This window comes from Eschscholzia californica, unplaced genomic scaffold (genome assembly GCF_041429995.1).
Source record: "Eschscholzia californica isolate CP2 unplaced genomic scaffold, dmEscCali1.0.p SCAF_3, whole genome shotgun sequence".
NCBI classification, from domain to species: domain Eukaryota; kingdom Viridiplantae; phylum Streptophyta; class Magnoliopsida; order Ranunculales; family Papaveraceae; genus Eschscholzia; species Eschscholzia californica.
Genome location: NW_028238420.1, coordinates 36,992,497 through 37,136,675, shown reverse-complemented (window position 1 = coordinate 37,136,675; position 144,179 = coordinate 36,992,497). Strand labels below are relative to the sequence as shown.

General features: G+C 36.2%; 10 protein-coding genes, 2 long non-coding RNA genes, 2 other non-coding genes and 1 pseudogene across 14 annotated transcripts in view; 6 read left to right on the top strand and 9 right to left on the bottom strand.

Annotated features, from left to right (window-relative positions):
- The first annotated feature begins 10,736 nt into the window (after positions 1–10,736).
- Positions 10,737–15,619, top strand: LOC147549971 (ERBB-3 BINDING PROTEIN 1-like). The gene is made up of 10 exons (XM_086666319.1): positions 10,737–10,892; positions 11,026–11,144; positions 11,226–11,310; positions 11,399–11,548; positions 11,656–11,809; positions 13,150–13,365; positions 14,631–14,767; positions 14,869–14,960; positions 15,106–15,285; positions 15,382–15,619. Exons 2-10 carry the CDS (start codon positions 11,051–11,053, stop codon positions 15,444–15,446), a joined length of 1,173 nt encoding a protein of 390 aa, XP_086522445.1. The 5' UTR covers positions 10,737–10,892; positions 11,026–11,050; the 3' UTR covers positions 15,447–15,619.
- Positions 15,620–17,604: 1,985 nt separating this feature from the next.
- LOC147549970 (uncharacterized) lies at positions 17,605–18,602 on the top strand. The gene has a single exon (XM_086671222.1). It carries the CDS (start codon positions 17,652–17,654, stop codon positions 18,495–18,497), a length of 846 nt encoding a protein of 281 aa, XP_086527348.1. The 5' UTR covers positions 17,605–17,651; the 3' UTR covers positions 18,498–18,602.
- Positions 18,603–19,570: 968 nt separating this feature from the next.
- LOC147549969 (uncharacterized) lies at positions 19,571–20,140 on the bottom strand. The gene is made up of 2 exons (XR_015238347.1): positions 20,004–20,140; positions 19,571–19,845 (listed from the first exon to the last, which is right to left on the bottom strand). It is a non-coding gene; the product is annotated as an uncharacterized LOC147549969 (long non-coding RNA).
- Positions 20,141–32,659: 12,519 nt separating this feature from the next.
- Positions 32,660–33,710, top strand: LOC147549968 (RING-H2 finger protein ATL2-like). Its single transcript, XM_086668406.1, has one exon. The coding sequence runs from the start codon at positions 32,660–32,662 to the stop codon at positions 33,539–33,541; it is 882 nt and encodes a 293-aa protein (XP_086524532.1). The 3' UTR covers positions 33,542–33,710.
- An 8,552-nt stretch (positions 33,711–42,262) lies between these two features.
- On the top strand, positions 42,263–42,336 carry TRNAI-AAU (transfer RNA isoleucine (anticodon AAU)). Its single transcript has one exon. It is a non-coding gene; the product is annotated as a tRNA-Ile (tRNA).
- Positions 42,337–42,709: 373 nt separating this feature from the next.
- TRNAF-GAA (transfer RNA phenylalanine (anticodon GAA)) lies at positions 42,710–42,782 on the bottom strand. Its single transcript has one exon. It is a non-coding gene; the product is annotated as a tRNA-Phe (tRNA).
- Positions 42,783–46,437: 3,655 nt separating this feature from the next.
- LOC147549965 (GDSL esterase/lipase At2g40250-like) lies at positions 46,438–52,855 on the top strand. Its single transcript, XM_086668405.1, has 7 exons — positions 46,438–46,535; positions 46,884–46,971; positions 47,089–47,194; positions 48,028–48,355; positions 50,691–51,336; positions 51,899–52,172; positions 52,662–52,855. The coding sequence occupies exons 1-7, from the start codon at positions 46,438–46,440 to the stop codon at positions 52,853–52,855; spliced, it is 1,734 nt and encodes a 577-aa protein (XP_086524531.1).
- Positions 52,856–54,901: 2,046 nt separating this feature from the next.
- LOC147549964 (uncharacterized) lies at positions 54,902–57,110 on the bottom strand. Its single transcript, XM_086669825.1, has 5 exons — positions 56,635–57,110; positions 56,362–56,438; positions 56,066–56,105; positions 55,831–55,945; positions 54,902–55,721 (listed from the first exon to the last, which is right to left on the bottom strand). The coding sequence occupies exons 1-5, from the start codon at positions 56,951–56,953 to the stop codon at positions 55,094–55,096; spliced, it is 1,179 nt and encodes a 392-aa protein (XP_086525951.1). The 5' UTR covers positions 56,954–57,110; the 3' UTR covers positions 54,902–55,093.
- A 916-nt stretch (positions 57,111–58,026) lies between these two features.
- Positions 58,027–58,877, bottom strand: LOC147549963 (uncharacterized). Its single transcript, XR_015238567.1, has 2 exons — positions 58,773–58,877; positions 58,027–58,699 (listed from the first exon to the last, which is right to left on the bottom strand). It is a non-coding gene; the product is annotated as an uncharacterized LOC147549963 (long non-coding RNA).
- Positions 58,878–82,524: 23,647 nt separating this feature from the next.
- LOC147549962 (uncharacterized) lies at positions 82,525–83,468 on the top strand. The gene has a single exon (XM_086670370.1). It carries the CDS (start codon positions 82,584–82,586, stop codon positions 83,316–83,318), a length of 735 nt encoding a protein of 244 aa, XP_086526496.1. The 5' UTR covers positions 82,525–82,583; the 3' UTR covers positions 83,319–83,468.
- A 380-nt stretch (positions 83,469–83,848) lies between these two features.
- On the bottom strand, positions 83,849–84,646 carry LOC147549961 (non-classical arabinogalactan protein 30-like). Its single transcript, XM_086670012.1, has one exon. It carries the CDS (start codon positions 84,600–84,602, stop codon positions 84,051–84,053), a length of 552 nt encoding a protein of 183 aa, XP_086526138.1. The 5' UTR covers positions 84,603–84,646; the 3' UTR covers positions 83,849–84,050.
- A 5,271-nt stretch (positions 84,647–89,917) lies between these two features.
- On the bottom strand, positions 89,918–91,649 carry LOC147549960 (uncharacterized; annotated as a pseudogene).
- Positions 91,650–91,662: 13 nt separating this feature from the next.
- LOC147549959 (uncharacterized) lies at positions 91,663–92,834 on the bottom strand. Its single transcript, XM_086668404.1, has 2 exons — positions 91,783–92,834; positions 91,663–91,675 (listed from the first exon to the last, which is right to left on the bottom strand). Exons 1-2 carry the CDS (start codon positions 92,832–92,834, stop codon positions 91,663–91,665), a joined length of 1,065 nt encoding a protein of 354 aa, XP_086524530.1.
- Positions 92,835–135,708: 42,874 nt separating this feature from the next.
- On the bottom strand, positions 135,709–136,667 carry LOC147549958 (uncharacterized protein At5g39865-like). Its single transcript, XM_086669556.1, has one exon. The coding sequence runs from the start codon at positions 136,535–136,537 to the stop codon at positions 135,827–135,829; it is 711 nt and encodes a 236-aa protein (XP_086525682.1). The 5' UTR covers positions 136,538–136,667; the 3' UTR covers positions 135,709–135,826.
- A 6,705-nt stretch (positions 136,668–143,372) lies between these two features.
- LOC147549957 (uncharacterized) overlaps positions 143,373–144,179 on the bottom strand; it is an 816-nt gene continuing 9 nt past the window's right edge. Inside the window, exon 1 of the mRNA XM_086668403.1 lies at positions 143,373–144,179. This exon is cut by the window's right edge and continues 9 nt beyond it. Coding sequence (XP_086524529.1) covers positions 143,373–144,179 — 807 coding nt within the window.

Here is a 144,179-nt window from a genome sequence, read left to right as displayed (position 1 = left end):
AGCATCCCCCTCAAAATATAAGAGCTCAATCCCAACTTGTCCGCCAAATCCAACCCTAGAGTAAACCCTAATATCTCACTGTAAATGGTTGATCGAGGTTGAATCCGTTAAATTTTTGTACCTATGGTGTGGCCCTTTGAGTCCCTTGCGATAACTGCACATGAGGCCTCCTTCTCTTTAAAGGATCCATCAAAGTTTATTTAGATGGAACCACTAGGTGGAGGGGACCATTGTTCTCCCTAAAAAACATGATTTGAATTAGAAGATTCATTTAGGGTTTGGATATACATGATCGATTGCTTCGTTCTCCACCAGCGTCGCCTAAGATCTGGACTTTTATGCTGAAAATGAAGATCGTTTCTTTGCTTCAACCACTCCCACATGAGAGAAGTGAAGTTGTACCAAAGATAATCGTTTTTCTCTTGTTGTAACAGTGTTTGTTTAAGGTAACTAACTGGATCCGTGTTTATCATTTGTAGGTCAATAAGCCCTGTAAGTCGCACCAGCTCTTGGAGTCTAGGGCAAGAAGAGAACAAATGGGTTGTCTCTGTTTCTTGTGTTCCACACACCTTGCAAGTTTGATCTATGCTTTGTACCCTGATTCGGATACTGCTAAGTGTTGGTAAACCTCTGTGGATCAATTTTCATATGAAATTTTTGAATTTGAGGATCATGTCTATTTTTTCCCAAAATAATTTCTAAGGAAACTCGTGAGCCTCTACTGATATGGATGGTCTAATTTTAATAATAGAATAATATGATTTCGTAGAAAACTTACCTGTAGGAGTAGGTTTCCAAATTACCTTATCATGCTGAAAATGTTGTGGTAGATTAATCTCAGTGATTGCTTGTGTTGTTACTTCATCAAAATATGTGTACATCATAGTACTGTTCCAGCTATTTGATTCTTGTATTGTTAAATCAGACACCCGACGTATATGCCATGGTAGCTCATTAAGAATAGTAGAAAGATGGTTTTGTGTATGTGGGATCCAAGGATCAGTTAATTTTTATGGAAGTGCCATCTCCTACTATCCAAAAGATTTTTGCCTCATAATATTTTTAGTATTGTTCAAGGCATGCCAAAATATAGAAGAGTTGTTGTGCATCTCTGTTGTCCAGTAGTCATCATGTTTGATATATTTTCCCTTAAGTAGTCTGACCCAAATAGCTTGAGATTGTGTTATGAATCTCCTAGACATTTTGGCTATTAGGGACTCATTAACTTCTTTGATGGATCAAATACCTAGACCTCCATACTCTTTGGGACTGGTGATTATCTCCCATCTGATAAAATGTAATTTATGATCTTCCTGGGAATGGCCCCACCAAAAATTTCATTTTATTCTCTCTAGTTGGTTCATGATATGAATAGGTAAAGTCTGGTAGCTAAAAGGATACGTACAAAAAGATGTCAAAACTGATTTAATGAGAACAGTACGTCCTGCCTGAGATATTAATTTGTTTTTCCAACCCGAAAGAGTGTAATTAAATTTAGGGTTAATTCCGTTTTGGCCCCCGATTTGTGACCAACTGGCCGTTTTAGCCCCCATAAGTGTCCGGCAGTTCGTTTTGGCCCCAAGGACCAAATTTTTGACGAAATTATCCTCGGGGGCCAAAATAGAATTATTTCTGAAAAAGGGTAAAAGTAAAAAAAAAGCCACATCACCCCTTTCTTTATCATCCACTTCACCTTATCTCTCCTCCATCACACCACCTCATCTCCACCTCACCCTTCTTCTCCGACGAAAAGTTGCCGGCCGGAATAAAAAATTCCGGCCGGCCACCTTTACTAAAAAAAAAAATTCTTCCTTTCTCTCTCCTCTTCTTCTTCTTCCTTTCTCTCTCTTCTTCTTCCTTTCTCTCACAAATCGGGGGCCAAAACGGAATTAACCCTTTAATTTATCAACTAACCAAGTGTGATTTTGGATCCTGTTACCTTGCTTGAGTATAAGTGCTCCCAGGTATTTTTGTCGGATCATTCATCAAAGGAGCATGTAAACGATTGCTAAAGGTGGCTTTGGTGGTTTCTGGTACACCCTTGCTGAAGTATAGAGATGATTTGGAGTAATTGACCACCTGTCCAAGGAAGCATGAGTGTTCTTCCATGATCTGTACTATAGACTATAGTATCTAGATTTTCTTCTGTTGCCTTTCCAAATAAGATCAGGTTGTCAGCAAACAATAAATGTGAGATGCTGGGGCAGGCCTGATTTATTTTGTATCCTGTAAACCTTTGTTGATTTTCATAATGAGAAATCAAGAGTGAGAGTGATTGCGAGATTAGGGTAAAAAGATATGGCGATGGGGGACAACCCTGTCGAAGCCCTCTAGAGGCCGTGAAATCGCCCACCAGTTTACCATTTAATTGGATGCTGAATCTAGATGACGCAATACAGGACATGATGAGGCTGAGAAGTAGGCCACTAAAACCTGACGCCTTAAGAACCGTTTCCAGGAAGGCCCAACTCACTCTGTCTTAAGCTTTGGCCATGCCCATTTTAAGCGATAAACCGCCATTCTTAGCTTTAGATTTACGCATCGAGTAAGGAGTTTTTGGATTATGATAATATTATCCAAGATTTATCTATTAGGTACGAATGCGTTCTGTGTCCACATGATACTATCTTCCAAGTAAGGCCTGCTTTTGTTAGATATCAATTTTGTAATGAAAGACCGAATTGCACAGGGATATTGGTCTAAACTCCGAGGCCAAACTCGGGTTCCTCGTTTTAGGAATCAGAGCGATAGTCGTTAAGTTGAGAGATGCGTCAATCAGACCTGAGATGAAGGCTGCCTAAATATACTTTACCAGTTCCGGTCTAATGATATCCCAGTTATGTTGAAAAAAAACAAGGTACCCCATCTGGGCCTGGGCTTTTGGTAGCGCCCATCTCCATTACGACGACTATTATTTCCTCTTGCGTTGGCACCCTGGAGACCATGTACGCATTGATGACTTCAGTTGGGGGCAGGCTCACTTGTTCTTCCCTGAAAAGATTCTTAAAATGATCAATTAGTTCTTTCGAAATTTCATCTTCATTTCCTGTGCTTTGACCTGATCTCAGAGTCAGCTGGTGCATTGTGTTTTTCTGCCTTCTGATGGGCATTGCTACGTGGTATGCCTTTGTATTTTTGTCTCCATTTCGTACCCATTTTTATTTGGCTCTTTGTTCCGCCTTAGTGCGTTGAACATTTTCTAAGAAAAGTATCTCCTCCTGAATTGTGCTTTCTATCATTAATACCTCATCAGTCGGTTTTATGTTTTGTATGTCCAGCAGTCGTTTTCTTAAAATAGTTAGTCTAATATTCCGAATGCTTTTTTGTTCCATGCTTTTGTTGACTCCTTCGCCTGCTTTAATTTTTCTGCAAAAGTAGCCACACTGTTATCCCAATTTTGCTGAAATTTATTGGTGTAGTCTGTGTGTTGAGTCCAGTACGCCTCAAACTTGGTAATGGTGTTTAGGACCTGACCTTGAACTGTTAATTTCAATAAAATAGGTGTGTGGTCACTATTGTATCGAGGCATGTAGAAAACCCCTTCCTCTGAAAATTTTAAAAGCCAAGTAGGGTGGCTAAGGGCTCTCTCTAGACGCACTTTGGTAAGATGATGTGTTGATTTGTTATTGGTTCAAGTGTAGGCCGGACCGTTGAAATTCAAGTCCAACAAGTTAGCATCTAAAATAAATTTCTGAAAGTGATTGAGAAATGGTATGTTAGACGATCCTCTCCACTTATCACTCGTGGATGATAAAGCATTCATGTCCCCTATAAAACAGTACGGGTTGGTAATACCATTTAAAACAGTCAGAACATGATTGCAGAATGGATGACGGTCACGAAGGTTCGGGGGCCCATATATGCAAAAGAGGTCCCACGGTTCATTTGTAAAGGTGATTTAATAGTGACATGGATTAAATTTATCGATGACGAATTAACCGTAAGGTCGAGATCTGAGTCCCAGTGTAGGATAAAACCCCCACTCTTACTATTAGAAGGAACATAAAAGTACTTAGATAGATTAAATTTATTAAAACATGAAAAATGATTATAATTAGAAATTCTAGTTTTAGAGAGAAAAAACAGAGATGGCGTAGTCGCTCCTAGGAACTGGTTAAAAGTTTCTTTTGTCTGGGTGTTCTCTAATCCTGACAATTCAACGCAAAAAGACTCATAATGAATTCGGCATTTGGGTTATCGGTACCCTTTCGTTCTCCAAGTCTGGAATGATCTGCCTCGCAGTCCTTTTGTAATGTTTTTTTACTCTGTCTTCATGTGAATTGTCCATTATTTGCATCATTAGAGTGTCAGACGTTCCCACTCCTTGGTAATTGGTCACATTGGTCCTTATCTGAGTCTCAGTCGTCTGAGTTATAATTGCTCCTATCGACATCTGTATTTTGCTTTTTTTGATCTGGCAAAGACTAGATAACATATCACCGAAGTTAGTTTTCACTGAAAATTGGGGTAAGGGCGACTGATCCACTAACAAAAAAAAATTAGCCCAATGACTTTTAGCATTTCTCCCTAAACTAAAATAAATTCAGCATCTGAGTCGATACACAACAACCAAAACTAAAGGAAAAAAGCAAAGATAAGTGAATGTCAAGGTACGAACCACCAATAGGGAAAACAGCATCATACATTGGATCAACTAGATTAAGTATTGATGAATTGCTAGATGTTATGTCTAGAACTTCTTCAAGACTTGAACCTTCTCCTCTAGAACTTCGAGCCTCGTCTTGGGGTCTCCCCTTTTTTGTTCGGATCCTGTCACCTTTACCTGTTTGGGTTGAGAGACACATCTGTCCTTCCCTCCACATCTAAACTAGTACAAAATAAATGATATTAATGTCAACTCCATAACCTATGTCATGTATGGCTTATCACGTCGTATATGTTATGGTTAATTCAGGAGTTTAACTCTATGATTTTGATTTTACAATATTTCTTGGCAAAATCCCAAATTTGGAAGCCATTATAAGTCTATCGAGAAATGTACAACTAAGTCTTCTTAGGCTATTATACCTGCTGCATAGATCCTAAGTCTGACATAATTCTCTAATCTATGTAAAAAACATTATCAACTTCTCTTAGCTCGGTTTAACCTGACCAGAGATTATAAGTCGGCTCAACCGATTCACAAGCATTAGTCTCTTGGGTACGATTGATCTCGCCATAAAGACTTTTTCAACTCAAGTAGTTTAGGCATGAGACATAATGGTTCATCTATTACCTTGATGGAGATGGAGAAAATACTCCAAAAAGAAAAACCTTGTAGAATGCTTTGGTATTTGTGATAAACATCCAAATTATACACCACAATATAGTATTTAATTACTTAACTTGACTTGATGAAATTAACTACAAAGACTGGTCTATTTTATAGACCAAAACTTCAACCACTAACTAAGACCACTACTAACATCATCCCCACTAACTTATACATTAACTCCACTAACTTGTCCATAACCCTACTAACTTGTACGCTAACCCCACTAAAATTAACTCTCTAATTACTTAAATAAAATAAATCAATTCTGAATTTACATAAAATTAACACTCTCCCTTAAACGCAAATGGTATCATGCGCATCATGATCTTCAACTTGAAAAATGAATCAACCTTCAATGACATAGTGAAAATGTCAGTCATTTGTTCCTCTGATTTAGAAGACTTCACATCAATTTCATTGCCCTTCACAAGCTCATGAATGTAATGATATTTTATATCGATGTGTGTACTTCTTCCATGAAATACTGAAGTTTTTGTTAAGGTAATAGTTGATATGTTGTCACAAACTATAAATGTAGGAGATTCTTGCTTCTGATTCAATTTATCGAGTAGACGTCGTAACCAAACGCTGGCAACACGTGTCTCATAGTTACTACTGGAAGATATACGTTACCAGCCAGTAGCTTATCGAACACACGCGGTAACATCCTAGCCGTCCCCAAAGATTCCTCAACGCGTATCTGCTAATCAATCTGTCAGATCGTTTGTGTTGTCAACACGTCACACAAGCGAATCAAATCCCTTATCCTTGTTCTTTTATCACCTCCCATTAGCAACGTTACAGAATACATACCTCCGTTACCAGCTGGTCGTCATTAAGTCGACATCCTCTCTAACACTATAAATAGAGAAGGCAACAAATAAACCAGATCATCCGACAGTAGTACTCTGGAAGCTCATCTTCTTCTCCCTAACCTACTCTCTGATAATCATCTCGCAAGAGCTTCCCTTTCTCCCAAACTCTCTGACCTATCGTCTTAGAAGTTGTGAGATAAGAGTCTAACAATCTGATATCTAGCAGTAAAGAGCTAGACGTACCAACTATTTCCTCTACCACCAGAACCTTATTGCATCATATATCTTTAAGATCTAATCCATCACTTGTCTAGCAGTAAAGGGAGACGCATCGACATCACCTATTTACAACCAACACCTTACTGCAAGACTCACTTACGACAAACACCTTACTACAAGATTCACTTACGACCAGCACCTTACTGCAAGACTTACGACCAGCACCTTACTACAAGACTCACTTACGACCATGAGGTTATCGCTATGATACTATTATCATCCTCCTCACTCTTCTTTTTCTCGAATATACAGTAAGTACATCATTTCCTTAGGGACCTGTTCCGACAACTCTACGAGCCGAAGCACTTAAGTACTCCGACGACAGTTACCTCTTTATTGTTTGTCTTGACTTTCTTTATATTAGTTGACAGAGTATCTGACTTGACTATTAGAGCCCCCTTATGCCGGCACCATCCCGGTGTCCCAGAGGCTTCACGATCTTTTTGTCTTTTTTTGTTTGCAGGTCTTTTCGACACGTGGCCGGTGCCCGCAGCATTCGACCTAACCCGACAAGACTTCTGACTGTCAACCCGTTGACTGTTGAACTTTCCGACCCAAAGACTTTTTACCGTCTATAGTTTGGCGCTAGAAGGAGGGCGACCGAGTACTAACAACCGCAAAGACACGTACAATGAAAGGAGACATGTCCAATACCTCTGCGGGTTTCTCAGCACAACTTGCTGCGCTTACTACCCAAATGCAAGAAAATGTTGAAAGGTTGAAAGCTTTGGAGGAGGAGAACACTTCTGTTCGAGTAGAGAACTTGTTATTGCAAGATGATTACCGAACTGGTGGTTCCAAGAAGGCCTGGAAGACAGGCTTCGGGAGGCACACAACCACCTCCTAAAAACTCATAAGTAGGAGGGCCATCCAGGCAAAAACTTTAGAATAATCAATACTGGTTTTTGGTTATACCCTTTCGCCACCAATCTGGCTTTCAATCTATCTACTTGACCATCTGGTTTATAATTGGTTTTGAAACCCATTTCACCCCAATTGATTTTTTATTGCATGAAGATAAATTTACTCCCACGTATCATTTTTCTCAATTCAATGAATTTCATCATCCGTAGCTGAAATCCACGTCACGTTTTTTACTGCTTCCTGAAAAGTGATAGGATAACAATTTGCAAAACTTGTAAAATCTTTGTCAAAATCATCACTATAATTGGTTACAACATAGTGATTAAACCTTGATGGAATAACTCGAGTACGAGATGGACTGGGACACAGTTCTAAATTTGAAGTATCATGAGTATCAGGAAGAATTGGTGTATTCTCAATTAACTGAGAATCTGAAGCTACACCCTGAGTATCAATATTGATACCCATTTGTTGTTTTTCTTCAAATAACCAATCACACACTTCATCTTCAATAAATTCCACATCCCTGCTCACAATAACTTTATTTGTTTTGGGATTAAATAAGGGTTAATTCCGTTTTGGCCCCCGATTTGTGACCAACTGGCCGTTTTGGCCCCGAATTGTGTCCGGCAGTTCGTTTTGGCCCCAAAAAATTCCTAAATGGCCCCAAATTTTTTCAACCTCCCAATTCTACCCCCATGGCATTTCTGTAATTATTTTTTTTTCTTTTTCTTTGTCCACCTCATCTAACCATTACCACATAACTCTGTCCACCTCACCCTTCTTCTCCGGCGAAAAGTTGCTGGCCGGAATAAAAAATTCCGGCCGGCCACCTTTACCAAAAAAAAAAATCTTCATCTTCTTCATCTCTTTTTTTTCTCTCTCTTCTTCTTCTTTCTTTACCTCTCTCTCTCTAACCCCCTCTCTTTCTAACCCCTCTCTCTCTAACCCTTCTCTCGCTCTCTCTCTCTCTCTATAATCCGGCGAAGGGGCACCGCCCCTTCGCCGGATTATAGAGAGAGAGAGGGGTGAGAGAGAGAAGGGTTAGAGAGAGAAGGGTTAAAGAGAGAAGGGTTAGAGGGAGAGGGGGTTAGAGAGAGAGAGGTAAAGAAAGAAGAAGAAGAGAGAGAAAAAAAAAGAGATGAAGAAGAGAGAGAAATGAAGAAGATGAAGATTTTTTTTTTTGGTAAAGGTGGCCGGTCGGAATTTTTTATTCCGGCCGGCAACTTTTTGCCGGAGAAGAAGGGTGAGGTGGACAGAGTGATGTGGTAATGGTTAGATGAGGTGGACAAAGAAAAAGAAAAAAAAATAATTACAGAAATGCCATGGGGGTAGAATTGGGAGGTTGAAAAAATTTGGGGCCATTTAGAAATTTTTGGGGCCAAAACGAACTGCCGGACACAATTCGGGGCCAAATCGGCCAGTTGGTCACAAATCGGGGGCCAAAACGGAATTAACCCATTAAATAATTTATATTCCTTATTCACATTACTGATCAACTGGTTTCTACATACCAAATTCGACCACTTTCCAAATTTTGTAGAAGCCAAATAATTCTTTTATTTGGATACACCATTGATCAATTTTTTTTCACAAAATCGCGGAAGCTGAGGTTGGATTGACCCGTTCATTTTGCAATTCGATTAGTAATCACAAAATATTCCTAACAAATGTTGGAAATTATAAGACTTTAATTTCCAGATGATAAAGGAAAATTACTTTTGCACAGACAAAGAAAAACTAAGAAGATATTTAACTGAATTGAATTTGATTACTTAACTTGACTTGAAAAAATTAACTAGAAAGACTGGTATATTTATAGACCAAAACTTCAACCACTAACTTAAACTCTATATTTACCACAAACCACCCACAATCTTGGATTTCAACACTTTCATTTTAATGGAAAAAGAAAGCCCTTTTTCTACGGTTGTGAAAGGGTAAGGATGACCGGGAAATAGTGTCAGTTATTTCTGAGATCCGGCACACGCACATTCAAATAAAATAAAAGGAATCTATTCCTATGACCTATAGAGGGTATACTTGATGAGATGAGCTATAAGATGGGGATATATTCCTACCCTTATTCAAGCGAAGTGAGACTCTTTGCTTGCTCGTCAAGTGGGATCTTTGCCGACAGCTTCCCTTGATGGAACTTATTCCCGACCGACGACATCAGTTGATCCTGGCCGGTTGGTTATGGATTAAAGGATGGTAAGAATCAAGAGCGGATAAGATTCTCGCCAATTTCAAGGCTTGAGGTGGAAGTCAATCAAATGCAGGCAACGAAGAACCCAACCCATCTAAGCTTTCTATTCTGGTTCCTCGTTTCAATTGATTAGATCTCTTATTGAGATATGCACGATCATACAAATAAATCCGTTACTGGCCTCATAATCATATCACGTGGGTTCGACCCCAAGACTTAAACAACAACATGTGTCATCCATCTAAGATGTGTCCAACCACCGCCAACTCTTTGTCGGGTGATCCAGTCCATGTAGAAATTATGAATACAACATGATAAATCCTATTTCGAGTAGGTTGATTTCTTAATCCCTCGTCTTCATACATTTTAAATTTATTTTGTTATTCTTAAATATTTATATTTGGTTGAAATATGAAGATATAATACATTTAAGCAATTGGGGCATATATATGGCGGTTGCGTTTGGAGGTGCACCCCCTCTTGACTAGAGCATAAAGGATTCTTCTTGGATACTAAAAATGTGATGGACGACCGATATGTGCCTGACAAACTCTAAAAATTTAATTGATGAACCGAGTTTGAACACTAAGATTTTAAAAGTTACCTACCCAAAAAAATCCGTCTGCTAATCCTAATAGACGTATAATTTCAGAATCCGACCCTACTAGACTCAATGTAGGAGAATAGCGACAATCACCCAATCTGACCCGATTTTCACCACGACATAGACACGTACATTTCAAAAGAATATAGAATTAAAGTTTTGTAATTTCTCCCTAAGATGAAGAAGTTTAGACTTGCAATTAGTTTTTTTTGGCTTTGGACTCTTTTTTTTTTTAGTTGAAAGATATATTAACATTTATGTCGTAAGAGTAGCATTACAATACATATTAAACAACAAGTAAGGAACATTTTTCCAAAGCTTCGACCTATTTTTTCTTCTTTCCCATTTCGCCAGCTTGTCGGCTTGAGTGTTTTGATTGCGATTGAAGTGGTTGAATTTGAGGTTGTGTAGTATATTTTTTATTTCCTTTATTTTTCTGATATGTACGATCGATTGCCACTGAATCTTATGTGAGTGATTCAAATGTTGAATAAGGTTTATATTATCGCTTTCCACTATGACTTCTTTATGAGTCTTGAAGGATTGCTATTACTTTGCTTTCTTCACTGTTTCTGGCTGTGTCGTACTTACTTTGGCTTTGGACTCACACACCAAATGATAACAATTTTTTGGACTCACACCCAAGTCCTAAGGTATATTACCAACGCGCCTGCCCGTTCAGGTATGTTTTAACGTGCTCGTAACGTGTCTATACATTGTAACAGCACCCATTGTCTTTGTTTTGGCACTTGGCAACCTCAAATCAATACCATTCCTTATCATCTCACCTTCACCTTCTAAAACCCTAGTTTCAGACAACCCTAGTTTCGATTACCGGCGCACAAAGTTAGCTACCTTCCTCCTTTTCATGATCTCTCCTTCTTAATCTTTTCTTTTCTAGGGTTTTGCTTTGTTTAATCACACAGTATATTCTTTGCTACTGATTTTAGAACTTTTTGTTTTATCATATTTATTGTAGAAAGAGTAAAATCATTTCAGCTAAGATGTCAGACGACGAAGTCAAGGAAGAGAAGGAGTTGGATCTCACTTCTCCTGAGGTCGTCACCAAATACAAATCCGCTGCTGAGATAGTTAACAGTCAGTATCTCTCTCTCTCTCTCTAAAATTCTCTCTTGGTAGAATTTTCTGTTTTGATTAATTTGGGGGGAAAACTTACAGAGGCTTTACAGTTGATCATTTCTGAATGCAAACCCAAAGCTAAGATTGTAGATTTATGTGAGAAAGGAGATGCCTTTATCAGAGAGTAAGCTAATTTATGCTGATTTGAATTCATCAACTTCTTTTTTTCTTATACAAGTTTTAGGGTATAATTTTAAGTGTTAATGATTTAGGCAAACTGGTAACATGTACAAGAATATGAAGAAGAAGATTGAGAGGGGAATCGCTTTTCCGACATGTATTTCGGTTAACAACACAGTTTGTCATTTCTCACCTCTTGCTAGTGATGAAACTGTAGTGGAAGAAGGTGATTTGTTGAAGATGTAAGTACCCATTATTCCTTTGTTCATGTAATCTTTAATCTTATTCTGTTATTCTGTTAATGATCATTTTAGTGGTGTTTAATGAGATTGGGTTTTGGTAATTGTAGTGATCTGGGGTGTCATATAGATGGATTCATAGTTGTAGTAGGGCATACCCATGTTATCCATGATGGGCCGATAACCGGCAGACAAGCTGATGTTATTGCTGCAGCAAATACTGCTGCTGAAGTGGCTTTGAGGCTGGTCAGACCAGGAAAAAAGGTAATTTGTCACTTTTAGAGTATTAATTTTTCCATTTTTAGGGTACTTGTTGGATATTATTATGATTGTGCTATATATGTCAATTCTTATTTGTAGAAGGTTGCTCACTAGAATAATAGGTATTATATGTTACCTATAATCATCTGTTCTTTAATTGTAACTATATGCTGCATTTGAAGATTTCTTGTTTGAACAAATGGAAATTCAAGAAACGTAGGATTGCAGACAATTTTGTCATTATGTGAAAGTAACTAGATTAATCTTATTTAAGGTTATTGGACGATCAATACATACTGGATTTTGACGTCGCCCAATAATTGCGTTGGACTACATGACAGTTGAGCACGTATGATGCGCGTATTTTACAGTTTTTCACTATACGAAAATTGATGTTCTTTTTCTTCCATATTTGGTGGATTATACCTATGAGCATGTATATTTTATTTTATTTTATTTTATAAAAAAATGTTGTTTTAAATTGTTATGCTCTGGTTTTGGATTTTATTTATAGCACATGAAGAACGGGGACAGGGATTAATATGAATGACAAAGATTGATAAGCCAATTAGATGGTTCGGATTCTTTATATAATATAATAGATCGAACCACCCTTAGCTAAACTAACAAGTGCCTCTGATTTGGGAACTTCATCTATTTTGGGTTCTGAACTTCTGATTAAGTCTGGTGAAACGTGTCTGAAGGTGATGTTTTCCAATTGTTGGTTGATGTTAATGACATCTTCAAGTTACAATTTGTTTTAGTATGACAATGTTCTCTAAATGATACTAACTTATTGCAAGCTACGGAGGAAGCTCCGATGAAGTTTATTTTTGTCATAGCTACTCTGATAGAGCAAATTGTGCCTTCAATTTCTCTCGTTTTCATTATCTGTAATTAGCTTCATTGTGGCACTGCAAAGTGTTTATACAAAAATAAGTTGCCTAAATGCTGAATATTTTTATTAGCTAAGACAAGGCTTTGATCCCTTCATTTTCAAGTTGCCTCCAATGCAATGTTTTTCATCTTTTCCGTGTATTCGCTGAGAATATGATGTTGAATTGTTTCCAAAAGTTTCGTAGGGGTCGTGAAGATCAGATAAACTATAAAAGTTTGCTCCTTGAATAAACTTAATTTAGAGAGAAGTTTGGGTCTCGTAGAGCACTCCTGATTCTTCAATTAATGCATGTTATTAAATGGCTTTCAGATTCATTTTTTTCATCTTCCTTACAATACTTAAATTTATCTGGATTTCTTTATGTTTCTATTCTCGTGTTTGATATTTAAAGCTTCGTTGGTCTGGATTTCTTTATTTAGTTCACCAAATATTCTGGATGTGGCAGAATAAGGATGTAACAGAAGCTATTCAGAAGGTAGCCGCCGCATATGACTGCAAGATTGTCGAAGGTGTTCTGAGTCATCAGCTAAAGCAGTTTGTGATTGATGGGAACAAGGTCATACTCAGTGTGTCCAATCCCGAAACCAAAGTTGATGATGTAGAGTTCGAGGAGAATGAAGTCTATGCAGTCGATATAGTCACCAGCACAGGGGATGGCAAGGTAATAACACTCTATTCCCGACTAGGGCCTAGTATTGATCCAAGTGCTCTAGTGTCTACTTACAGCATACAACCTCCCTTCAGATATGTAAAAAAGGAGATGAAAAAAATCAACTTTATTAATTATAGCCAATGTTGTCAAATCGTCAATCGTATCGTAAATCGTTTTTCAATTTATTAAATCGTATCGTATCTGTGAATCGAAAATCGTAGGATTTATATACATATATATATATATATATATATATATATATATTTATATACATATATATATATATATATTAATTTATTGCTATATTAATAAGTTATTAATTTATACGAGTATAATCTAATATAACTGTAAGTTACTGATTTTTATACTTATCTAATATAATAAGCAATAACACATTATTATATTTATTATTATTATTATTATACCATAAAAAAAGTATTGAGTAAAGAAAGAATTTCAGAAAAAAAAAAAAAGAGTAAAGAAAGAAAAGAAAAAACTGGAAATCAGATATGGGTATAAAAGGAAGATAAACAGTAACTTTTATTAATAATATAATAACTGGTAAAAGTAAGAAGACAAAAACAGTAAAATTGTTGACGTGTCCTACTATTATCTAATATAACAATTAATCTAATATAATAATAAAAAAAAAAGCAAAGTAAATAAAAGAACATACAGTAGATGAAAGATAGACTAGAGAGAGATACTCGTCATTCTAGAGAGAGAGAGCTATGTATATTTTTCTAGAGAGAGAGAGAGGAGACACCATGAAAAGGAGTTAAAGAACCAGGAACCAGAAATCAAGATCAGAGCTCAAAGTTCTTAGGGTTTTCTATTCTTACTTCTTCTGATTTCCCCCTTTATTTCTTTAATTGGGACTTGGATTACTAATTCAGAAGCCAAAACCCTTGAAATTCTGGCCGAATTTTGAATCGTGGGATTCACAATAAATCCCACGATTCTCGACTCATTAAACGATTTAATGAGAAAATCCCACGATTTTAGGTCAGATCCGATTTGAAGAGCGATTCGAATCGAAATACAACCGACTCGATTTAAATCGTGCGATTTGAATCCCAAATCGCACGATTTTAACAACACTGATTATAGCTGCTAGCCACAATAGTGTGCGGGTACAAAGTGGGGCATATGAGGTTGAAGCACAATAATTTTGCCATTTTTGTTTTCTTTGTTCTCTGGTAATTACTGTTATATTTCTGTTGAATGCTATTCCATTTTATACATAATTTCCAAATGTTAAATTTAATTTGCAGCCTAAGTTACTAGATGAGAAGCAAACAACTATTTACAAGAGAGCCGTAGACAAGAACTATCACTTGAAGATGAAAGCATCTAGATTCATCTTTAGCGAAATAAGCCAGAAATTCCCAATTATGCCATTTTCAGCCAGGTTTGTCTGCTTTAACTTGTCATTTCTCACATTGTATCTGGCTTCAGCACTCTCATTGTAGTGTTGGAATCCTCAACCCTCGCCTTTTCTTTTCATTATAGGGCTTTGGAAGAGAAGAGGGCTCGTCTGGGTTTGGTAGAATGTGTTAACCATGATCTTTTGCAGCCATACCCTGTACTTCATGAGAAGCCTGGTAAGCATTGATTCTGGTTTATTGCTAACACTCCATTATACTCCATCATTTTGGGGGGAGAAATGAACTTGAAGATTGAGTCTAGGGTTCTCGGCTCATGAAATTTGAGCAATTTTCATAATGCTTATTGTTGCAATTGGTGCAGGTGATTTCGTTGCCCAAATCAAATTTACTGTCTTGTTAATGCCAAATGGGTCGGACAGAGTCACAAGCCATGCTGTTCAGGAGCTGCAGCCAACAAAAACAATCGAGGATGATGCTGAAATCAAGGCCTGGCTATCCCTTGGAACAAAGAAGAAGAAAGGTGGTGGCAAGAAGAAGAAAGGTACATGAAGAATAAACTGTTTGATTTGATGATATTCATTTTCTGGTGGATTTGAGATGGTTTCTTCCAATTTAACGATTCCGATTTATTTTTCAGGTAAGAAGGAAGATACTAAAATTGACGAATCTGCAGAAGCCGAACCTATGGATTCAACATCTTAATAGAGTAATAAAATGGTTCCATTTTTGGTACTTTGCCTTGAAACTGTTCTTGCTCCGCATTTGTTTCCGAATTAGAGAGAATCGAGAAGTTTTAACATTCTAAATCTATATAACTGTGTTTTTTCGTGGATGGATAGATTAAAAACAGATTAAAGTCTGTTTTAATTCTTGCATTTTCTGGGTTTTAATTGGTAATAGGATAAGATTGAAGAAGTTAAATTTGGTATAAAATTTGACATCTTAGGAAAATTAGCTTTTCCTACAAAATCAACCTCATGATCTAAGGATGGGCTTTTTCCTGTTATTGTTGTGTTTGTTGTCTGAACGTTATTGTGACTCTTCTTCATACACTTTTCTATGAATAAATCCTAATTTTGGATCATCCTATAAAATAAATTTTGAAGAATCTAGATATTCTTGATTTACCTAGATGGGGAAAACTATTTTTTGGCACATTTTTGGTGTTTACTTTTGGGTTCATCTCGCAAACAATAAATTGAAACCCTAGATATACCAAAAGAAAGAGTTAGGCTCACTTAAAACTACTTAAATGGGTAAGCATTAACCATTACAATTGAGGCAGTAGGGTGAAGAAGATATAGAGTAAGTGGATCAAAAAAGAGAGGGGGTGTGATTCGTCGAAGATGTAGAGGGTAACTGGGTCGAGAGAGAGAGAGGGTTTTTGGTTCTCTCCGAATTTGTTTTTTTTTTCGAACATTGGCCTTCCAGTTTTGACATGAAGTTTGAAACAAATGGATTTTTTTTTTAGCACAATGAGCAATCCCATCCATAATTCATTTAGCTGATATTTTAAGTTTTGTTAAAAATGGAAACAAACAATTGAAATCTGAATCGAGATTCAATTCAGATTTCAAATTAGGAAAACAAATACGCAATTTACATTTGATTAATCTGGATTAAAGTCTTTCTGTTTGAGATTTTTTTTTTTTGTGATCCAAACGAAAGCATATTTCATTCATAAGTGATTCAATCACTGGTTACATGGATGATAATTCTTATTTCTTTGAGAACTCAATGAGAGTTACATACCTTTAAATGTAAAATGTCTCATGAAGGGAAAGAAATCGACTGACACAGACTCAAACAAAAGACCATAAAGGTCGACAAAAAAGATCTTGAAGATCGAGAATGAAAAACCCTACAGGTTGACAACAAAAATTACAAAAACGAAAATTAAACTACAACTTAATTGCCCCCAATCGAGAGAGAACCATCGCCGCCATTGAAGGAAAATCACCGCCTCTACGAGGAATACCACCTTCTCTTCTCTTCAAACCCTTCGCCATCACCGTAAACCATAGCCTAACCACCACAATATACCACAGCCACCTTCACATCAATAAAAACAACGACAACCACTCCGAACTAAAATCCTAAAAACTATTAATGGAGGAAAACAAACAACAAAGGAAAATAAATTAAAAGGTTCCGGTGAAGGCAAAACCCTTCACCGGTGTTCTCTCACTAAATTGGATAAGAAGTAATCAACGTAAGGTACTGAATACCATCAAAGTTTTGGTCCTAAAGACCATTCAAAATCAGATAAAGATGAATAAAAAGGATAATACCGTCTATAACTGGTGGAAAACCGTGACTTCTATTTGAGTTAGACAACGCAAATCAAACAAGAACAAAAAATATAGAAGTTTTAATGATTTGAATCAGTTAAATCCAAAATTACCCACCCACTTGCATAGTCAAATATCACATAACAAACAAAAACAAAGTGTTAATTTACAATTTCCGGCTAAAACTGACTATGTGACTTCGTTGTAACAGAAGTAGTTTTAACTGCTAAATTAGGTAAAACTATAGTACCAGACTACCAGAATACAGTTAAGCTATTATGACTTTAGGTGGTTTCTCTCATCAGTTTCTATAACCGTTTTAATCCCCTATTTTCAATAAAAGCTAAAAAATTTCAGTTACAAAAAACTCCATCGACGTTTCAATAAGAGTAACGGTTCATCTAATACTTGCCACGTGTGTAACGGCCCATCAAAGTGGTTGAAACTTCGAAACTGTAATTTATCACTAATCGTAACTGCCCCCACCATAGCATATTCTCCCTCCTCTCTCTCTCTATCTACCCTTTCTTATATAAACCCCTTCACCACCCTCACACAAAAACACCCAATTCTAGAGAGAGAGAGAGAGAGACCCAATTGTAGAGAGAGAGAGATAATGATGGTGAATAATAAGGATGATGGAAATGAGAGAATCAAAGGGTCATGGAATAAGGAAGAAGACGAAAAGCTAATAAAGCTAGTAGAAGAACACGGGGCAAGAAATTGGACATTAATAAGTTCAGGAATTCCAGGAAGATCAGGAAAATCATGTAGATTAAGATGGTGTAATCAATTAAGTCCTTCTGTTAAACACAGACCTTTTACATTAGAAGAAGACTCCATTATCATCCAAGCTCACACTATTCATGGCAACAAATGGGCTAGTATCGCTCGTCTTCTACCTGGTCGAACTGATAACGCCATTAAAAATCATTGGAATTCAACTCTCCGGCGTCGATTCGCTTCTGAGTCAGTATCTGGATCGTCCGATTATGAGTCTAACTCGGAATCAACTAGGAAACGTCAATGTATCAGACCACTTAATCCTAGTTTGAATGATGATAATAATGAAGCCGGGTCAGGTCTGGTTATGGGTGGGACCGTTTTGACGTCACTCAGTTTGTCTCCACCAGGGAAGATAAGTAATAACCCAATCCAACTGCCACCACCGCCTCCACCACGAGCACCGCCAGTTTTGGCCGATTTTGTGCCAAAGGAGGGGAAGGAGAATTTGACAAGGCGGGAAGAAAAAGAGGTTATGATGTTAGGGGAAGAGAAGGTGGAAGTTAGAGAGAGAAGTGTGGATCAAGAGATAAAAGAAATGTGTTTGATGAGTATAATGCATAGAATGATAGCAGAGGAAGTTAGGAATTACATGAACAGATTACGGGTTGTGGGTGGGTCAAGTAAATACGGGTTCGGGTCGTCTGATTCCGATAATACAAAATCTGTTATAAATTAGTTGTTTGTTTTCCTAGTTTTGTTTTGGTTCTTAGTCAGAGAGAACACGAATAATTTGAGACTTTGAGTTTAGCTAGCATCAATCAACAAGAAATTGCTTCAAAAAGTTTTTATGTCACGAAATTGTGACAATAGTTTTTTTTGGAATATTGACTACAAAGATCATTACAAAGGCATGGATAGACAATGTGATAAGCATGAAACTATCGAAATACTACTAGCTAAAAGTCCAATGAATTAAAACGGCCTAAAGTCTGACGAATTAAAATGACCTAAAGCGTAAGAGACCTCTGCATTGCAGCGTATATGCACTGACCAACCGAACAACCAGTGCAAATTGCAATGTTAGATTGTGCAAGAAGATGATAATGTACAATCTCAATACACTGGCCAACTGGGCTATGGGCAACCAGTGGTTGGCAAATTGCAATGTTAGATTGTGCAAGAAGATGAAAATGTATAATCTCAAATTAACCATTCAGACAAATCGATAATCACACCAAAGGCAAAAAAAATAGTCTAAATTCCAACTAGATCTCTAGCTAAGTCAAATTTCAGATTTGAATTAGACTAGCAAAACAAGCACTACAATAACAAGTCTTCAGATTTTACTGTATAATAAGTTAGATAATTATATGATTATATTTATAACTGTTCTCCAAATTCAAACTTATTTTACAACTAACCCTAATAAAATCAAATTCATCCAAGTCTATCACACAAGCAAGTCAAACCGAAAGGAAACTTCTAAAATAAATTCTTACTCGGACCATTCATACCAATTTAGATCTAAATTTTATTTGTAAAAACATTTCACTTCAGTATTAAAATAGGTGGATAAACATAAGATAAGTTATCAGATGAATAAATTTATCAACCACCAATCAAGCATTCCTATCAAATTCATAATTTTCAACAAATCAATACATTCTTTTCACTGTGATTATTTCTACTCCAAAGTTAACCTAATTCTATCCTCAATACTTCAATACACAATCTTCAGCTAAAACAAATATCAGAATTTGCATCAAATAAAACAGAATTGAAACCACCAAGATGATTAAACAATCAAGATAAAATCAGAAACTAGTACTTAATTATGCTTAAAGGAAGTTAAACAAAAACCCTAACTAAATAGGATTCTTCAAAATGTAATCCAAATTAAACTGTTAAACAAAAACCATAGATCAACTATCTCATTTATAGAATCCCAAAATAAAAAACAAGAAACAGATCTGAAATGAAAAACCCTAGACGAGCAAAACCATCATCATCATCAAGTTCTACTTAGATCTCTGTCTCATCTTTCGGCGTTTCCTCTTCAATCTCCTCATACGCTTCTTCTTCCACTACAAAGAAAAACCCCCAAAACAGAAGAAAATAATTAAAACATAACGTACTAAAGATCGATCGTTCATTATTCATATCAAGCGTGTTATATCGATTGATTAGACTAGATAATGTGAAATGGGAAGAGAGAAAATAAAGCTAGGTTTTCAGGGATTACCTTGGCCCTCATGGTGGATTGTTAGAGTGTGAAATGATCCTTTTTTTGCTCCTGAAGAAAACCCTAATCGATCTAGGGGATGAGATGCCAGGTTGAGGGTTTGCAAGTATTTATAGTGTTGAGCTTTGTGTTGATGTGGTTGAGATTGATGGTAGGACTTGGGTTTAGCTCGAGGGATGTGTAAATGGAAGCCCATGGGCTAAAGGGAGACCCGATTTTAACTGAGGCCCATATAGTCCAAGTTCAGTGATTAGACTTTGAGAAATTTTAGATGCACACATTGTTAATTGCAGAAGCAGCTCCCTAGATTTGTACCAAGAAAAACCTAGATGTGTGCTTTTGATAAAATAGTTTCTGCTTATCAAAGTCTCTTGGGCTTTATAATTCTTTGTGCTTTTGATTTGAACTCCATTTTCCCTCCCAGACCAAGTGCTAGTATTGCTGGGAAGGTGACCAATGGTTACCACCATTCTGTCTTAATGACCGAACTTATGATGAAATGTATGGTAGATTCTCAACCATTGGAAGTCAAATCTAGCATATGAACCCCTTAACTGCCTTACCAAAATTATCATGGTGATTCAAGAGGAGCAACAACAGTGGTTCACCTTTCGTTTATTTTGCGCTTAGTGCCAATGTAACTGCAACTGCTACACACCATTTCTATAATACTTTGAGAGGTGAACGACCCCAACCTTATTGCATTGCATGCAAAACGCATGGCCCCTCGAATGAAAGTTGCAACTGTGGCATGATTTTCTATCTGTGCCAGACATAACATAGAGCGATGCTTCCAGTTACACCTTAGTTGTTTCTGGTCCATCTGAAGCCTGCATTATTGTGAGTTTGTGACTATGTTCTTAAGTCGACCGTATTACGATCAGATTATCACCCTTCTTGAAACCAGTGGTGCCCCTAGTTTTAAGCAACTTTAGTGACAAGTGTAATAGGAAAATTTGGTCAAAACTCCTTAAAAAATTTGGCCTTTGGTTAAAAAAAATTAGTCAATGTTTTTTTTGTCTTCAACTTCTTAAGTACTTTTTTTTTTATTTGCCACACTTTGCGACAGCTTTGCAATGCTTTGCAACAACTTTGTAACGCCTTACAACAGCTTTGGAGCGCCTTGCAACAACTTTGCAACCGCTTTACAACAACTTTGGAGCGCCTTGCAATACCTTACAACAGCTTTGCAACACCTTACAACAACTTGCAACACTTTTACAAAAAAAATTGAGTCTTTAATCAAACAAAATACAAATATTTGGGGTTTTAACAAAAAAAAAAAAAAAACAAAATTGTTTTAACAAAAATAATATAATTTGTCTTTTAACTAAAATTTTAAAATTGAGTCTTCGGCCAAATTTTCTGTAATTTTACTGTCTTATCCTTCTGCATGGATCATAGACAGTGGTGCTTCTAACCACAATAATTTTTAACCTTACTTTTAGCTCTTTCAGCTTAGCCGCCAAATCATGTTATTTTTCACCATCTTACTTGTGCTTTTAGCTCTGAAGAATTGAATATCGAACATCTCATGTATAATAATAATATCATGTATAATAATAATAATATATTGAAATAATATCAAACTGTTGTAAAACAATCCCACATTGGTGGGAGACAGGAGTGTGGTGCTCCTCTTAAGAGGTTAAGTGTAACGCCCCAAATCTAGATTTCCACGTCGGCCGCCATGAAAACCTAAACTCAAAGCATTTCTCCGCAGAACAGTAAACATAGTCGATATATCCATCAAAAGAGACAAATAATATCAAATGTGAAGCTCATAAGAATCAATAAATCATCTAAAAGAAATCCATTAAAACTTTCTTAACTCAAACAATGTTACTGAATCATCGACACGTAGGTCGGACAATATCGAATGAAATAAATAACTGTCTAGGAGGCGAAAATCCAAATAACTACCTAATCTCGAAAGCGAACACTAAGAAAGAAACTCCGAGCTGACGAACTGAGATCAAACTAGTGGCGCTCCCCGATCTCTATCACCTGAAAAATAGTAGGCTGGGTCAGAACCCAGCTAGTAGATTTCTAATTACCTAAAGTCTAAATAGACCAATTCAACACAAAACCAAGTATCGAACAGCAGATCAAAAATAACAGTCCATTGTGTTACACCTTTCGTACCAACACAATTGAAGTCAACCTATTACACGGTTGAAGAGATTCATACAATACAACTTCCCTTTTGGAGGGGTATAACCAATTTTGAGGTCCACGAGATAGCGTCACTTACCATTCGTGTTTGCATCGTCTTAAACCTCTCAATAGACAAAGGATACCACCCAAAAAGGGGATCCGTGCAACACGAGCACAGTGCAACACGAGCACTTTACATATGTGCAGGAGGCGAGCCAACCTCTAGTTGGTAATTACTTCTCAAACTAGAAGTATGTGGTCCACAAGAATGATCTTGTGTTTGCATCGACTTAGACGTCTTCATAAATATGGATACCTCCCAAAAAGGGGATCCGTGCAACACGAGCACATATGAGCAGGAAGCGAGCCAACCACCGATTACTTATGAATTACAATCGTCAATCCATATTTGAACTCAAACCCCTGGTCCACTGGGTTGTCCAATATCACATTGACAAACCCGTGTTTGCAATCGATCCACATGTCGAGCCAACCAGTCTTAGTTCATTTCATTAACGAAACTCAAGATCATGGTCCACCAAGTTATCTAATATCACATAAATAACTAATGTTTGCAATCGACTCACATGTCGAGCCAACCAGTCTTGGTTCCGACTAGCCTATGCTTTCTAGATTAACAACCTAAAGCAATATATCACACACAACTATTGGTAGCACTCATGCTCCAATATAACACAAATAATCTCATACAATCAATTATCAATAACAATAACATAAACACGAATAATCATTAGCGTCTAGGCTGCTGCCCGGATGTATTTTCTACTATGTTTATATAATCCTAATAGTCTAGGTTGCTGTCCGGGTATATACATACCCCATTAATATAACTATAATCGTCTAGGGTTACTATATTGTTGTTGTAAATAGTCTCTAATCATAATGGATATCTATTGTATTACTAATTGGTTCTAAGTTGATGATAACCTAGTAAACAAGAATGGTTCAAAGCTATTATAGTCCTACTATCCAAAACTAGGTTAAAAATTAAAGAGGGCTATGTAAACCCTAGGGAAGAAGAAACCTACCTGATAATGAAGCACAAAGATGAAGAAACCAAACCCTAGCAAAGCTTTTTGATCTTCTTTATCCTTCTTCTTCACTTTCTCTTTCTAAACCCTACTCTCTCTCTAAACCTTTTCCCACTCAATCACCTCCCCACTTCAAACTCTCGGGTGAAGGAACAGGGAAAAAGAAAATAAAAGGGTGGGAAGGGTTAAAGTGGTTTAAGGGTTTATAAGGGTGCTGCTATTTGTACCCTCGTTTTTGCTAGCAGCACCCTTATAAAGTAAGGGTGCTACAATCTCCCCTCCTAAAAGAAAATTTCGTCCTCGAAATTAAATGTACCTGTCGAGAGAAAAAGGTGAGGATAACGAAGTTGCATATCATCTTCACGCTCCCATGTGACTTCCTTGTCATTGTGGTGATTCCACTGAACCTTGACCATGGGAATCGTCTTTCGTCGAAGGACATGCTCTCTACGATCAATAATCTGAACTGGTTCCTCTTCATATGATACATTTGGCTGGAGCTCCAAATCATGGTAATCTATCACTGAATGTTGATCTCCATCTCTCACATGTTTTCGAAGCATTGAAACGTGAAAGACATCGTGGACCCCTGTGAAGCTTGCAGGCAAGTCAAGATGATAGGCTACTTTTCCCAATCAGGAGCCAACTTTCCTTTCTTACCGAATCGTAAAACACCTTTCATAGGTGACACCTTCAACAAAACCTCATCTCCAACAATAAACTCTAAATCCCTTCGTCGGTTGTCGGCATAACTCTTTTGACGACTTTGAGCTGCTTGGAGCCTACTTCGAATCAAAGCAATTTTCTCAGAAGTGTCACGAATCACCTCTGGTCCTTCTAGTTTACCGTCACCTGCCTCTGTCCAACACAATGGTGACCGACAAGGTCTCCCGTATAATGCCTCGAAAAGTGTCATGCCAATACTAGATTGGTAACTATTATTATATGCGAATTCTACCAAAGGCAAATGATCTTGCCAACTTCCTCCAAGATCTAGTATTGAGCATCTCAACATATCTTCAAGTACTCTGTTAACTCGCTCTGTCTGCCCATCAGTCTGAGGGTGAAAAGCTGTACTGAAATGTAAAGATGTCCCCATAGAAGTTTGGAAACTCTTCCAAAACCGTGAAGTAAAGGGCGAATCTCTGTCTGAAACAATAGACACCGGAACTCCGTGTAACCTGACAATCTCCTTAATGTAAAACTGTGTCAGTCGGTCCCCACTATCTGTCGTCTTCACTGGTAGGAAGTGAGCCGACTTTGTCAACCTGTCAACTATCACCCAAATAGCGTCAAAGCCTCTACTAGATCGCGGTAAACCCGTGATGAAGTCCATCGATATATTCTCCCATTTTCACTCCGGAATGGGCAACGGTTCCAAGAGTCCGGAGGGATGTCGATTTTCCGCTTTCACCATCTGACACACATTACACTTCCTCACATACTCCGCAACATCTTTCTTCATCCCTGACCACCAATACTGCCTCTTCAAGTCTTTGTACATCTTGTTACCCCCGGGGTGAACTGTGTACTTACTTCGGTGTGCTTCATCTAATATATCCCGTCTCAAGATCGGATCTGCCGGTACATATAATCTCCCTCGAAATCTCAATCCGCCGTCCTGCCCGGTACTGAACTCAGTCTCAGTCTCTTGCATTAACGAAACCTGTTTCTGGCACCACTCATCATCAATTTGGGCATCCACAATACGATTCAATAAAGATGGTCTAACAACCATACTACCCAGAAATAACGAGTCAATTCCTGACCCAACCACGTCCATGTTGTATGTTGCTACATCCTCCAACATCTTCCACTGGTTCATCATCAATGTTGCCACGATACCCCTCGGTTGTCGGCTTAGTGCATCGGCTACCACATTTGCCTTACCCGGGTGGTATTGCAACGTGAAGTTATAATCCTTCATCAACTCCAACCACCTGCGCTGACGCATGTTCAACTCCTTTTGTGAAAAGAGATACTTGAGGCTCTTATGATCGGTAAAGAGATTGAACTTCTCACCATACAGATAGTGCCTCCAAATCTTCGAAGCAAACACTATAGCTGCCAACTCTAAGTCATGAGTTGGATAGTTTTGCTCATGTGGCCTCAACTGCCTAGAAGCATAAGCAACCACTTTATCTTTTTGCATCAATACACAACCTAAACCCTGAATAGAAGCATCAGTATAAATCACAAATCTGGTGCCACTCTCTGGAATGATCAACACCGGTGCCGTAGTCAACTTCGTCTTAAGTTCTTTGAAAGCCTTATCACACTTTGTATCCCATGAGAATGTTACTCCCTTCTTTGTAAGATTCGTCTAAGGTCCTGCAATACTTGAGAACCCCTTGATGAACCGACGATAATACCCAGCCAATCCCAGAAAACTGCGAATCTCAGTAACCAAGGTAGGCTGCTTCCAATTAAGCACAGCTTCAACCTTAGAAGGGTCAACCAATACTCCGTCCTTCGAAATAACATGGCCTAGGAATTTTACTTCCTCTTGCCAAAAATCACATTTCTCGAACTTTGCATATAACTGATGTTCCATCAGTCTCTCTAACACCAATCTCAAGTGATCTTCATGATCCTCCTTAGTCTTAGAGTAGATAAGAATGTCATCAATAAAGACAATGACAAATTTATCCAAGAAGTCCCGGAACACCCGATTCGTGAGGTCCATAAACACTGCAGGTGCGTTAGTCAAACCGAAGGACATAACAAGAAACTCATATGAACCATAACGTGTCACAAATGCCGTCTTAGGAATGTCCTCCTCTCGGACTCGTAACTGATGGTACCCTGATCTCAAGTCAATCTTAGAGAACCACTTGGTCCCTCTCAGTTGATCAAACAGATCATCAATCCTTGGTAAAGGATATTTATTCTTCACAGTAACCTTGTTGAGCTCTCTATAATCGATACACAACCTCATTGACCCATCTTTCTTTTTAACAAAAAGAACAGGTGCACCCCAAGGAGAACTACTCTGACGTATGAACCCCTGATCTAGTAATTTCTGAATCTGCTCCTTAAGCTCTCGCAGTTCTATCGGAGCCATTCGATAAGGAGTTCGGGCTATAGGTTTAGTACCCGGTTCCAACTGAATGCAGAAGTCAACCTCTCTGCGTGGTGGCAACCCTGGTACATCTCTGAACACATCGTGGTACTCACTAACCACATCAATACTATCAAGCCCCTCACTCATTACCGGATGCTTTTCTAGCTCTACGTGACTCAGGTGAACCTCTCTCATCTGACAAGTCAACGCTGACACTGTAAACACTTCTTCCCCTGGAAGAGAAAATGTGACTGTCTTGGCATAACAGTCCACAAGTGCATGGTATGAGGCAAGCCAATCCATGCCTAAAATCACATCATACCGCACCAACTCAAGCACAAAAAGGTCTGCAGAGAAGTCTCGCTCACCCAATCTAATGATACACCCCTTACAGATGTGGTCTATCACAATCAAACCACCCCAAGCAGAAGACACCGAAAAAGATCTCCCACATCGATCTAGCTCTATGGGTAACTTACGAACAAAAGAAATAGAGATAAATGTGCCCATGGCACCAGGATCAAATAAAATTTTACCCATTCTAGTATGAATAAGGAATGTACCTTCCACCACATCAGTAGGTGCGCGGTCATCTCTAGGAAGGATGACATTCAACTGTGGTTGTTGCCCACGTCCCTGTGGTCTGCCCTGCGGGTTACGCTCATGATGACGCCCCTGATTTCCTGTCTGAGCTCTAGTCCTCTTCGGACAATCAAAAGACCTGTGTCCTACTTCCTGACAATTAAAACAAACCCCTCTAAATGGTCTCTGTCCCACACCATCAACATTAGCCACTGGCGGTTGCCTATCTGTAGTCACCACTGTCATATCCCTGTTGCCTCCCTCGACCCGAGGCCTCTTACCGTCCCGCTGACCATTATAGTCGTTGCGCTGATTCCAACCAACCTTCCCATAATTTCTACTGTTCCCCTTTTGTTCACCCTTGCTTTGCACTTTGATTCCTCTCTGCTTCTTTGCCTCCTGTATCCGAGCATCGTGAACCTTAGCACAAGAAACCACCTTCTGATAGGTGTCGAAACTAGGTTGCCCAGCAATGTACCTAGCAATGTTGTCACGCAACCCATTGACAAACCTCTCAATCTTTTCCTCCTCTGTGGGAATCAGTTGAGTAGCGAAGAGGGAGAGTCTGTGAAACTCATTCTCATACTCCAAAACTGATTGATTCTCCCCTTGCTTCAATTCCTGAAATTCCCTCTTAAGTGTTTGTTGTGCCGAGAAAGGAATAAAGTTTTCCATGAAGACCTTCTTAAATTCTTCCCAGGTGAACCTCAACGGATCCACTAGCCTAGACTGAGTGTCCCACCAAGTAGTTGCATTCTTCTTCAACTGGAACACTGCCATCCGTTGCTTATATTCCTCGGAGAAATCAAATGCCACGAACATCCTCTCTATCTCCTTACACCATTCATATGCCTCTACCGGTCCTCCAGTCCCATCAAATGTTGGCGGTTTCATTTTCATAAACTCATGGTAGTACTTCAACCAGGTCATCTCAGTCGGTGGCCTCAGATTCATAGCAGGACCTCCTGTCTCTAGTGTCAGATTCTGCGTCTGAGCTTGTTCCCTTGTTTGAGCCTCTGCTGCAATGTTAATCAAATTTTGCAATACCGCTGCATCAATTGTCACTGTCTCTCCTCCGTTCAGATTAGGATTTGTGGTCTCATGACCCCCTGACTGTTCATGTGTACCCTCTGGTGCTGTAGAACCCCTTTCCTCAGGTAGGACACCTCGACCTCGACCTCTACCACCCCCTCGGGTGCGAGCACTGCGACGACCTCTGCCACGACCAGTAGCCCCTTCGCTAACCATAACTCTATTCAAATCCAAAAGAGAAACCAAGTCAGAACTTAGACAGTCAAGAGCTCCGTACAAAAATTTACTACGTACTATGCGCTTAGAGGGGTTGAACCCTACACACTGATCCTAGGATTTATAAACCTAGAGCTCTGATACCACTTTGTAACGCCCCAAATCTAGATTTCCACGTCGGCCGCCATGAAAACCTAAACTCAAAGCATTTCTCCGCAGAACAGTAAACATAGTCGATATATCCATCAAAAGAGACAAATAATATCAAATGTGAAGCTCATAAGAATCAATAAATCATCTAAAAAAATCCATTAAAACTTTCTTAACTCAAACAATGTTACTGAATCATCGACACGTAGGTCGGACAATATCGAATGAAATAAATAACTGTCTAGGAGGCGAAAATCCAAATAACTACCTAATCTCGAAAGCGAACACTAGGAAAGAAACTCCGAGCTGACGAACTGAGATCAAACTGGTGGCGCTCCCCGATCTCTATCACCTGAAAAATAGTAGGCTGGGTCAGAACCCAGCTAGTAGATTTCTAATTACCTAAGGTCTAAATAGACCAATTCAACACAAAACCAAGTATCGAACAGCAGATCAATAATAACAGTCCATTGTGTTACACCTTTCGTACCAACACAATTGAAGTCAACCTATTACACGGTTGAAGAGATTCATACAATACAACTTCCCTTTTGGAGGGGTATAACCAATTTTGAGGTCCACGAGATAGCGTCACTTACCATTCGTGTTTGCATCGTCTTAAACCTCTCAATAGACAAAGGATACCACCCAAAAAGGGGATCCGTGCAACACGAGCACAGTGCAACACGAACACTTTACATATGAGCAGGAGGCGAGCCAACCTCTAGTTGGTAATTACTTCTCAAACTAGAAGTATGTGGTCCACAAGAATGATCTTGTGTTTGCATCGACTTAGACCTCTTCATAAACTACGGATACCTCCCAAAAAGGGGATCCGTGCAACACGAGCACATATGAGCAGGAAGCGAGCCAACCACCGATTACTTATGGATTACAATCGTCAATCCATATTTGAACTCAAACCCCTGGTCCACTGGGTTGTCCAATATCACATTGACAAACCCGTGTTTGCAATCGATCCACATGTCGAGCCAACCAGTCTTAGTTCATTCCATTAACGGAACTCAAGATCATGGTCCACCAAGTTATCTAATATCACATAAATAACTAATGTTTGCAATCGACTCACATGTCGAGCCAACCAGTCTTGGTTCCGACTAGCCTATGCTTTCTAGGTTAACAACCTAAAGCAATATATCACACACAACTATTGGTAGCACTCATGCTCCAATATAACACAAATAATCTCATACAATCAATTATCAATAACAATAACATAAACACGAATAATCATTAGCGTCTAGGCTGCTGCCCGGATGTATTTTCTACTATGTTTATATAATCCTAATAGTCTAGGTTGCTGTCCGGGTATATACATACCCCATTAATATAACTATAATCGTCTAGGGTTACTATATTGTTTTTGTAAATAGTCTCTAATCATAATGGATATCTATTGTATTACTAATTGGTTCTAAGTTGATGATAACCTAGTAAACAAGAATGGTTCAAAGCTATTATAGTCCTACTATCCAAAACTAGGTTAAAAATTAAAGAGGGCTATGTAAACCCTAGGGAAGAAGAAACCTACCTGATAATGAAGCACAAAGATGAAGAAACCAAACCCTAGCAAAGCTTTTTGATCTTCTTTATCCTTCTTCTTCACTTTCTCTCTCTAAACCCTACTCTCTCTCTCTAAACCTTTTCCCACTCAATCACCTCCCCACTTAAACTCTCGGGTAAAGGAACAGGGAAAAAGAAAATAAAAGGGTGGGAAGGGTTAAAGTGGTTTAAGGGTTTATAAAGGTGCTGCTGTTTGCACCCTCGTTTTTGCTAGCAGCACCCTTATAAAGTAAGGGTGCTACATTAAGCACCCTTCCCTAGTGAGGCCTTTTAAAACCGTGAGGCCCAGGTGTGCCAAAGCGGACAGTATCACTAGCAGGCCGGAAGGCTGGTCTGCACCATCCTATAACACGTTATTAGCACGATTCGCTCTACTATGATGTGGTCTTGGGAGGGTGTGTTGTAAAGAAATCCCACATTGGTGGGAGACAAGAGTGTGGTGCTCCTCTGAAGAGGTTAAGCATCCTTCCCTAATGAGACCTTTTAAAACCGTGAGGCCCAGATGTGCCAAAGCGGACAGTATCACTAGCAGCCCGGAAGGCTGGTCCGCACCATCCTATAACACAGACCAATATATACTGTTTTAGATTGGAAGAATATCTTGCAAGTAATGGATCAAAGAGACATTGGGAATGACAATTTGTCCCATGGAATGAAAACACATCCAACAATGCACATTACTCAATCCTACAAGTACTGTATATGTATATATTAGAGTTCCAAAAATCTATGGCCTATTCTACTATATTTGTTTTCTATACATTAGGTAAGTATGACGCATGTAAAGCATAAAAATACATTGTACTATATATTAATCAACATAATTCACATTTGCGTGTGTTATTTTCTCTTGTATTTCTTTGTGTCTCAAATTTTATAAAATCCCTCGGTATCTCCATTTCTTAGTTTCTTTCTCTCAATCTATCTCTTCCTCTTCATTTTCTTTCTGAGTTGTACAAGGGGTTCCTCCCATAAAATGCAGACATCGCTAAGAGTTTGTTCGTTACGTGAGAAAGTCATGTGGAAAAATCGATTTTCATAGTTTGATAAAGCCAAAAAGGTGAGAGGTCGTTTTCAAAAATAAAGGTTGGAAATTGAGTTTAATAATTTTCCCAAAAAAAAGGGAAAACAGATTTCCCACCCTCAAAATAAACGTGCGCTCTCTCCTCCCGTACTCTCACACGTCTCTGTCTCTCTCTCCTCCCGTTCTCTGACATGTTTATGTCTCTCTCTCAAACACTTTCATGTAACCATAATTGTTTCCCATGAAACAACAAGACATCACGAGAGATAATTAGGAGCGAGATGTTGTTGTCGATGCGTTGGAACCCTAATTGCTTTATGTAACCCTAATCCTTATAACCCTAAGTCGAGATGGAGAAATCTTGCTGTCGATTTTGGAATGAGAGATAAAGTTAGGGACGAGGGGTGGAGTTGGGAATGACCGAATGAGAGGTGGTATTGTGAATGACTATTGGTGCCTGACCTTTTTGCAACAGGTGCCCGGCCTTTTTGCAACAGGTGCCCCTTCAGGTGTAAAAGAAAGGCGCCAACACTAATGCCTTCGGATGACCCTTGGAAGTTTTTCTCAAAAAATTTCCTTCCACACTAAAAAAAAAATTGAATTTGTGTGAGAAAATTTTAATTTTCTTTCCTACAAAAAGAATGGTTTTCACATCAAATATTTTCACACGTCTCAAATGAACCCTAAAGTATCTGTAGCCGCTGCTAGGGCAATAGGGTGTACAAAATGGCTCAGCTTAATATTGTATTAGACTAAACTTGGATACATATATTTATGGCCAAGCCAACAGTTACATATATTCTGGGCCATCCAACAAAATAAATGTATTTGGCAAAGAAGTTAAGAACAAAGAAAACAAGACAGCAGGAGACACATGTTACTGATTTTGGTTGTTCTTGAAAATTCTTGATTTGATTCTTTCACTACTGTTTTTTACTCAATCTTGAGTTACTAAATAGACCAGTCGTTTCTGAAATGATCCATTCATTCTCTGTCCTTGTCTATCAAACAGTAAAAAGTTACACAAACTCCCATTATTGTCCTCTTTTTGTAAGGCAAAATACAGAGGAAACTGTTTCTACATTTGAAAATCAAATCACAAGAACAGTTTGCCTATATTTATAGTACTCCTCCAAGCTATATTCTTTGATTTGGGTAATGAAGATGAAGTACCAAAAGTGATGCGCCAACTACACAATGGGATAGCTTAAGGAAATGGTGTTAAGCCAGTTTTGATGAACTAAAACCACACATGACAGGTTAGATGATTTTACATGTTCTAGACAGTTTAGAAAAGCATGTATCACAAGAAAGAAGTGACATGAAACTAGTCCCACCTAGATAAAAAAAAAAGTCTCATACTTGAGTAAATAATATCTAAATATTACCGATTATTTATAATTAGTTCTGAATTAGGTATAACACAAATGCAATTCATGATTAATAAAAGAAAAATATATCAGATTATATTGTTTGCCGTCCCCTTCACGATCGAGTATGGCTAATATCATCAAATCAAAAAGCAAATCCCTTCACCCAAGGAAATAATTAACAGTATTAGACCCAATTTTCATTTGGAGATCAAATCTCTTAGAAATATTAACACATAAAAACAAGTGTAGTTGTTAACTATAACTTACGCAATCTAATAAACTTAAGCACAAAATCCCATAATTCCTTCCCTTATAAAATACTTTATTCTAACATCAACATCTTTTCATGGCTACCTTTTATATTTCCAATCACTTCTTTCTTTTCTGATAAATCCTACATTCTTATCAGACTACTTCACTAAATGGGTCGAAGCAATTCTTTCAATCAGGCTGATCCATCACATCTATCTGTCGACGACTCCGACGGGTTTTTCCCAAATATCAATTCTTACGACGGAAAAGTGATGCTTGCTGCAGTAATTTCATTATTATTTGTAATTTCTTTTGTTTTGTTACTTCATATTTATGCTAGATGGTTACTAGCAAAAGCACAAGAAAGGAGAAGACAGTCTTATGTATTTGATGATCCTACTACATTACATCATCATATTAGAAATACAATTTACGATGATAATTACGTAGACACATCGGTGAGGAACGGTCTTGATTCGTCGATTATTTCTTCTCTACCTATCTTTATTTATAAATCTGATCTATATAAGAATGGATTGGATTGTGTAATTTGCTTGAGTACTTTTGAAGATGATGAAGTGGGTAAAAATTTGCCTAAATGTAAGCATGTATTCCATATGGAATGTATAGATAAGTGGTTACAATCACATCCTGGTTGTCCCATTTGTCGAGCTCCCGTTGGATCCGATAAGTCAACGATGGTTGATTCGACGGTCGATGTGTCACCGGAGGAAGGTAGCTTACAGTTGGATTTGAGTGAGTTTTCGGTCATTGATGAAAATTCTCATTCTAATGATATAGTTGTGCCCAATTTAAATATAGAGTCTTTGGTATTGAAAGATTCTCCATCGCCACCGTCCGGGCTGACTTCAGACATAGCAGCATTACCATCAACATCATCATCACCATCACTATCATCTTCTTCATCACTGTCGTCCTCGTCATCATCGTCGTTGGGTTTATCATTGAAGAGAATGTTAAGCAGGAGTAGATCAGAGCATAAGGTTTTCCCATCATCTAATACTACAAATAATGATCAGTTCAGTATTTGAGTGAATTGTGTTAGGGAAATTTTCTAATTTGTTTCTGCCACAAATTACGGGAAACAATTCATTTCTTATTAGTTGGATCTGCTTTGAGTTGGGTGTATATATACTACCTTTTAAGGTAGATAATAAGATTTTATTAGTGCATCTACTTTTGCACTTACCATGGGAAAAACTCTCAACAACTGTTTGTGTAGGCAGTTACTGTTTGGAAAATTTAGAAATCACGATTTTGATTAGGGGTGAGCAAAAACCGAACTAATCGGCCGAACCGAATCAAGTCGAACCGGACTGATTGATTTTTAGACCGAACCGATCACTATTCCATTCAATTCGGCCGGCAAACCGAACAACTTAAATCGCTTTGGTTTGAGTTCGGCTTGAGTTTCTAGAAACTGCTCAAGCGAATCGCTCGAACTCTAAGGTATTTATCATACTAAAATATTACTGTACATATAGAAAGACTAAAGAGTATCTAGGGATGACTCATTTCTCGATCTTCATGTTTGAATCCCTCGAATCCATCAAATTTTTAGGTCCAAACCTCCAAAGGAAGGAATCCTATGTTAATAACTGAATTACCTATGTGCGCAAGTTCATGGGATGATCTTTCCTTAATTTCATGCAGGAGACACAAGGTTTCCCTCCTCCTTGGATCATGCCCCATCAACATGTACTTTTGTGCCATCAGGTTTTCATAATCAAATGAATACTTACCTCCAAAAAATGGTACTTTTACCCACATGTAAAGTTTCTTGTTTATCTCTTGTTTATATTTTATCATTATTATATTATCTCAATAATACTAAGTTTATAAAAAAATCTCTGACTTATTTTGTGACATAATGGCCTATTTACGTAAAAGAACGATCATGAGCATAGTCAAATTTCAAATTCCTTTCTCTTTTAGTAAATGGGAATCATCAAGTCACAAATTAAGTCAAACTCTTTTGTGCACATACCACTTATGTTTGAGTAATATATGTATCTCAACTACAATCTCGATTTTGAGTAAGTTGAGCTTCCTAGTCTCTTCATCAGAGTTACAGGAGTCTGAATTCGTGGGATGCTATCAAAACTTATGGAATGCAAAAGAGCACGAGAATTTACAGTTTATTCGTAATGACTGAGATATATTAGCGCCTTAGCGGAATATATTATATTTCAATTTTATATTTGTCAGTGATACTGTCTTATAAAGTATCAATAACATTTAACCACAATTAGTATATAGAGTACAGTAATGATATCATCATATCGTTGAACTCATTGGTATCATTCATTGTCCATTTGTCCTTGAGTGATAATTCATAGGGATGGCTAAGGTAACTAAGGAGATCATCAGATCAAATACTATTTCATCACAATTAGTATTAGATCTTATTTTTACTTGGTCATGAAACTCTCATTTGTCCACGTGGGTAGTGTTATGTGAGCCTCACACGTGTCTTTTTATTTGGTGACGTAGAACATGGTCATTGAACCTCTGTCCGTTGTAGCTCATATACTATATTAAATGTGTGAGTGTCAAACTCAAAACCAATTAGTGATGAGTGGAGACTCCCACCCCTATATAATATGTTCTCAAGTCATATGACTTCCGTTTTTGGACTATTATCACTAGTAAATCTTTTAAAGTAAAATTTGAACAATCTTCCTCTGATATTTCTTCCCATTTTCATGCTAGTACTGAATTCTATTAAAACCCTAAATCTTTGTTTATGTATGTGCTTTGGGAATATTCTAACCGCATCTCTTTCAATGAGAATACTTGTAATTGTGAATCAGAATCAACTTGCTTCATGTTTGCTGGTAAAAATTACAAATTTTCAGAAGCAATTCTAACCATGGGTGCACATATTTTACAAAAAAGAACTTATAGCGGAAAAGCACTCAAACATCGATCGACCAATCTTAAGAGGAAGAAAATGGTCGTTACCTCACCAAAAACTCTTTTAGCGATCTCAAGATTGGAAGATGATGCAAACTTGTCATTGAGGTATCCGACCCCGTTCAAGGGTTAAAAGAACTAATGTCATATGCGTGTTTATATATTTGACGGTGATGTTCAGATATACAATGTGTAAAAGAAAGAAGTTGTTGATTATTATATTACTAGGCATAACCCGTGCCCTGAGGGCACGGACAGTTGTATTTGATAAATTATAAAAGTTTAGTGGTTTTGGTCGATAAATATGAATAGTAAGTACATCACATTTACAAACAATAAGAAACAAAAAGACATTAGGAAAAAAATTAAAACAAGTTAATAGTTTAAAAATAAGTAAATTTGAAATCAATTATAGGTGTTGAAAGCTACATAAGAGGTTCCTATATGTTTTCAAGTCGTTTAGAGGAGGAAGAAAAAATTATTTTACTTTTATAAGAGGTAATTTATATCAAAGAATCGATCAAAGATAAGTTGTTGGTGAAATTTAAAGAAGAAAATCAAGAAAAAGTTTATAACAAAGAAAACCCTATAAAAGAATTAACGACAAAGAGAGATGTGTCCCTACCGGTTTACATAGTTCAAAAAGTCTAGTTAAAAGATCATAAACCTACCAGCTAATTGACGTTTACTCATCTCAAAAAGAAATTGAAAGTAAAAAAAAAATAGATTCAAATCGTAATACCATTAAAAAAATAAAAAAATAATAATTCACTCTCCAAAAGAGATGGTCTTCTAAATCTAGTAGAATCGATACAAACAGATTGAAAATCAAAACTCCAAAAAAATGATTTTTCACTTCAGAAAGAGGAAGAGAGAAAACAAAAATAACATAGTTTAATAAAGAAAGTGATAGATTTATCTTGTATTTACAATTGTTGTTTTTACAATTAAGTATTAAGTACCTTGGTGTTTTATGTTTAACATATTATGATTTGTTTTAGATTAAATATTTGTGTTATTGGTTGATTTTCTCCTCTTTGTGTAGTTTTTGCTCTGTTGGTTTTTATTTGCTTGTCTCTGTGAGGACCTGGTTGTGCCTTTTGTCTTCTGGATTCGTCTAGGTTGGGTACCAGAGGGTTCGAGGGTGAAGTGATCTTGTAGGTTTGGTTTTGGTTAGTTGGGAGTGGCCTTCAGCTGATTAGGGTCTTTGTGGAGTGTTCGATAGATAGGAGGATGCCCTGATAGATTTTAGTGTTCTTCTCCTTTTAGCAGTGGTTGGCCCTGTCTGGGCCTTTTGGTATTTGTGGTGGCCGCTAGCTTCTGTGGTCTGCCTTTAGACTTCTTTAGACTTAGGTTGTCGGTTTGAGACTGCCTTCTCTGCGCCTTACCCTCTTTCTGCTGATTGGTTTTTTGGGCTCTTGGACCTTGGGAGGGTAGCGAGTTTGTCGCAGTGGTGGTGCTTATAAGTGGTCGGATCTTAGGGCGCCCTTTGGTGCTTTGGTTTCCTCTTCGGTGGGTTGGGCCTCTGGTTAGATTATTTTGGTGGTTTTTCCACTTAGGAGCCATTAGACTAATAGGGTTAGGCTGTCCCTGGAGTGGTGGGATCTTTTGGGGCTGCCTTGGTGTTTTTTTTTTGTCGTCCTCTACTAGTGCTGAGGATGGAGCCCTCTATATTAGCTTGGAATGTCCGTGGGTGTGGGAACTTTGCTAATCGCAAACATCTTAGCAGGCTTGTTAAGGAGCATAATCCTGATTTTCTTTTTCTTTCTGAAACCAAATGTATTAATACCAATCTTGACAAACTTCTGAATCTTACCAGCATCTACGACAAGCATGTTATAGACCCGGTCAATAAAGCCGGAGGTCTAGCTCTTTATTGGTCTCCCCAATTTGATATTAATGTTATTTACTCTGACAACAATATGATTCACGTTCAGGGAACTCTTTCAGACAAGGATAACATCTTTAATATAACGGGGTTCTATGGAAGCCCGTACAGTAGGGATAAAACTAGACCTTGGGAGATTTTGGCCCAGCTAGCCCCTGACCCCCACATCCCCTGGTTGGTCATAGGAGACTTAAACTGCATTTTTGACCAGTCTGAAAAACTAGGAGGCAAAGAAGTGTCGCAGAGTTCTATTGACCTTAGTAAACATACAATTAATGATATGGGCCTCCAAGATATTGGATATGTGGGCTACCCGTTCACCTGGTCTAACAAACAATTTAGTGGTAACCTCATCCAAGAGAGACTAGATCGGGCCTTAGTGAATTACAACTGGCTTACCAATTATCCCCACTCCAAGCTCACTCATCTGCCTACTTTAGGCTCTGATCACAACCCCATCTTTCTCTCCACTAAACCTAACTCCACTCTTGGGCGTAAACCTTTTAAATTTATTCGTACCTGGATGTCCCACCCAAATTGTGCTCAATTCATAAAAACTAACTGGAGTTCTATTCCCACCCAGATTCAAACCAAACTTAACTCCCTGGCTATCAAACTCTCTAAGTGGAATAAGGAGGTCTTTGGACACATTTACAATAACATTAAGAGCCTCACCCAGCAACTCCAATTCATTAATAATGCTGACCACTTCAAAGAAACTTTCACTCAGATTGAGACTCTTCTATTACAACAAGAAAGCCTGTGGGAAGAAAAATCGAGAGTATCCAACATCAACTTAGGTGATCGTAACACTCAATACTTCCATGCGAAAGCTACCACGAGAAATCGTAAAAATCAAATCCATTCCATTAAGTTGGCAGACAACTCATGGACTAATGATGAAGCTCAAATAGCCAATGTTTTTGTTTCTCACCTCCAGAATATTTCGGCTTCAGTTGGCTCCACCCTTTCTAGCAATCTCATTGAGTGTTTCAACCCGCAGATATCTCAATTCCATAATGACGCTCTTACTGCCATCCCGGAACTAGATGAAATCCGTAAAGCCACTTTCTCTTTGAAACCTGGAGCTGCTCCTGGGCCGGATGGATATCCTCCTCTTTTCTATCAAGCCAACTGGGATACAGTCAAGGAGGATCTTCACCAGATGGTTTCTATCTTCTTTCGAGAGGCCACTCTCCCTACGATGTCTAACCACACTCACATATGCCTAATCCCTAAAACTAAAACTCCCCAAACACCGGCTGACTATAGGCCGATTAGTCTTCTTAACACTACCTACAAAATCATCACCAAAATCCTGGCCAACAGGCTTAAACCAACTCTGGCTGATATCATATCCCCCTTCCAAGCTGCTTATGTTCCAGGAAGGCAAATCACAGACAACATCATGATAAGCCAGGAGCTAATTCATTCCTTCAAGAAAATCAAAGGAACGAAAAGCTATTTCGGTCTTAAACTTTATATGTCCAAAGCTTTTGATCGGATTGAATGGCATTATCTGGAGCAAATTATGCTCCTGATGGGTTTCTCTCCTAGCTGGATTAGGCTTGTCAGTACTTGTCTCAACTCTAGCTCCATGGCTGTCCTGATCAATGGGCGTCCCGGGCGCACTTTTGATGTTAGCAGAGGGATTCGTCAGGGCGACCCGCTTTCTCCTTTCCTTTTCGCTATTGCCATGGAAGGCCTTAGCCGTCTCCTTGATAGACATAACAGTCATACCCCCTTCATCGGCTTCCCGGTCTCTAATTCGGATCTCACTATCAATCATCTACTCTTTGCAGACGACTGTATTATTTTTGGTCAAAATTCTCTTGACAACATCCACAATCTCAAGATGATTCTTAAAGAATTTAGTAATGCGTCGGGTCAGATGATAAACTATTCTAAATCCAACATCTTCTTCTCTAAAAACTCGCATCCGAAATTCAAACGTATGATTATTCGTGAACTTAAGGTTCATCAATCCTCGGTTGGCGACAAATACCTCGGCACTACTCTGTTCATTGGTAAAAACAAAAAATCTATCTTTCAACCCCTTCTCACCCAAATCAAAAACAAACTCGCCAAATGGCAATCGAATCTTCTCTCTCAAGCTGGTCGCTCGGTAGTCATTTCAACTATCGCAGCGACCGTTCCCCGATACCAAATGCAGTGCTTTGCCATCCCTAAAGGCATATGTAACAGCATTGAGTCCCTCCAAAGGACTTTCTGGTGGGGAAAATCCAAAACTTTCCATACTATCAACTGGTCTACTATTTGCAAGCCGAAGAAACTGGGTGGTCTGGGGTTACGCCTCCCTCTTCTTGATAATCAGGCCTTTCTCAGCAAGATAATCTGGCGTATTATCAATAACCCTAATGCTATATGGGTTCGCGTGCTCAAAAGCAAGTACTTCCCCGAAACCCATAAGCCCACTCCCCCCAAAGCCACTCATTCTTGGCCCTGGAAATCCATTATTAAGCATTATTCTAATATGGAAGGTCTTATTTTCTGGGACATTAATACAGGGACTAACATTAACATTTGGCAAGATTTTTGGATCCCTAACCACCCCCTTCCCATAACTAACCATACGGGGTCTAACTTTAAGTGGGTCTCACAACTTATTACTAATAACACTTGGAATTTTCAGATGTTACAGCAATGTTTTAATGATGAGATATGCAGATCTATCCTGAGCATCAACCTCCAAAGTAATCAAGAAGATAAACCGATATGGACATTAACTAAATCAGGTAATTTCTCTATAAAATCAATGTATTACTATTTAAGAACAGAAAGCACGAATGTTATGTAGGACCACTCCGACTGGGTATTTATCTGGAATTTGAATACTATACCACGTGTGAAACTATTCCTATGGAAATGTTGTACCGATAGCTTACCTGTCAAAGATAAAATTGGCAAATTCATTGGAGACCAATTCTCGTGTATCAACTGTGATGAAAACGAAACTTTAGACCATGTGATGCTTCACTGCACCTTTGCTAATGCAATATGGTTCAATTATCAAGTGAGAACAGATCAGATTAGCTCGACTAATCAATGGATCAAACAATGGAAAACACTAAATGAGGATATTACCAATCAATACGCCAAGATACTCTGGTTCATTTGGAAAGCTAGATGTGAAAACTGTTTTAACACGAACAAACAAAATCCTCGACAAATAATAGACAGAATTAATAATGTGTCTATCACGCCTCTCAAGATTGAGTCGGCTATCACTAACAAATGCAGGAAATCCACTAAGAAACAAATATGGAGACCTCCATCGACACCATATTTAAAATTGAACGTTGACGCCTCTTTTACCAAAGCTACAGAGCCGGCCGGAATAGGATGTATTATCAGAGATGAAGAGTCGAAATTCATTATAGCAGCAGCAAACTCGATGCGATGCCAAAACGCGGAAGAGTGTGAAGGAATGGCTATCCTCTCAAGTATACAATGGGCATTAGAATTAAACATTACTCACGCTCATATAGAAAGTGATAATCAAGCTCTTGTCAATTTCATCAATGGTCAAAATATAGGACTACACTGGCAATCCTTAAAGATTATTCAACAAATTAGATCCCTTATAGACAATTTCGAAAGAATCATGTTCACCTGTGTACCTAGGGATTGCAATGCTCCAGCTGATGCGATTGCGAAATGGGGAAGAAGAAATGAAGACAGAAAAGTGTGGAATTCTGTACCTTCTTTTGTTTCGGCTTTACTTTAGTTGTTTGATTTGTATTTTGTACTCTCGTTTTTCTTTAATGCAATGCTCTCTCATCAAAAAAAAAAAAAAGTTAATCATACATTACTAATTACATGCTAATAACAAAAGTAAGAAAATATAATACTAATTGAACTAAGAAAAACTATCCATTAAAAAAATAATATTGAACAATTTTGTTGTCGACATAAATTTCTTCTACTAAAATATGATCAGTCTTTCAACAAATAAGAAACATGATCTTCTTCTCATGAAACTCCACAGAAACAGGATCAGTCTTTCAACAAAAAAAAAAACAAATGAGAAATTAGAAAGATAGGGGGAGAAAGAGGTGTAAGAAAGAAGGTTGTAGGAGGAAAATATATATAGAAGAGAAGGGATAAAATCCATTAATCTTCTTCTTTTATAACTGAAAAACTATTAATTTTTGAGAAGTTATGGAAATAGAGAGGTTACGAGACTGAGATCAAGGATTATGATTTAAGGAGATTCTAGGGGTTGAGATCTAACTGTTACATTTTCATAACTTAAACACAATCAATTTTTAAAAGTTAATGGAGATAATTAATTGTGAATATTATATAGATGATAAAATTAAATTATCATTAATTTTATGATGGAGGTAATAATTTGAGGATAAGTGTCAATTAGTTGAGATTTAACGATGGAGGGTTAAGATTTATCATGGGATAACGAATGGCTAGATTTATCTTTAGTTTGTCTTTGATTTGTCTTTGAGTTTGTCCCAGTCAGCACTCAACATCCTGTTTTATATAATAGATTCTTTGTCGAACTTTTCCTCTAACACAAGTATCTTGGACCATGGCGGTTCTACTAAAATCAGAACCATTTTTGCTAAGAAAACCATAAATTAGATTTTACTTTTGGTTTGAGCATCCATAGGTGTGCATGTAAGGTGTTTAAGTGTTCTTTTTCCTAATAGTTCTTTTGTGTCTGAATCATATATTCATGTGTACGATATATATGTAAACACTATGTTATAAGTACTTTGACAGTTCATTTTTTTGTCATTTTCGTATGTTTTTCAAGGAGGTTTTTTTCAACAAAAAAAAGAAGAGGTAGTACTCAGAATCTTTAAATCAATACCTGGGTCTAAAATACGCATGAAATTTTTGGCAACTATGTACGGTTTTTCTTTTTTCTAAAATTAAGAGCTTAACGCAAAATCCTAAAATCAGAACAGGCCTATTAGCTCAGTTGGTTAGAGCGTCGTGCTAATAACGCGAAGGTCGCAGGTTCGAGACCTGCATAGGCCAAATTTTTTCTCTCTCTTTATTTTCGGTATTTTTTCAAAAAAGGTTTTTATCATGCCAGCTTTCTGAAATCTTTATCAATCTACCGCATCAGATTAAAGCATCCAAACCTTTCCATTATTGATGGTTTGAGGGATCATATCCGATGAAGTTTGGGAGTTACCATCAAAATGATTTCCAAATAGTTTCTCCAAAATGTTGCACAAGTGTTGTTAGTAGGAATTTTGATATGGATTCTCTTATATAGGAAATTGGTTTTCATCAATGCAATTTAGTATGAATCCAACTTCAGGTAGTCATGGGTGGATCACCATTTCTTCTAGGATCTTCAGTACAAAGAAGAACAAAAGGAAAAAAGGAAAAAAAGTAACAATGATGCGGTGAACGTGGATCGAACACGTGACCTTCAGATCTTCAGTCTGACGCTCTCCCAACTGAGCTATCCCCGCAATTGTGATTAATATTTCATTATGTTATACAAGTAACGTAACTTGCAAACACCAGTACACATCAATTGGGTGTTTTTGTCCACAAGAAGTAACAAGGCGAGGTCAGTATTATAAAAAAGAGTATAAAGTAAAAGACTTGTTCAATGATATATGAGAAAAAATGTTTGAATGTTACTGTGATTGTGTTAAACCACGTAGAGGCGACGTTTGGATCCTAGACTATACAGATCTATGTAAGTTCCAGTTTACTAAAAGTCGGTATTTCGGTGTAAGCTTGTAAATCTTCCATTGAAAACAAAATCATGTTTCTATGGGTATCAAGAATATGGGAATATTGGTGGCTGGTATTGGTACTAGGGTAGTGAAATGATATGAAAAAAAAGTGGTTGGACTCCAAGGGTGATGAAAGTGATAGTTTCATATTTCTTGGAAATATTAAGCTTCATGTGTTGGCCAAAATATTGTTTTGACGAGAGATTGAGGTTCTCTCTACCTAGATCTCTCTGTTGCATTTGACCCAACTCCTCCTCCCTTAAGAGGCATCATAGATGAAACCTCTCATCTGGACTATTTCTTTCTTTCTTCAAAACGAGCGAATTCTGATGTTAAATTTCCATGTTAGAGCATGGTGATTCTAGATTCGAGATATCAAATGTAATTAGATTGTTGGATTCGCAACAATGAATGTCAAAATAGTTGAATTGTAATAACGGATGCTGGGGGTTGCTGAATTGACAATCTCTTCCTCTAGCACCAAACTGATGATGTCGGAAAGAAAATTAAACTTTCACTTATAGTTATTCCTCCACTGTGATGATGATCTGAGATGTGGGTCCAGAGGGGATATCTACAAAGACACTCCGAAGCTAAAGTCAATTAAATGTTGTAGATTAAGGAAGTAATTCAGTGAGAGGAAAGAGTTGTCCCCCTTTTGGAAAAACTGGATATGCTCATACAGGTTTAGTTACCAGTGGTGGAGCACCGACTGAAACGATTGGTGTTAAGACACCAACTTGATGATATAGCCACGCGGTAGGTCTTTAGAAGATTAATCATTGACAATGTGCATAGCTACTGACACGGTCAGGTCTTTTGACAATAATGGTTCATGTATGAAAAACGGTGTGACACTATCTTGTCCTCTGCGTGACTGTCGTTCTCTTGGGCAGAGTCAGAACTCATGATGTCGAGTTGGCTTTTGCAGACCTCCTTACTTTGCTTCTTTGGTTAGAGTAGGGTACAAGGACAGAACTACTTGGAATCCACCTTTGTTGACTTCTTTACTGGTCACTGTCGACCAACATTTCGCTCAATAGTCCTTTATCGCAATGATGAGGATCGAAAGTGAGTAAGATTGATTTAGCCAAGAGTGTGAGATAGATTTAGGTAAAAAAGAGAGGATCGAGAGACAGATAAATGGTGGTGGAGGTGGTATGGGTGGTGGATGAAGCAGGAGAGAGATAAAGGTCGTCAGAAATGACAGCTTGATGATAACCCTTGACGGCATCATAAAAGTAGTGGTGGGAGAAATGGCACTCCAAATTTTGTACCCTAACAAATTTTCTTCTTTTCCAAAAACAGTGGGTTTCTCTTTAATTTCAGTCTATTGGAGAATTCGAATTGAACAAGAATAAAGCTTCTACTGTCCATGGGTTCTTACCAGTTCGAGCTAAACCCGCTAATTGCCGTCAAGTAATTTTCTCCCGTTACCCAAAGTGTAAATTTAAAGGCACACTTTCAAGAGGCGCCTTTAAAATTACCCTTACCCAAAACCACCCCTCGAAAGTATATGCCACATTGCAATAACAAGTTTGTGAAAAGGGACACACAATATCGAGTGACCTTGACAAACAATCATAAAACCCTAAATAATCTTACCTAACCTATTGGAGTCAAAGGGTCCCACAGAATTAGTCCCTAGTTGACTCTTGTTTAACTTTCCAATTCACTTGGAGACTTTTTCCTATATAAACCTAGCTATCATTCCTCTAAGAATCACATCCAGAGCTTATACATTTTGGTGCTTGGGCAAATAATATCTAGGTTTGTTTTCTTTTAATAGTTTCTCTATCAAGTTTCTATCTAATTTTCTCTCTACTTTTTCTTGTTTTATTGAATTCTAATCATCTTTTTTTTTGTTGTTGAAATAATTTATAATCATTTCTTTTTTGTTGAAATAATATCTAATCATCTTGGTCATAGAATTTTTTCCTACGATCTAGATTAGAATATTTAGTCAAGGTATAACCTTTTTATTTTATTTCATTTTTCTCCTTCTTGTGTTTGATTAGTCTATGATTAAATTGTAAGAAGGTGATTAATGATTAAACCTTACTTAATTAAGTGTTTTAGACAGGATCTATGGAGAGGATTATTAGAGGAAATTTGACATTGGGCAGATCTCAGCAAACTCAGCCCAACCAAGCTTTTGGAGCACAAATTGGCCGGACCAGTGTGGATGCCAACAAACAATGGTGGTGTTTTGCTGTTAACTTAAGGATAAATTTGAAATACTTCTTTAAATCATATCTACATATTAAAAAAAATAGTAACTCTATTTTAATTCACCTTATTGTTATTATACCGGTTGAAACGTCTTATGATTAAAAGTAATAACTATTAATGATTTAACTAACTTGTCCTATGCACAAGCTTTGAAGATCTTATAATTTAATGATCAATAATAATGAGTTGTCCTGTTATATAATATTTTTCATCGACAGTACTGAAAAATGATATTTTTTTTGTAGACCAAATTATCGTAAAAAGGAAAAACTATAAGTAAATTAACAGGATGATATCATATAGTTTCAACAAAACATCGACAATACTGAAAAATTATATGTTTTTTGTAGACCAAATTAGCATACAAAGGAAAAAACTATAAGTGAATTAACAAGATGATATCATATAGTTTCAACAAAAAAAAAAGGATGATATCATATAGCATCTCAAAAAAAAAAACATTGTAATAAAAGATGGTTCCACAAGAGCAATTGAAAGTCCATCATATGACCAAGCCATAGAGCAATATGAGCAAACAATTGTCTTCTCCTAATTTTAAGTAATATAAGCTATGGGATTAATACAATGCTAATTATTCATCCATTATGTGTTTTCATAGGGCTGATCACAGGATTGAAGAGAATTTCATGAGAAATGTGAGATTTGGGGGACAATTCCAAGCTTTTAATTTTTCAGTTGGGGCCCAGACTATGAACATCAACCAAATGGAGGACCCAATTATGAGAAGGTGTTAAATATTTTAACACTTTTAGTTCATTCACATCTAGACCTCACAAGATATAGTATAATAGCTTATACACGAAAAATATTTATTGATTAGCAAAGAAATGGGAACTAAGTTTGGAAAAGTTGTGATTAATTTCATTAATATCTAATGATAATGGTCTTTCTGTTTTTGATAGTATATGGAAATTTTTTTTGTATTTTTAGATAAAAAGGGAAATGTCTTAAATGCAGAGCTAATACAGCTTTCACGCCTCTAAGATAAGAAAAAACATGAATTAAAAGGAATATATTACAGATAACATTTCAATAAAAAAGACAATCGTATTAAAATGTAACAAGGAAAAATTAAATATTGAAACATCCAATTTTTTCTTCTAGGGTTGGGAGGATTGAAGGGACTACTATGGAAGGGATTATTGGGGAACAACCCAAACTTTTGAGCGCTTCTACTAGAGCTGCTCAGACCATGAAGAATGTCAACCAAGCGGAAGATATGAGAAGGTGAACAATTGATTAAAACTCATTAGTGTTTCCCTTGTTTTGGTAACATATACTTATTTTCTTTATAATACTAGACAATGTGTTCTAGTATTCATTGCTTGCAATTCGAAGTTCTAAAACCACATTGTTTTCGGGGAGGACAAATTTCTTTGTGACCATTTTTTTCATGAAAGATTAGTTTCTAGTTCATTTACATTGGACCTCGCGAGACAGTATAATAGCTTGTAAGGGACGAATAAAATTTTTGTTTTTTTATTTATAGAAAAAGTAGGTATCATTGAGCTCTTAAGCATCTATTATTTCACTACATTATTTTTTATAATGGTTTTTGAATATCGTTTGTCTTAGACTCAAGAGCAAAAAAGCCTCTCAAACGAAATATAGGAAATCAACAACGCGTATCTTTGAACTCGAAGAGAGCACAAAACAGCTTGAGGTATATAATCTAACTGACTTATCAAAAACTTTTCTTATTTTTATTTTGCTAAGATAGGAAGAGAAACCTGATCGGATTAATTCTTGATTTTTGGTTTTTGTTTGATGAAACAATTAGAAAAAAGTGGATGCTTATGAGAGGCAATCTTTAAAGGAGAAAGAAAAGTATTCCAAGTTGCAGAAGAAATATAATAATTTACTCCAGTACGTAAAAACGCAAGAAGGTAATATATATTTATACACTTTGCTTCTTATATAGTTATGTTTCTCTTTTCTCGCATGACCATTGACTCGCTTCTTTAATATTACTCGAATAATTTACATATAATCATATAGAGTTCTCTTTCTTTCTGCTAGTACTTCCTTTTTATTTTTGGCAAATAAATATTTAAAGGTGTCTGTATTTGACCGATTCTGGAATTTCATATCGAAAAGTAAATAAAGAAAGTTACGTCTTTACATGTCTAAGACACTAATTAGGAACCCCATTATATATAGTCATATATCCTAATAAGTAATATTATCATCACTTCTTCTTGAAGACTAGTTTAACGCGCAATAAGTAGAGCCCATGCATATTATTTGTCCGCAGCGTTGGGGTAGAAATGAAACAAATACATAAATTATTTTTCTAGGAAGAAAACAAAATTGTCTCCTAAAAGAAAAGATTGGCTAAATGCAATGCAATTGCTATAAAAATACTTACTCATTTAGACTTCATATTCAACAAGGCTACAGAACCCGCCTCCTGGGACTCCCACTTGAACCGCATGTGAGAGAAATAAGAGTTTTTCTCTCCTCTCAGAACCCGCCTCCTGGCTATAAAAATTGTTCTTTATTTATGTTCATGTATCACTGATTATAATATAAGTGTGACTTTTATCAAGGTGTCACCTTTGATATTATACTTGGTGTCTCCTCTTGTTTTAACAGAGCCTACACATATTTTGATGTTTTACGAAAATATAAACTATGTAAGAGAAAATCGAATAGATCATTGATTGGGAACACTCTATACAAATCTTTTTCACACTTTAGTACTATTATTGATGAACAGCTGAAGGGAAGCGTCAAAAAGAACAATTGGATAACTTAATGGCCGAAAAAGAAGAATACCAACAGGCGAAAAGAAGAAAGCCATTGGAAATGACTATTGATGAAATATCAAAAATGGAACAAGAAGTGAGTTATCAACAAGGAGAAAATGAAGTAGAAGATTCATGGAACATACTCAATGAACTTCTTCTACCAAAGGAGCAGCAGCAAAAAGAACCCGAAGATGGAGCTGCAACTGAAGTTCCTAATGATGTTTCTTCTGTAGAAAAACAAGTTGTACCAAATGAAAATGAAATGATAGAACAAGAAATGGAAGAGTCATCGAGCATGTACATGTTCGATGACCTTTTTGGACCAGACTTTGAGTTTATTCCCATCGGGACACTAGAATCAGAGGAAGAACAAGAACAAGAACAAGAACAACAACAAGAACATGACCAAGAAGAAGAAGGAGAAGAAAAAGAAGAAGAACATGAACAAGAAGAAGAAGGACAAGTAATACAAAAATATGAAAATGAAAGAAAGGAAAATGAGAATCTGGAGAGAGAATTGGAAAAGCTAGAGTATGAACAGGAAGAAAATTTTAGAAGGGTGAATGAAGAGATAACAAATGAGAATGAGGAGGGGGAAGGGGTCTTGATAGATGCATTACCAATGTTCCTGAAACCAAAGTTCACCCCCTATGGAATTGAAATAGATTATACGTGGTAGCTAGGGTGAAGTTTTTTTTTTACCAAATTAGATACAAGGGTTTTTCTTTCTAGTCTTGTGTCTTATTACCAATGTTACCTAAAAGATAGTAGAAGTTAGTATCTCAACTATTGCTAATGTAGTCTATTGGTTTTATGTTGAGATAATGAAAGTTTATGATTTGGATTCACTTCTATTTTTCTGTCAAACAACAAAATACGACCGGTTCTTTATTTTTAGTGGAGACACACGTGTTACCACCTAATAAAAGTGGGCTTCACTATCTAATAAATTTTAGAAGAAAATGAAAAATGCTATTTGATCCGAAACCATTAGTCGACGGAGATGTGGTTAGGCCGCATTTGGTGTGTCATTAGAGTGAGAAAAAGACCGTCCAGTGGGGTCCAACCACTTAAGCGTCGACCTGTGGCCGACCCTCTTTTCTTGAGCCAATTAACATTGTTCAAAGAAAATAGCTCTAATGAGTTTTCGGTAATACTATTAGTATTAGGGTATCTAGTCTTGGTAATATATCTACTCTATACTCTTCTATGTTGTACTTACAAAGTGGACACATTGGCCCAAGAATAGAGGCTCGGCCACAGGTCATCCAATGGCCCCGATCACATCAGCCTGTGATTGACTCTCGTTTCTTGGGCCAATTAACTCTGCTCGAAGAAAAAACTCTACCAAGATTTGTATCTATTAGTATTACTAGGGTTTCTATTCTTGGTAATATATTTATTCTATAGTGATCTACGTTGTACTTACGAAATGAAAACGTTCGTCCATAGCTTAGTTAATTTTTACAACTTCCAACATCTTTAACATAAATGGAGAAGAGAAATTTGGTCGAAACTCTCTAGAAAAAATTAGACTTTGGTTAAAAAGGATCAATCAATGTTTTTTAGTCTTCGGCTTCCTGAGTACTTTTTTATTTTGCAACACCATCCGACAATTTTGCAACGCTTTGCGACAGTTTTGCAACGGTTTGCGCCAACTTTACAACTGCTTTTCTAATAATTTTGGAGTCTCTTGCAACACTTTACAACAACTTTGCAAAACCTTGCGACATTTTTTTCAAAAAATATTAGGTTTTTAACCAAACAAAATATAAATATTTGGGTTTTTAACAAAAAGAAATACAAAAATTGGATTTTTAACAAAAAAGAATATAACTTGTCTTTTTATCAAAAAAAATATATATATAGTTTGCCTTTTTAACTAATAAAAGTTTAAAATTAGGCCTTTCCCATAATTTCCTGAATGGAGAATTATGGGAACAAAAAAATTGCATCATATAATAAACAAGAACGACCAAGAATTAAACTCTACCACGACTCATTCAATCTATTTCGAGTATAAAACTGCATGCGCTAACTTGAAAATCCGAGATATACCCAATTCAAGAATCAATCACAACAAGATATACCGAATTCAAGAATCAATCACGACAAGATATATACACCCAATTCAAGAATCAATCACTTTGAGGAGTCCTACTCGATTGAAAGTTTCCATAATAACCAAAAGATGCTCGATTTATAATGGTGCTTATAGTCAACAGTTGATAGCCCAAGTGGTTCCAAGGTGTTGACATAAACTCCAGAAATCTCTGGAGTTCTCAGGTTCGAATCCCAGAGAAGATAGAATTTTTGGTTATTTAAATTGGAGAATATTAGGGTATCTCCACGCAACCACTAGATTAATCAAGAAACTACAATCAAGTATTTCAGAATGAATAAACTTCAGAATTTATAATTTGATGAAGTCGGACCTAAAAAGGAGTTTGTACCACAGATAAATTCTAATTCCTAGTTTCTTTCCAATCCAACACTTTTTTTAGATGAAATCAAACCTAAAAAAGCAGACTTCTTGATTAATATAATATAAACCAAGTTGATTGTAGAATCAAACCCAAGTCAATAACTCTTTCTTGTTATTATTCTAATCAAAATTAACCAACATAATGAGCAAGAAAACCACCCTCTTCTTCCTTGTTCTAGCAGCCCTTTTCTCTTTTGTTCTTGCTCTCAATACCACTACTCCATTACCATCATTCAATACTTCTCTGATCGACCCACACCGTCGTATCTCAGCGATATTCGCCTTCGGTGACTCGACTCTTGACACTGGCAATAATGACTACATACCCACCATATTCCAAGGAAATCACATGCCTTATGGAAGAGATTTCCATGGTTATGAAGGATCAGGAAGGTTTTCTAATGGAAGACTAGCTGTTGATTTCTTGGTTTCATATTTAGGACTTAAGAATGCACTTCCACCTTACTTGGACCCCACAATTAATGATCAAGATTTGCTAACTGGTGTTAGTTTTGCCTCGGCGGGTTCGGGTTTAGATGATTTGACAGCGACAATGGCGAATGTGATGACTATGAACTCACAGTTGGAGAACTTTGGAAGTTATTTAAACCGTATTCAGAATGTTGTTGGAGTTGATAGGGCAAATCAGATTATTAGAGATGCTATATTTGTTATTAGTGCTGGGACTAATGACATTGTGTTTAACTTCTATGATTTGCCTACTAGAACATTACAGTTTTCTCTTTCTTCTTACCAAGATTTCCTTCTCCAGAGACTTGAGTCTGTTATTCAGGTACATATACCCTTTCTCTATGTTCTATATATCAGAATAAGTCAGGGCCATCCTGCCCAAATTCTGTCGTTTCAGCATGAAATTATTAAAGTGGGTTCAAGCACCTATTGGTGCTTGGCTCGACCCAAGTTTCACGTAACCGGTACTAACCGGCACTGCCCCACACGAGGGCCCAAGGACCCCGTGTTCGAGGGCTCGATTTCCCGGCCCCCGAGGGCTCAATTCCCCGGCCCCGGAGGACTCAATTGCCCCGCGCCCGAGGGCTCAAATACCCAGTGGGCCCCGAGGGCTCAAATACCCGGTGGGCCCCGAGGGCTCAAATACCCGATGGGCCCGAGGGATCAAGTACCCCGCAACCTCAAGACCCACCTTCGCACCCCTATTAGACCATACTTGTGTAAGGATTTGATCTAGTCAGTCAGTCAGTGTTCTATTCAAAATTGGGGTTTTCTTGATAATTAAGATTTTTCGGTAGTATTCATCTCATTAAATGAACTACTTTCCAACTTGACCGCGTTTAATGTGCATCTAAAACTTAATATTTGATACATGTATTATGCAGAGGCTTTACGCAATGGAAGCACGTAAATTTGCGATATCAGGTCTTCCACCGATAGGTTGTTTGCCGATTCAGATGACAATAGGCAGCTTCATCCCTGGTGAACACATGTTTCAGCATATTTGTGTCCAACAACAAAACCAGGACTCACAAGACTATAATTACAAGCTTGAAGGTCTCATTGGACAGTTGCAAGCTTCCCTTCCCGGCTCTATTGCTGCTTACTATGATGTATACAGTCCCTTAATGGACATGACATCTAACCCCTCCAGATACGGTTAGTATTTTATCGTTCTGTTAGCCCACCTTTGAAGCCCTTCACATTTTGTTCCAAATTAAGGCCTAGTTGTTCTTCAACATGGGCTTTTTTCTAATATCATATATGGACCTATTTTGAACTCATTAGATTGGTCTGACCCACCCAATATCGGCTTAACCTGTAACCTTAGCCTGAGGTGGCGCTTGGCTCATTAGGCTAGATTTTGCCTCGGGCTATACATCCTCGACCAATAGAAGCCAATTTTGTTCGGACTGAGCTCATTATTGAGACACCTACTAATTTTATGGACCTACATTAGTAAGTCCACCCATAGCACTATATAATCTTCCAACTTAATTACTAGTCTATAATATAAGAAACACAATCACAAATAATTTATGAACTTCTTAGTGAGATCAAAACTTGTTTGAAATATAAAAATATGTATTGTTCGATAAGGATTGTTTAGTAAACGATAACATGGAGTGTATGCATATGTGGATGCAGGTTTTGAAGTGACCACGATCGGATGTTGTGGGAGTGGAATGGTAGAGATGGGGTTCATGTGTGCCCAATTTAGTCCTACCTGCCCTGATGCCTCTAGATATATGTTTTGGGATGCAATTCATCCAACAGAAGCAGCTTATCGAGCTCTTTCAAGTATATTTGATCAGACTGTTCTCCCACGCTTCCTCGTCTAGTATATTTATTGCCTATAGAGACAACATATATATATATATATATATATATATATATATATATATATATATATGTTGATATAGATATATAGAGAAATATTTTATGTGTCCATTCATTGTTCTTATACTTTTCAAATATATAGTTTAGTACTTTCTGTTTCTCCCTTAATTAATATCTCTTGGGTAGTTTTGTGGCCACATTATATACACATAACAGATATAGAAATTGCACAACACCATTAACACCCATTCCTTTACACATCAGTATCCCCAACTCTCACGAGCTTCTTGAGATGAGACTTGTAAACCTAAAAAATGGAAAAGGGTTTGAAAAAAAATACTCCTTTAAGGACTCGTATAAAATTGGTGTCACGTGTGCACGGAAGAAACTAAAACCAATCAACAATCTTATCTGTAGAGATAATGTTAGTACATGTCCATGTTCTTTATGGAGACAAGACAAATATAAGATCAATCTCAAATTCCCCGCATTTTTGTCAATTTCTTTCGTAGGACACGTGCTATCTAGAATACTAAGGCGTAAAGGATTTGTAGTTGATTTCAATAAAAAAAAGAGTCCCTTTGAAGTAGAATTGTATTTTTTTTTTTTTTTTGTTGAAACAGTAGAATTGTATATTGGTAGCATAAATATTTATAGTTTTAGAATAATATCTAGTAAGCAAATTTTGGCTCATTAGCATTAAAAATTATAAAAATATATTAAAACACACAAATGGGAAATCTGAAAATAAAATAAACAGATTCCGACCAGACATTAGCTGTATAGTCAACTCCCAATAGTAATTTTGTGCATATTCAAATAATTTATTTTCATATGGATACAACTGCATGAAAATACGTGAAGCTATAAATGTGGATCTTACTGACAACAAGCATGTCTGTCCATCTATACTTTATTTTTGATGAACTGTCCATCTATACTTGTTTTTTTTTTTTTTTTTTTTTTTTTTTGTTGAAGGAAAAACAAGGAAAACCAAACCAAAAACAATTACAACTTCAGCTCACATCTCATTCTCTCCATCGACTGCCACGTCTGACTTGCCCCTTGTTTTCTGCCCCATTTAACTAAAGCGTCTGCTAAAATTCTATACTTGTTAACCTTTCAACAAAAAAACCCTATACTTTTTTTTTGATGAAAGAAAAAAACCCTATACTTGTTAACCATTTCATGCATGCACATCAAATATTAGTCATATGCCATTATATTATTACTTTACTTATTTATGATCTTTCTTATTGATATTCCACAGTAACTTTTCAGGTTGAGATTGCAACCTTTTGCTACAACTCAAATTGCAGTAATTTTTATTTTCTTTTTTGGAAGAGGACTACGATCTACGTGCGTTGTGATATTTGGCGTTTGATACATTATAGATGTGATAAGCTCGATAACCACCCACTCAAACACTAACAAGATCGGGCCTATAGCTCAAAAAGATAATAGCCTGAAGTCCAACAACATTATTTATACCCTCATAATCTCAATCTCAATTCAAATAACCAACGAGTCCACCTTCTCTGGGCTTTCTGGAGTTTATGTCAACACCTTGGAACCACTTGGGCTACCAACGGTTGACACAGTAAAAAAGTCTTGATCTTTAGACTTCTCCTTCAACTCAAATACATTATTATCCATAAATTAAGTTATTTATACCAACAAGCTACTAACACACTTATAAGACCCAACCTCATACTTGGTTCTTCAACAAAAAAAATCTCATACTTGGTCAATTGGTCTTGGTTGAAAAGGCACAGCCAATACGTTTTTAGGCTTTGGATGTCTGTGTAAACCGCGCAAAACTAGGTCTTATTTTATACATTTAACTACAAACTTGTGCAAATTTCAATACTGTAAACTTGTTGATATCTTACACAAGGACCCAAAGTCTACTATATATGATGAATTTTTTTACGGTAAAAAATTGGCCTAGAGTGTTTTGGCCAATTTTCCCATTCTAAAATGTGGCGGTAACGTCCTAGATCGATCGTTCTAGTTCTCCTTCATCACAACCAAGGAAGCAAATGTTACTACAAATGTCCACTTCGAATATTATGTTTCTATAGAATATATATCTAACTTGCTTAAGTACAAAAGGACATGTTGCAACAACAAAAAAAAGTACAAAAGGACATACCTTGTATGTTGGTGGACAACCATCATAGTACTTAATTTATGTCTTGTGGAAAATCACCCTCAAGATCTCACTTGAATGCTTATATTCATATAGACAAATCTAGACTACTTGCCATTGTTGATGATGAGTTCCTCTTACATGAGTCATATTTATGAACAACTAATTTCTCCTTCCTTGAGCCTTGCTTTAGATCTTTAGAATGCTTGCCCTTCTTTGGTGAAGGAAACAATGAAAGAGATAGATTATTACTCATTTCTTCTTCCTCATCCAAGTAAATTTCTAACTTCTCATGTCTTCCCAATTTTAGATTAAGCGAAAGATCTAAATCTGGCTCGCATACCATCGGTTTGACAGTTTCTACTATCCACCTCTCTTCCTCAAATTTTCTTTGTTTTTCTCCTGTGATGTGCAACCAATTACATAGTCTTGCTTCTTTGGTTGTTTGAAATGTAGTTGTACTAGTACTAGGTTTTTTATCATTTAAACATGGTTTCTCCTTTGGGGTTTCACATGAGTGATCATGAAGGTCATCAATAAGTGGAAATTCCTTTATGGGTTCATGATTAGTTCTATCTTGGTCATCACGTAAACTAGATACGTCGACATTAAAATCTTCGCTACATGCCCTAATTTCCCTGTGTCCGGTGCAACCAAAAAACTTCTCGGTCACTGAATAAGCATATATTCCAGGTCTATCTGTCAAGTTCATGTCACTAGAAAAATGCACAGAGAGAGAGAGAGAGAGATAGATGTTAATTGGGCTAAACTATATACTATATCCAGGTCATTTTCAAATTACAAGTACTCCACTAAACTCAGTACCTGGTGAAACTGCTTGTAAAACTTGGATGGTTAAAACCTTGTAGAAATTTGAGAAGTTGGTTTGGGTAATGATGATCCCCATTGATCATCAAATTTCCTTTGTTGCTAATGGTCACTGTATAAGAAAAACATACACTTCAATTACAAGTTAAATAGACTAACATCTTGTCACATCAAATACCAAGTATACAAACCCTAATTTCATAACAACCATAATTAGTAGCTAGATATGTACCTTGATCTTGGCCATCTAGTTTCTTGTTGCTTCTATACATCTGTGACAGGAAACCAAAAGCAAAAGAATTCCAAAAATGGGTTTTCATTAAATTAAGGCATAGAGATTGATGTGTTAGGAGATTACTTTTTGGGGGTTTTATGTATTGAGGGGTGGAAAAAACCCAAGAAAATAAGGAAATGTTGGAATCTGATTTTAATCCGAAAGTAGTTTTGGTTTATCATTGTTCTGAGTTTCAGAATAATAGTTAGAACTCTGATCTTATGTGGTCAGTATACCGAGACTAACGATAATACCTGTAGATGGCTCTTGACATGAGATATGGTAAGGCCTTTGATGTTCATAAGTTGAAGAACAAGCTTAGGGGTTGCTTCTGCAGTTCGAAGATACATAATAAGTGATCAACAAAAGGCGAGGTTTTAAGTGGAATTCAATAATCTCTAAATCGGATATAGTCATGAAAATTCCTTTACTTGGATCGATCCGTAAATTTTTATGTGAAGTCTTGAAAGACTAGTACTAGTCAATGGTGGAGGCTCAAATAATATAGGAAAATTAAGAATACTTACTTTGAGAACCACCAAGTGTATGGATGGCATGAACAAAACGAAGATGAAGATCGGATGTCCAACGGATCCTTGGCAATTTTGACCTAACATACTGTCTTACTACACCTCCAGTACTTGACGACGACGACAATGTGGATGGTGATGAATTTTTCATTTTCTTCTTATTTCTGATCTCATACTGGCTACTACCAATTTCAAGTTCAGCACTACTTTCTCTTGATGAAGGTGAGCTTCCACCAAGTTTGTCTTGTTTATCATCTTCATTTTCAGATGGTTTGATACTCAGCTCATCTTCAAGACAACTCTGAACTTCAGTCATCTCACTGATTAATACTCTTTCTAAATTTCTTTAGGTATCCTATTGAATTTGGGGTTACATTTAATATTGGTAAGAATTCTTCTGAAAGTGGCACCAGATAGAATATGGATGGGATAATGGGAGTCTTGCCTTGTCTCAAAAGAAGATGAAATTAAACATTAAAATCTCTTTCTCTCTTATATATATACACTAGGGTATAGCCCGTGTCCGTTGGGCACGAAAATTTCTATATTTATGTTATACAAAATTATCAAATACTCTGGTCTCATACAGATATTGAAGTAATAAAAATATAATAAAAATAATAACCGAGATTACATTGAGTTGTTTGAAAGGAGAAAAGAGGATAGAGGGAAAAATAGTTAGAGCGTTTATAAGGAGTGGATAGTTATTCTAACTTTTACACTTTTATCTTTAAAAAGCCCGTTAAAAGAATGGTCGTGATTTACAAAGGAAAATTGGACGATCGAGATTTATAAACCAAAGTTATGACATGACACCAAAACCTAGCTAATTTGTTATATGGATATATATACAACATTTATACATGGTTGTATATGGAATATTGCATGAGCAATCAGGGTTAATGGTGGACCAATGAATGTAGCAAAACAGGTACCCCCTTCCACTTTTCAAGCCAACCAACCATGACAAAATGGTTGTTTGTTGATGGGCCTAAAAGGTTACCCTAAAAGGTCTCCACCCGCAAGTATACGGGCGTCAAGTAATAACCCGGTAAGACCGGGATCGATCCACGAAGATAGGAAGGTAATACGAATACCGAAAGAGTCTAACCCACCGGTTTAAGTGTCAGTCACTAACTCAGACTAAAAACGAAAAGATGATAAGTTGGGTTTTTGGATTGATTTCAATTAAATAAACAAATAAGGCTAACTAAACTAAAGATGAGAGATTCGGGAAGAGTCGAGCAAGAATTGAATGAGAGGGATATTTCGATCCACAAAATCGATAGTGACTAGTACTAATGATCTATAAGCATAAAAAGTTAGTTAACTTCACCCATTTACTTGGATGGGTCAACGAACTCTTGGTTTAACTCAGATTCCAGTCCATGAACGGTCTAAAAATCCGGAAGATTTTATCATTAAAAGCAATAAAACTCTTGTCACATCAAAACATGTATCACGAGTATCCGACTACAAAAGCTAGCTAGACATGGCGATACAAATAATAAAAGTAAGAAGATAAAGTAAGATAAAATTAAGATTGAAATCCCCCTTTTTCGATGATGGCGCGAGGCTAGGATAGATGGAAAATATGAATATATATGTGCTGCCAATCTCCCCCTAGCAATATCCTGATTTCCCCTTAACAGAGCAGATTAGGTGTCCCCTCAGTGAAAACTAGGGTTCCCCTTAGTAACAGTACCTTCTTCTTCCTCCAAACTAAAAATCCACCATGAAAGCTTCACTTAAGCTTTCTCTCTCTATAAAATAAACACCAAGACACAAATCAAACACCAGGGAATCAAGTTAATAACATCTCAAGCAAAACCCCTAATCTTTCCGGCCAAAATAATGGCCGGAATAACATCAAATAAATCCGGCCAGAGAAGGAAATCGGCCTAGGGTTGCTGCTGCTGTTCGTGGAGGCCTGGTGCGAACTCGCGGGAGCTGCTGTTCGTCCCTTGAAGGCTTGGACCCGAGCTGCTGATGAAGACCAGCAGTTCCCCAAGCTTCCTCTTGCTGTTCCCGTGAAGCTAGCTGCTGTTCTTAGTCCCGTGAGCTGCTTTAAAGAACAGCCGAGCTGCTCCCTGTTGCCGTAGTGAAGCTGCTGTCCAACCGAGCTGTATTCTCACTCGAGCTCTTGCTGTTGAAGAAAAGTCGAGCTGCTCCTTTGGTTGTTCGTGGAGGCCCGAGCTGCTGCCGATCTGCCGTGCCGGCCGGCCAAAGCTATGGCCGGCGGCTGTCTCCTTTCTTTTCCTCTCTCTAAACCCTAAAAACCTAATGTAGAAGATGAAGTCCCAAGTCTGATTTTTCTTTTTCTTTCTAAAGACCAAACCCTTGACTTGGTCTTCATAGATAGACTTGGTCTTCATAAGAGAGGTGCTTATATAATCTCTTTATGTTCCTTCTTTCTTAGACTCTTGGGCTTGTACTTGGACTTTGATTTTAATATAGAACTCAAGGGAGTGCCTTTAACTTTTGTCTCTACTTCCACTAATTTCCAGAAAAGACCAAAATAACCTTCGACTTATTTCTTCCGTAATTTTTCCGTCCGAACTCCGATTCAACTTTCGTTTTCGCCGTCGGACTCACCATTGACTCCACTTTTCATCTAACCTCTTATTTTCTCAAAATGACCAAAATACCCCTGATGCTCTTTCCTTCCGGTCTCTTCCACATGAAATGAAAATGTGACGAATTGCTTCGTTTTATTCCGAATGTAATGCCAAACTCCAAATAAGCTTCCTAACAAGAAAAATACATAAATTATTAGAAATAAAACCCGAAACGAACTAACTCATCCAAGTTAAGTGATCTCAATGTGGTATTTTAACGCCACATCATTTGTATATTGAGGAATTTAGTGTTACACCCCTACCATTTTTCAACTTTCTATTGAACCCCTACCAATTACTTTGTATTTAGATGGTGAAAATGTAAGAATGATCTAACATGAACAAGTTAAATATGATGAACAACAACACAATATCAAATATATTGAGTCGATAAAACATGCACTGCTCCATTGTGATTATGCTAGAAATATCTGGTTCAATTCAATATTGAACCTTCAAAAATATAATCTTTGAAAGAATGGATAACTTCATGGAAATCACTTTAAAAGGAAGATATGAACCAAACATTGACTTCATTGTAAGGGTGGAGCTGGGATTTGAATCTTTAAAAGAGTAGTCGAAAATTGTCATAAACCAAATTTCTTTTTACGATTAATATATAATCGCAGAAACTAAAATGTAAAGACAATTTTTGGTGTCAAAGTAAAGTTTTGCATCATTATTTTCATAAATCATATATGGAATTACCTAAATTAAAATTCAATGATGGATTATTCCGAAAAATGAAAAGTAAGAGCGTACCTATTAAGAATGCAAAAAATCGTCAATTACAACTATATATATTATCTGACCAAAAGAATACCTATCAAAATAAACCTTTCACAATGTATCATATAGCAGGAGTTTATCTATAGAAAACGATAGTCCATTGTATTAAAAAGTTCACGAAAGAGTAAATAAGATCAAATAATATTTTCATTTGTCATTGTGTATCCATTACCACGTTTAGCATATAATAAAAGAGGGTATATAGGCAAAGAACAAAAGATTTACACAACATCAAAACCCATCAAAATGACATATAAATTGTAGAACTATTACTTGAGTTAAGCCATACGGTCATCAACCCATAAAATTCATCAATTATTGAATCAGATTTGATAGTTTCAGCTACTTCTTTCTCAATGTGTATAATCATGCAGTCTCTTAGGAAATTATCCTCCATTCTGGTACGAAGTTTTATTTTGACAAGTTTCATTGCTGAAAATACTCTTTCAGTAGTAGTCATAGAAATTGGTAAAGTTAACACCAAACAAATCAATCTATAACTAGACAATAAGACTCTGACACTCTTGTTTCAACCAATTTCTTGCACAACTCCGATATTGTGGACAAATTTTAAAATTTTGGTGGTGAAGCACATCATGCTCGTAATGTAACAATTGACACCTCAAACCAATTATGTCTAGATTATTACAATCTTCTGGGTAATGAATTTCAGCAAAAAGACAAATATCATTAATTTTAAACGATCTAAAAGCATTTGTAGAATCCAAAGTCGAACTAAATATAAGAAGTGCAATTGTTTCATCAGTAAAATTCGTATTCAACTCCTCTAACTGAAAATCAATGGTTGCATTGAATAAATCTATATGATAATGATGCGGCATTGTGATATTGTCTCGTTGTTGACAAGTATGAAGTCTACTACACAAGAAACACTCATATCCGGTATTATCACATCATTCTTCTTAGAAAATACTTCAACTTGTTCTATGAAAGTATCTCAACCATCTTGTCTCAACTTCTTAAGAAGTGATTTTGTAGTTATTACAAGACTCGTTTGCATTGACAATATTTTTAGATTTTTCTAAAGAGCTTGACAACGCATATCAGTAATCTCCATAATCTTAAACATCAAGTGCAATAGAAAAACAAACTGAAACGATGCCAATGAAATAAACAAACCCTCAGATTCTCCACGTAAAACTTTGTTTGTTGCGATTTCGATTAAGAACTTCGCATGTTGCACCAAACATATCAATCAACCTTTTCACGGAACTAAACTGGGAGCTCCTACGAGTAGCCACAAGTCGCTGTAAGTTACCTATCTTGAAAGTTAATATTTCTCTGATGTTTTAACAATCCAAGGATATCTTTATATAATATTTCAAAACAGATTTAGAATACAAAAATTTGATACTTATCCTATATAATAAATATTCAAATTTTAAAATACATTTCAATGAGTCAATAACCGAATAGGTCAATGCTCTATCATCCCATCTCAAGCACAACCTTCAGATCATGAAGTAATAGCTTGTAGAAAAGAAAGTGTTGCCTTGCCTTTTGATGAGACATGAAAATGTCCCACTTGAATCTCTTAACTCGGGTCAGTTAGTCCAATTCGAGCAGTTACTCTGATGAATTGTGTGTTTCTTTTGTCCAGGAGTCTTTTACAGAATTAAACACGGAAAACGAATAACATCTGGATAAAGACACACTTGAGGGAACTTTGGTCATTTGGAGGTTATGATAGTCCAGTTGTTTGGTCTATGTTGATAAACGGATGAAAGCAGAGTCAAAGATGGATCTGTAGGTGAAAACGGAAGTCAAATTGGAGTCAGGACGAGCAATTTATGCGAAGTCAAAGTTCGAGTCAAAATCTGTCGGGCAAAGGTCAACACAAATCTTTTAGCAACACATGGCGGGCGAGAGGGACGAATCAGATGGCTCGGATTAGTTTTGGGCTTTCTTCTGTCACAGAGGGTGGTACGTCCTGGTGTCCATAGGTTAGTACAACCACATGCAAGATATTACCGCGCACGTGAGCATATTTAGTAAGATCGAATGACTGAGCAGATTTTCTGGCACATGTCTCCATCTGAAGTTGCAGCCCAGCGTCTTCTAGTAGCCCGCGAAGCATCCAATCAAACTGAAAGGCAGCATTCACCCGTGACCAAATTTGAACGTAACTCCCTCTTCCTCTCTTATCTCATACTATTATTTAGGAAACTTTCTAGGCCCATCAAGTTTTTGGCACCGCTGCCGGGGACTGTGTTTAAATTTGTTATAATCTTGGAAAGTTTTTATTTTTGGTAAGTTTTGACTTTTTGAATACTTTAACTTGCTTCTCTATTTTTGGTGTGTAGAACACTAAGGAGCTGAAGAGGAGGCGCAACAAGGAGGATGCCCTCAAAAGAAGAAATTTATAATTTTTATTTTTTGTATTTATTTTGGTGAGAGAGAGACTTAGACTTTCTAGTTTTTATTTTGGTTTTACAGTTTTGACCTTAAATTGGAGGGTTTTTATAAATGGGAGATTTTATAGGCAATGCCCAAAGCTGTTAAAGGCAATCTCGCTAAAGGCAATATCCAGATTGGTTAAAGACAATGTGTGTTTGAAAGGCAATGCCTCAACAAATGTTTGACCTAACGACCTCATCGCCCGACCGCCGATCTTGACTGTTTTTTAATTCTTTCTCCATCTTCGTTTTTTTTACATCTTTCTCTAATCGCCTGACGACAAGGTATTGTTGAATTGGATACTCCAACCTTAAGCCACACTTCACCCACATATCAATGATGTCGTTGTTCACGTTGATAAGCTAATAAAAAGTTCAACAATTAAAAGTTCAGAAAGTTCTCTTTCTATATCCAAATATGCTTTGTTGTACTTATTATTTTTCTAATATGCTTTTGTTAAACTTTTCTTTCATTAATCTAGTTCGTATTACAACAAATACGAATATGGTGTGTACCTCAAATACACCCTCTCTCTCTCCATTAGGCCTGTAAACGGTGGTCCGAAAATCCGAATCCGATCCGCATCCGCACTCAAATAATCCGACATTTCGAATTTCGGATGTCTTGTCGGATAATTTTCGGATATCGGTTTCGGATTCAGATATAGCTATATCCGACTTCGAAAAAATCTGATCCGATTCACATTTGAAATCAACGGTTAAGATTCACCCAAGGGATTAAAAAATAAACAAAACTTTATCCTCAAGTAGTCAACTTAAAGTCTAAGACTAAGTCTTCAGACTTCAAAGAATCAAAGTTCCACTTCAAGTCTTCAACTCTTATCGGAATTTCGGATCAGACAATATTGTATTTGAATTTCGGATCGGATAATATTCGGATTTCGGATAATATTGTGTTATAATGTTATGGCTCAAAATTCAGAATTTCGGATCGGATAATATTCGATATTCGAATAGCATTTCGAATATCGGATTCGGATGTCATTTTTGACCATCCGTCGGATAACGAACCCTTATCGGTTAGTTCGAATAATTTCGGATTTCGAATTCGGATAGTACTGTATCCGAAAATAGTTCGGTCCGTTTACAGTCCTACTCTCCATGTTGTTCCTGCGTTGAAATTTAGTTTTCTAATAGATAGAGATGAGAGGGAACAAAAAGAAAGAAGGAAGATGAGGAGAAGCAGATGAAAGAGGAAGAAAAAGATGAAGGAGGATGAAGAAGGAAGAAGAGAGAAAAAAAAATCAGCCCTAAGAATAGCATTGCCTTTAACCAAAATTGGTCATGATGAATTGACTAAGTCAATTTTACAAAATACATTGCCTTTAACAATAAAGGGCATTGCCTATAAAATTTCCCTTTATAAATTGTAAGCGAAAAACCAAAACGAAGCCTCGGGTTCAGACACTTAAGGGAAGAATGGCCCGGGTCGTCTACAAAGGTCATCGCCCGTCTTGAACGGGAGGTAACTTCTTGATCACCCACGAATCCCCTGTTAGTGGGTCCTTGTATGTGTTTTGTGTGCCTAATTGATTTGACGAACTGCTTAGTTTAATCGTCTTTAGTAAGGGCACAAACCCCATTACAAGGTAGGAGTTGGATTTCATCACCGATCTCTTGCCCAATTAGGAAACAACGCTGCGAATCCCAATCCTCACTTAAACTAAAATCTGCTTTAGACATCAGCCTCTAAGGTATTGAGCTCATAGGATCTTTGAAACAATTCAGGAACTCGGTTTTTATATGGGCATTCCAAAAAGGGAAGTGTCACTCAATTCTTTAAAAGGTCGCCTCGAGAAGAGGAAACATTACTAAAGGTAGGACGGTTATCACAACATTCATCGTTGGCTATCTCCAAGATTATTTGACCGTAATACTTTGACGGAGTAACCCTCATAACAATCATAGTTCAAGCTCTGTTACGAAGTAGGAGTTGTCTAGACTTTTAAGTGAAATTGACCAACCTGTCTGTCGTCTAGATTTTGTTTAGGCTGCTTAGTTGAGTCAACTTGATTGTGGTTGTTTTCCTTCTAGGATCTTCGTAGTGTTTCATCGGTTTTCGATCATAAAAAAAAATTGAATAAGACCGAAAGAAAAGAATCAAGTTTCGTTTTATAAGTGTCAGTTCTTATCTTGTGATCGTGCCTTATCACCTTGAATACTTTAGAAATCATGGCACGTTATTCTAACGGTTGGACATACCCTATTGATGATGATGACCTTGATTTAAAGGGACCCATCATTACCCGACCTGATATGACCCTAAGAGAATATCAACGAATTAATGAGGGGAGTAGGCTAGTTGAGCCTAACCGACCTGGTATGACTCTAGGAGAATACCAACAGATGTGTAGAAACGAGCCTATTAATGAGTGGAGTAGACCAGAACCTGATCGGTCTCGTATGACATTAGGAGAATACCGACAAATATATAGAGACGGTCAGATTAGTGATGAATATGGTCTGACACCAAATATGTATGAGAGACCTTATAGTCCACACTATTCTGAGACCAATGACTTTAGAGGCAGGTATGATCCTAATATGTACGGTGGAAGTTATTATCAAGAGTCTTCATTTAATTACACTAGTGAGCCTAATTATGAAAAGACTCTAGGATAGATCCCAAACAGAGTCTAAGAGTCGTCTTATTGAGATGATCTCACAATTTGTAGACGCAGATACTCAAATGAGGCAAGAAGTACATCAGACAATTGAGTTCTTGACTCAACAGGTAAAGATGCTTAAGTCACAGTTATTCGTCGAGGAGGAAGGGGTTTCACCACCCCCAAACTCAAGAAGGTACTAGGTACAATGACGAAGGTAATACGTCTAACCCTAGTACTAAGTTAAATGTCGATGAATTTACTAATAGTACTCTAGAGCCTGAACAGTCTGATGACTTTGTCGTCTTGTTTCCTCCACCCGTGTCGTCTCACCATGATAGGACGACACCAGACTCTGATATTCAGGATGATGACTCTATGAGTAATTTTGAGGATGACACGATTCTGAACTTTTCGACATTTGACACTTGTAAGGAGTCAGTCTTAGATGAAATGCTAGGAATGCATGATATTATAACTGGCTGCGAGGCTTTAGATGTCTTTGAAGACATTGATGACGTTAGAGACATGTTAGATAGTTTGTTAGACTGTTTACCTAAGGAAACCATGGACCTTGACTTGGTCCCCGAGCCTATTGTCTTATCTTTAGAGTCTAGTTTGACCTTTCACATGACCGCAGACTCGGCTGTTGATCCCTTTTGGGATACTTCAGATGTCTTCTCGAGAACGTCTATGAAGATGGTGGATATTCTATCCACTAAGCTTGTAGACGACTTTTTGCCTTCGACAAATGTATTGCCCTTCACTGTTATGTCGATCCTTTTGATAACTTTCTAGACATTGGTCCTAGTATTTATACTTACTTAGTGCACTGTGGATCCACTAAGTTTGGGATTGCCCTTCTTATTTGATAGTCTCACATGCACTATCAGCAATTTACAAAAATGTGAGAGTATCGTTCACTGAAAATTTTGTGTTTTGGGTGGACCCACAGATGTTTTGATTATTGGTTTACAGTTAGTCACACATCCGTAATCCAGTAGGAATAATTCTTTTTATTTTCCGAGTCATCTGTTTTGTCTGGCTAAAGATGTTAAACTTAGCGCTTTCTGGGAGGCAACCCACGCTTAGGACATTGAGATCTGGTGATATCTTTCCCTCATCCTATTATTTTTTGCATAGTCTTCGTAATATTGATGACAATGTTCGGTTTAAGTTTGGGGATAGGGGATTGAAATTTTTGCTAAGTCCTTATTTCAAAAATTCAAAAGGGTTCAAAATTTTTCAAAATTTAAATTTTTTCGGATTGAAAATGTGAGTTTAGTTGTTTTTGCTTGTTAATAGTTATAGAGTCTAGTCGATCGAGCTATCCATTTGCTAAAGGTTTTTCCATGAATTTCGAGTCTTGAAGTTGTCTGTGCACTAGCCATGTGAGTGTTAGATAGGTGAAGAGTGGGCTTTTCAGAGAGAACTTGATTGATCATTAGTGGAGACTTAACCCATGTGAGATTCTGAGCTTTTCTTTTTGTTTTGAGTGATCTTTTCTGCGCTAATCCCGAGTAGAATGAAGAGCTACTCAACCTCGCAATATTGAAAGAACTCATTTGATCTCTTGAGTTCAAATTTTACAATCACTAGGGATGTCCTCAGGAATGCAAACCCTTCTCTTGTAGTCTGAGAAACTTGAAAACAGTGTCAACTAGAAGAAGATAGGAACTCCATTCACCATTTAGAACCCTGGAATAAGGCATAAAGCCAAGTGAAGAGAATTTACCCAAGGAAAGAAAATGTCAAGAAAGTCCTCGTGATATTATGAGTATTATTACCAGAGTTTGTTTGTGAAAAAAAATTTGAAGAAAAAAATAGAAAATTCGAAAGAAAAAAAGTGTTTGGTTAGTTTAGTTTGAGTGTTTATCCTTTGAAGAAATTCTTGAAGATTTGAAGACGTCGAGTTCAGGAGTTCTAGATCATCATTAGTGTCTATTGACCTCTAGGAAGCATTGTTAGAAAGTAGATCAGGTGAGAATAGTTGGTAAGCTTCCCCGTCCCGTATTAGTGGTTGTTTCCTTCCGATGAGATCAGTCGTTCACGACAAAATTTTAGTCCGTCTTTTGTAAATGTGTTGAGCTTCCCTTCATATTCATACTCGCACATTGAGTGAATCATTTGTGAGTGACTTAAATTTTTGAGTGTATGACCGTGAGGCAACAGTCGAGGCGAAAAGTATCGAGACGGTAATCGAGGTCTTGTCTGTTCAGAACCAAGATGATACTCATATTGGCTGGTCATGTGCACTTCGAGTCTAGATTACTAATGAAGAGATTTTTAGCATTTGTATGGTCTGGTTGACTTGGATTTCGTTTCTATTAGCTTTCAAAATTTTGACCGGATAAACATTTGCAGTCCTCTCTATATTTGGATCCTCATGAATTTTGAAACATTGAATTTCGTGGGTATATTCATTGCAAACCCTCACGAGACAAAACTCGTCCTCTTGGGTAACCTAGAGGTTTAACGGCTTGTTGCACGGGCTAAGTGCAATCGTGATTCCCTACGAAAGTGGTGAACGGGGCATATTTTTATTTTTCTGTTTTGCTCGAGGACTAGCAAAATCTAAGTTTGGGGATATTTGATGAGACAAGAATATCCCATCTGAATCTCTTAACTCGGGTCAGTTAGTCCAATTCGAGCAGTTACTCTGATGAATTGTGTGTTTCTTTTGTCCATGAGTCTTTTACATAATTGAACAGGGAAAACAGATAAAATCTGGATAAAGACACACTTGAGGGCACTTTGGTCATTTGGAAGTTATGATAGTCCAGTTGTTTGGTCTATGCTGATACTTGGATGAAAGCAGTGTCAAAGACGGATCTGTAAGTGAAAACGGAAGTCAAATCGGAGTTCGGACGAGCAATTTATGCGAAGTCAAAGTTCGAGTCAAAATCTGTCGGGTATAGGTCAACACAAATCTTTTACCAACACGTGGCGGCCGAGAGGGACGATTCAGACGGCTCGGATTAGTTTTGAGCCTTCTTCTGTCACAGAGGGTGGTACGTCCTGATGTCCATAGGTTAGTACAACCACATGCAAGATATTACCGCGCACGTGAGCATGTTTAGTAAGATCGAACGGCTGAGCAGATTTTCTGGCACATGTCTCTATCTGAAGTTGCGGCCCAGTGTCTTCTAGTAGCCCGCGAAGCATACACTCAAACTGAAAGGCAGCATTCACCCGTGACCAAATTTGAACGTAACTCCCTCTTCCTCTCTTATCTTATACTATTATTTAGGAAACTTTCTAGGCCCATCACCTTTGCTAAAACTTTAGTAAATATGTCTGCTATTTGAGTTTGGGTGAGAATTTATCGTACTTGTAGTGCTCCTCGGTTAACCCTCTCTCAAACAAGTGATAGTCCAAATCCATGTGTTTCATTCGAGTGGGCAAAACTGGATTGTGAGCCATATATAGATACCCAAGCAATGTAGGAGGATTCTTCATCTGATTCTTTGGCACTCACATTGTCACAAAGCAATGTAGGAGGATTCTTCATATAGATACCCAAGTCTCGACGTGAGAATCGTAACCATGCAATGTCAATAATTGTAATACCCATATCTCTATATTCTGCTTCTTTACTGGAGCGAGAGACTGTTGGTTGCTTCTTAGAGGACCAAAGAATCAGATGAGAACCAAGATAAACACAACCTCCTCAAATAGATCATCGTGTATCTGGGTCACCTGCCCAATCGACATTAGAATATGCAGTTATCTGGGATTTGAAACCATGTACCTGACCATCTGATTCAACACCATAAAATACACCACGACCAAATGTTGCTTTTCAATATCGAAGAATTCGTTTAACAACTGCAAAGTGGACCTTAGTGGGAGAGTGCATGTATTCGCAAACTTGATTTACTGAATACCTAATATATGGTCGAGTTAAAGACATATACTCAGGGGCGGACATTTGTGAAGACCAGCCTAGGCAATGGCCCAGGCTGGTATCTGTAAAACTGTAGAGAGATATGTAACAATAACAGATTTGTAGCTTTGTGGTTAAGTCTGTGCCTCAGACAAACAAGGTTATGGGTTCGAATCCCATTCATACCAATTATTTCCTATTTAGCTCGTTTTCTTTCTTTTAGGTTTAGTTTCAATCAATTCACAAAATGCACCCTGTATTTTGCCAACTTGTGAAATGGACCCTTTGAATTAGTTTTTTGTTACTTTTTTTTTCCTTTTGATAGTGATTAAGTATTATTTTTAATACCAATTTTACCTTTATTTTTAGTTTCATGAAAGATAAAGAGTTATTAGGAGGAAGAATAAAAAATGTGGTATTTTTTATCCTCTCTCTGAAGTCGTTATCTTTTCTTTTTATCTCCCGCTTGGAGAAGACGAGATTTTCTTGTAGAGAGGGATTGGCTTTTATTTGGCGAGTTGTGTTCTACTTTTGTCTCTCTCACCACTTCTTGAAATAACTATCAAGTTTACTTCAGGAGAAAAATCAAAATTTTTACATATATACATATAATAGTTTGTGAAATTCGTACACATATACATAATACCTATAACTTTTTTTATTTACAGTACTGTAAACCTGCCCCGGCTGGTAGAAAATCCTGGTTCTGCCCATGCATATACTGAAAGTCAATATTTCTCTGATGCTTTAACAAGGCATCTAGAGATCTCTTTACATAATATTTCAAAACATATTTACAACTGATAGATTTATAAAGATTTGATACTTATCCTATATAACAAATATTCAATTTTTAAAATACATTTGAATGAGTCAACGACCGAATAGGTCAATGCTCTATTAGGTTTAACCCTTTATCCGTCTCAAGCTCATCAACCTCTAACAACCTTGCAATTTCATTAACTCAAGAAGATTTTAATTCATCTTGCCTTCGAGGGGAAGCACAAATAAAATTAACTATTGGATTCGATGTTGAATAAAATCGCCAAAAATCACTTACTTATTTACATGCTACAACTAGTGCTAGTTGTAGTTTATAGGCAAAGTAATGCACATAGCCTTCAACAAAAAAAAAAGTAATGCACATAGCCTTCAACAAAAAAAAAGTAATGCACATAGTGTGTACAAGGACGATCTTTACGAAATAATGCCGCAATTAGTGGTGTTTAGAAGGTCGGGTCGGCCCGGATAGGACCTAATACTGGGCCTCCGTTTTGTGCCTGACGAGCCAAGCCCGACAATAGCCCGGGTTGGACACGTTTTTTTTCTTCCCTTTCTATTAAAAGTTTCATGGATTTTAAGAAAACTGCTTGACAATCCCTCTTTTTAGGTAATATAAATCCTTAGTTTTAGGAACAATTAAATTAAGATTTCGTTCTAAAAGAAATCATTCCTAAAAAAAATCCTTAAACATAGGAACAATTTATTTAAGAAATCCTTAAGTTTAAAATACAAAATATGTGTATAAAGCGGTTATTTCTAAGATTTCTTTCCAAAAAAAAATCCTAAAGTTATTTAAGTAAATCATGTCCTATTCATTATTCCCAGAATGTCATTCCTAAAATCATTTCCTAAAATCTTTCCAATAAATATTTTCATAATATCATTCCTAAATTTATTTAATTACATCATGCGCTATTAATTATTCCCACAAAATCATTCCTAAACTACGAATTTATTTATTTTCTGGTTTATACATTTTTATTTTATAATTTAATATAATTAAAAAAGTAAATAAGAAAAAGTACGGGCTGGCCTAGCCCGGGTCAATTCCCGGTCCTGGGTTGGGCCTGGGTATTGTCAGCCGGGGTTGAGATCTAGCACCGACTATATCAACCCGGGTTAGATGGGTCGGGCGAGCCCAACCTGACCTTTTAAGCATCATTACTTGCAACCCATTAAAAGCTTCACGCAAATTGCTAACACCATAATACCATTGACCTCGAATATTTTTCGCATGGATGTTGTTTCGAATAAAGACACTGGTTATTGCTTGCTTGAAAGTCAAAGATGTGGTGTTTTTCACATGTTAAATATCAACAAATCGTTCTTTGATAGATCCAACATCATCAACAAATCGCAACACAAAGCCATTTGCTCCTTATGTGAATCATCTTGTGCTTCGTCAACAAGAATGCAAAACTCTGGTGATCCAACTTCTTCTCGAATCTTATTTTTTACTCTGTTAGCAAGAATCGATAGTATTTCTTTTTAAGTTGGAGGAGATGTATATTTAGCATTATGTGGAGCATTTTCCAAGATAACTTGTGAACTTTCATCATTGTTTTAGTGAAAAAAATTATCAACTCAAGGAAATTGCACAGTTCGACGAATTTATTGATTCATCATGACCCATAAACACACATGTTTGATAGGCAAGATATCGTAAACAATCAATTGGCGTGCTGGTCCTTAGTTGGTTTTTCTTCACTAGTTCCTCATATTGTATGTTAATCATCTTATCAATATGTTGAGATGTACAACCTCAATCTTGACAAAATTTTGCGATCAACATGTGTTGAGAATTATGATCTCCCATATGTGTTAGGAATGCACATTTTCCCCATCATTGAGACTCTTCCATATTTTAAATCTTTGGTCCGTAAATAATGTACTTTTTGGCGGATTTGTCTCAAAGATAAAATATGGAAGACAATATGCCACATCTTTTGTAGGAGAGTACTCGAGCCAAGGAAATAAGGTAAACCAAGAATCTTGAAATCTTCGAGATTGCTTTCCCAATTTTGTTGTTGGGTAGTCTTCAAGGATAGGCTGATAAGGTCCCACATTAAGATATGCACGTCGGAGGTCATCTTGTTTGTTACAATCAAAATTCAAAATTAGGTATCCACGATCAAAACCAATTACCAAAATAATCTGAATTAGTAACTCAATTTATCAAAATCAGTAACCTTAGCAATAAAATAATGGACAATGAATTAATCAAAATAAATAATCCACCTAAAGAATCAAAATTAGTAACCTAAATACTCAAAATAATCAAAATAATCTAGATGAGGGAAGAAACATCACTTACCTAGATAGTAGATAACAAAGCTTTGAATCCCTTAATTAGTTGATTTTGGTTTTGTTAATAAAATAGAAGATGAAGAACCCTAGATTTCACTTTAAATCTTCAATTCATAGAATCATTAGAGAGATATGATGATGTTAGAGAAGTTGAGGAGGAGAAATTGATAAACTTCCTCTGACCTCTCGATCTGATAATTCACGGTTCTCTCTTTCTCGGATTCATCTCGGTTTGGAACTTCGAAGTCAAGACTCTTTCTCTCTCTAATTTTTCGTTCACCCAAGAATAGTAAAAAGGAAAAAGAAGAACCCTTACTGCTTTTACTAAATTGGCCATATCTCAGTTTGGAACTTGGAAGTCACGACTCTTTCTCTCTCTTGTTTTCTTTCAATCGAGAATATATTACTTGTAAATGCATTTTTGAAATAAAAGATTTTTTTTTTACCTGACTCGACCATTTCATATTAAATGGGGCAGGGCAGCATGGTCAAGCTTCTTTTAATCGGTGGGTTTGGTAATTAAATACTCACTCTGATTAATTATTGGGACGAGTATGATAAAACCCAATTACTAACGGGGTGGAATTGAGAATGGGGTAACCCGTCCTAAACTCTCCCATTGACATCCCTACAGACGTACTTCTCACACTTTCTAATGAGTCGTTTGCATGACACGACAAATTAATTTTAATTTGTTTAGTTAAATATTGGTGAGCTTTAACCAATTGAATGTATGTAAACTTGGTATTGAGTCGCTTGCTACTCATCACACCTACTATTGACTCGTCTTTAGGACAACTCAAGTCTTTCTTTGTTTTGCTGAGCTAAATATTGGTCAGCATGGACCAGTCATGGAGTCAACAGATTGACCTGAGTGATACGTATATGAGCTCGTGTGCACACGTGCAAGCGCAATTGATATAGCTACCATGGAGGTGGATCTGACATAGCTCTACCACCTGCGCACAACTCTAACCAGAGAGATGGTTGGGATGTCGACATGAGTATCCTTGACCCCTTAAACCCTACACTGTCCAAAAGGCAAACGAAGAGGTCAATCCGAGTTAGCTCTGCCCTTAAGCCTTACTTTCACCATGGTTATAAGGAAGTTTGAGGAAATAATCTCAACACCTTGAGTTCTGATTTGTCTCTAGGCAAGCGAAGGGTTGGTATCAGAAGCAGTTTCGCTCCTATGTCTTGCTCTGACCAGAGAGGCAAAGTAGGGAGGTCTGGAGAAGGCAACTCGACACCTAAAACTCTATTCTCAAAGAGAATGACAGTTGCGAGGGGCAACACAGTGTCTAATATCCATTTTTCATACACAAACAGTAATAGTGCTACCATCAAGTCGGTGTCTTGCCACCGCATCATATCATTAAGTGCTTTACCACCGCCACCAAACCCATATAAGAAAAATAAGTTAATAGGATACGTTACATAAGGAGGATCGAAAATAGGAGATCCGGCGGTTAAGATAAGTTGCAGAAATAATATACGTGTGTAACACGTGTATGTACGTGACGGATCGAGAAGACGAGATCCGACGATCAAGAAGAATTCGGAATATATTTGAAGATACGTGAAGATATTAGAAGATATGTAATATTAGTATAATATATTCAGAATATCTCTTGTAACTATCTAATGGTAATATTAGATAGATTTTGTATTATTTCCTAGTTTAGTAATCAGAAACTAGGAAACCCTAAACCCTAAGTCATCTATAAATAGGAGAGGGTTCTAGGATTCAAACTTATCGAGTTATTGAGTTATGTCTGACCAATGTAACCAATCAAACCCACATACAATTGTATGTGGTGATTATTAATAAAGAGTTATTTCTCCGTGGATGTAGGTCTTGAGTATTCGACCGAACCACGTTAAATTATTGTATCTTTACTTCATGTTTATATCTCCGATTATTATATAATCGTAAATTTAACATGGTATCATGAGCAGGTTATTTGTTCGTGTTTTATGCTTCCGCAAAATTCCAACTATTTTTTTAGTTGTGATTATATTATTTTCCAATCGTGTATACGATTTATTTTCCAAGATTAGTCTTGTGATCATGACGAGAAAATCAAGAGAAATAAGAATTTTTTTTTACTAAGAATAGCAGACCGGAGATTATCAATGATTATTAAAGTTCATCGAAGAAGCACTTCCTCTCCAACAAAGGTATGATTCTATATTTCTTTCCAATTTTTCCGGATTTTTTTTCAATTTTTTAGACCTAAAATAGGTCTGAAAATTAAAAATAACACTTCTGAAACCAAAAACGACCAAATCTGGACTATTCCCGTTCCAGTAGCCCAACCCTATCTCGGTTTTCCCATCTCGGTTTCTTTCTAACCCGCGGCCAAACAACTCTAAGTCATTAGAACACGCTGACTTAGTCAACCACAGTTGACCCGTGTTTTTTTACACGTGATGATGTCATCATTACGTCATCATTGACTCTGTCAATATACTTTGACCCGAGCAGCAACTTCTTCTCTCCCACGCGAACCCTAGCTAGGGTATTTGACTGCCGCCGACAGCCACTTTAGGATTCGATTTCCGGCAACATTTCCCGACGTTTTTTCGTCACCAATCGACTTCTATCATCGATTTGGACATCATATACTAACAACCGACGATTCCCTTTTGATTTGGTGAAGAATCGAGAACTTTATAACCCGAAAATTCATAACTTTTTGGAGCTTTCTCTCTCTAAAGACTAAACAATCTATTGAAGGTCATTTTTGACCGAATTTGATAGCTATGGTCTATATCAATCATCGATTTGGAGTTTCTTACAAATCACAGATGATTTTATTGTGAACTTCTGATTCGGGAAATCCAAATTTTGAAAAATCTCTCAATTTTGATAAACCCTAATATAGAAGTTCCTAAATTTCCCCAAATTAAGTATTTGTGACAGTTTCTCATCGCACTATTTTGTGACAGCATTTTTTGCCACAGTTTATCTGTCGGAAATTTATTTTGTGACAGACTTCTAATGTCACCTATAACCAACTTTTTCTAGTTGTGACACAATTTTTCAGTCACTTTCTCTTCTATATGTGACAATAAAAATAGATTAATTTCATCTAATTTTCTTCCCGGATATACTCGTGATATTTCCAAAGTCATACTTTCTTTATGAACACTTTATTTCTCTACCAAAATTTTGGACTTTCTCTTCAACAGAGAAAGAATTCCTATTTTGGATTTTAATTCCGGAATTCAACCCGCGAAATTTTCATAATCATATATTTCTCATGATTATTTTTTTTCTTCCAATTATATTTTGGACTTTTTCTTACCACAAATAGAATATATCTATTTTGACCTATATTTCCGGATTCTCCCCTGACATTTTCCAACTCATACTTTCTCTATGATGACTTTGTCTTTCATACCAAATTACATTTTGGACACTTCCTTTCACCAAATAGAATATCTCTTCCACGGATAGAATATCTCTATCTTTAATTTCGGAATTATATTCGCGATCTTGCCTTTTTTGGCAATGAATTTCATGTCGACCATCATTTTGGTTGTTACTTTCCAATATTTTTTGGTATTCCGACAATTATTTCTTGTCGATTTTAAACAAAATAACATTATTTTGTTGTCACTCCTAAAGTTCATACTTGACGTTTTTATACGACAAGATATTGATCATCACAACCTTTTAGTTGTTGACATTTTTTTCATACAATGACCAACTTTACATACATGAGAAAAATACATGTAATTTCGTTGTCATTGATTTTCGCTCAACTTTTTGACCGCAATTACCAACTTTTAGTTGTGACTTAATCCTTCAATCAGCTTCCAACGCATCCACAATCTAAAGGTTGCAAGAAGACGAATACGAAGAATCGACAAGTATTTTTCTCTCTCTCCAAGTCGGACACTTCAAAAATTACGTGCTCCAACTTGCGGGGGAGCAATAGGATACGTTACATAAGAAGATCAAAAATAGGAGATCCGGCGGTCAAGATAAGTTGCAGAAATAATATACGTGTGTAACACGTGTATGTACGTGACGGATCGAGAAGACGAGATCCGACGATCAATAAGAATTCGGAATATATTTGAAGATACGTGAAGATATTAAAAGATATGTGAAGATATGTAATATTAGTATAATATATTCAGAATATCTCTTGTAACTATCTAATGGTAATATTAGATAGATTTTGTATTATTTCCTAGTTTAGTAATCAGAAACTAGGAAACCCTAAACCCTAAGTCATTTATAAATAGGAGAGGGTTCTAGGATTCAAACTCATCGAGTTATTGAGTTATGTCTGACCAATGTAACCGATCAAACCCACATACAATTGTATGCGGTGATTATTAATAAAGAGTTATTTCTCCGTGAATGTAGGTCTTGAGTATTCGACCGAACCACGTTAAATTATCGTATCTTTACTTCATGTTCATATTGCAAACAATATTGAGTCGAGATGCCCTAACTAGGGCAGATACCATTGTATTTATAGAATATTCAAGGATGTGAAATTACAATTATGACCCTGTAACATAATTAAGTAAATTAACAAGATATTAGTGTTTGATTACATATTGCTTTACACATATCTCCGATTATTATATAATCGTAAATTTAACATAAGTTATCTTAAAAAGAACATGAGATTTGTATCATTGAATTACTTCTCAAAACCTACACTTTGAACTGACTTGAGCATTTGTTATCATTGAATTACTTCTCAAAACCTACACTTTGAACTGACTCGAGCATTTAAGTATATGCCAAGGTACCCCAGTCTCTCTTAATCTCCAATCACCACTACATGAGAAGAAGATCATTTAATCGAGGATCACAACGTCGATTTTTCAGAGATATTAGAAAAAACCACTTTCCGATATCATCAATATTCAATATTGCTGAAAAAAAAGTTTAAGATTACAAGCGAAAATGCACAGTTATACAGAAGGGGTCTTTGGTCCAAAAAGAGTTTGGGGAGTGCCCAACCAACAGTGAAGAGCCACGGTGTAGAGTAGCTAAAATACACTGTAAACCACAAGATCATAACATGTGATAAGATTTGGGGGTAGGCAAAGTGTGTTGGGAATAACATGGCTGGGGGAGTGAGTTTTGCTGACGGCCCTGTCACACACATTTGTCCTTATTTACTCATCCATCCTCTTTACCAATTAAACTCCAAAAAGACCCCCCCACTTTCTTTTCCTTTAATTCCTCGGATGAGACCAGAATCAAATTTCTCGGGTTCACCCCTAACATAATCCTGCATGGGATTCCATAGCTCCAAAATCCTATTTTACCCCTAAATCTCAATTTCTATATGATAAAGTTGATTTTGTAATATTCCGAAATTCATGTTAGATTGTTAATTAACAAAAAGAATTTGTTCTCTTTTTAAGTCATTTTATGTATTGCTAGTAATATTGCAAAATTTGTGTTAGTTGTATGAAACTAGTGTTGCATAATAGAAACATAAAATAGTTTGTATATAGACCAAGGTTGTTGGAACTTAAGAAATTCTCGCTAAATACATTATCTGCGTATGAACACATTATCATTCTCTCTACTTAGTAGTATATTACTTCATCTGGTGAGAGATTGGCTTTTTATATATGCTTATGGTTGTCTACGATTTCCTTTTGCAAATGAAGCTTTTTCAACGAAGAAATTTTCTTTTTTTGGGTTTGGTGAGAGGGTAGAAAAAGAAGAAATTGATTGATATCCACCACTAAAAAACGACACAGCTTGTCCCCTGTTTCTTGTGAACGAGTCAACTCAACAAAGTTAGAAACCCTAATTGTGTTATATAGTGCATGTGAATACGTGAACCCTATTAATGCGGATCAAACACACTATCTTATTATTTAAAGACGAATAGGAATGAGGATATTTGTCCTAATCTTAGTTTCATATTGAAATAATTTAATTAGTCTATATGACATGAAATCAGTGCACATGATGCATGTCATATATAATATGTATTCCTTGTATGTGTGAAAATTAATAACAATAATCATAGAGAAGAAGGAAGAGGAGAAACATTGTGGAGGCTATAAATCTCATTCATTAAATTAGGGTTACAACTTAACAAATATATACTAATGATAAAAGACTAAAAGACCCTTAAAGGGCAAATTACTAAACAACCCCTAACTATTACATATATTATTATTCTAACACCCTCCCTCAAACTCACGATGCGATTTTGAAAAGTATCGAGAGTTTGCTAACTAAGCAACGAAAGTGTGGAACTGAGTGTGACTTGGTGAACAAGTCACTGCTAAACCAAATACTGCAAATTACTGCAAAATTGCTAAACCAAAATCCAATACTGGCAACCAAAATCGACAATCCAATATTGCCCACCAAAATCCAATATCCGATACTGCCAACCAAAATCCAAAAACTCGATGTTGCCAACCAAAATCCAATATCCAATACTGCAAACCAAAATCTAATACTGCAAAACTGCTAAACCAAAATCCGATACTACGAACCAAAGTTCAATACTGCAAATTACTGCTAAACTGCAAACGGAGAAGATGCAATCGTTGGAGAGAAGAAAATGCAATATTGCCCAAAGGAGGAAGAAGATTCAAATGCAATATTAAAGAGGAAGAAGATGCAAAATGCAATATTGCCCAAAGGAAGAGGAAGAAGATGCAAATGCAATATTGCCCAAAGGAAGAGGAAGAAGATGCAAATGCAATATTGCCAAACATTCAAATGCAATATTGCCGACAATCCAAATGCAATACTGCCAACATTCAAATGCAGTACTGCCCACAATCTTTCAAAAACAATCCAGCTGAACCTCAAAAAACTCAATAATTTCTTCGGTCCAAACCGCCAAAGAAGATCTCACCTTTTCAAATCAAGCAAACCACCTCCTTAAATCCTAGTCAAAACCTAATCAAATCCCAACCAAACTCAAAACTCTCTCAACTGCCACTTTCAAAACTATTAAACCTCCAAAAACAAAAACAGACTGGTCAAAACAGCCAATAGAACCCATCAAAACAGCCAAACCGTCTTTTTATTCTCCCAAAACCGCCTTTCAAATTTAAAACCACTCAATCCAGCAACTCACCTTTTAAATTTTTCTTCAAACCTACCCAGCATATCCTCCACTCAAACTACCTAGCTAAGTCCCCCATTCTTAATTTCTAAACCAACCTATCAGTAATCCTTCCAAACCACCCATCAACAAAACTATCAAATTCTAAAACTGCGTTCTAAACTTTAGACAAACCGCCTCCATTTAAATCCTAAAAACCATTCACTGAAACCGCTCACCTAATACTCACAAGACCCCACTTCACTCCAAACACCATTCTCCTTTCCAAAACACCTTAACACTTTTCACCAAAATAAATTCACCAAAACCACCCTTATTCATACTGCTTCTTCTCCAAATCAGATTTACCAAAACAACCCTTATTTCTTCTCACCATTCAAGACCGCCTACTTAATTTTCTTCCGTATGGCCTCCAAATCCCAACAAATCAAAACCCAAATCGAATTTTTGAACCACCAACAAATCCAAATCTTCAAACCCACCAACAAAAATCGAACTACCAACAAATCCTACTAGCAAAACTACCAATATAAAAAATAAAACAAAACTACCTTCATCTTCTCCACTCTTCTAGCTCAAACCACATAAAAATTTCAAGAACCATGCTCTGATGCCATGTTGAAAATCAATAACAATAATCATAGAGAAGAAGGAAGAGGAGAAACATTGTGGAGGCTATGAATCTCATTCTTATTAAACTAGGGTTACAACTTAACAAATATATACTAATGATAAAAGACTAAAAGACCCTTAAAGGGCAAATTACTAAACAACCCCTAACTATTACATATATTATTATTCTAACAGTATGGACTCTTAAAAAGTCGGACATATTAGAAAGTTGGGATGAAGCTGGTGAGAAATAATATTTGTTTAAGTATGCTTTAGTTTATATTATTATGTTGGCTTTTAGGTTATGGTGAATAATAATGCATGGTATGAACTTTAAAGAGAATATTAATATCTAGCTATGTCATGAATTACCTCACTGAATTCTTCCAATTTTGACCAATTTTTTTTTTTTGTATAAATAATGAAACTCACAACTTCATTCTACACGACTGTATTGGGGTATGTTTGTTATGTAGGAAAATAGAGCTGAAAAAATTGTTTTTGCAAGAAAATTAATTTTTTACTGTTTGGTTGACCAATAAAATAAGAACATTGATTTTTTGTGTGAGAAAAAAGTGTGAAAATGTCTTAAGAATTTTCCATCGAAAAGGTGGTAAAATGGTTTTGGGTTAATCCCGTCTTGGCCCCAATTTGTGACCAACTTACTGTTGTAGCTCTCATAAGTGTTCGACAGTTCGACTTAGCCCACAAGTACAAAAGAATTTCAACTTTTTTCGGAACTGCCGTTGGGGGCCAAAATTGAATTAATTCCAAAAAATTTAAAAAACATAAACTCCACCTCATCTCTACCTCTCTCTCCCATTTCATCACCTCTCTCCTCCACTTCACCTATCTCGCCACCTCATTATCTTCTCAGACGAAGGTCGCAGGCTGGCCATTTTTCCGGCGAGCTTCAAACTTAAGAATTTCTTTTTTCTCTCTGTTTCACTTCTTCTTCTCTATTTCACTTCTTCTCTATTTCACTTCTTCTCTCTGTTTCACTTCTTCTTCTTCTTCTTCTTTTGTTTCACTTCTTCTTCTTCTTCTTCTTCTTCTTCTTCTTTTGTTTCACTTCTTCTTCTTCTTTTGTTTCACTTCTTCTTCTTCTCTCTTCTCTTCTCCTTCTTTTCTCTCTCTTCTTACTCTGTTTATTTTCTGGTCGACGAAGGGCCTGAGTTTGGGAAAACCAGACCGACGAAGGTCTGGAAAATCCAGACTGACGAGATCTCTGTTTCCCAGACCTTCGTCGGTCTAGTTTTCCTATACCTCTGGCCGGCAAAGGGTTCCCCCTTCGTCGTCCAGAAAATAGAGAGAGAATAAGGAGAAGTTTTATTTTTTTTTATTAAGTTTGAAGGTGGCCATAAAAATGGCCGCCTGACGACCTTTCACCAGAGAAGATGATGACATGCCGAGATAGATGAATTGAACGAAATAGGTGATGGAAGAGAGGGATGAGGTAGAGTTTATGTTTTACAATATTTTGGTATTAATTCCATATTGGCCCCAAAGGAGTTCCGGTAAAAGTTGAAATTTTGTTGAACCTTGGAGACCAAATCAAATTGCCAGAACTTATGGAGGCCAAAACGAAGAGGAAACATAGAGAGCAAGACGAAGAAGGAGAGAGGAAAATGATGGTGGTGGTGATGGTTGGCGGTGGAAGGAGAGGAGGTAAAAGAAGAAGATCTGAATTTTTTAAAGGATCGTTGGCGATGGAAGTCTGCCCGCAACCCCTGCGGCGCGTGAAGGAAAGAAATAAGTTTTGGGGAAACCAAAAAAAATTTCACTCAAAAATTTGAAATATCGAGATTCATTCCCTAAAACATCCAAGTTAATTTTTTTTGTTAACCGTGTTGTCAGAAAAAGTAGATTAAAGTTTCAGTTATTCTTATTAAAATTCGAAAAAAAGATTGGAAATTATTATATTTTTGTGGCAAATAAAACAATTAACATTTGTAGCTATGGGAATTATCACGTATGGAAAGAAAGAGAGATGATATATATGTAGAAGAGATAGGAAGAGTGCTGGCGTATAGTATGCAAGGAGAGAGAGCAGGGGTGGGAGGAAAATGGAGGGAAAGAGGTCGACTTTGAGAGACATTTTTATATGGGCCCAGTAGTAGTATAAATATATGTGGGCCACTGGATACCGAAGAAAGAAGAAGTTAGTTGAATTTCGCGGCCCATATTTTTTATGGGGGCGCCCAACTATGTTTACTAAAAAATTTCCCCAGGAGGCCCCTAAAAATGGTAGCCCAAAACGAGGCTTTGCTTGCTTAGGGCCAGGGCCGGCCCTGGATCTCAATTAGTGAGGTCGTTTTTCTCTTCTCACGATCTGACCAACTGAGGCGGGTCACATCACTCACATCATTATTCGGCCTATTGTCGGTCTCAAAATTCGGATCGGATCGTTTAGCATTTCTCCTTAAATAACATGAGATTGGATGGTTGGTTGAATGCTATGTGGCCAAAATCAGACCGTCTATTCTCCTTTTTCTTCTTGTTTACATGTCAAAATAGTAGTAATTCCCAATAAGAACATTTAGACCATACAAAAGATTTTGGCTAATCCTCTTTTTGTTAAGATATTTATCACTAAATAGGGAACCAATTTGATATGTGATATTTTCCTAAAAAGGTCGATTTTTAAACACCACCACGAGATACCCACATTACAACTACTACTTGTATGTCATAATTCTTCTCAACTACTTGGGTTACAGTTAGCTACCCTTGAATTTTACTATGTAAATTAAAGAAACCCCCCAACTTACAAACTTGAGTATACTATATACAGTATTAGATCATCTTCCTTCTCTATCTTATTCATGGAAGAAGATGATCTTATGAGTCTTAAACTCCCTAGAAAATTGAACTTCAATGCACCTATTTTATCAACAAGAAGGCGTTCTATCCGAACAAACCCGACAGATAAAGATGGAGCTGAAACTTCACATAATACAAGTGAAATGGTTCCATTTTCATGGGAGGAAGTACCCGGTACACCGAAAGGCACCATCAGAGATGAGTTCCATGTTGTTTATGAGAAGCCTTGTCCAAAGATCGTACCACCTAGTTGGAAAACTGATGGTTGTAATACTAGTAGAGGTGGTAGTGGTGATGGTGGTGGTGGTAGTGGTGATACTGAATATGAAGATATTTTATCAGATGAAATGGATATGTATTCTTTGGATGTCGAAGCTAACGAAAGTACATGTCAAAAATTAGACAGTTTCGACCTAGAAATCATTGAGAGAAGTAGCAAACAATCACCAAACTTCATCATTCGAAGGTTTCTTCCTGCAGCAAATGCATTGGCCTACTCTTATTCTAATTCTATTAATGGTCGAAAGTTAGACAAGAATTCAAATCCTCCGATACCTACAGAGAAAGTAGAATGTGTTTCTCGGTCGGTTGATGGACGTCATTCGGAACCTAAAGCTTGTGGGATCGAATACTTTTTCATGTGGCGTAAGAAGCTTAAACCTTGTGGATTAAAAAGTCCCGTGGTTCGCGGAGTTTCTTCTCCGGTTGTGAAACTTCGTTGTAATTCAAGAAGATAACCTTGAATCTGATCAATATATATGATCTATTCTTTTGTACATCAAATATAAAAGGGTTTGTGGTAAATTAGAAATATATGTAACTAAAAAGTATGTGTCTGCATTATGATGTTTGTGATTAATAAAATTATAATAAAATTAGATATAAAACTAAATCAATAGGTCTTGTGATACCTATCAAATCACTTGGAATTGGGCCTTTTGTGGGTATCATATAGTGATCTACTTGCTCCCAAGTGATTTTGGGCCTCTCTTACTCTAAAAGCTAGTCCAAGTCTCCAAGATGTGAAGTTTTTCCTGACATATCTAAAGTGACATTGTGAGAATAGTCCATATGGGAGAAGGGGTAACTTGCAACCAAGAATATAATGTATAGGGTCATCTCCACTCATTGCCAATTGGTTTTGAGTTGGATGACTACAAAATTAATAGACATCCACCCCTTCTCGCGGCCAATGTGGGATTGTTCCGACAATATACACTTCAGGGTCTGTGGTTGGATTGTAATACTAGCTGATCAAATTACCATATAGACATAAAAACGACGTAAACATTGCTGTATTTTTATAGTAATATTATAAGGTCAAAGAAATTTTTGCAACCACTCAACTTCAAAGTATTACAAGAATCTTCCTCACACATACATTAGTGTTGACTCTTTTATTTAGACAAGAATCTCTTCAGGCATATGCTTCAAATAACAAACAACAGAAAATCATGAACAAAAAATGATCAATAGTGATGAGGTTCATCAACTTTCTTAGGGCAAACAGCAGGGCGGAAAGCTAATGGGGCAACAGAGTAAACAACTGCTTCATACCTGCTCCCGAATAATCTCTTCTCGTCGTAACGAAGTGGGGAACCATTAATTCCATAGTTAATGTTTGTTAACTGATTACAGTTAGAAAGAGGAGAAGAAACCAAATGAACAGTACAACTATGAAGTGGATGATCCAAGACATAGTTATCCATTTTGAATCCTTCAAGTTTAGCATAAAAGTAACCTTTTACGTCTGTTACGAAAACATTGTAGTAGTTAATTCTGGTCTTGTGATTTTTACAAATCACACTAACTTTAGCAGCAGGAATCGGTTTCGCCTTAGTTAGAGACCATGTTCCTTTATAGTCACAACTTTGGCAGTAAACTAGTCCTTCAATTACAACTTCTACTAGTTTCTCTTGTGGTTCTTCATATTTCTTTGGTGGTTCTTCATATGGCAAAGCTATAGCCAATGTGACTAGTAGAAATGTTGTAATGAAGAAACTGAGTTTATGGGTTGCCATTGATTATTGAGAGAGAGAGAGAGAGATGGTTGATTAGAGTGAGAAAGGATGTGATGGGAGGATGAAGAATAGTGAAGGGGAAGATACATATATATATTTGGAGAGAAGGGTTAATTAGTTGACCCTCAAACGTGAGAGCAATTAGATGGAAAGAGAGATTGAAATTGAAAAAAAGTTGATGCTTTCACGTCTAATTTGTGCATACGTGAAGGCCATCATCTCAAGTATTGGTAGTTGAGAAATAAAAATTATGTTGACTCTTACTAGTTTATTGTTTAATGGTGTGGATTGACTTGAATTGATTTTGTTTTTGGGTGTGATTTATGTAAGGAATTAAGAACATCCCCAATTTTTATATTATTATGTAATGAATTAAGAACATCTTCAATTTCAATCTCTCTAACAAGCACCTCCCTGCCAATTTTGGTTTAATTTGGTCTGTCACCTATTATGTAACAAAATTATAATTTTTCTTTGAACAAATTCCTCTTCTCTCTCTTATGTGGAAATATTGAGGTCCTTTATTTACAGATGAGAAGTTCTAAAAGCGCCTCCTTCTCTCACCATTTCCCCCTCAAATTTATCTTGAGGCATGCGCCTATAACACTAAGGGGTTATGATCCAAAAATTGGTCATCAATGGACAGAAGTCAATAAATAAAAAAAAAGATCAAAAGTCCAGCGAGTCAGCCCATACCAAGTCAACGTGGGCTTTGGTGACTCGTAGATTGGACAGGAGTTTCATGGCTTCACTTATTGAGGGAGAAGCAAAGAGAGATTAAGAAGAAGAAGGGTTTGGGCAAGGGGCAAATTGAACTCGAGTATTCTCTGTTTGATTTCCAGAGAGACAGAGAGCAAATTGGGAGAGAGAAGTTGAGAGAGACAAATCGTGTGTTCTCTGCTTAAAGTTATATGGAATTTATTTTGATGGCATAAGAGAGCCATCGAAAAAAGTTTTTCCGTGTTTATACTCGGATGAGAGGAAATTTACGAAGAATAATAATTTCTAGCCGCTTGAGAAAACTTTTTCCGAACGGAAAAGAAAATCCATGTCCTTAAAGATAGTTCTTTTTTGGTGGATTGACTCGTAACCCGTCGTAAATATTGTTTTGTGTGCGACAGAAACCTTACAATCCGTCGGAAATACGGAGTCAGAACAAATCTTTACTTTCGTAGTGATACAAAAAGATAAAATGGGTTAATTCCGTTTTGGCCTCCGATTTGTGACCAATTCGCCGTTTTGGCCCCAATAAGTGTCCGACAGTTCGTTTTACCCCCAAAAGCAATTTTCGGGCAGCGCTGACATCATCAGGTCAAATCTAATACTTTGCAATACCCAAAATACCCCTCTGACCAAATTTTCCTTCCCCACGCCAAATCTTGAGTCGTCACATCCCCTATCAAATCCCTTCGGCTATTTAATGCTCATCCCTTACCTTTCCAACTAAACTTCACCTTCCCTAGGCAATTATAGAGAACCCCACTTTCTTCATCTTTCTTTATCTTCTTCACCAACACACTCCAGACACCAGCAAATATCAGTCTCTAAAGTTTCATCTCTCTTTAGCTTCTTCATCTTTCTTTATATTCTTCACCAACACACTCCAGACACCAGCAAATATCAGTCTCTAAAGTTTCATCTCTCTTTAGCTTCTTCATCTTCTTCTTCACCAACATTGGGGCCGAAAGAGATGGGCGGCAGTTCTTCATCCCCACCAATAAATTTCACAGTTTCCTGTCAAATGTGTGATGAACCCTTTCATTCAGCAATTGGATGTCCTTGGGTTTACAGTCAGTGCAAAAGCACCAAAAGCATTGGCATCAGAAGACTTGAGGTTGCTAAGACTAGAGAAGGTAGGGTAATGAAATATCTTACTTGCCAATTTCATACCTGTCTTGCTGATAGGCCTAGAAAAGGTCTATTCCCCAAGTGTAGGGATCAAGTAATAGTATAATTTGTAAATCGGGAAATCGTTCCAAGGGACAAACAACTTTACTTAAATCTTAAATGAACACCACCTTTAATAATTTTGATTTGGTTGAAAACTATTTTAAAAGGAAAACAATACTAATAAACTAATATGAATGAAATTAAAGTGGGAAGGAAATCTAGGGTTCTTGATTCTACCACATAAATGGACTATTTAAAACATGCCATAATCAACAAATCTCTTTTCTCATGTATAACTCAAAATCTAACATAATAAACTATTTACATTTAGGAATATATTCTTTAATAACTCAATTCAAAACCATATATATTTGATTGACTATCATATAAATCTAGATTCCTAGTCTATTATTCATTATCTAAAAAGCATATCTCATCTAAGAATCTAATAAAAGCATGAAATATCTAATTATAATGCATGAATGATGAAAAGATCATAGAATCAATATGAAATGACAACTAATAAACATTGAAGCTCAATAAAAGGATTTAATAATCAATAACATCTCTCAAAATAAGCCCAAATATGGACTTCCTCTACACCCTAGATACAAATTTAGCTACTCATGGAATCTAAAGTAATATTCATTGAATTTATAAAGTAAATGGAATTACAAAAGATAAATGAAAAGAAATCACCAAATGAGATCTAGATCCATTGCTCCACTTGTCTCCATTTTGATATCCAATAAATGCTCCAAATGTTTTCAATAATATTGTCTCAAAACTCCAATGGTAGCTTCTTTTATAGAAGAAGAAGAGATAAGATGAGATTTAGAAAAGAAATAAGAGGATACAAGAAATTAGAAAAGAAGAGAGAGATTGAAAAGAAATTATGGTGGAATAGGTAGTAAAAGAAAAGAATGGAGGCTAGGGTTTTAGAAGATGTAGAGAGAAAGGGATAGGTTAGAAAAGAATGAAGGCTAAAAGAGAGAGAGTTTGGTTGGTCTCTAAATGTCTTTATATAGAGTTAGGGTTTAGTAGGGGTTTATTGGTAAAAAGTGGGAGAATATGGGGTTATTTGTGGGATTATAGGGTTTAAAATAGAAAAACCCTAAAATAAGGGAGTACCCAGGCACCTAGGGCTTGTCTCATTTTGAAAAGAGAGAAAGAGGGGACATGTGTCGCTTGAGAAGGGGGTGAGGAATCTGTCCGTTAGGGTGTAGCCGGGAGCAACTTAACAAGCCATGACAAAGTCAGCAGCCGTCGGATCTTGAAGACGCGGATCTGGAGGGACGGGAGAAGGCCACGCGTCCGGGACTACTGAAATAGGATAAAACGCGCTACACTGAAGCGTGCTCATGGGTCCATTTCGGTGCTAAGCGGGATTACGGAACCTGGATGCAACGGCCTCTAGGATGCGACATGTGTCTTGAGGTATACCGCAGGCCAGAATCGTGCCCGACATTGTACCGAAAGCTGACTAAATGTTGACCTGACTTTGACTCGCATTGGCCAAAATACCAGAATGCCCTTGACTCCAAATGACCAAACTACCCTTTGTATCCGTTTCTAACCGTTTTTCATACCTAACTCTGCAAAAGACACTTAATCAATAAAATCAACCATTTTATTACAATAAAGACTCAAAACAGACTAACTCGGCTAATTTAAACGACTCCGATGGGACATCTTCATGACCCATCACTTGCTTTCCAGTGGCTTGATGAAACCAAAGATGAAGAGAGAGTCGAATAGAAAAAGGTAGAGATAAATGAACAGAAATCCCGTCCACAACAAATATTGAAAGGTCTTGGTTCTTACAGCAAAGATGAATCATGCTTTTGTTGTGGTCTTCATGATCACTGGGCGAAAGATTGTCTATGGGTAGACACCCCCTGCCCAAGATCAAAATGCCGAGGTATGAGGAAAATTCGAAGGGGTATTTAGCGATACCCCCTCATCCCTAATGTCCAATTAGAGATGCCCCCTTTTTTAATTGGATATTAGGGATGCCCCCTTTTTTACACTTAAAAGTACTTAAATATCCTTATCTTCATTTGTTTTCTTCAATTTCTTGTATATTTTTGGTGTTATGCTTACCAACAAGTTTTTGTTTCTCATATTTATTTTTCTCTTATCCATCTTTTTCTAATTTCCCAACAACATTTATCGAAAATTTAAAATTGATAAATCACAACAATTCGAAATAAAAATCGTAAATTGTAATAAAAAAATTTTAACTTACTAATTTTTTAATGTATACGAGTTATAATTAATAAAAAGAACGATAGATATCAAGAAGTCTTCTTCAAATTAGTTACATATATCAATTTTAACGTTAAATGAGAAAACAAATGTGAAGTTAAATTTTTTTCTTTAAATTTACAATTTTTACTTCGAATTGGATTAATTTATTAATTTTAATTTTTCGATCAATGTTGTTTGCAAATTATAAAAAGATGGATAAAAGAAAAAAAAACTATGAGAAACGAAAATAAGTTGGTAAGGATAACATCAAAGAGGTCTAAGAAATTGAAGAAAAAAGACAAAATAATAAGGATAAGGGTAATTTTGTACTTTTAAGTGCAAAAAGGGGGGCATCCCTAATATCTAATTAAAAAAGGGGGCATCCCTAATTAGACATTAGGGATGAGGGGGTATCGCTAAATACCCCAAATTCGAACATCGCTAACAGATCTGAATTTTGAAAAGAAATTTTTTTCTTGTGTTGTTTGCAACAAGTTCGATTGGGTTGAAGATTGGGTTCATGAGACTAAAACAAGCAAAAGAAAGATGGTTACTATCCAAAATCTATATGATCAAATGTGTAAGAAGCTTAAGGATTTGATTTGAGATTGGGGCAAATGGGAAATGGGAGCCAAAATGTAATTGCTATCCAAGTTATTATGTATCTGTTTCATTGTTATCAAGTTATTATGTATCTCTTTCATTGTTATCCAAGTTAGTAAGTGTCTTCAACTAAACAAGTTATTATGGAAATGGGGGCCAAAATGTAATTGTTATCCAAGTTATTATGTATTTGTTTCATTGTTATCAAGTTATTATGTGTCTTCAACTAAACAAGTTATTATGGAAATGGGGGCCAAAATGGAGTACAACACTAAAACTGTCTGGAAAATAAGTCATAAAATTATCTTCAACCACCAACTGAATACATCCATAAGATACATCCACAAACTAAGCAAACACAAAATAAGTCATAAAACTGTCTTTAACCACCAACTGAATACATCCATAAGATACATCTACAAAATAAGTAAACAGAAGACATTGTCTGGAATAAAACACCTCCTTCAAAAAACCATATGATCAAAACACAACCACAAAGTCAAAACACAACCACAAATTCAAAACACAACCACAAAATGCCCAATAAAAACCACTGTCTTGAAACAAATATACTAGTCAGACCCCCTTGGGTTACTACGGGTCCCTAGCCTTCTTCCCCTCCTTGCACCTCCACTGGTCTCCTGTTGTGGTACCTGCTGCTCAGTTTCAGCTCGTACCATTGTGCTACTACGACCCCCTCTTCCCCTTCGAGTACCACCTCGGCTTGCCTGAGATTGCTGCTGAGTTTGTTTTTGTTGGTGAGGTTGATGCTGCTGAGTTTGTTCTTGACTACCAACCCTTGTATTTGAAGATGCTTCTCCTGATGTGGGACCTGTGGGTCCTCTGCAGGATTTTTTGTTATGTCCATGCAGGGGCGGCCCAAACAATTGGGAGGCTAAAGCGAACTAAAATATGGGTCCCTTCATACACTAAGTACTAAAAAAAAATTGTCAACCATATAAGTTTGAAAAATTTGACAAAAAAATATAAACCTGAACTTATTTATTACATAAAAAGTGCACCGAATCTACATATAGAGATGAGCTAAATATATTTTGAAAACATTCTTCTTGCTTTTTGAGATGCAAAATTACTAATTATCCTTTCATAGTCCAACTCTTCAGTCATATCTTGTTCAATTGATAACATAGATAACCCGTTCAATCTCTCTTGTGACATGGTGGAGCGGAAGTAAGACTTGATCAACTTTAGCTTAGAAAAACTTCTCTCAGCAGAAGCTACTGTAACGGGTATAGTTAATAAAATTTTGTAAGAAATCTAAGCATTTGAAAAATTTAATTCTCTAGAATTAGAACTAATAAAATTAAGCACTTCAATTGCTTTCCTTATGCCAGTTGGTAAAATCACTTTTAAGACTTTGAGTTCTGAAAACAATTGTGTTCCATCAATATCAGATTGCATGTCATGCTTCAAATAACCTTCAAGTTTGAGACAATAATCTTTTAAGCTTTCATCATCCGCAGTAGTGAATCTTTTCAGATCAAACAAAAACCCAAATTTTTTGTCATATTCTTGAAACTGCTAAAACCTAGTCTTCAATGAAATCCGACCTTGATCAACGATATATAAGAAATAGTTTACTTTGAAAGATTCTTCAGCTGTCTGAGTCGTTTCATTTGTGACATTGGTATCCTCATCAAATTGTTTCTTTCTACGAATGACACGTTTTTGTGAGAATATAGGCTCAATATCTAAGGCATCTGCAATATCCTTAGCTGCTAAAATAGCTGAAACAAATCCGTTTTCTCTATAATCGTCAAAAAATCTGATCAGTTCCTGTAACTGAGTTATAGCAACATCAATTTGCATATCTTCACTTTGAAGAAATTTGCTAACAACATTCACTACATTTAACAAATCAAACCAAATGCATAAACCAAGTAAAAATTCATAACTTTCTAAATCATTGGTTACCAAGCTCATGGCATGACTCTTCGTCGTAGCATCTTTTGTCGTATTTGTTAATTGAACCAACGCATTTCTTATTTCTGGAGCTTGATATCTAATCGCCTTGACTGCTTCAACATGACTTTCCCAACGAGTATCTGACAACGGTTTCACTGTAACTGATATGTTTTCTTTAAGGATTTCCCATCTTTGAGTTGATGAAGAAAATAATGTGTAAATACGTTGTACGACTCCAAAAAAACTTATTGCTTTTGAACAAGACTTTGCCATATCACACAGAGCAAGATTAAGACTATGACAACCACATGGTGTATAAAAAGCTCTTGGATTTTCATCTAACAATCTTCTTTGTACACCTTTATGTTTTCCTTTCATATTAGAACCGTTATCATAACTTTGTCCTTGTATATCATATAAATCAAGTTGATGAGTATTTAATACATCTTTAAGTTTATTAAAAAGACCGCTCCCAGATGTATCATTCACCTTCAAAAATTCTATAAAAAACTCTTCAATCTTTACTGGAGTAGTTGTAACATCTACACATCTTATTACAAGAGACAATTGTTCGGTGCAGCTTATGTCAGGAGTACAATCAAGTATAATTGAGAAGTATTTTGCTTTCTGAATTCTTTGAATGATTTTGTCTTTAATTTCCCCTGACAGTGTGAGTATCAATTCATTTTGAATTTTGTGACTAAGATAATGTGAATATATTTCTTTCTTCTGAACCCGTCGAACATGCTCTTTCATAATTGGATCATATTCAGCAATCATTTGAATAAATTGACAAAACAACCCGTTGTTACGATCATTAATCTTTTCTTTCTTACCACGAAAAGCCAAATTGTTACTAGCAAGAGTTTTCACCAGTGCAATTATTCTTATCAATACCTCCTTCCAATGATCTCTCTCCTTGTAAATTTGATCTTGTGTATTCTTATCAATGGTTGTATTACTTTTCAATCTTGTTTCCAACTCGATCCAAGCACTCATATTTATAATATGCTCAATGTTCGTCTCATGTTGTTTAAGTTTGGCCCCCAAATTACGCCAATCATTTGTTCCATCTTCAGCTAAAAAAGATGACATCTGGTCTTGCTTGAATAACTTGCAACAAAAACAAAATACTTTGTCCAACACATTTGAGTACACAAGCCACTTCCTATCTTGTTTATCTCCGTTAGACAAATGTCGGGTATAGAACTTCGAAGAAAAGTGTCTCTTAAGAGCATCTTTTGGGAAATCATCTTCATCTCTTAAAACTCTAACAGGTCCTCTTTCGACTAAAATGTCCCTTAATGGTTGATCGATTGTTTCCCAACTAGCTGGATCACTAAAATCTTGATTGATATTTTTGTCTTCAATTGCTTTATCAATGTTTTTGTTGACAAATTCTTCACTATAATTATCGTTTTCTTGTTCTTCAACAATAGTTTCGTTTTGTAGCCCTTCATTTGTATTATCATGCCCAACATTTTCATTAATTATTTCTTCAATGACATTCCCCTCAACGGAATCTTCAATTACATTAGTAAGTTCTACACTAGAACTACCCATTGTAAATTTTCCGGATCTATAGTTTTCGCAAAGTATTTATTTAGGGATCCTTCTTGAGATTTCGTCAATTTCTCTAACCTTTTTTTCTTTTCTCTTTTAGCATGACCTGATGGATGTGTGCGCTTCATTGTTACACTAATTTCAATAAAATTATGAAAGTACTGTGAGAGTTTTGACCTAAAATTGAAAATTAAAACTAATTAAATCAACCACATACTCTAGTTGAACCATACAACTTTATAATTACCAAAGTAACTATGTAGTTGTTATTTGTCAACTCTTATTGTTCAACAATAGGATAGCAATAGTATTAAAAGAGATACAACAAACTATTTATAAATTGGGAAACAGTAAATTAACTATTATAAATTGGGAAAAAATAAATTAACTATTATAAATTGGGAAACAGTAAATTAAAAGTAATTGATGGTTAAAACAATGAAAGTAAGAGAGAGTCAGAGAACTAAATACCTGATGTTAAGAATGGAGAAGAATTAAAGAGAGAATGAAAGATAACAAATTGTGAATTTTTTGCTTGTTTGCTGAGAGAGAACTAGAGAAGGAGAACACCAGCATAAAAAAATTAAAAAAGGTAATTCCAAAAGTTTCCGGACAGAAAATTAGGTTGGACTTAGACTTGGTAGCCGTCAATATTTAATAGAGGTAAAGTAGTTTTCGTTGGAGTCCTGTATGTTTAAAAAAGGGAATGAATTAGGTCATTATTACTTTAGAGTGGGCCCCGTCCAAAGAAAGTTCCTTTTATTTTATTTAAAACTTAGTTTTTCTAACTTTCCCAAACAATACAAAGACTGGTGAGTTTTTGTTTTACCTATAGGTGCCTTTAAGATATAAGTTTTGAGGCCCTTGCAAAACGGAGGCCCAAAGCAGGCGCTTTGGCTGCTTTGGGCCTGGGCCGCCCCTGTGTCCATGGCTCCCACAAGTGCTGCAATAATAACCACGAACGTTACCACCCTGCTTCTCTGAAGCATTTCTCCTCCTCTGAGTTCTAGGTCTCCCTGCTGGCCTAGTCATTCTTGGGGGTTTGACAACATATCGAGGCTACAAGGATACACATTATTATCAATTTATCTCTATTTCCAAACAAACATGTGCGAAATAAAGGAAAGTAATTTACCTGCCCCAATGTTGCCTCATCTGATTGGCACAACTCGATGACCATACGTCGTTTTATAAGCTTTGACAGTATAATATTAGCTACAATACCTACATAAAAGGAACATATGAACCAAAACATGTATATAAGGCCAAAAGGGAAATGGGGCCATAACAAAAAAATGGGTCATTGGACTTACTTTGTAAGATCTCCTCTTCTAGGCACCAATACAACGAGAGCATGCACACAAGGTAATCCAGATATTTACCACGCACAACAGGTGCATGTTTGCTTACCCAAGTCCACTTGCCATCGAACTCCAGTCCTCGCGTTCACATTCCAGTAGTTCTCATTAGAGGGTTAGACATAGTAATGCATGATCGACTTTTTGAGCTTTTCGAGTGAGGCTTTAACCTTTGGCACCAACCCATTCTCTGGCCAATCTTTCGCCTGCATACGTCTCTTGTAGTATGTGTCCATGACCATTAACCAGTACTTCTCAATCATGTTGCGGAGGGGTTTGTCTCTAAGCTTCATAATCTTACTATTGAAACTCTCAGAAAAGTTGTTGGTGATGAAAATGCACTTTGAATCAGTATCGAAGTGTGACCTTGCCCATGAAGAAGGAGTTTCCTTCTCTAACCATTGTTTTGTAACTGGACTAACAGATTGTAATACTGTCATCCATCTCCTAAAATCTGTAACTGAATAAGACCTTGCCGCATTCTAGACATTTTCCTCAAGATGAAGCCCAGAGTGGACTTGCTCGAAATTCTTATACATGTGACTGAAACAATATCTGTGTCTTCTATTACCAAAAACAGTATCAACAACATGAATAAGACCTTTCTGTCATTCAGATAAGACAGTTAGTGGTTGCTCGTGTCGTTGCAATGTTGGACCCACTGCCTGTAAAAAAGACAACCATGTCTCCTTGCATTCGTTGCTACATATGTAGATAAATATTTGAAAAGTTCCATTTGTAGCATCTACTCCCAAAACTGATAAACAAACACCGACATATTTGCCCTTCAAGAAACAGCCATCAAGGCCCAAAACTGGTCTACATCCTTTCACAAAACCTTCAATAGATGCTCGAAAACAAACACGCATACCTGTAAAGGATTCTGTCATATCATGTCTTGATTCTGTAGCTATGCTTCCTCTCTTTGATATAAATATCTGTCTTGCCAACTCAGGTGAAAGTTTGTACCCTTCTTCAAAGTTCTCATTAATTCGCTCTACCATTTTAGTTCTGGCAACCTAAGCTTTCTTGTAATTGACATTCACACCATGATGAGTATTTACCCAGGCCTGTATATTCTCCGGAGTTAGATCAGGATTTTGAGCAAAGGTTTCCATCAATTTATGAGCAATCCAGTTTCAACTGACCATTGGGTTTTTATCATCTTGATTTGCAGTATATGTATGCTCAAAGTTGGCTTGGGTGAGCTTGTACGTGTGCTTATCACTTAGCTGCGGTACGTACACAAACCAGTCACATCCCTTTTCTTTACATTTAAATCTCAACCTTTTTGTCTCATTTCTTACCTGAGTATATGCAAATTGATTGTCAATTGCATTGTTTCTAATTGCTACTCGAGCCTGCTCAATCGTTGGCTAAGTCTGACAAACATACAAGTAATTTCCAATTTGGCCCCCATTTCCATTTTGGCCCCCTTCCTCGTCTGTATTGTACAAGTCATCTACTGCATAAAATGATCCAGACTCTTCAAAGCTTGGATCATAATGGTCATTTTGTTACCCATCTTCACCATCACTAGAGTATAAACCCCCTTCCTCATCCGACTTTTCCCCATTCGAATGGTATCTTTCTTCAGGGTTTACATCATCACCAAAGTCTTGACATTCGTTTTCTTTTACAGTTGTGGAACGAGTCGTTTCTGATCGACCCTGTGAACTGCTTTCAAATACTTCTGACTGTGAAGAACTAAGTAAGGCATCACTTACTCCCACCATATATCTCAGAGTAGCCCTCCACTGATCAGAATCAGACATCATAAACTCATCCCAATCAAGTTATGCCCAGTCAAAATTATTCCCAGTTTGGCACCCAGTTTGAGTGCCCTGTTCCATCTGGGCACCCATCTGATAATCTCTAACTACATCTGCTTCCCGTTCAGTACACTGGCCCCCTTCAACATTTTTAGACTCATTTTGGACTTCCATTTGGACATCCATCTGATCATCTCTAATCACATCTGTATCTCTTTCAGATTCCATCTCCACATCACTTGGATCCAACACGATCACTGGTGGTTCAGACATGCAAGGAAGATCGATCACTGGACGATCTCTTTACAACAACTTGTTTAGGATACATGACTAGTTTACCATCCCAGTGACGATTTTGCCTCATCAAACACCTTGATTTAGTCCTAGGTTGTCTTGGTGGTGGAGGGGTTTTAGGCCAGTTGACGTAAACATACATATGACAAATATTTTCGCAATCCTTAGGAATCCCAACTTCAACTAAGGTGTTCAGACTTGTATCATCCGTAATCTGAAGAAGTTTTGTCTCGAATAGACCAACCCGATTCTCAATCTCTACAAGAGACCAGAGTTCGATGGTAACACCTCCTTCTAGCCCTAACTTTTTACCGATGATATCCATCAGACAAAACAACGCCAGTCTTTTTGAAAGGGGAACTTGAATGTCTGGCATCAGGAATATATCCACCCCAATGTAATCAAACGGACTCACGTCAAGCATGTCTACGTTGTCCTTCCACTATCCAGCATAATGAATGATGATGTTGATAATCTTCGACATTTTTAACTAAGATTTACAGAGGTTATGATAGAGAAGTGATAGGCCTAAAAATAGGTCTATTCCCCAAGTGTAGGGGTCAAGTTATAGTAATTCTAATAAGATCGAGTATCGTTCCAAAGGACAAGCTATTTTACCTAAATCTAGAATTAAAACCCCTTTCAAATTTTTGATTTGATTTGGAAACTACTTTAAAAAAAAAGAAAGCAATACTAATAGACTAATAAGAATGAAATCAAGGTGAGAAGAAGAATCTAGGGTTTTCGATTTCACCACATAAATGGACTACTTAAAACATGCATTAACCAACAAATCCCTTTTCTCATGTATAACTCAAAATCTAACATAATAAACTATTTAGATTTCAGAATATATTCTTTAATAACTCAATTCAAAACCATATATATTTGATTGACTATCATATAAATTTAGAATCCTAAACTATCATTCGTTATCTAAAAAACATATCTCATCTAATAATCTAATAAAAGCATGAAATATCTAATTATAATGCATGAATGATGAAAAGATCATAGAATCAATATGAAATGACAACTAATAAACGTTGAAGCTCACTAAAAGGATTTACTAATCAATAACACATCTCAAAATAAGCCCAAATATGGGGTTCCTCTACACCCTAGATACAAATTTAGCTACACACGGAATCTAAAGTAATATTCATTGAATTTATAAAATAAATGGAATTACAAAAGATAAATGAAAAGAAATCACCAAATGAGATCTAGATCCATTGCTCCACTTTCCTTCATTTTGATATCCAATAAATGGTCCAAATGTTTGCAATAATATTCTTTCAAAACTCCAATAGTAGCTTTTTTTAGAAGATGAGATTTAGAAAAGAAATAAGAGGATACAAGATTTTAGAAAAGAAGTTATGAAGAAATTAGAAGTAGAAAAAAATGTAGAGAAGAGATGAAGAAATTAGAAAAGAAGAGAGAGATTGGAAAGAAATTAGGGTGGAATGGGTAGAAAATAAAAGAATGGAGGCTAGGGTTTTAGAAGATGAAGAGAGAAAGGGATAGGTTAGAAAAAAATGGAGGCTAAAAGAGAGAGAGAGGCTAAGAGGGGAGAGTTTGGTTGGTTCTCAAAAAGTCTTTATATAGAGTTAGGGTTTAGTTGGGTAAAAATGGTAAAAATATGAGGGCTAGTTTTGGAATTCTAGGGTCTTAAATGAGAAAACCCTAAAATTTATAACAAGTCTAGATCAAGCTCTTTAGGCCATTTCGCTGCTTAGCGCTAACACAAGAATTGTATATACCGGCCTCCGTCCTTCGACACGTGTCTGTAAGTATACCACGGGCCAGAATCTTGTCCGACATTATACCGAATGCTGACCAAATGTTGACCTGACTTTGACTTTGGCTAATTCCCTCGTCCGGATCCGATTAGACTTTCGTTTTCTCCTACGGATTCGTCTCGACCTCTACTTTTCAACCACGCACTGACCTTGGCCAAATTACCAGAATGTCCATTGACTCCAAATGACGAAAATGCCCTTCATGCATCTTTTCCTCGTTTTTAACCGTTATTCACACCTAACTCTGCAAAGGACACCTAATCAAGAAAACCAACCAGTTTATTATAATAAATACTCGAACCGACTAACTTGGCTAAATTAAATGACTCAGATGGGACATTTTCATGACCCATCAAGAAGAAGAGAAGAAAATTGATGAAAAATAAGATGAGAAGAAGAGTAATGAAAGAGGGGAGTTGAGTAATGAAATAGAAGAGTATTAAAAGAGAAGAAAAAAGTGGGTTTCTCTGTAACTGCCTAGGGAAGGTGAAGTTTGGTTAGAAAGGTAAGGGATGAGCATTAAATAGCCGAAGGGATTTGATAGGGGGTGTGACGGCTCGAGATTTGGCGTGGGGAATAAAGATTTGGTCAGAGGGGTATTTTGGGTATTGCAAAGTAGTAGGTTTGACCTGATGATGTCAGCGCTGCCCGAAAAATTGCTTTTGGGGCCAAAACGAACTGTCGGACACTTATTGGGGCCAAAACTGCGAGTTGGTCACAAATCGGGGGCCAAAACAGTATTAACCCAAATGTAATTTTGACAATATACAAGAGCAAAATGTCATTTTTAGAATTGAATAACAAAAATGACATTTTCACTAAAATAAAAGGGCAAAATTGTCATTTCAGGGGGTAACCCAACATTTTTTACAAGACATGGGTAAAAATGTCATTTCGACCATATAAGACTAAAAATGTCATTTTTATATTAAATAAGGGTAAAATTTCATTTGGTATTATAAAAGGGTAAAAATGAAATCCGTCAACATATAGGTAAAAGTGTCTTCGTAATGGTAAAAATGTCATTTTTTGTTGTGAAAAATAAAAGAGGAAGAAGAAAGATAACAGAAATATTAACAAGAGATAGCTAGACAAGAAGAACTAGATTTTTTTTTTGGAATCTGATAACTTCATTGATTAGGCAAAGCCAAGATGGATTACAATAAGAAGTTAAAAGAAGAACAAAATACAAGAAGTAACCCTATGGCCACTACCTATGAAGAAGGAGGCATTTTAGTTTCTATGTGACTTTAGTGGTTCCCCCACGATCATGAGTACATGACCCATTACCACCATACGGTTCCCTTGGTTGAGTAACTAACTTTGAGTGGGTCAAAGTTTGTAACCGTTTTCCCACCACGGACTAGAGTGATCGGAGAACTTCCATCGACCGTCGGTCGGGATCCTTCTCCCATTTTCAGTCCAGCATCTTCCTCCATGTAGCCAGAATCTTGAGTTTGAACATGATGAGTTTGAACATGAACAAAGAACCATACCGAGTCAAAATCATGTTCAATTGGAGATTTGTCTGCTTCACATCTTTCGACCAAGATTGTATCCTCCCTTATGATCCATGGGACTTTAGCAGTGACTAAATCTACTTCTCCTGAGGTTTCTAGATTTGCAAGGAATTGATTATATGCGACATCTGTAAATGTATATGGATATGGGAGATTCAGCACACCACTGTAAATGAAGAGAGTTGTAAGTTGTTGAAGAAGCTTCAAATTGTTGTTCATGCCAAACACTCGAACCGGAAGAAACACAAAAGCAACGAAAATAGATCATATAGATCAACAAAAACAGACCCTAAAGACCAACAAAGATAATAACTATTTATTATATTAAAAAAAGAAAGAAATACGGTGAAGAGAGGACCCTTCGCCGGAGAGGCAACGAAGATCGGAAGATTTACTCTAAAAACGGCTACAAGTTTTCTAGAGAGAGAGGGCCTTTTTTTTGTTACAATTCTTATTTTAAGAAGAACTAGATTGTATTCTTATGTTTGTAGAGAATTCTCTACTTTGGTACTATGGTACATTGGTACACTAGTATTTTGATACATCTTCTTCATTAGCAAGTAACCTCTTTATATAGGCATTTAGCTAGATGAGTTACATAACCAATAGTGACACAATAATGGTGTTTGAATACGAAGTAATGGTGGAGAACTTATGGCGGCGGGAGTTACAAAATGTTGTGGTCACCCACCATAAATCTAATATTTATAACACTCCCCCTGGATGGCCACTACATTAGAAATTGTCTCATTAAAACCTTACTAGAAAACCCTAATGGGACAAAACCATAGTGAAGGAAAAAGAGTGCAAATTATTTTTATTTGTTCATCTTTGATGCGCACATAATCTGCCTCATTAAAACTTTGTTAGGAAAAACCCTATGGGAAAACATCTTAACGAAGGAAAAAAAAGTACAGTGTGAAAATATAATATACAGTATCTTCATAAACTTGCTCCCCGTCAAGAAGGTTGAGGGCATTGTTGAATTTTGTTTCGTCAGCTTCCTTTTGGTATATATACAAAAAAATATAAGCATTTGACATTTCAAGTTGCATTCATATAATACTTTAAACTTCATGCATGCATACTTTAAATTGAAGCTTGTTAAATCCTCCAGGGAGATCAATTGAAGTCACTATTTATTGCTCTGCATTTGTGTACTATGTACATAAGTAAGATAACTAAAACAACTTATAATATATATGTACTTGTCACATTCCTTTGTACAATCCACTTTGATACGTATAAGAGGTGTTAAATTCATCATTCGATGACTATTGTTTTAAGATAGTTGTCTAGCCAAAACCTTGTCACGAAAATCCAGTCGAACAAAACCTGAACGACGAAAAAAAGACTACAACATTTTCAAGTTCGCATAGTTGCCTCATTAAAACCTTGAGAAGAAAACCCAATGGAACAAAACCTTGACGAAGGAAAAAGAGTACAACGCGATTGACATTTTATAGCATATTCTCTCTAATCAAATATTAATCAGGAATTCTTCCTTTTATAGAAATATATGAATGATGGTTGTTTTCTGAAACCACATTACAACATACGTAATGTATTGTTTGTACGACATTAGGTACTTTGGACCTGAATTTCCATGTCAGATGATAAATCGAGACAATATGAGAATCTCTTAAAGCGTGAAGCCATAATCTCTTAACTATATTATTTTTAAGACTTCTCTTTCTCGAATAATCTTTTCAAGACTCTACTTTGGGGCTTGGATCAATTTTTCAGGAGTCATAATAAGATTTATCATTACTTCATAATATAATTCGGGGACATATAGAAAATTTATAAATGGGCGTTAATTCCTTTATAGACTAAATGACTTTTCATTTCTTACATATATCACTTTATTACCTTCAGGGTAATTCTCGATTCGTGCTTCGACTTCAAGTCTGAAGACTTAATTACTTTGTAAGAAAAATCAATAAGAAATGAATTATTTCGTCAAAATTTAGTCGATTACTTTGAGTAATGTCGGATCAATACGATCATATTAGCTATTATTTTCAGAAAATACATCGATCTCAACGATTTTATTTGATCTCACGTACTTCCGCAAAGTGTATATCTTTCAATGAGTTTTCTCATTTGAGTATGCGTGCCTCGTTAAGGACCATTGTATCCTCTTCAGAAATTTTATATAGGAACATGAATCACATTCATTTCTAATTTGATAGCCTCTTCAGGAGGATTCTTCTATAAACGTGGTCCTTCAGTAATTATCAAATGAGACAAATTTATCGACATTAGGGGGAGAAAGTCTTATATTTAATGTCGTAATATACTTGTAAAGTTGTCCAAGTGTACATGCTACTTTAATCAAAATCAGATGGTTAAATTTTCTCCCTCAAAGAATCTTTATTAACAGATCCAATAAGAAGGGAGAATTGAAGTACTTATATGAGATACTTTCATCATTTCATCATCCTTAAGATTTATATCTTAAACATTATTGATTGTCCTGTAACTGTAAAAGATTTATCAAAATATGCACTTAGAATATATTCGTAGAACACCAAACATTAGTTATGAGAGCAATGCCAATTTATTTTGGAGACATAACTTACCTTGATCTTATCATTAAATAGATCATTTTAACGTTCATATTAGTATGCAGTAGTAACCCTTTTGTCATTATAATCTATGAAATTCTCATATCCTTCTATATGATTCATTATGTCTCAACAACAATAAAATCAATGGTTAGCAATAAATAAGAATAATAAGTTAGTAAATTCAACAAAGAAAGGTCCAAATACCTTTTAACTTACAAATCCCAATTGACCAAACTTACCAATCTTTTGTTTGTTTATATCTTGATTAAGGAGTGAATAATTTCTTCTTCCCTTTGATCATAGAGCAATCCGTTTTGGTAACGTGTTGTGAAAAATAAAAGAGGGAAAAAGAAAGATAACAGAAATATTAACAAGAGATAGCTAGACAAGAAGAACTAGATTGTATTCTTATGTTTGTAGAGAACTCTCTACTTTGTACTTTGTTACATTGGTACACTAGTATTTTGATAAATCTTCTTCATTAGCAAGAAACCTCTTTATATAGGCATTTAGCTAGATGAGTTACACAACCAATAGTCACACAATAATGGTGTTTGAATACAAAGTAATGGTGGAGAACTTATGGTGGTGAGAGTTACAAAATGCGGTGGTCATCCACCATAAACTAATATTTATAATAATTTTGAACATATACGAAGGTAAATACTAGGTTTCAAATATGCAAATTTTTAAAACATTATTTCATAGGTTTAGACTTTCCATGAAAGTAAATTCCTATGGGTGAGCAATGAATTAAAAGTGAAGTATTTCATGGAAATAGATTTTCTATGAAAATGAAGTCATGGAAGTATACAGTGGCGTGGCTGACAATTTAGAGATGTGGTGCAAAGTTTTAATCGAGACCCTTATATTGCAATAGGACTGTAAAAAAAAAACATACACACCAAATAAGTCTTAAACCTTGAAAAAATATAATATCCATAAAACAAACTAATCATATAATGATAAAATATAGTATCCATAGAACAAACTAAACATATAATTGGAGAATCTATAATAATAAAAATTAATTATTTTTGCCTAAAAATGAATAGAAACACTGAAAAGAAAACCAGATACTAAATTGCCAAAAAAAAAAAATCAAACCTAGTAAATTTAGAGGTGGAGTGAAAGGGAAAGAAAGATAACAGGAAGGAGAGGAAGAAAAATTGAAACAACAAATATTTAATTTGTCATTGTATGTTTGACTTCGAATTGGTGTCTAACTCTTCTAAATAAACTTCTTCAATGGCCTTACAACGTAAAAATAACGGGTCATCTAGAGTCACGGTGGAAGTAACTGGCCTACCAACTACCTAAAGGTCTTCAATGTAGGCCTAAAAAATAAATACATTGCACATTAAAACAATATTATAGCCAAATCAAATCTTCATTGTCCCGTAAAACAAAAAATGAAATTAGAGGATTTGAACCCACGACCCTCATGGTGCCAGACTGCCAGGCAAGTACCCAGCCAGCTGAGCTTGCCCCACTGATACAAATTGGTAATTTTAGGATCACAAAAACAAATTACGAGGTCAACACTTGGTTGCTCAAGTGGTTTATTGTGTTGACATAAACTCCAAAATGTTGGAGGTCTTAGGTTCGATTCTTAGAGGAGGTGGAATTATGGTCAGTAGCGAAGCCATAAATTTTTATGTGTATACGATCAGGTAAGAATCAAAAAGCAAGTTCTCAATAAAAATTTAGTTATGGTTAAGATATTTCATGGTAATTTTGACGTATAGCAAGCAATTTCTTTAACTGTCACATCAATATGGTTCGGAGATCTTTCCTCCAACTAGATTCCTACCAAATATTAAAATAGAAATCAAAGAGAGGGGGATGAAGAGATAGTGGTGAAGATTAAGATGAGCGATGGAGGAAACAATGAAGAGGAAGTGATTCTAATGGAAAAAAAGATAAAATAACATTTCCTTTCTAGTAACATGTTTACAATGACAAATCTAACAAATGCATAGAAAAGAAAATTTTGAATTCCAAAATACAAATCAACGAAAAATCTGACAAAATTAAAATGTAGGAGATTATGTAGAAAAGTTTTCATCTCTACTAGACTATTTTAATAAGTTGGTCATTTTGAGGAGGAAATTTCATTAGCCCAATTAATAAGAACCAATTTAAACCCAACATGGCCTTCATAAGGTATTTTTTATGGCCGTAGTTTCGGGGCATAAGAAAAAGTCTTCAGGAAATAAAGACTTATTTAATCAAGATTGACTAAATGGGTGTTTTAATTTGTAGTCCAAAAATAAATTTGATTATTTTTTTGCCCTTAGTCTTCATCTTCTCCTCACACAAAATCCGACCACCACCACCATAACTTTCGGCGACCACGACCATTTTTCATGCACCAGGATGTTCTGTTCTCTTACTAATTTATCTCTCCCATCCCATTTTACATCTTTCACTCATCATCTCTTTCTCCCTACCCTTCCTCTCTAACTAACCCAAAAGAGGCCATATTTTCATGTACTGTACTTCTTATATTTATGTCAAGTCTTATTGATATTCACTTCAACCCAAAATAGAAGAAATTTCTAGAGAGAGTACAAGAAGAAGGGTAAGAGATGGTTCAACAAACCCGTTCAAAGATCGACAATCTCATTAATCTATCAGAAGAAAGCTGCTACCGTGGGTAATCTATGCTCTTCTTCCTTTAGCTTTACTTCGTTTATACTTTTATCCTCTTCCCTCACTTCAATCTCAAATACCCCAAGGTCTTTCCTACCAACTCCATCATCATCAGAATCCCAAATCCTAATCCTGGTATTATATTTTTCCTTCCCTTTTTGCAGTGATAGTTAAATTTTCAACTTTTTATACTAACTTATAATTTTGATTTATGTGTAATCTAGTTTATGTGTAATCTTTATAGATTTTAGGTTCTTTCTCTAAAACAAGTATTTCTTTGAATTTCGGTTAAGATGAGAATATTAAATGTGATTATAGTAATAGGAAATTGGTTAAGAACTTTATATAATGGTTAAGTAATCAAGTTGTGTTATAATCAAAGATGGTCTTTATAGATTTTAGTTTTCCTTCGTCATCTTCAACTCAGGAGTTTCCCCTTTAGCGAGTGAAGGAGATTAGGGACGTATCTACCTTAGGGCCAGGAGTGGCCATGGCCCCCTGGCCCTTAGTCTACCCACTACTTCTATATGTGGGCCCTTAGTATATATGAAAAATTATAAGTTTATGTTGTTAACTTTATGGGTTTTTTTTGAGCTTACCCCCTCACCACTAATTGCTAATTGAGTTTACCCCCCTCAATAATGAGTAATTGAGCTTACCTCCTTAGATATACTATTTTTGACAAAAGACACAAAGGTTGTGTTTGGCGTACGTGAAATAAATGTGACTACCAAGAGCAATTATCCTTCAATATGATTACTCGTCGTTATTCCACCTTACTTTATTGTTTTATTTCGTCGCTAATATGATTAGCAAAATATGGATTTTGTTTGTACATTATTTAATTTATGATTTTATTATTTCATGCCAAACATGTCCTTAGTAGTTTTGCCAAAAAATCTAAACTCAAGGGAGTAAGCCCAAATACTAATTACTGAAGGGGGTAAACTCAATTACTAATTATTATTGAGGGAGTAAGCTTAAAAAACCCTAACTTTATTACCCCATCTCTTGATCCAATTTAAAGGCAAACCCAACCAAAAGATTTACTTAAAGGCCACTTAAATCTTTACCCCACAAGCCAAATCTAAGTAACCAATTCAAACAAAAGTTACCAACTTCTACCCCCTAAAACTTGCGCATCAAACTTAATTGGAACTATCTGTCCTACTTAAATTCTTGTTTTATAAACACTTGAATGATCTTAAGTTACCAACTTCCACCACCTAGACCCAGTAATGACTTAAATTTGAATGATCTTAAGTTTCGCTACCCATCTATTTAGTTGTATATTTCTATGATTTAGTGTTTCAATTGTCAACTTACTTCAATTTATTTTTTAGTTGATAATTTATATCGATTCCAGACATAAATAAAAATCAATTTAAGTAATCCAAACTTTGATTTTTGTACATTGAAAAAGAAATTGGTAAGAAGTTTAGCACAAAATCCATCATAAATGATTTTAGAGATTTGATGAGCGACGGGTTCCATTTTGATACATTAAAGTGAAAAAAACTATTAGACGTAGTAGTCCCATGTTATTTTTCTTTGTGTTTAATCTTTACGACTCAAGCCTTCCAGTAGCTTCCACCCCAAGAGCTAACTAAGGGTTTTATTTTAGGGATGGAAAAGTACATATTAATAAGCTGGCATAGTGCAGTATAGCATAATTGAGCTACATTAGGGTTGTGGGGGCACGTGCCCCACGACTCCCACGTGGGCTCGGCCCTGTACATAGTTATTGAATTTGGGTTACTAAAGATAAATAATAAGTTACTCGGATTTTAGGTCTCTTTAATATGTTGTTGGGCTTTATCCTTATTTCATTCGTAATTTGATTTCGGTGGTTATCGTGTTTATCACGTCTTGATGAAATATCAATGACATGTAATGACGAACGTAAATCGTAGTCCAGATTAAGAAAAACAATAAACTAAGAGCAACCAGACCTTTCATGGTCAAATAAGATTCTGCTCATTTTCGCAAAAGATAATGATGTAATGTTCATTTAATACATATATAGACTTTACTTCTTTTTTTTATGAAGTGATTAAACCATAAAAACCAAAAATTTACTAATTCAGAGTTCCAGGAACCGTGATATTATGTCTCGCGTGCGGGAATCACGTGGGGATAGAATGTGATTCATGTGAATCACAATCCTGATTACTGTTTGGTTCGCGGGAATGCAGGGAAATCTTATTCCTCCAGGAATGGAATCCTCCCTAAATGGGGTAATAACAAATCCAGGGATGTGAGTGGTTTTGTGATTTTCATTTCTGGGAATGATTTGATATAATATTTATGGACAAAATTATCCTTAAAAAAATATTAGAGTGACTAATATTAAAATTATTTTTCACATAATATTGTAACAAAATAAAAATTAAAAACTTAGGATTTTAGCCACCACTATAACAACTCCCTTGTTCGAACATAACTCTCTCTTTGTCTAGTTTTTCATTCTCTCTTGTTCTTTGTGCATTCAAAACGATTTCATAATCGTTTGAAAAGAAAGAAAAATTGTCGATACCTTTATTTATTTTAAATAAATCTTTACATACAACTTAAATTGCTTAACTACAAATTTAAATAAATAATACTGATTAAAATATATGTAACAAAGTCGATCTATGATTTATGTAGTTTAAGTAAAAAGATTACAAGACATTTATAAATGTTTTCGTTTTTATTCCTATACGAACCAAACACCAAGTTAGGAATCTATCAGGAATGAAATTCATATTCCTAGCCAAGCCAAACATCAAACTGAAATAATCTGATTCCGAAGAATCAATCATGAGAATGAGATTCCGAGGAATCACATTGCACATTCCATTCTTGCACAAACCTGGCCTGAATTTCGATTTCGAATGAGCCATAGACGACCTTCTCGACCCATTTGCATCACATTCTTTAGCCCGGGCGAAACTCGTCCCGATCAAGCACAAAAAAAATTGTCACGTCTATTGAATCAAGCCCTCCTCGAGTTATGCATTGGAATGACGAGGGAAACAATGTGAGGGTGAAGTTGAAGGTGAATTCTCCAAGTCGTAAATATGAATTGTTTTGGTTTCCTTTTTCATGAAGGCACACCTTTGAAATAATCGAGAATCAGGATGCACCTTTTATTTGTCAAAATTTAAAATCCTCTCCAAATAATACAAAAAAGTGTGAAAATACAAAAAAAAAGTAGGAGTTAAATATCCCAGATCACAGGTTAGAGTACCTTGTTTTGGTCGGGCTCAATCATTCGGTTGATAGTAAAAAATGACTCGAGAACTACTCTATAACCACTAAAAATCAACAGACAAGTTGTTGCAAACCTTTCGATACATTTAAAGAACTGTCCTAAATCTAATTAAAAGGATAAATCATCAAGAAAGTTGGCATTTGTAGATTTGACCTTAAAGGATAAATTAAGGTATTTTCAGCCCTTTCTCCAATATTTAGTAAAAATATTAGCATTTGAAGAAAAATTGAATGTTTCTTAATGAAAAATTGAGGAAAGAAGAAGACTCCAAGAAGGTGGAGTAGAGAAGAAGTTTCGCACTAAAGCCCATGATCTCACTTTAATAGCAATATTGGGACTACACTCCCATTTTTCCAAACAATTGATTTAGACCCTTTTTGTTGTTGAAAGAAACTAAACAGACAAAACAAACAAGAAACTACAAGTCCAAACAGTTGGCGAGATCTTCTATGGAGTGCCAGGAACGTTGGAGTTGATTGTGCCTTCCCCATTTTGCCAACTTATCCGCCTGATTGTTTTTCAGTCTAGGAGTGTAGGAAAACATGATGCTCTCGAAATTGTTCTTAAAGCTGGCGATGTTGTCTATGTGTTTCTCGGACAGCCATTGGATCGAACTGTTTTTGTTGAGGAGGTGTCGGTCAAGTTTTCGTTGTCACTCTCAATGTGGAGGTACTGAATTTTGAGATCTATCGCCCATTTCATTGCGTTAATGGCGCAGCATTCGCATTCTTCTGCATTTGTCCTCTGGTTGTGTCGGCTAATGCTGCAATGAATCTGCGTGATCATCATACATAATACATCTGATTCCTGCTGTTTCTGAGAGAAAGGTGAAGGAGGCATCAACATTTATTTTCATAAAAGAGACTACTGGTGGTTTCCACGGAATTTAACTCATTGTGGATTTGTTTGTACTCTTGGTCTTCAAGCTAGTTGTGGTTCTCATAATACGAATAATAATCTGCATAAGTGTTTGATCCTGTAAAGAGAAACATTTTTCACATCTTGCTTTCCATATGAACCATAAGATCTTTGCATATAGGCTAGTAGTATTATCGTCTAGATCCTTCCAAAAGAGAATCCATTCCTGTAGACTGGTTATGTTATCTGTCATAATGTTAAAGTAAAACAGTGAAAAACAGCAGCTGAACCATGAAGGAACAGCAGAAAAATCGAGGGACAACAAGAAAATAGGAAGAAGATGAAGTCTGTCCCGAGCTCGAATAGCCTGGACTGGCCAGTCGCGTGCACCAGGACGCGTCCCAGTCCGTCTCGGACTGGGACTCCGAGATTGTCTCGAGACTAAACCTGAATCAAGTAAGATCAAATCTGACTAAAAGATTATGATAAGATCATAAGTCTAAAAGTCATAAAGTCTTCCGAAAGCAAAAGTCTAAATGCACAAAAGCCATACCACTAAGACCTAGAAAACTATAGTGAATAAGAGGATTCCATACGAATATGGATTTTAGAAGAGTTTTAAAATGATCTTTTATTCCAAGTTTAAAGACCTCTAAGACATAGATTCTTCAAGCGAAAAATAACAGAATTTTTCCACAAATCATCGAAACTCAATTAGATTGTTGCTCTCGATGGTGTCCTACTAAAAAGAAAGCGTTCTTTGATAATCGGACAAGTGGGAGGAAATAAAACATTCAAAAGAAGTTCGAATAAAAAGAGCAACAAATAGGAGTAAAGAATTACTCGCTATAATGGAAGTAAGGAGTTACTTGCCATAACGAGAGTAAGATATTACTCACGATGAAACCTCTTAAAGAAAATAAGAAGGTATTGCTCAAAACCCCGAGTGAGTCTTAGAGAAGATTCACAAAAACTATAGCAAAACTACTCCGAGTTTAGACTGAGAGTCTAAAGAGATGAGATCTAAAAGGAGTGGGGCTCTAACATTCGCAAAGAAATTTGATCGGATTCAATTTCTTAGAATGAATAGTCTTGTTCGACAAGAAGGTAAGTGGGAGTGAAACAAGATCGTTTCAAAGTCCTGTATGTGGAGACATACTGGGATTGAGAAAAACAGTTAGAGAACTGACTCAATAGGACAAGAGACGAGGGTAAATTTATTAGGGCATCACAATCTATGTCAGTAGATTAAAGTGATGAAGACCTGCCTAGCGAAACTCAGAATTTGGAAATCCTGAGACCTGCCTAGCGAAACTCAGAATTTGGAAATTCTGACAAGCGAAAGCAGAACATGAGAGAAATACTTATGTCAGGAAAACATAAGATCGATCATGGAGATGATTGATGTTTACCCGCACATCTAAAATGTACTTAGAGTACAAAAGATTTAGTCACCCATGAAAGTCAGAGAAAGGACCGAGAGTGCTGAGAGCATTCAAAATTATAACTCTGAAAACAGAAGTTGAAGAAAGTCATAAAAGCAATCTTCCGAAAATAAAGATAAGAATCTTTTAGGAAGGGCGAACAAATGAAAAGGAGTTTTCATGCTGGGAGTCGTTGCTAACTCTACTAGATAAGAAACCAGAATTAGAACTTGGGAAGTGCTGATTCAGTTCAAGAAACTGACATTATCATAATAGCTTACGAAGGAGTTCTGAAGCATGATAATAATAAGCGAAGTGAAAAACATAAACTAAAGTGTCACCTTAGAATGGACATGGAAGATGAACTGATCTAAGGAATTAGGATTAAGGAAGAAAATCCTAAAAAGACTTGCAAAATTGAGAAACGTAAAAGAGTTTACGCGGTGCTCAATATTTACAAACTCTTGTTATCCGAAATAAACTCGGTTTATTTCGTCGTCTAAATCATGGTTTAGAATTTAGAAGACAGTCCAAAATAATGGAGTATTCCAGGTAGGTTTATTAGATACATGATCTAATGAAAGAAACCCTACTAAGTGAACATGGAAGCACACCATTATAAGAATCCCTAGTCCAGGTCATTGGTTGGACAACAATGACTTAAGAAGACTAGCATGAGTGATTGACGAGATAGCGTTGTTTCTTGGACTATGAGAATAGGAGTATTTAAAGTCAACTTCATGGGTGTATAAGTTGATACACTGGAAACCCGCCAAGTGAGAGTACTTAGAGAGAACAAGTCATGAGATGTCATAACTCTCATTTAGCAAATCAGAGAGATTCCTCAAAACATGAGTACTCACTCAGTTTGTGTAAGGAATGTCGAACTTTGGCACCGTTAAACGCCGCGCCGTAAAAGGAGGTTATAAAGGCGGATTGTTGGGCGAGACAGGATAGACATGAAATTGAGTGCGAGTACAAGAATGGAATATGTCTTCCTGAGTAAAATCAGGATAAAATATCTCTTGGCCACTTGATGAGAAACAACTAGAAAATGCATGGCCATGCTCAAATGGATTAAGAGTTAATCATTTGATTTGACAGTTTGTTCTCAAGATCAAGAGAGTCTGATAAGTATGATATATCAGATGAGATATGAAAAGACATGGGAATCGAGCATTGCGCTTGTTCTAAGTACAAGTGGGAGACTGAAGGATATATTCCCTCGGTCTGAAGAAATGGTATCCTTCCAAGGGATGTCCTTCCACCAAGATGACAATGCGTACGATTTGGCGAATAGGATCATAATGACCTTATTTGGAAGATCATTAGTCCGGTCGAATTAGGGGTCGTAATGCTTAAGTAGAACCCAACTACGATCGTCGGATAACTTCGGTAATCCGCGGCTAACATAGACCGGATCCTACAAGGGTTACACATAAGAGTGATGGTTTGAACGGAGAGATATTGACTAGATATAAAGTGGCAAATAAGTGGATTGGATCCATTATTTGAGGCCAAAAGGAGTTCGGAAAAGTTCGGACAAGTGCCGGGCTAAAAAAGGAGCCCGGAGGTGCCCATAAAGGGGCCGGCCATGTGATGGCCGACCTCAGAAAGGGGCCGGCCAGCACATGGCCGGTTAGACCCCTTGTGTGGGCCAGCCATAAAGCCCATAGAGGCTTATATTGGCCGGCCACACATAAACCCTTTTTCGGGTTTCATATGGGATACAAAAAGATATGTCTTGAAGGAGATATTTTTGGAATTCTAGTTTGGGTCAAATACCTTATCTATGGTCCCTATAAATAGACCTCCTTAAGACATAATTATGGACGGAAATCAAGAGACAATTCAAGAGAGCTTTTAGAGAGAAAAGCCAAAAGAGAGAAAAGAAGTTTTCTCGATTATCTAGTCAAGAAGAAGGTATTCTTCATCTCAACCTTCAAGAGAGTTCTAGCTAACTCGAAGGAGGGAGTTCAAGTCATACGCTCGGTGTCTCGACTAGAGGAACTACAATTGGAGTTCTTGATCTTCCAAATCTTGTCGGAATTTTGTTCGTGGGAAACCTATTAAAGGTAATCATCTTTCCATATCTCGTTCATTGTTTAGTTCATCTATAATTAGATCCTGGGAGTCTAGTGTTAACATTAGATGTTTGAGATTCCGCAATAAACACTAGAAAAGGTGTGTTAGACACATCCGTAACCCTACAAATTGTAAGAATTGCCAATATATTTACCTATTTTGTCCCGTACCGGTAAACTGTTCGTACAACATTTCTATATAAATAGTTTAATTCTCGGTGTAGTAGTTAAGCTCCATATGAATTTTCATTCTTTCATCTCATACATATAGTTGTAGTTTCTCAGATGAAAGTAAATAGAGCTGATAGTAAAGTTACCTGATTTGGTAAGAGCCCATCTTAGTGTGTCTTCCTTAGTAACCTGTAGAGTAATGCTAAGAATTGCATTGCATATATCTTTATTAAAGCAGTTAGATATAATATTCATATTCCACTCGTTATTGCTAATGAGTTGTGCTACCGTAGTTAACTGGCTATTACTAGTGTTGCTTATGGGCGGTGGGTGGCCCGGGATCCTGTAATCGTGCCAAATATTAATATTTGTTCCTCTGTTCACGTCCCAAAAAATGAGGCTCGACACTTTATCGTAGTGTTTAACAATAGACTTCCAAAGCCAGGAGTGGTTAGGTTTAGCGGGTCTGGGCTTAGACTCCTTGGGGAAGTATTTCACTTTTAGAATTTTAGCCCAAAGAGTGTCCGGATTTTTGAGAATGCGCAGAAAAGTTTAGTGAGGAAAGCTTGGTTATCATGAGCGGGAAGCCTGAACCCTAAACCTCCCAGTTTTCGGGGCAGGCAGATGGAAGACCAGTTAATTGTGTGGATGGATTTGGAGTTTCCCCACCAGAAGGATCGTGGGATGGCCTCAATGCGATTACTTATGCCTTTTGGTATAGCAAAGCATTACATTTAGTATCGAGGAACGATCGCAGCAATTGTAGAGATTACAATTGAGCGACCAGCTTGGGAGAGGAGATTAGTATGCCACTTGGAAAGCTTATTCTAGATTTGCACGAGAAGAGAGGAGAAGGCTTGTTTTTTATTTGCTCCAATGAACAGATGCGTGCCAAGGTATTTGTCAAGGGAGGGGGATTGGTGGACCTTCAGGTTTCGGATAATCGTCCTTTTAAACTTAGGATGGGTGTTTTTAGAGCAGGAGATTTGGTATAATTGATCATCTGGCCAGAAGTCGCACTGAAATTATTGAGAATTTGTTTAAGGTTGTTGATGTTGTCAAAAGTGTTGTGACCAAAGATGATGCAATCATTCGCGAATAGGAGGTGTTTGATGTTCAGGTTAGAATTGGGGATTGGGAAGCCAATGAACTGATTCGGGTGCTCTATGGATTCGAGGAGTCTGTTGAGGCCTTCCATAGCTATATTGAAGAGGAAGGGAGACAAATGGTCTCCTGAATACCACCTACGAAATTGACTTAGACCCTTGGTACTGTAATCTATAATTGGCGTTTATGTTATGTTAAGTTGTATATAGTCAATGAAACATGCTCGACAAGACAAAATTGCTTCTCTTTAGAACTCTCCTTATGATAAGAGCATCTCTAATGCAACACCTAAAATATATCTAAAAATCTTATGTGTCAAGTGTGAAAATAAGATCTCTAAATAGCATCTTTCCTATTTGACAATTTAAAGATAATCTGTTAAAAAGTCTTCTCCAATGCAACACTCAAGAGAAACTCTAAAGCTTATATTTTAATTTTAATATTAATTGATTTCCTTATGTTACACTTAGGGTGTGTCTCTTATTTCTATGGAAATAAAAGAATTTTCATGGAAATGGGTATTTCCACCGTTTGATACGAAGTATAATTCCATGACTTTAATTTTCTAAGGAATCTATTTCCATGAAATAGTCCACTTTTAATTTCTTGCTCCCTCCTCGGAATTAGTTTCCATGGAAAGTCAAAAATCAAAATAAAAATATTTTAATATATTTGGATACTTGAAACCTAATATTTATCTCCATATATATCCAAAATGACATTTTTACCCACAAAATTTAGCAAAATAAACTTTTACTTATACATTGAGCAAAATGACATTTTGTCCTTCTTACAAAATGACATGTTTACAAAGTTGTCAAAATGACAGTTTGACTTTATATAGCCAAAATTACATTTTTACCCTTTTATAATATCAAATTGACATTTTTACCCTTATGTTGTCAAAATTATATTTTTACTCTTTATAATTTCAAAATGACTTTTTTAACCTTATGTGGTATGGATGACATTCTTACATTTATCTTGTAAAAATGGCATGTCCACACTTTTACATCAAAATGACAATTTTACCCTTTTATATTAGTAAAATCTCGTTTTTATCCATACGTTGTCATTTTGAAAATATAAATGTACAAGTGTAATTTCGACAGCATAACGATGAAAATGTAATTTTGGCAACATAAAAGCAAAATTGTCATTTTGACTACATAAAGAGTGAATAAAATGTCTTAATTGAATATTATATTCGTAGAAATTAGTTGTCAACCAAATAACAGAATTCGCAATTCCACAGAATAATAAATGACTACCAAACAAAAGAACTCTTATTTTCATGGAATAAATTCCGTGGAAGACTTCCCATATCAGTCCCTATGCTATGAACAACTAGCCAAAATAGTCCTCATATTTTAACAAACTTCTAAAATGTTCCTTTAAACTAATTTACAATTACTTATCTTTTTTCTGTTCGTTACTTCTTATTTTTCAGTTCCAATTTATCTGGTTCTTTAAAGGGTTAATTTCATTTTAGCTCCCTAAAAGATAACCAACTTACCAAAATGATTCCTTAAATAAGTTTAGCTTCAAATTTGGCTCCCTTTTCATATTTCATTTTCTTTTCCATCACACATTACTGATTTGTCATTTTCTTATCCAAATTGCCCCTAAACCGTATCTTCTTTGTCAGTCAAGACTTTTTTACTTTCCAAGACTCATTATTACTTGTCAACTCAAATCATTTTTTTTAAAAATATTTTTTTGCTTTTTCCTTTCTCCCTTCACATCAACTTTTTTAAATTTCTACAAAAAAATTTCCTCCCTTCAATTCAACCACTTTCTAAAATCCCAAAATCATTATTAAAACTCTGAAACCTCCATTAAAAACACCAAAACTTTTACAGTACCTCTTCATACCTCCACGAGACCTACTATAATCAATGAATAAGCAAATCAAATTTTCCATTTTTCTTTATTGACTTCCACAACCCAGTATTTTAATTAATTATAAGGCTCAATATCAAGGAATAAAACTGAACTTAATAGCATAAAAGATCAAATTTAGGGTAACCTAAGTATGAGGTACGTAGACCTGCTTTTGGGTGAAATCTTTCACCTATGCGTTAGGGCAGTACAACATAGTCTTCTTTGCAAGTTTGCCAACTCTCCTCACATAAAATCTATCTTCTTCTTCTCACTCCTCACATCTAATGTTAATCGAACCACCTTTATTTTTCATAATAATGGTACATTCAGATACACTTATAAGTAAATTTTAATACCCGTTTCTGAAGTTTAAATTGAAGAAACTTTGAACATAAGGTATGTGATGGAGGCCATCTCCTTCATGGGCCCTTCGGCCAAGAGATTAGTGGGCCTAACGGCCAGGTTGCTACATTAACGTAGTTTCCAGATTTTAGTATTTAGGGTTTCCATGTTTAGAGTCCAAGCAATTTAGGAAAGTTTCCTTATTAGTTATCTTCTTTCTTTATTCGATCGAGTCTATCTAGGAAAGTACAATCTCTATATAAGAGAAGTCCAGTCTGTCTTTGTTAAGGAGATCAGAGAATATTATGAATCAAGTTTATTGTTAATCAAGTTTATCGTTTATTATTAATCAAGTTTATCGTTTTATCGCTTTTATCGTTATTTCATCACCTTTATTTCATTAGTTTAGTTTAATAACAATGGTGGATCCCATTACTTTTACGTTTCCACAACAATCTACATCAGCTGGTATTCAGAGCCTCAAGAATCGGGGAACAGATAATCTTTTTTTAAATACTTCTCATCTTGAATGTTGGAAAAATCTTCCACGTTTAGGTTGGGATCCTTTTAGAGATGCACAACAACTATATGTTGATCGAAAAGATCAAAACAAAATTAATGTCATTTCCAAAATCTCTATGTTTGATTGTCAATATCATATAGATTTTTGGATTCAACAAATGGAGGATTGGTTTATAAACCAAGAGGTTCTTGATGAAGATAAGGTTTTTATTCTTGAACAACACTTGTCTACAAGAGTCTATGAAAAATTCAACGAGATGCAATGGAAACTCATTGATCAAGGAAAATTATTCATTGATGATTGGCCTCAATTGAAAAATATTTTCAGGTATGATTTTCTTCCTTTGGATGAACTTTTGTCTACTACAGAATAAAGAATTGAATCAAGAATTAAATCAAGAAAATTGTTATCCAAAATTCTTTTTACTACAATGACCGATAATGTTGAAGGAAAAGTGCTCGATAAAAAGAACAATAGTCTTTCAATGGTGGAGGAAGGAGAAGGAAGTAATGTTCCTTCGTCAGACCTAAACCCTAGTTGTGATACGAAACACCCAATTCCGAACTAATTATTTGATTCCTATGCAATTATGGGAGAAGATATCCTCGTTTGGAATCATAAAATTCTTCGGCATCCATTATTTGGTACTTCACCCCTTCTTTCTGTATCAAATATTCATCCGCAAAATCCTCTTCAGACAATGAAAAAAAAATCTTCTATTCTCACAATAAACCTAAACTTGATAATGAAAGTCATTCGAAGAGCTCAATCTGCTCAAAAATCAAGAGGAGATACCCATTTAGCTGTTGATCAATATATCTTGGGTTTTTTTGACGATTCTCAAATTGGTGATATTTTGAATGAATCTGGTGTTAGTACATCAAGGGTAAGATCAGAAGTCGAAAAATTAAGAGGAAGTAAAGCGAAGAAAGTTGGAAGTGCTTTGGGCGATACAAATTTCGAAGTTGTAGAGACTAAAGATCGTGATCTTGTTGAACAAGCTGGAAAACTTGATCCTGTTATTGGAAGAGATGGAGAAATTAGAAGGGTAGTCAGAATTTTCTCAAGAAGAACAAAGAACAATCCAATTTTAATTGGTGAACCTGGCGTGAGTAAAACAACAGTTGTTGAAGGATTAGCTAAAGGAGTTGTTAGAGGTGAATCACCTTCATCAGTTCTTGCCCCTGGTTGTGGATTTCATCCAACTGATGAAGACCTTGTTAGTTATTATCTAAATCATAAAGTTCGTGGAAGACTATTTCGTTTTGATGTTATTTCTGAAATTGATATTTATAAGTCTGAACCATGGGATCTTTTCGGGTATTCGAGATTGAAGTGTAATCTTGAGTGGTATTTCTTTAGTGCACTAGATAAGAAATATGAAAACAGATGGAGGACTAATAAAGTTACTAATCAAGGTTATTGGAAGACTACGGGTAAGGATCGATCTATTCAACGGGGTAATCGTACTGTAGGTATGGGAAAAGCCCTTGTTTATCATATTGGACGAGCTCCTCGTGTAGGAAGAACAAATTGGGTTATACATGAATACACACTGATTAATGATCGACTAGGGCAAGCTGGCTTTGCTCAAGATGAATTTGTACTGTGTAGAATTTTTCAGAAAAGTGGAACTGAACCTAAGAATGAAGAACAGTATGGAGCTCCTTTTGTTGAGGAAAAATAGGATGATGACATTTCTGTTCCTGTGGAAGAATTCGGCGGTAATGACAATGGGTATTTTGATGTCGGTCATGAAGGATTCAGTCATCAGCAGAATTACGCCGACGATAACATTGCCTTGGCAATTCCGCATCTGGATTTCATGCTCCCAGTGGACAATAATACTTGGAATGGTGGGAAGATTGTAGAGGACCCTCTATGCTCAATTCAGGAAGATCAAAAGTACTTTATTAGTATCTTACCTACTTTGATGCCTGATGAGTATCTTACGTACTTTGATGCCTCTATTGATTACTTGAATTATTTGGATTGAGATTATCCTAAGACTTCATATTTTGATGACTCTTATACCACCATTACCGGTGCTATGTTCGGGGAATTGAACACGGATCTCATTAAGAAGTGTATGAAGAAAGTTGAGAAGTGTATGCGAATTTCTAAGACGGGTGACAACAATGTTCGTCATGTTATTCGAGTAGGTGGTCTTACTAGAATCCCTAAAATTCAACAAGTGTTGCAAGACGTCTTTAAGGAGAATGAATTTTGTAAGAATATTTATCTTGACGAAGTTGTTGCAATTCAAGCTCCTATCTTGAGTAAGAAGATTTCTAATGTTGCTTTTGACAAGATGATGAATTGGTTGCAGAAATTCATGGTTTTTCCAGGAACGAATAAGGTAGTAATTGTGGTTTCTTTCATCACACTAAGAGATGACGGACGTTGTCGCAATTTATTGGACTTTTATGCACTACTACTGCTTTTGCGAGTTTCTTGGCATCATACGATTCCGATTATATTTGGTGCTATGGTCCTTATTTTTCTTCTTCCAACTTCCGACAAATCTCGCGAAAAGTGGGAACTAAGGATTGCCTTCAAACTCGTCACCGAAGTTACCTTCAACATCGCTGATATAGATCCTCATTACCTGGACGATCCGCTTTATGACAACACCAACTTGGGGGCAAGTTGTTCCGCAGCGGGGGAGTATGATGGAGGCCATCTCCTTCATGGGCCCTTCGGACAAGAGATTAGTGGGCCTAACGGCCAGGTTGCTACATTAACGTAGTTTCCAGATTTTAGTATTTAGGGTTTCCATGTTTAGAGTCCAAGCAATCTAGGAAAGTTTCCTTAGTAGTTATCTTCTTTCTTTATTCGAGTCTATCTAGGAAAGTACAATCTCTATATAAGAGAAGTCCAGTCTGTCTTTGTTAAGGAGATCAGAGAATATTATGAATCAAGTTTATTGTTAATCAAGTTTATCGTTTATTATTAATCAAGTTTATCGTTTTATCGCTTTTATCGTTATTTCATTAGTTTAGTTTAATAACAATGGTGGATTCCATTACTTTTACGCTTCCGCAACAATCTACATCAGTATGTTTGGCGGAAAGGGACAATCATGTGAGTAGAAGATATCAAAAAAATTGGGTTGAGGTTGTGATTTGGGGAATAAAGTGTATGCAACTGGACTCTTTATGATTTGAATGAAAACCCTGCACTCCCATTTTGAAAATTGAAAAAAAATTGATTTGATTTGATAACTAATAATCAGCCTTGAGAAGTAAAAAAATCTTGGTTGATAAGAAAGATATGGTTTATAGGCAATTTTGGTAAGAAATTGACAACTCACTAACTTCTAATGAATAGAAGATTAAAAAAATAAAAAAGACAGCTCAAATTGGAAGTTGGTCATCTTTAGGGGGGCCATTTTACGGAGTTAGTCATATTTAGGGGGTCAAAATGGAACTAACATGTTATACATTGGTCGTTTATTAAGAAGTTCGTCTTTTATGTTTCACTTTGTTCTAGTAACTTTTAACTTTTATACTAAATCTTAGATTGTCTCTATAATTGTTCAAAGTGTCTTGCATATGAGTCGATTTTCAACATGGTCTTGCGATCCGCGAAACTTGCTACCCCGACTCGAAAAATTTTTCCCAACCTATTTTGCTTATGTTTGCCCTAGTCTTGTTATGGCGGTTATCGATGTCATCATGTATTCTCGGAATTAAAAAGAGATGTTGTGAGCCGGTGGTATTACGGTTTTCAGTGAGCTAATAAAACTGCAGCCCTAGATATTTCTTTGTAATTTATCCTTCATTCATAATGAAAATCATTGCGCCATTGTTCGTCGGAGTAGGTCTTATCAACCGAACCACGTAAAACTCTTGTGTTTTGTGTGATTGTTTATCTTCTTTATTTTTTTACTTGATTGCTTGATTCTCGTCATACCAATAATATTCATTAATGTTCAAATTAAATAATCAGACAGCATACCGATAATATTCATTGATGTTCAAATTAAATAATTTGACAGTTGGGTTGGGTTATTGTTTTCGGACATCTAGATTAAACTGTGTTTAAGTGGATTGATTATGACTATATTGTCATGATTTTCTCCTATAAACACATAATAACTTTTGCGGTTCCCCAACTCAGGACCTCCCCACCATCCAATTTGGGGTTCATGGGGAAGTTCAGTTGTTGGAAGAAACAAAATAGCTTTCGTAAGTTACTCAAAGAAGACAAGTAAAATGCCCAGAGATCAAGAACTTACTTCTATCGAGAGAGCACCTCAATCAGATACAAGTCATTATGTGGATTCATCCAACATTTCTTCCTCTTGGGTGTCAAGGGTTTAATCTTATTTTTTTATTCTTTTTTTCTCGTGATCTTTGCCATTTCAAGATCAAGGCCGTGCTTGAGATTTCAGAGGCCCTGTGCGAAATTTGAATATGGACCCTTCGTGCCATAAAAATTATAAAAAAAAAATAAAAAATGTAAACTATTATGGCTCGGTACATGAAACCATAAATGAACCCAATAATATTTTGCAAAAAGTAGTCATTAGAAAAAAAAAAAATCATTCTAAAAATCATTTTTATTAGAAATTTAGCCTAAAAATTCACAATCACCGCTAAGCAAAAAGATTTATCTATTCTATCTTAAGACTTAGAATATAATTTTATAACTATAAATAACATAATGAAACTTTTAAACTTTAATCGAACTTGTGGATCTTAATGTAATATCATATTAAATATGTATTTTGTCATTGAACAAACAGACGAGGGACGGAACAAAGACTTTAAATAACAAAATGTTTAAGAAAAAGTGTAACGGAATAAAAATAAATATTGGTTTAACAGTTATACTCATAACCTCACAAAGGAGACAAAACCAATAGAAACTCTAAAACCGAAGAATAATGTCAACACTTGATTGCCATGAGTAGTTGAAAGTGTTGGGATACACTTCAAAACCTTAGAGATCTCATTCGCAAAAGAGATAAACTTCAAAACCTTAGAGATCTCATTCGCAAAAGAGATAGAATTCATAGTTATTATATTTGGGTTATTAAAGGTGTAAATAAATGTTGTCCTTTAGTGTTTATTACATCATAATAATCCCCCAATAGTAGTTTTAGCCTTTTAGGCGCCCAATAACACACCCAAAAGGCGCCAAACACAATATCTAGGGGTGTCTATATTCCGCCCAAAAAATTTAATTAAGATGCAAGCTGGGGGAGTCGAACCCGCGTTTATTGCAAAGCAATCTTACTTCCTTACCAACTGATCTATTGACCTACTTGGTAATAATCTAGATATCCGCTATACATATATTTTAGGACGCTATAAAAAGTAGGCCCTTTATGTTTGGGGGCCAGTACGGGCGCCCTGCCCGCACTGCCCCAAACACGGGCCTGTTCAAGATAACAGATTTTGTTGCACGAAGTACTAGATGTATCAGGTTACGTTCGTACGGACCAACTAACCTATAATCACAACTCTATTCTTTTGATCAGGTAGAATTTCAAAATAATTATGCACGAAGTTGGTAACGTAAAGAAATCAAAATATTGGATGGTGTTTGGATAAATATGCTTTTTTTTTGTTGAAAGGGTAGATATATAAGGCCGCGGTTTTGGGGAATAAAGAAAATTCTTCGGGGAATAAATTCTCGAGGGAATCTAGATTTTTTTGAAAGTTCTCCGAAGAATAAATTTTTAGGGGGAATACATAATACATTTTTTTGAAAGTTCTCCTCCATTCATCTGTTCTCTCTGCCACTTCATCTTCTCGCCACCTCATCATCTTCTCCGGCGAAGGTCAAACATAAAAAAAATAATAATAATAATAATAAAAAACTTATTTTTTCTCTATGCTCTCTCTCTCCAAAAAAAATTTTCCCTTTCCTCTCTCTCTCTAGAACAGATCTCGAGAGGTGTTCATCACGAGCAGACCTAGGTCTGTTCGTGTAACCTCTCTCTCTAGATCTGTTCTAGAGAGAGAGAGGAAAGGGAAAAAAATTAGAGAGAGAGGAGAGAGAATTTTTTTTTTCTTTTTTTTTTATGTTTGAAGGTCACCGACCGAAAAATTGGTGAAGATCGCCGACGGAGAAGATGATGAGATGGCGTGAAGATGAGGTGGTAGAGAGAGGTGATGAGATGGACGAGCTTTTTTTTTAGAGTTAATTCCTATATGGCCCCCTACTTTGTGACCAGCTTCCTTTATGGCCCCCAAATTTCTGTAAATTCAATTATGGCCCCCTATTTTCATTGAAATGTCATAACTACCCTTCCCATTAATATATTTTCAAAATAAAATTAAAAACAAAAACCTAAATTCCACCTCACTTCCCTCTCCACCACTCATCTCTCTCCACGTCACCTCTCTCTCTCTCTCTCCAAGTCAGCATTCTCATGAAGGTCGACGGCCGGAAAATTTTCCGGCCGGCGACCTTCAAACTTAAAAAAAAAAAAAAAAAAATTCACTCATCTCTCTCTCTCTCTCCAAGTCAGCTCTCATGAAGGTTGCCGGCCGGAAAGTTTCCGGCCGGCGACCTTCGAACTTAAAAAAAATTTTTTTTTTTTTTTTTTTCACTCATCTTTCTCTCTCTCTCTAAAAATTCCGGCGAAGGGAATCTGGTCTGTTCTTCAACAGACCAGATTCCGGCGAAGGGAAACCCCCTTCGCCGGAATTTTTAGAGAAAGAGAGATGAGTGAAATTTTTTTTTTTTTTTCAAGTTTGAAGGTCGCGTTTCCGGCCGGCGACCTTCATGAGAGTGCTGACTTGGAGAGAGAGAGATGAGTGAATTTTTTTTTTTTTTTTTAAGTTTGAAGGTCGCCGGCCGGAAAATTTTCCGGCCGGCGACCTTCATGAGAATGCTGACTTGGAGAGAGAGAGAGAGAGGTGAGTTGGAGAGAGAGGTGACGTGGAGAGAGATGAGTGGTGGAGAGGGAAGTGAGGTGGAATTTAGGTTTTTGTTTTTAATTTTATTTTGAAAATATATTAATGGGAAGGGTAGTTATGATATTTCAATGAAAATAGGGGGCCATATTTGAATTTACAGAAATTTGGTGGCCATAAAGGAAGCTGGTCACAAAGTAGGGGGCCATATAGGAATTAACTCTTTTTTTTATAGCATCTTCTAAAATTAGAAGCCCCTTAGCAATAAAAAGAAACAATAAAAGTCAATCTTATTTGGCTAGTTTTAATAAAAGTCTTTATTCTCCGGAGAATTTTCTTTATTCTCCAAAGCCGCGGTAATATATAACTTGGTTTGTAAAATAAATTTTGTGAGTTAAAATTTTATCAAAAGAAAATTAGGCGGGTAGTAGTTCAGGACATTCATAGACAAATTGTCCCGTAAACATTTCGAGACATTTCAGATGATTTATCTATAGACAAAATGTCTTTATAGACATTTCAAGACATTGAGTTTGTAGACAAAATGTCTTAGACATTTCAAGACATTTGATCCATAGACAAAATGTTCTGAGGATATTTCAAAATATTAAATCCATAGACAAAATGTGTCGTGCATATTATATTTGTACTAATAATTCAAAAATATATTTTTCGACTGTGTAGACATCTCGAGATATCTGTTTTTTTTTTTATGAAAGGAGGTTAATACCTCAATTTATTAAGTACTTGAATTTGAATTCATGTTGGAACAATCTGTCTCCAACTGACTTACAATAGAATTTGGAATTTCATAGATTTCCGTACTTTGATTTGAAACATTCGTATATGCAGATTTTGCTAAGATATGAGCTACCTTATTTGCCTCACGATAGCACAAATTAAACGAAGTATTTTGTAACCTTGCAAGTCCCTCAACAATTTCCATAACAATTGGTTTAATCTTCCATGGGATAACCTCCCTATCCATCGAGCAAGCCTTTATGATTATCAATGCATCTCCTTCTAGTATATACTCATATTCTGGCATAGATAGAGCAAGTTGTACTGCCAACTGAGCTGCAATAGCTTCGGTCTCCATTGCCGATGAAGATTTGAATTTCCTCATCAAAGCCATAAAGAACTTACCTTCCTCATTTCTGTACCTCCCTTATCATTCGAAAACGCTCCGTCGAAGTTGATTTTTAGACAACCCGGTTACGGTGGCTTCCAGTATTGTATTTCTTTCTCCACTTGTATATTCACCTGCTCTTCACTATTTATTCTCCCAACCAAGTAGTCTGCTTGCATAGCAGAAGCCTCTTTTATTATTTTGTACACATCTGGTTGTACTCCATTAAAGACACAAGCATTTCTTGCTTTCCATAAGCACCAAATAACATATAATCGATACTCAATAACTACTTCATCTTCTTCATTGTTTCCCATCCAACGACAGATTAATTGTTTAAAATTTTCTTCCGCTTCAACTCGTAAATTTAAGGGATAGCTCATCCACATTTCCCTTGCCTTCTTACATAATCGGAATAGGTGATCATCATCTTCTTCTTCCTCCTCACAAATAGCACATATGGTGGAAACTTCATTATTGTATTTTAGTATTCGTACCTTTGTTGGTAATGTATTTTGAAGTAGTCTCCATACAAACATTTTAACTCTCGGCGCCACATTGAACTTCTTCCATAATTTTCTCCATGATAACCCATTTTCTAATTCAACTCTTCTAGACGATGTAGGCTTCTCTTTTACTAAGGAAGTATATAAAGATTTTGTAGTAAAGTCACCTTTCAATGTATGTATCCAAATCAACTCATCCTTCTTATTTATTTTCGAAAGTGGGATCTCACAGATTGCCTTGGCCAACAATTCATCAAATTTGTCTTCTATAACCATCTTCTTCCAACCCCCATTCTCATCAATAAGGTCCTTCACAAGAAATTAATTGATAATGTCAATACCTTCTTCTTTCTTGCCCGGCTTGAACCCCTTTAGATTTGGTATCCATGGATCATCCCATATACGAATACAATTTCCATTCCCAATCGAAAAACACGCCCCTTCCTTCACAAATTTCCTCATCTCCAATATCCCTTTCCACGTAGCTGTAACACCTGGTTTTGCTCTATAATCCCAAAAATTATCGGTTTTGAGATATTTAGCTTTTAGTCATTTTACCCACAAAGCTTCTGATTGTGTTAAAAACCTCCAAGTTAACTTGCCCACCAACGATTTATTCACCATTCCCACATCTCTAATACCCAAACCACCATCTTTTTGGCTAGCTTTCATTTTTTCCCAACTCATGAAATGTAATTTCTCCTTCTTTTCACTATGTCCCCACCAAAAATTTCTTTGACAATGCTCTATTCTTTCTACAACTCCTTTCGGCACAATATTCGTTGAAAGAAAATAAATCGGGATTGAAGCAAGCTCACTCTTAAGTAGAATCGTTCGTCCCGCATGCGAGAGTGAGTTCCTCTTCCATCCCATTAATTTATTTTCTATCTTCTTTAGAATAAAATCATAGGAGGCTATCTTGTGTTTCGGCTTCAATAGATAATTTCCCAAATAAACCTCATCCTTCTTCATCTCCTTTACACCCAATAAATTTAAGACCCTATCTCTTCTTTCCAACCTACAGTTAGTACTAAACTGAATCGACGACTTTTTGAAATTTATTAATTGTCCCGAACATTCTGCATACAAGTCTAATACCACCTTCAATTACTCCACATTATAATCTGAAGCTTTCCCAATGAAAAACAAGTCATCTGCAAACATCAGATGACTAATAGTTGGAGCAAATCTGTTCACTTTAATCCCACTATAAAGCCCACAACGTTCTGCCTGAGAAACCAATTTTGTGAGAGTTTCAGAGCACAATATAAACAAATACAGACTTAAAGGGCAACCCTGACGGAGCCCTCTCTTACTATAGGAAACCCCCTTTGGTCTACCATTCAATAATAATGAGAAAGAAGTTGTAGTCACACAACTCATAATGATCTTATGAGTATTTGCTATAATCCCAAACTTCTTCAGAACTACACTTAAGAAATCCCATTCTATTTTGTCATATGCTTTTGCCGTATCTACTTTCATGGCAAAAGCTCCCTCTTTCGGCGGTGTTAGTGAAATAGAATGAAAAAGTTCTTGCGCAATTATAATATTGTCGGAAATCTATCGTCCAGGAATGAAGGCATTCTGTACCTGAGATATGATATTGTCTAGTAATGGTCTCAACCGATTGCTAAGAATTTTAGCAACTATTCGGTATAAAACATTACATAACGAAATAGGCCTGAAATCTGCCGGTGTTTCTGGTGCCTGCACTTTAGGAATAAGAGCAATAAAATTATGGTTAAGATTACCTGGTAACTTGCCTGACTCAAATATATATTTAATCTGATGTGTGACTTCTTCCGCTATTACCGTCCAACAATGCTTATAAAAATCAGCTGAAAATCCGTCTGGTCTTGGTGCTTTCCCCATCTTCATCTCATCAATAATATGCCATATCTCCTCCTTTGACGGCACACGACTAATCATTAGATTTTCTGTTTCTAGTAATGGTCCGTTCGTCAACTCCAAGCCATCAGGAAATGGAGTTATTTGTTCCGATCTTGAAGCTTTATAAAAGTGTTTAATAAAGGTATTAAATATAACTGATGGGTCAGATGACCAGGTCTGATTCGGTAGCTTAACCAAGAAAATATTATTCTTTCGTCTTCTGTTTAATACAGAAAGATGAAATTTTTTTGTATTTCTATCATTTTCCTCAACCCAAAACTTCTTCGTTCTCTGCCTCCAGAAAATTTCTTCTAAATTCCTTAACTCCTCTAACTTCTTCACTACCCGCGCTTCCTCTTCTAGGTTGTCGACTGATGGAACTCTCATTTGTGTTCTTAATAATGTTTCCTCGGTCTCCTTTATCTGTTCGAATAGCTTCCCCACTGAATGCCTACTCCACTTTTCAACTCCACACCTAGTTGTTTAAGCTTGTCTGTGAACTCACCTCTTCCTTCTCTCCATTTTTCCTTCATAATACATTCGAAATCTTTATGCAATGTCCAGTGTCTTTCAAATCGAAACGGGATACTACCTCTGATTTTTGCTCTCTCTGTATTTAAAATTATCGGCGCATGATCACTATGAAATCTTGGTAAGTGTTTAACTATAGCATTTGGGAAACAAAGTCTCCAATCTGTATTTGCCAAAACCCTATCTAAGCTTTCCCTAATATGATAATCAAAACTTCTTCCGTTTGCCCAAGTGTATGCCGGACCTGAAAACCCCAAAACGATTAAATTGCAATCGACTATCATTTGTCTAAACTCTTCTGTAGCTTTCCTGTTAATGCCTTTCCCTCCCCACTTTTCTTCATTATTCATCACTGCATTGAAGTCCCCCATTACACACCAAGGTTCTCCTACCTGAGAACTAAATTCTCTGAGAAAATCCCAGAATTGACTCTATCTTTTGCATAAGGAGGGCCATAAATTAATAGCAAGCTCCATTTTGGTATCTTTCCCACTTCCTTTACTCGAACATGAATATGGTTTGATGAAGATGAAATTATATCGAGATCCATGTTATCATCCCATAAAACCCATAAGCCTCCACTTAATCCAATTGCCGGCACAATAAAATAGTTCTTATATAAAACTTTTTTGATCCAAAAATCTGATGAAACTTGTGAAAGTTTTGTTTCAGACAGAAAAACAATGGATGGTTTTACTGCCCGGAGGAATGAATTTAAGGCCAGAACTGTCGGTTCATTCCCCACTCCCCGACAATTCCAACTTCGTATTATCATTTATCGTGCGGCCTTATGGGGATGGCCGCAACTACCCGATTTACATCTTCACTACCCATATCGACTCTACTTCTCTTGTCATCAATTCCCATCATCTCTTCATCTTGTACATCACTATCTCTATCTCTTTTATTTCCCAATAAACCAGACCTATGAGAACACTCCTTGATGTTATTTCTAGCTAAATTCTTCATAGACACTGAATTTTTTCTATGACCGTGCTTCCCTCCTTTCTTCGTAGTGACATCAGTTTTTGAATTCATTGCTGATCCAACTTTAAAATTCAGAATTTTCTTCTCACCGGTAGCCCCTGTTAATGGTTCTTCCGTGTTTAGAGTTCCCTCCTTTAACAAACTATTTCTTCTATTCTCAATTTCAGGCAACACCCCAGACTTTGAATTTGTCATCCTCACTTCATGCTCATGTGGGTACCCCACATTATGGAGGATTTCCTTTGCCACCAAATGATCCTCTGCTGCTATCAAAGGGCTCACTTGGGTCTTCAACAACCCACCTTCTTCTCCACTTAATGGTATACCAGTTTTCATTAAGGTATCAGTGGGCCTAGATCCTATACCCTTTTTTTTCTTGCTGTCTATCAATCTCGTTCGGCCCACATTAGAATGATTACTATCCACTATAGCCGTTAGTAGATTTTGCGAAACATTCGTGCCCAAATTTGAATTGTTATTCAAATCTTCTAAATTCGGGATATCCTTTCTTCCCTCCAAATCTTTGACATTTCGACTATTACGTGCAACTTTCTCCACTTGCTTCTCTACCTCAATATTTTCACTACTTTCTATCCCGATCTTTGATATCTTACTAAATTGAGCATCTATCAAATCTTTCCCCAGCGATTGCCTTGATTCTTCATCGGAGAATTTTGAAGAACTCCGATCACGACTACTTTCTTCCGATGATCGGTTTTTTCCCATAAATTTTTTGTTTTCTCTGAAGTCTGCTTTCATCTCTTCAGTAAATCTAGGTAGCAAAAGCCTATTGGCTTTCTCTTGTACTTCTATCGACCATTTACTAGAAATCTTCTCTCGAATGCCCGCTCTAGTAGCACAATCAGCCAATAGATGACCTACTTTCCCACAGAAATAACAACACTTATAGAGTTTTTCATACTTAATATCAATACCTACACGAATTCGTGCGTATCTTCCCCAATTCTGTGTCTCTTCTCTGTTAATAGGTTTTACTTCCCCTAATAATTTCCCAATCTTCCCTACAGCTTCTACTGTCAAATATTCAATAAGCAATCTATGAATTTGAATATGGAAATCCATCCTATTAAACACGTAATCAGTTGGCAATTTATTGTTGTTACATTGTTCCCATAATAATAAATCGTTTTGAATATACCATGGTGATTTCTCATGCACTTGTTCTCTATCAGTGGTTAGTTCAAACTTGACAATATAAGCTCCTCCATAAAATTCCTTCAACCATATGTTACCAATAGGTTTCCATACCTTCAATAAAATATCCTTCAACAAGTTTATGTTCAGGTTTTTACCTGATACAAATTTGATAGCTAAGCTTCTTCTGCTCTCGTCAATCTCTACAACATCCTCATCTGATAACTTCAATTTACTCTTGTCTTTTCCTCCCAATAGATCTCCCATTAGGGCAATCATCTCTTCATACTCCTCCATATTTGCACTCAAGATGCCTCTTTGTTTACCTGGCTATCAACTTTTCCACACAAACCTTCTTCTATCCAAGAACCCTAAAGCAATCTTGTTAATTAAGAGAGAGAAAACAGGTTTCTCCAGAATACTGGAGATCTTATTATTACAAAACGATTCGTAGAACGATTTAATAAACAATTGATACAATTCGATTACTCAATTAATAGTACCCCTAGAGTCCACCATACTACAAGTGAAAGGGAAAATTGAGACAAAAAAAAAAATTGCCCTGGAGAAACCCTTGAGTCCTTATCTCTGGATATCTGTGGACATTGATGGACAATTAGTAGATATTTATTATTTTGATATTGTTATTATTATCGAATCATATGAAAAAATATATATTAATAACATTTCAAAATAAATATTTTCGCCTTTCGTAGACATCCGTGAATCTGCAGACATTGATGGACATTTCGTAGACATTTATCATTTTAATATTATTATTATTGTCCAATCATATGAAATAATATATACATATATACTAACATTTAAAAAAAAATCGCTTTTCGTAGACATTCGTGAATATCTGCTGACATTGATGGACATTTGGTAGACATTTATTATTTTAATGTTATTATTATTGTCCAGCAATATGAAACAATATATGTGTACTAACTTTTTAAAAATATATTTTTCGACTTACGTAGATATTTGTGAATATCTGTGGACATTGATGGACATTTATTGTTTTAATATTATTATTGTTGTTTAATCACATGAAATAATATATTTGTACTAACATTTTCAAAATATAAATTTTTCGTCTTTCGTAGACATTTGTGAATATTTGCGGACATTGATGGACATTTATTATTTTAATATTATTATTGTTGTTTAATCACATGAAGTAATATATTTGTACTAATATTTCAAAAAAATATTTTTCGACTTTCGTAGACATTTGTGAATATCTGCGGGCATTGATAGACTTTTGATAGACATTTATTGTTTTAATATTATTATTGTTGTTTAATCATATGAAATAATATATTTGTACTAACATTTCAAATAAATATTTTTCGGCTTTCGTAGAAATTTATGAATATCTGCGGACTTTGGTGGACATTTATTATTTTAATATTATTATTATTATTGTTGTTTAATCACATGAAATAATATATTTATACTGATGTTTCAAAAATATATTTTTCGATTTTGTAGACATCTCTGGATATCTGTGGACATTGATGGACAATTGGTAGACATTTATTATGTTGATATTGTCCAATCATATGAAACAATTTATATTTACTAACATTTCAAATTAAGTATTTTTCGCCTTTCCTAGACATCCGTAAATATCTGCGGACATTGATGGACATTTGGTAGACATTTATTATTAATGTTATTATTATTGTTCAATCATATGAAATAATATAATATTTACTAACATTTCAAAAAAAAAAAATTTCACCTTTGTAAACATTCGTAAATATCTGCGAATATTGATGGACATTTATTATTTTAATATTATTATTATTGTCTAGTCATATGAAATAATATATTTGTACTAACATTTCAAAAATATATTTTTCGACTTTCTTAGACATTTGTGAATATGTGCGGAGATAGATGGACATTTGATGGACATTTATTATTTTAATAATAATAGTGTTGTTTAATCACATGGAATAATATATTTGTACTAACATTTCCAAAATATATTTTTAGACTTTCGTAGGGATTTGTGAATATCTGCGGGCATTGATGGACTCTTATTATTTTAATATTATTATTGTTGTTTAATCACATGAAATAATATATTTGTACTAACATTTCAAAATATATTTTTCGACTTTCGTAGACATTTATGAATATCTGCGGAAATTGATGGACATTTATCATTTTAATATTATTATTGTTGTTTAATCACATGAAATAATATATTTGTACTAATATTTAAGAAATATATTTTTCGACTTTCGTAGACATTTGTCAATATCTGCGGACATTCACGAACTTTGGTGAGCATTTATTATTTTAATATTATTATTATTATTATTATTGTTGTGTAATCACATGAAATAATATATTTGTACTAACATGTAAAAAATATATTTTTCGACTTCCGTAAATATTTGTGGACATTGATAGACATTTGGTTGATATTTATTATTTTAATAATATTATTGCCTTATTATATGAAATAAAATGTTTTTATTAATATTTCAAAAATATATTTTTTAACTTTCGTAGACATCCGTAGATATATGTGGACAACTTTGGAAATTGATGGGCAATTATTGGATATTGATTATTTAATATAGTGACATTTTATGGATTTTGAGTACATAGACAAAATGTCTCTTGACAAATTGGGCTCCAAACTTATTCCAAATCTTTCATAAAATCAACCAAACTATGAAGTCTACTAAAGTCTGCGGCTATTTTGTCTATAATTGAATGCCACTTACATTCAGGGACTTGCAAATGTCCAGATTTGAATGCCTCTGACATGCATAAAGTCTCAAATATCTGGATTTGAATGCCTCAGACACTCGGAGAGTCTCAAATGTCTGGATTTAAATGCTAGAGACAATCATAGACTTCCAAATGTCTGTGAAAGTCCCAATCCACTACCCCCTTTTAGTGTACTTCATTTTACAAAGACTATTTTCGATAATTCTATTTCAAGTTTAAATAACGATGCAAATCTAGAATGATCTCTACATTGTAGAGAAACCAGGACGAAGTTGTTCCAAGCTAATGTAGGGTTTCATGTGTATCTAATACAACTATCTAATGTTCTATGCGGAATCTCAAACATCTATATGTTAACACTAGATTATCAGGATCGATATACATCACTAATCAATGAACTAGAATGGAAAGATGATTACCTTTAATCGCTTTCCCACGAACTAAATACCGACCAGTATTCGAAAGATAAGAGCTCCAATTGTCGCTCCTCTACTTGAGACACCGAGTGTATAACTTGAACTCCCTCCTTCGAGTCAGCTAGGACCTTCTTGAAGGTTGAGATGAAGAATTCCTTCTTCTTGACTAGATAATCGAGAGAAACTCCTTTTCTCTCTCTCTCTTTGACAGCTCTCTCTTACTCTGAAAAGTACACACTAAATTGAGTTGTTCCTTTGGTTTTTCCCACCTTCTTGGTTGTCTAATTAGGTCCTTATATAGAAACCCCTAGAATAGGTGTTTGACCCAAACTTGGATTCCTAAAACCTAATTATAAGGTATTTTCCCAAAACACCATTTTGGGATCCCTTTAGTGTGGCCGTCTAACATAGTCATTTATGGGCTTCCTTGGCCGGCCCACTTAGGGTCTAACCGGCGTTAAGATGGCCGGCCCTTTGCTTAAGTCGGCCATCATATGGCCAACCCACCTTTAGTCTTTCCGGGCTTCCCTTTCGGGCCCGGATGTGTGTATAAGTGTTCGGACTCCTCCGATCCCTTTTTGGCCTTACCAATAATGGATCCAATCCACTTATTTGTCAATCTCTCACTAGTCAATTCTCTCTATTCAAACCATCACTCTTATGTGTAACCCTTGTAGGATCCGGTCTATGTTAGTCGCGGATTACCGAAGTTATCCGACAATTGTAGTTGGCTTCTAGCTAAGCATTACGACCCTTAATTCGACCGGCCTAATGATCTTCCGACTAAGGTCATCATGATCCTATTCGTCAAATCGTACGCATTGACATCTTGGTCGAAGGACATTCCTTCGGAAGGATACCATTCCTTCAGACCGAGGGAATATTTCCTTCAGCTAATAGGGCATTCAGACTGGAATATGTCAGTATTGTTCAAGCTTGGCACATACTAGGTCTTGTCCGAGTGCCCTCGAATAGGCCTAGTCTGTGGGGGCGCGAGGAGGGAAGCACGTAGAGTAATTTTTTGGAGCGCTTATAGACGATCCCTTTCCTCCTCTCCCTCTTACCTAAACCATTCTATAATGAAGTACGAACCTTATCCCTTCTATAATGTGAAAACTCTCTCTATATACGTATACCAGGGTATATCCCGTGCCCTAGGGCACGGACACTTATATCAATCAAATGTTACGAAATTTATTGTCATATTTCATTAAGAGGGAGATTTTTATTAGCTATTATTTTTTTTTGTTTCTTTTCTATTAAATTAGTTATTATTTTATGGGTCCATGGGTTTTAAGTCCAAAATAAAGTTCAAAAAAAGTTTAAGGTCCAATCTTCCCAGAAAATAGGTTTTTAGTCCTTTTCGTTTTGGAAGAAACATTGTTGATAAATAACGTGTTATGTATGACACATATAAAAAAAATGAAATAGAGTATGGAAAACATGAAAAAAAGTATGAAACTTTAACAATAAATAACAGGTTATTTATGAAACAAAACAAGAATTTTTAAACAGAAAAATACTGTAACTTTGAAGTCTAGACATAATTTAACTAATTTGGACTAAATATCCATTATAATTATTATTTTGGCTTAAAATCCTATATTAATATTAGGGGGGACTAAATGTGTGTTTAGGGGTAGATTTTTTGTCTAGGAACCCAAAAATTCTTATTTTATTGAAAGAGAGAGAGATTTAATTTCTTTTTTTTGACCCTTGAAATTTATTTTTTTTTTCTTTTTTTTCTTCTTAAATTAGTTATTTTATTTCTAAGAAGGAAACTATTATTGTTTTTTAAATAGGTAACTTTATTTCTACGAAGGACTATATTTTAAATTTTGAGAAGGACTTCTAGACAATATCCTTCATTAAAAAAGGATGTTTGTCCTAGGCATCGTTTTCCCTTCTGTTTTATTATATAGATTTTTTTACCCTTGAAATTTATTTTATTTCTTTTTTTCTAATTAGTTATTTTATTTCTAAAAAGGAAACTATTATTGTTTTTTAAATAGGTAACTTTATTTTATTATTGTTTTTTATTTTGAGAAGGGTTTCTAGACAATATCCTTTATTAAAAAAGGATGTTTGTACCAGTCATCGTTTTTTCTTCAGTTTTATTATATAGATAATAGTTTCTAGATCACGCGTAAAATAACGATAATAATAGTACTAATGAATAATTCCCGGGGTCACACGTGAGTTGGTTTTACATAATTTTATTTCCTTGAGCTCACGTACTTGCTTACCTAGCCTACAATTTATTCCTAGGTATATCCCGTGTCCTAGGACACGAACACTTGTATCAATCAAATGTTACGAAATTTATTGTAATATTTTATTGAGAGAGAAATTTTTATTAGTTAATGTTTTTTATATTATTTTTCTTTTATCTCTTTTCTCTTAAATTAGTTATTATTTTATTGAAAAGATAAGATTTTAATTTCTTTTTTTAACCCTTAAAATTTTTTTTTTTTTTTTTATTAAATTAGTTATTTTATTTCTAATAAGGAAATAATTATTTTTTTAAATAGGTAACTTTATTTCTACGAAGGACTATATTTTAATTTTTGAGAAGGGTTTCTGGACAATATCCTTTATTAAAAAAAAAACATGTTTGTCCCCGTCATCGTTTTCCCTTCCGTTTTATTATATTGATGAATTGGATCAACTCTACCCAAACATTATCACTTCGTAACAAAATCACAAAGACTCACATGATATGTTAACTTTGCAAGGATATTCCCATATATACAAACATTTCCATGAGAAAGAACACATTGAGATTTAAATAACATACTTTAGTTTTCAATAATCATCGTATAGTTAGGTTTCTATGATCCATTCAAATTCAACGAAAAATACACTCTCAAAACCAGCCAGACCAAAACGATAAATTTTATTTATAATTGTAAGTACCCATATTTTGTACGTTGCGGCTGAGGCCAAACCAGACCAGACCGATAAACACCTTTACTCTTACTGGATACTTATAATTGAAAATAAACTTTAAAAGAAAAAAAGATCCACTATTACATTAATGTGATAACCAAAGCCAAGAGGAAGAGAATGAAAAAAAATGAAAAAAAAAAACATTCTTTCCACTCATGGGTTTTGATTGTTGTATCAATGGGGCACAGAATAACAAGAAGGGCACCTGATGAGACCATTCTCATTACAATACAAACAACTTTGAAAATCTCTGCTCTTATCTGTATAACATTTATGGCTTCCATCACATTGATCACAAAGAACAAATCGAAATCCACCACATCCATCACAAACCCCAGATTCAACTAATGGAAACCCTTCAATGATTTTCTTCAATTCCCCTGTTTCATTAAGTTGTTTGATTTCTTCTACCCCACCATAGTACCTTCCTCCTATGAATACCCTTGGTAATGGTAGCTCTTTCTTCTTCCCTAAGATCCCTTTTAGTTCTTTCAAAATTCCTGAATCCATTGCTAGATCTCTTTCATCTGTTGATACTCTAAGTCCCCTAAAAATTGCTCTAACAGTTTTACAATCTTCGTAAGTTTTTCGAACGATTCGAAGACTTGTATAGTAGATTACTATACGTTTTTCTGATTCTGGGGAGGAAATTAATGGTTCTGATAAGTTGATTGTAGCTTGATTTGAGGATGGAAATGACCATGAACGGAGTTTCGATGTAGCAAATCGAACACGATGGAAAATTGAGGGTTTTTTTGAATGAGGTTGATGATCATGTTCTTTTTCACAGAGATTTTCAATGTCTTTGAATGATGAACAAGAGAAATTTTTTCTGGATAAAGTATGGACTTTTCCAGGTGATCTTCTTCTCCACGATAACCACATGATTACGAGAGAAGGAAAAAAGTTTTAGAGACAGACAGAGGAGAAATTGAATGGAATTGGAAGATGGGGTTGCTTAAAAATGAAAATCCGATCTGGGTTTTGGATGAAAACGAGAACTGGAAAAAGGGAAAATTTGCAGGTTTTAATAGTGTCGGCTTTTGTCTCCTTCTTTGAATTAGTGGAGTTGCAGAGATGAACAGAGGTTAGAGAGAGAAAGAGTTAACCCTTCCTAGTGAGAGAGAGAGAGAGAGAGAGAGAGAGAGAAAGAGTTAACACTTCCTAGTGAGAGAGAGAGAGAGAGAGAAAGAGTTAACACTTCCTAGTGAGAGAGAGAGAGAGAGAGAGAGAGAGAGAAAGAGAGAGTTAACACTTCCTAGTGAGAGAGAGACAGAGAGAGAGAGAGAGAGAGAGAGAGAGAGGCCCACCAGGCTTGTGAGAAGAAATGGTATTGAGATGGTTGGGTTATAAAGGGAGATAGGTTATGAAATAAAAGGAAAGATTGACCTAACATGATAAGTCCTTAATTAATTTTTCTGGTTAGAATAAGACATTGTTTTTAGAATTAAGTTAAATTCATCTGATTCATCTAATCATTTAATTTTGTTCTTAATTTTAACCTGAAAATAATTCACAAGATTATTTACAATTAAGGGGTTTGATTTCTTTGCTATAGTAACAATCTATGTTTGAATTTTCCTATAGAAAAATAATAAAAATTACCCAAACAAGTTCAGTTTAAAACAGAAACCCAATTGTTTAAGTGGAAAGATTCAAGTTGTGGAATAATTTTGTATATATTGTAAAAGAGGGTAGCATAATGCATAGCCTTCATTCATAATTTCATATCCCTACTACTAATATGTTCAGTAACATTTTTTGTGTGACCTATTTAGATGTTACAAGTAGAAACAAAAATGAAAATAATTTGGAGAAACTACTATCTAAACCCCTAGATATGACAGTCATCAAATAAAAATCAAACACCCAAAAAAAGTAGTGCTAAGAGAAATAATAATTTGGGTTAGCTAATTATCTAATAGAGATTAAGCAATCTATCTATTTAGAGATTTTTTTATATTTTAATGCGGGAGAGATTCGAATATTAATAATTTAATGTGGAACAGATTCGACTTTAGATCGTGTCATAATTCGTAACTATGATAATATTTTACTAAACGTCAAGGATTTTCTTTCTGTTAAGAACAAAATCTATTTAAATATTACTTATTAATTGTAGATACGCCAACCGTTTAATTTCATACCCCTAGATACGCCAACCGTTTAATTTGAAAGTCTGAATATTGGGTAAAAGATATCACAAATTCATTTATTTATAATGTTTACGTTTTTGTCGAAAACAAATCAAAATTTTAGGGGATAAGATTTCCTTCACTCTAAAAAGGGTGGTTTTTCATGTGCTCAATTTATAAAATATTTTTTTAGAAAAAATAGGAAAATCATGATTTTCTTCTTTCTGCAATAAAATTAGCAATTCTTCAAGAACTCCTTTTTCATTGTCCAAAGTACTTAAAGGGTGTTTGAATTTTTTAGCATTAGAAGTGCTACTACTTAGTGATAATCACTTAGTACATGATATCAACTGTAAGTGTTATATCGTTTGTTTTCTTTTAAATCTAAGTGAATGATTTTTGTTTTGATACTAATTCCAAGTACAATAAATATTAATAATTGTATATTTTGACCTTAAAGTATTTAAATTAATGTTAGCATTTTATATTAATTCTAAGATATATGATCACTTTGTATCGAAACATAAACTATACACAATTAAGAATTATTGAGAAAGGGGTCACGTTTCATCATGAAGTTTGGTGTTTCCATGATTAGTGGAGTAGGAGAAATGCGAAGAATGTACGGAAAAGGTTTAGGTGAAGGATGATTGACAAAGAATCTTCGTTAAAGTCATAATTTTTTGGAAAACAGTAGACTTCCCAGCCCGGCCGGGATTCACCCGAGAGAGGGTCCGGGAAGTCTGTCACGGCTGTAATTTTTTTTGTATTTATCAATCAATTAAGGTTTTGTTTTTAGTTATTGTTTATATTGGTCATTGTAATATAACGTGAGGGATAAAGACGTCTTTTTAACCGTTACAAAATGCAAAAAATAAATTCTTAGTTGGAGTTTACTTTTTTCACTTACTTTGCCACCACGCAGAAGCGATTTTTACTTATGTTCAAAAATCAAAGTTGTTAGTCAAACACATTTTAAGTTTTACAACAGTCGGTAGATAACCGTGTGAGAATTAGAGAACTACCCTACAACAATCTAAATATGCCATATTGAAAGACAAGGTTTGTTTTTGTACCAATTAGAAATGTATCATTTGACAAAATATTGGATATTTTATAAAGTCAAACAAAATGTATAGTGTACGGTACCACGACGAAGTAAGGTAAGAATAAGACTAGGGTTTGATATGAGCTCGGGAGAACTCGTCCTCCAAAGTTAGGTACTGGATTATTTGCCAATTATTTTTGTCTCAACCAAAACTGAATCAATAAAAATATTGACAGATCTTAATCGATCTAAGTTATTCTTACTCACGTTAAACTCATTTGCCTCTTTAGCCAGTTTAGAAATCCATTAGGTTTAGTATGGACTTGCGTTGACCAATCAAGTTCTAATCGTGTTAACACTTAACACTACTAACTTTTTAACAGTTTTAATTTTAACGCCAATATTTTAACAAAACAACGAAAATAATAAATTCTTCTATTTCATAATGTGAGAACTATCACTTTGATAGTTCGATAGAGATCGAACGTGGGGAACAAAGAGAGAGAGATGCTGAATTAGTAAAGAAGGAATAGAGATTAATTATTCTCTTGTGTTTATTATCAATAATGATTACAAGTATTTATAGCCTACTATAATACAATCAGGGTAAATCTTTGGATAAAGATTACATACAAGTGATGTCTATCTAAGATATTAATCTAAAATACAGTTGATCTTCTGGAACCTTCTACATGGTGGAACCGGTGGGGCCGGTTTCCTTGATCCGACCGGGTCGGTCGTGTGTGGCGTATGGATCGGGTGGCCGATCCATATCCATTACTCTAACACTCCCCCTCAAGTTGGAGCCGGAATGCTAATGAGGCCCAACTTGCCAATAGTATATCGGAAGGCGTCCGCACCAAGTGGCTTCGTAAAGATGTCTGCGAGTTGTTCCGATGAGGGAGTGAATTGCGGAGAAATCAATTTGCCTTTAATTTTCTCACGAACCAAGTGGCAATCAATTTCTATATGTTTGGTTCGTTCATGGAAAACTGGATTTTCTGCAATGTGAATTGCAGCTTGATTTTCACAATGTACTGGCATAGGAGATGAATGATTAATGCCAATATCAAGATTAAGTGATTTGAGCCATTGAAGCTCACAAGCGAGAGTGGCGAGAGCCCGATATTCGGCCTCTGCAGAAGATCAGGCAATCGTGTGCTGCTTTTTAGATTTCCAAGGAAGCGGACTTGAACCAAGCATCACATAGCCCGTAGTAGAACGACAGGTTGTCGGGCATCCAGCCCAATCAGAGTCACAAAACCCTGAAATAAGTAACTTGCTAGAGGAAGACAAAAGATTTCCTTTCCCTATAGAGCCTTTAAGGTAGCGAAGGAGGCGGTAAGCGGCATCTAAGTGAGCGGAGCGTGGGTCCTGCATGAACTGACTAAGACTATTTACAGCATATGTGATATCAGGACGAGTAACTGTTAGGTAAATAAGACGACCACTAAGGCGACGATACACCGAAGGATCTTGGAGTGGATAACCGTCGGTAGGACCAAGCTTCGATTTCTGATCCATGGGAAATGGAGAAATCTTGGAGGTCGTGAGGCCAGAATCTTTGAGGATGTCGACAATATATTACCGTTGACAGAGAAATATTCCCTTGGAGGATCGGGAGACCTCAATACCCAAAAAGTATTGAAGGCGGCCAAGATCTTTGAGGGAGAATGCTGAGTGTAGAAATTTCTTGAGAGAAGATATGGCAGCATCGTTATTGCCAGTAATGATGATATCGTCAACGTAAACCAGAACATCTAAGGAGGTGGAGGATTTGTGATAAGGGAAAACTGAGTAGTCAGAGAGTGACTGAACAAAACCACGTTTGAGGAGAACGGATGAAAATTTGGAAAACCATTGACGGGATGCTTGTTTGAGTCCGTAAAGGGACTTGTTAAGTCGACATACCCTTGTCTCTCCCTTAGGAGAAAATTTAGGTGGCAGTTTCATGAACACTTCTTCATCCAGGTCTCCCTGGAGGAAAGCATTATTGACATCGAGTTGATTAAGGGACCAACCTTTGACAGCTGCGATGGAAAGAAGTACTCGGACGGTGACTAATTTTGCGAGGGGAGCAAAAGGTCATTATAGTCAAGACCTTCGACTTGAGTGTACCCCTTTGTGACCAGACGAGCTTTGTAGCGTTCAATGGACCCATCAGCTCGGAATTTGATTTTATAGACCCATTTACAGCCAATGGGTTTCTTACCAGTTGGAAGATGAGTAAGAGTCCAAGTTTTATAGGATTCGAGAGCTTTAATCTCAGTAGCCATTGCTTCTCTCTAATGAGGTGAGGTCATGGCCTGAGTGAAAGAGGTTGGTTCGGAATGAGAGAGAACCGATGTTAAGAAAATTTTGTGAGAAGGGAAAAAAGAGTCGACGGACAAAAAATCAGTGAGAGGATAAGGGGTATCTGATTTTGAATTCGAAAAAGGCAGGGAAATGTTGTTACAGTCGTAATCTGCGAGATGAGCCGGAGGTCGGCGATGGCGAACTGGTGGACTTGTCATAGAATCATCCAATTTATCGAAGGTGATGTTACCAGGAGTGTCTGTAGGAGGAGGGTCTGCAGGAGTGCTCGGAATGTTAGGATGGTCTATAGTAACAGGAGTACTTGGAAGCCCAAGGGTGCCTTTAAGATCAAGGCCAGCAGGTGTGTCCGCAGAAGCCGAAGTGTTTGTAGAGGGAGGAGTGCCTCTAGAGGTAGTAGAAATGGAGGTGCCTGTCATATTTTCCAGGGAGGCAGAATGGTCCAGAGATGGACGTGGAGTTGTTAGGGGCTCCCTTTGTGAAGTAACCGAGGGGTTGCCTTCAGGAAGTGACATCGGTGCAGTGGGCTGATCAGAGCCCAGTAGGCTAGGAGACCGCGGTGCCGGCAGAGGACTGATCTCGTGGACAGTAGAGTAGTCGAATGAACCATCGTCCTGAATGGACAGGAAAGGGGATGACGGTGATGAGATCGGTCGATCAAATTATTGCATCGGGAACCGATCTTCTTGGAAAGTGACGTTACGTGAGGTAAAAATCTTATGGCTAGTCAAGTCATAGATACGATATCCCTTTTGTCCATTAGGATAACCGATAAAAATTCCACGTGAAGCGCGAGGATCGAATTTGTGTCGAATATTCGTGTTATGCGCATAGCATAAACAACCGAACACCCTAAGATGGTCAAGGGACGGCGGAGAACCGAGAAGGACTTCATGAGGGGATTTCCCTTTAAGAATGGGTGCCGGAATTTTGTTAATTAAGTATACGGGCGTAAGAACGCATTCCCCCCAAAATTTGAGAGGTAAGTGGGCTTGAAAACGTAGCGCCCTAGCCACATCAAGTATATGGCGGTTTTTGCGTTCTACCACACCATTTTGTTGAGGTGTGTAGACGGAACTTCGTTGGCGAACGATTCCTTTGTTGTGAAATAATAGTTGGAGTTCACGAGAAAGAAATTCCGAACCATTGCCGGAGCGTATTGTTTGTAATTGGGGAAAAGAGACTCACCATTACCGGAATAAACGTTTGAAATATTAAAACGAAATTGAGTGATTGTGTAGTTGACAAAATTGGAAAGAATAGTAAAGGTTTCCGATTTAGAATGTAATAAATAAACCCAAGTACATCTCGAGTAATCATCAACTATGGTGATGAAATATCGACAACCAGAATTTGAAGTAATATTAAATGGTCCCCATAAATCTACATGAAATAATTCAAAGGGTCGAGATGAACCCGAAGTACTAGAAGAAAAAGAGAGACGCGGTTGTTTAGAGATCGGATAAACATCACACGGAATTTTATTCATGAATCCACTCTTAATACATGGATTTTTAGAAATAATAAAATTAAAACGATCTAAAGATGGATGTCCAAGACGCCAGTGCCATAATATGAAATTACTAAAAGTATTAGACAAAGTAAAAAGTATCCTAGGTTCCGTGCGATAGAAGTAGAGTCCGTCATGAGGATCACTAAGTCCAATCGTCCTTGTTGTTAACGGGTCCTGAAAGATACAAGATTTAAAGTCAAATGTAACACTACAATCAAGAGATTTGGTAACTTCAGAAACGGAAATAAGATTGAACTTAAACGATGGTATATGTAATACATTAAGTAGAAGGAAACTAAACGGGACGGATCCAATGTGAAGGACATGAGAACGGGATTCGTCCGGTAATCGAACATAGTAATGTGTAGGTGCTTTAGTATATGAAGAAAAAGATGATAGGGTCGCACAAATATTCTTAGCAGCGCCCGAGTCGATGACCCATGGTAATGAATAAGAAGAAATACCTGCGAGGTTGACTAACGGGTCAGTGATGCCCATAAACGAGGTGCCTCCAGCAGCATTGCCTTGTTCATATTAACGAACAAGGTGATGGTATTGCTCTTGGGTCATGGAAGTCGCTGAAGGCGCCCCCTGTTGTGATGGTTCAGAATTCGAACCGCTAACTACCGAACCGGCTAGCTGCGTTGGACGCTGACATGGCGGGTAGCCATGTAATTTATAATACGTGGCCTGGAGGTGACCATGCTGATGTCAGTTGTCACAGTAGGGTCGGGTTCGCTTTGGTCGGATTCGGTCTGGACGACCGAATCGATCAAACCGTTCGCCTGAGGACTGTTGTCTGACAGCAAGAGTGGCGGCTTCCGAGCTTGCGAGATCCGAGTTCGTTAAGTTTTGTTGAATCTCCTCCTGCTTGACCATGCTATGAATTTTGAGGACCGATGGAAAAGGATCCATCAGGAGTATTTGACTCCGAATAGCGGCAAATGGATCATGGAGTCCTTGAAGGAACTCCATAGCTCGATCTTGATTGGATCGATCAATAAGAGCTTTTCCGTGACAACATAAACACGGTTCAATGGCAAGGAGAGATTGAAGCTCATCCTGATGTGATTTGAGAAGAGTAAAGTAAGTTGAGACATCCGAACCTTCCTGTTTCAAGGTGGAAATAGCGCGCTTAAGTTGAAAAATCTTTGGCGCGTTTGTTTGATGACATCTTTCATAAAGATTTTGCCATATTTCTACAGCAGATTCATCGTAAAGAATAGACTGACGGATGTCGGGATTGACTGAGTTGACGAGCCAGCTTGATACAAGGTCATTACATCTCTCCCATGCATGTAAGTCAATGGGAGTTGTTGGTTTTTGAATAGAACCGTCAACAAAGTCGAGCTTATCTTTTGCTCGTAAAGCCATTTTCATCCCTCGAGACCAGGAGGCATAGTTATCTCCACTTAACAGAGGGGTAATCAGAATGGTGGTAGGTGAATCAGAATGGTGAATACCAAACATAGCAGAAGAGTTTGGTGGAGTACCAGGAGTGTAGTTAGAACCAGCATC

Coding starts and splice junctions, on each gene's coding strand:
- LOC147549971 (XM_086666319.1), top strand. CDS start 11,051: ATGTCAGACGACGAAGTCAAGGAAGAGAAGGAGTTGGATCTCACTTCT. Junction 11,311..11,398: donor GGAGATGCCTTTATCAGAGA/GTAAGCTAATTT, acceptor TTAATGATTTAG/GCAAACTGGTAACATGTACA. Junction 11,810..13,149: donor TGGTCAGACCAGGAAAAAAG/GTAATTTGTCAC, acceptor TGGATGTGGCAG/AATAAGGATGTAACAGAAGC.
- LOC147549964 (XM_086669825.1), bottom strand. CDS start 56,953: ATGACTGAAGTTCAGAGTTGTCTTGAAGATGAGCTGAGTATCAAACCA. Junction 56,439..56,634: donor TACACTTGGTGGTTCTCAAA/GTAAGTATTCTT, acceptor TTCGAACTGCAG/AAGCAACCCCTAAGCTTGTT. Junction 55,946..56,065: donor ACTAGATGGCCAAGATCAAG/GTACATATCTAG, acceptor TTTCTTATACAG/TGACCATTAGCAACAAAGGA.
- LOC147549965 (XM_086668405.1), top strand. CDS start 46,438: ATGGAAGGGATTATTGGGGAACAACCCAAACTTTTGAGCGCTTCTACT. Junction 47,195..48,027: donor GTACGTAAAAACGCAAGAAG/GTAATATATATT, acceptor ATTGATGAACAG/CTGAAGGGAAGCGTCAAAAA. Junction 52,173..52,661: donor ATCTAACCCCTCCAGATACG/GTTAGTATTTTA, acceptor ATGTGGATGCAG/GTTTTGAAGTGACCACGATC.
- LOC147549968 (XM_086668406.1), top strand. CDS start 32,660: ATGGGTCGAAGCAATTCTTTCAATCAGGCTGATCCATCACATCTATCT.
- LOC147549970 (XM_086671222.1), top strand. CDS start 17,652: ATGATGGTGAATAATAAGGATGATGGAAATGAGAGAATCAAAGGGTCA.
- LOC147549962 (XM_086670370.1), top strand. CDS start 82,584: ATGGAAGAAGATGATCTTATGAGTCTTAAACTCCCTAGAAAATTGAAC.
- LOC147549961 (XM_086670012.1), bottom strand. CDS start 84,602: ATGGCAACCCATAAACTCAGTTTCTTCATTACAACATTTCTACTAGTC.
- LOC147549958 (XM_086669556.1), bottom strand. CDS start 136,537: ATGTGGTTATCGTGGAGAAGAAGATCACCTGGAAAAGTCCATACTTTA.
- LOC147549959 (XM_086668404.1), bottom strand. CDS start 92,834: ATGGGTAGTTCTAGTGTAGAACTTACTAATGTAATTGAAGATTCCGTT.